Below are 137,721 nucleotides of genomic sequence, written 5' to 3'. Positions count from 1 at the left end.
TTAATCTTAAAGATAGAAGAGCAATTGGTAACGGAAGCAAGAGGGAGAATAAAACAGCGATGGCTGCGCCGCCGCCATTGGCCGGAAGGAAGAGGGTGACGAGCGATCGCGGTGGGGTTTCGGGTGAGAGGAGGATTATTAAACCTGTTTTTAGAAATAAGGTGAGAAGGTATAAGCTGTTAGATGAAGTCTCGAGCTAATGAATCAACACTTTTATTCTCGCAATTTGAATGGTCAAATTTGCAATTATCTCATCTGGCTCCTTTCTAGCAAATATGTGATCGCCACCCGCCACATAAACATGTGTCTTCGTAAAGAAATGAGTTAATATAGTCATAACAGTTTCACATGTTTAAATTCTGGTTGTCACATCATCGCATATTTCATCGAAAATTAGACGGATGAAATTATTGCGGAATTTCTGTCGGATCGTGATTTTAATTTTTAGATTTTGAAAAAGTGTAGGAGGGACCTGAATGTTAACCTCTATCATGATTTATTCGATAATTTACCCGCATTTGAGTTTTGGTGGACATATAATTCCTCAAATTATTGGATGGAAATGTTTGGAGAGAAAATTGTAAACTTTGTGTGGGAGAGAAAATTGTAAACTTTGGTTATACTTATGGGGTCGACTTCAATAATGACCTCACGTTTTGAATATTTCTTTTGGATGTATATTTTTGTGACTGGTGATACTTGTAAAAAAAAAAAAATCTTAACAACTATGTATATGATGATTTTCGGCAATTCTGTCTCCTACCATCTTTATACAAAGCGTGGTTGCTTTCTTTTGTTTGCCCTCGTCTTCTTCATATTTCCATTTAACCTGCAAGTAAAAATTCAAAAATAGTAGTAATCATTAATTTAATTTTACTAAAATATAATTTATTTGTGAATTTTAAATTAAAATGCCATTTTCCATATTTTCTTTTTATTTCTCGTTTAGGAATACAGATAGAAAGGGGTTTTGGTTTGGTTGGTAGAGAATAAGAGTAGAAAGAGAATTTTCGTTGTTTCAAAATGAGGCAAATAAAACTGAAAATGTGAGACAAATGGAAATAAAGGTATGTAGCAGAAAATCGCAACTATATTGTCTATTTCTCACCACTACCACTTTTGGCCCTTTTTTTCCTCCCTTTTAAACATTTTGAATAAATGTCATATTTTAATAAAATATACTCTTTATGTTATACTAATAATTAAAAGTAGGAAAAATTGATGAAAAAATCAACAAATTTTAGTCAATCTCGTAACTTTAAATATATAACCAATTATATCCCAACTTTAACATTATTCTTAATCGTCCCATCGACAAAATATTCGAGCATGTTACGTGTCTGAATACATTGACGTGATGTGTGCATGTTTAAAAATTAAAGACGTGGCTAACTGGGTGTATTAGATGACATCGCTTAAGTAGCTTATAGTTTGTCCACATATATCTTTCGTCTGACACATCATACATAAATTTCCCTAAACACAAGAGTATAGGATAATTGAAAGATATATCAAAGTTATGATATAATTAATCAATTTCAAAAATAATAATATTAACCATAATTTAACCAAATTTCATGATCTATCTTTATCCTTAAAAATAAGAGGACAACAACCACCTTTTAAATGAGTTTTAAAGACTGGGGATATATTTGGTAATGGAGTAAGTACTTTGTTAAAGAATTGGTATGGAGGGGAGAAAAGTTATCATGGGTGCATTGATATTGACAAGAAACCACTTCCAAATATTTGTCGTAATTAAGAATATAATAAAAGTTTATTAGCCATCATTTGGGGCCCTTCTCACACGCCTTATGCAATCATGGTTGACTTATGCTCTTGCATAACCCAATCAAATTCATTAATCTAACTAAGTGATTAGTTTATTACTACAAGTTAAATTAGTATGTCATAATCAACAACAACAAAAAGGTAGAGTTCATAATTCATAAATTCTAGCTGAGGTTGATTTTTTCGTGCGAGCAATGTAAACGCTAAGTTTGGCTTTGGATGTATTTGAAATTGAATAAAATATTATTTGATGAAGTGGAGGTATTACTTATGATGTGACAATTTAATTTCTATGTTTATATATACTAGTGAAGGACAGATGAGCAAATAAATGTTTTAATGGATTATTTAGTTATAAATTTATAATCATGGTGTCCCTAAATAATAATATAAAATATATAGTCATCATAAGGAATGAAGATTTGCTTATTTTAGCGCCGTTTTGGTAAATGAGGAAATGGGCATTTTTAGGAAAAAAGTATGTCCCATTATTTTTTACGTCCAATTGTTTGAATCCCTTTTCTTATATGGAAAGGACTAAACAAAAGTGGGGATTACTAATTGTAGTTAAAGCTGAAGGGCCCACAGATAAAGATTAGCTATTAAAGTGATATCCATCATAATGATCTACTACTAATGACAATTAATTGAGCCAAATTTTATTCTCAAATGTTTGATTGTGGAATATGAATCCGAATCATCGATATGATCATATGACTTAGATGCAATAAATATGTGCAAACTGAAAATTAAAAAATCATTTGATCATATATATAGCAAGTTTTGATTCTTAATAGAATTTTTGTCAATATTTAGTTGTACTACGTTTTCTCTGTACAATCTCATCCGTTTACTTATATGTAGAGAGAGAAGAATCCACAAAGTTGGCATCTTAGTGAAAATATTATACATACAAAATCAATGGAGGGAGAGAGGATGATCTATCACACAAAAAAGGACATTAAATTTTACACGGAAAGCATATTAATAGGATGGAATAATTTAACTGTGGGATATTCTATTTTTTTTCAAAATTAGATTTTTTGAGCTTTTGGGAGCATCCGCAGCGAAACGCCGCTGCGGATGCTCCATTTCGCCGCTTAGCTCGTGGGGGAGGGGCGGGACAGGACGCGGGACAGCCCGCCACATGGCGAGCTCTGGCCCGTGGCGTGATGCCCATTCGCCGGCACGTTAGTGGGCGTCGAGTTTTTGCTATTTTTAATTTTTTTTTAATCTGAATTAAAAATATATATTATTTTTGCTATTTTAATACTGTTATCGACGTTTTTTCCTTTTGAGTTGAATTACCGTTTTGAACTTTATGTTTTTTTTAATAGTTAAGGTTCAAATAAAGTCTAAAGATATACTACTATCAATAAGTCTAAAATAAGTATGGTGTTAACCATTAACTCATCAGCAAAATCTATCAAAATAAGAAATCAGACTTTGACCATATTCATAAGTTCATGTATTATTTTTACAAAATTCAAGCTTCGTATAGTTTTTTTAACAAAGTGCCAGTCAAGTGACATAGACATTCTGTGCGCCACATAGGATTAAATTTAAGTGAAATTGAATTTTGTGTAAAATTTACTACAAACTCAAAGTATGTTTATATTTTCACCACTTTCAAAATTTGTAGAAAAAAACTAAATTGAGTAAAAGTTGATGTATTTTTGGGCTACTAGCCCTAATTTTAAATCTTAGAATCATCTGAAAAAACATACTCCCCCTTCCTCTAAAGATGAACACTTTTGAAACAGCATGTATTTAAATATAAAATTAATAAAATAAGAAAAAGTTATTAACAAAGTGTTTTAATGAAAAATGAGTCTCATCTCATTTGGGGAAAAAATTCTTTTATAGAAAGTTTTTATTTTTAGATCAACCGAAAAAGAAAAGAGTTTATTTTTTTTAAAGATGGGAGAGTATATCATTGTAAAGAAATATTTATTTGATTTCAAACCATTAATTTTACTCCATTTTCCAGCTCTAGAAATCTTGATAAGATTCACCAAATGCCAATAATATATTTTATTTTTGAAGTGGAATCAAAATTGGTTTCTAAACTATCGTCATTTCACCTCCACAGTCACCAGACACCCCTGAACTAAAATCTAAACACCTTGGTAGGACTTTTTCACTATTTTAGGATGAAAATACACTTTTTTGTTTTTCCTAGCAAATGAGAAATGATACGCTACGTTGTAATATTACTATAACATTATCAAAAATAAAAATGGGAAAACACCTGAAACTGTTCTCTTTTCTAAAAAACTATTGGAGTTTTAACAATATAGTATATCTGTTGGAGCTTGATAAATCAGAGAAGGAATTCACGCATTTTCACCGGTCTCTTTACTGCATTTGTATAACCCTACGCAAAGCACAGCAAACTGAAGTATCAAAATCTGGTTGACCAAAATGATGGATCCAGCCCGGTTTTAGGACAGGGTCAGGTAATGAAATCATGTCAAATTCGATGGTTTCAAGGTAACATGTAGCATACCTCGTTAAATTTGAACAAGAAAGGGTGTGAATCTCTCCGGCTTGTTGCAGACTTTGGCACATCACTGTCTGTAGCTTCAGAACCTTTTTCACCAACCTTTTTAATCCTGATCGAAATGCATAGGAGATGATAAATGACAAACAAAGTATCTCTTTAATAAATAAAGAATAACGAGTGTATAAGAGTAAAACCAATCATTTGCAGCCCCGCGGTAAACAGGGAAGTTAGAGGGAAACAGATTTGATCAATCGGTGTTAGGAGAAAAAAGTATTAGAAAAATTCGTACGATGAAATGGAAACAGAGGAATAGCATGACATGAAATGTGTGTGTGTTTCGTGAGAGTGTGTTTGAGAGAGAGAGGCCATTCACTGCCTTTAGGCATTTGACAGCACTCATGTGATCTTATTTTTGCTTTTTAAGGGGAAGGCCTAGGTGGTTCTGCAATTCAATCTTGTGAATAAGATGCATTTGCCGTTATCTTTCCTATCTAATAAACTAGAAACGGATCAAAGCAAAGGATTAATCATACCGGCTGAAAAAACTAGTCAGGCTACCAGAAGGCTTTTTCGTCTTTTGAACTGATTTTACTTCAACAACAGCTTTAGGAAGTTCAGGTTTTTCAACTGCTTGACTTTTCTGGTTCGTTTTCTTCTCAACCGCACCATTTGTAAAACTAAATTTTGATGGTGGTCTAGTTCCAACGTTATTCTTTGCAAGGGCATGGTTCTCCTCCCCACGCAGATTGGCCGATTTGGAGAGGCTACCTTGAAGAATCTTTTGCTTTTCCACCTGCAATTATAAGATGATCGCGTGTATGTATGGGTCATAATGGCTGATGCAGGAATATAGAAAACATAAGTTAAAATAATAGCAGAAGGAACAACCTGGAGCATTAATTCAGAAATAGAATAAATCATCCCACAGTTCTATAACTTACCTCGTGAACCAAGACCTGCTTTACCGCCAAGGCAAGATCGATATGGCATGAACTGTAGTCCTGCTCAACAGACAGACACCAAATAAACCAAGGAGATATTTCCGGAGCAGTAATACCAAGTAATTTATCAAAGTCATAATATTGTCAGCTCATTTTGCATAACCAGGGAACTAACTTTGAAGTGTATGAAATTGCTAAGCGGTGGATCAAGTGCAATTGTGGTTGCTTCATCTTCACGCCTCCAAGTATCAGGTTGATCAGATTTGATGTTCTTGTACGTCATAGAATATGAGACCATCGTATTTACTAACTGCATCAAATCACCCCTTTCTTTGTCCGAGAGCAAATGCAGTGCAACCTGAATATGGAGAATGCATTAGTGACTGCACACAAGAAACAGAAGCAGCAAGTGTGGTTGACTGGTGTTTACATTCCTAGTGGAAACCTTCTACCATTGTGAATGAAGGAGAAATTAAAACAGCTTATACGTAAGCCAATGAATCGTGTAATGCCCCCAGCCCACAGAGGTGGGGCCCAGTAGCGATACAATTGCACAACGAGTTCCTCGAGCAACTATTTGACATCCATCTTCGGATTACCAATTGATTAATCCGTGTTACTACAGGAGTAAACTGTGCTAATAAATTTCTGAAGCATAGGTTTCACATAAGTTGTGGGACATTACATATCGAGTATTCATGATTTTTTTAACAGTGTAATAGAGTGAAAACATAAAATTGAGAACTGAAGTCAATGGAATAAAATCATTTACCGGTCTCAGAGATGGTGGTGAAAGAATATGCAACAATGCCGAAATTGAGTCTTCGACAAAGGATTTTGTTGACAAATGCCTTGAAATATATGGTGATATTCCATTATGCCATGAGTGAAACATGTCAATCCTTTCTGCCAAAATGGTTCGGTGTCTGTGGAATGACAATTAGATTATACTCATAGAGTGAAAAATAGAGATTAAAGGTAGTGTAGATACCTCTGTAAGGATTTTGGCCATTGAATATCCTTTCTTTCAAGTTGAGCTATCAGACGATGAATAAATATAGCAATGGGCGGTTGATAAACTGTGAAAGAAGTAAATAACAAAAACAATTAGGACCAGATACGCGTCATATACTGAGAATGTGACATCTGAAGATTGCTACAACAGTATTACCTAGAAGAGACATTTTTTGTGTGCGCATGATGTACTGATGAGTTACATCAGAAACTCCCAGATTGTCCAAACATTGTACCTAAGACATAAGTTTCAGTGAAACGTTTATGTTTACTCCAAAGTAGTATGATTCTTCCAAGTCATACACCTAGTGAATATTTGAGGGGTTGGACCCCACCAAAACAAAAAAAAATCAAATAAATGAAGAATAACTCACAGTCTTTTGCATCAGAGGATCAACATAATGGAGCTGAAAAATATTTTCATGGATCCCATCCAATATTAACTCGGAATCGCCACTGGCAAAATAAAAAAAAATTAAATCGACTTTCACTTGAACAGTCGAACTTAAAAGGAAAATTTATGCTTACCGGTTAGATATCAAGGAGTAGAGATATTCAAAGTCTTTGGACACGTTGTTGCTTGAGTTGTTGGATCTTCTGCCAGATTTCGGCCTTTGCTTTTGGAAGATCTTTGTACATACAAATGTAGATTATATGAATATATGAAAAACAGAAAACAGAATAATGAGCAAGCAAATGAGCATGTAACTGAACAATGGCAATTCACCTCTTTCCATACATCAAAAGCACTTTTAGTTGCATCTTTCCGACCCACCACTTGAGAGCTTATATCCATCTTGAAGCAGAAAAGTAATCAAAATAAGGAGGTCAAACCATCTTTGATTTGTTTCAAGAGAGCATCATAAGTACTATATTGATCGTATATTCAGATATACACACACAGATACATATCAAAGAAAAGTTGCTAAAGGTCATACCACATTCAGCATTTCCTTCTTCTTGTTAAGAAACTGAAGAGTGTTCAAGCACGACCGTATGTCACATTCTGATGAAAGTGAAGATTATGAACACATTTACTACAATGACTAGCTTGGTGATAATAATAATTAATGTGTTAACTCAAATATGTAGTTTGTCTACATAAAAGTGTTCAGCACCAATCTTATATGTTTTTGTATGCATTGAGTAGCTATTAAAAATACATTATCTTGGTACATTCAACAACAAGTCTGACTTACCAGTACATTCTGCAAGAGCAGAAAGAGCAACGGAGCTGGCCTTTACTCCTTCCTTGTTACAAATATATTTCAACCTGTCATTAAAATTTACATACCAAGCTTAGAAAATGATAAGCAACAGTATTTTCCTAATATTACCAAACAATTAACAGAAAATAGAATCAAATAAACCTATATAATAGCCCAAACTTTACATAATACACTTAAATGGTCATTGGACCATACTGGGAAAGTGGCAAAACACTAAACTTTGAAGAGCATATCAAACTTATAGCCTTTACTTTGAATTTAATATCAGTCTGTTGTGTACTATATCTGTGTTGTATCAACTGGGTGTAACTGCAAAAACAATTCATCACATACAAGCACATTTGCCAATAATCATGAGCAGCTATAATATATATGAAGTACAGCAAGTACATTAGAATTTAAGTACTAGAAGGGGGGAAATCCCCTATAAAGGGGAAATTGATCATAAGCAGATACTTTATGAAGAGTTATACATTAATATCAAATAGATTACTCTCAACCTAATAATATTTTTAACATAAATGAAATAAACAGCTTCCAAATATATTACAAATCTTCTAATAATCAAACGGCTTTATTAGCCATAATGTTCCAAGCAGATATAGATCAACAAGGAGTGCTGTTCTGTGTGCAAAAATGAAAAATTGACAGCATGGAAAATCAGATATATCAAATCAAGCAACAGAAATAAATTGGTAAGAAACATCAACTGATTCATGAAATCAACAAAATCAACCACATACCTGTTTGCTACACGACTCACAGTTGGTTGGACAAATATGTGAACCCTGAAACAGAAGCGTAAGTTTATGAGATCATCATCTTGTTGCATTATTGCTCAGAATAAATAGTTTATGTACTTTAAATTGGTCAAATTTTGTAAACCTGCAATGAGATTTGTCACTCTTAATCATATACTCCCTCCATCCCATGTTACTCGCACTTTTCATTTAGGCCGTAAATTTGGGATTGATTTTTTAGTATAATTAAATTAGAATTTTAAGTGTAATGAGACATCACTTAATAAAGGACCTCTTAACTTAAACTAACATATTAATTAAATACATTAATTCTAACTAAAACTATAAATAGTGTAAGTAGTTTGTGACAAGCCGAAATGGAACGGTGCAAGTAACATGGGACGGAGGGAGTATTATGGATTACATGCTTCTTACTCTGTTCTATTCTTCTGCTTAGCTGATAATTAACATTTATTGCAATTCCAAATAAACACATTTTTTTATGCTGGTCCTGTCAAGTCCAGCATTGCAAAAGAAACTCAAAAAACGAAAAAAATAGGGACTTACTTGGCCACTTGACGTAATGGCCTCAAGGCTGGCGCATATAGGTCATTACAGATGCATATCACCTGAGTATCCCAAACAGTCAACTCATACCAATACATATTATATATGAGAAATGGTACAAGGCAAAGTCGTACTTACAGGTCTCAGCAAAACTGAGCTTTTCTGCTTCTTTCCAGAAGATTTTCGACCAGTATTTGCCTCTTGAGATACGTTTTCTTTTCCAGTATCAAGTTTTTTCTCAGCCGCTAACTGCATCATTATGGTTCATAATATAGTATTTTGTAGTGAATATCTGACATTAGAAAGCCTGCCTATCTATGCAGAGAGCAAAACCAATATGCTTTGACCTAATTTTACCAAGGCACTACCGCACTAGTAGCTTTTACTATAATTAATCTACCACGGAGGTATGGGTTTTCAACTGTATAACTTCTGTATGAAATTAGATATTATGACCAAAAAAGAAAGAAATCTAAGCAATAATTTACCAATCGAAGAATGATTTCTACAGCACCCTTTCCGTCTCCAAGGGCCCCATCTATCTCATCAACAACCTTAAAAGTCCCAAATTTTGTTCAAGATAAGCACATTAACTGTGGAATGAAAATTATGAAAGAGTTGAAGAGGTATTAACAGTGTTATTATTACACACTGAAACCAACCAAGCACTTTGGCTTTGAATCAGCAATTACGGAATTCATCTGGACCACATCGAGGATTTTAGCTTCGATGGTAGATGCTGACCGGTCATCACTTGCATTAATCTGACATATGAACAACACCCAACCAGTCAGTTAAAGGGTTTCTTTATTTGAAGTTTTTAAAATGTAAGGCTTCGCCCAACTTTCTCACTTCATATGCATGATACTTAAATTTCAATAAAGCAAACTTGGCACTTTTAGCCAGGTGGTGTGATCAGAAGAGTTCATATTTAGATAGCAGTATTCATCTGCACAAGAACTTATCCTGGATAGACTCCCTTACTTATGGTAAACAGTTTACTTCTGACCTGGTAAATATCTAAAAAACAGTAGGAAAAAGGACAAGCTTGATGGCTTGTAAAAAAATTCATCCTGATCAGCATATTTAGTTAAAGCAACATTCAGTTCACATTCTATAAGCATGGGAAAATATTCTTCACAATAAACCACTCACCAATGAGGCAAAAATAATCAGCTATTTGCTTTTACAACAAAAAGGCAACTAAGCGTGTGTGGGCCTAGCGGTAGAGTGGTTCGAGTCCACCATGGTGCGGCCTTTAAAATCTTATGTTTATTTGACCATCAAAAAAAACAAAAAAAAAGAGGCAACTAATATGAGCTCATAATTCATAAAACATATAGTTTAAATCATTTGACCTCAACAACGCGGTACCCGCAATGACTTGCCGCTACATGTGCAAGTGTAGTCTTCCCAAGTCCAGGGGAACCACAAAGCAATAGGACCTGCAATGGTCAAAAACAGTATATTAGCATTCTTAAAATGTCAGAGAAGAAACACTGAAATAAATGTAATGCAGATGACTACTGTAAAATGATTGACAGTAATACATGCAACTTCAATTGCAAAAATGAACTAGTTGCCCATGCTGCAAGTAATCATAAATCCAGAACAGATTACTGATATAGCAATCACGAAATTCCTTAATATTGGCATTTACTAGTGAATGAGACATCAGCTCCAGCAGTTGAGCTCCACCTCACAATCAAAAGGTGGTATAATTAAGTTGGCACAATGTTGGTAAAAGATAATATGCACATAAATAACCTTCTGTTCTGGAGGACCAGAACTTTTGTTCTTTTTGTCCCACATTTCCTGAATGCCTGGGGAGGTGTTGTTTTCTTTATCCAACTCCATATCAGCCTTCATCATATCTTTGTTAAATCTGGTTTCTCTGTTATTTCGAGAAAAACTCCTGGAAGATTGTTTAAGATGATGGGAGCCTGTAGAATGCCGTCTCAATGAAGTTAAAACATCATCAGTGGTACTCTTTATCTCAGACCCAAAAACGCAGGAATCCCACTGTTTCAACCACAGGAGAACCTGCAGTGTATAGATTACAAAGGTTACACAAATGGCAGAGAAATGTAGGAGTACTACAGTCAAATCAATTTATTTGAGAAGTCTACCAAAAACATGTAGTAGAAAGTGACATAGAAAGATGCTACACAACCTCACGGTTTGTCTTTTCGTCACTGAGAAGCTCTGTAAATGAACTTGGAGCATATTTCTCCACCCAAAGTTTTTCAGTAGTAACTGGTGCGGATGATGGGACCACCTCTACGGTATCATCGTCAAAGCTTCCTTGCAAAGCCTTCACAAAATGAACACGTTTCATCAATGCACATAACATCTTCTCTCTTTCTCCAGACAAATCCAATACAGAGCTTATACACATATACTTGTCTAAACTAGAACATAACCAGTTGATCAACAAAAAATATGAATGGAAATATTCATCTGAAAGTCACAAGGAAAACTCTACATTAGTTCTTCTACCAGTATGGACAGGACAAACTTACCTTTGCAAACTGTTCTTGCTCAACCTTTTCCATCATAACTCTGACGGGTTCCTGAAGGAGTCCTGCATGTAACAGTCCACTTGATCAACATCAAATCTCAGCATTCAGTAAGTTAGAAGTTTGCACTTAGTTTATAAGGATGAATTTTGTGCAAGTGAAGATCGTACTATCGTGGATGGCGTACCGAAGCATAAGAAATATTCCATTCATCGTACAATTCCAAATAACAAGTAAATGCATAGAAAGACACAAACAGGGATGCTAAATGGATTAAATTCTTCTCGTTATTCATATAAAGCTCGTAGTTAAGGAAAAAGACATGGATGAAATTAATGCAAATCCTTAGATAATGAGCATTGTTTTTATTTAATCCTGCAAATTAAAATCACATTGTCAATGTAAAACAAATCACAAACAGGACTGATCAAGTGTGCTGGTTACAGCCTCACCATTATTGTCTCGTCTGAAATTCAATTTCTTATTCCTCGCCTCCTCATCGATCTCCGTACTAGTGCATATCTTGGCATACACCCTTTCCCCATCCAACCCTGTGATAGGCACACAATCCCCGTCTATCTCCGTCGCGAATCTCGACAATATCCTCTCCTGCTCCTCCTCCACCACCTCCATCTCTTCAATCGTATCCCGCGGCGGCGAGAATCTCAGCCATTCCTCGTCGTCGCCGCTTCCTTCCTTGTTCTCCTCAGAGACGCCCGGGCAGTCAGGCGGGGCGACTTTATCACTCCGAGATTCGTCTTCTCCACTTCTGCTCCTCTTTCCATTCGTTCCATTACTGTTGAGGCGGTGATTGGGGGTTTCGTCTAGCGATATCGAGCTCGAGAGATCAGATCCGGGGCGTTTTTTGGAAATAGGGTTCAGCTGAAGTGAGGGTTTGGGAGGGAGAGACAGAGGCGGGCGCTGTGGAGGCTTGTCAAGTGACGGTGATGAAGGGGGTGAGGGCGGTTCGACATCGAGCTCGAAATCGTCGTCGAACTGATCGTCGTCCTGGGCATGGGATTCGAGCCATTCCAGCTCATCCAAATCGGGAATATCCATCATGTGCGAGCGGCGGCGTCCTTGACGGAGAGGGAACCCACTGTCTGTGTTTGTTTGGCGGGAAATGGAGACGAAGAAGAGCGGCAAAAGCACAGATATTCGGAAAACCGAGTGCTATATTTTACTCATTTTTACCTGCAATTTTTTTAACTAATAATTTAAAAATACTAGTCATATTTTTATACTTTAATTACTACAGTATGTTAATATACATTATAAACCAATATTTTAATTTAAATATATATATTTTTAAAATTATAGTCTCTCTATCTTCTAAAAATAGGCTATTATCTTCATTTTGGTAAATTCTTCAAAAGCAGTCTACTTTCATTTCTAACAGATTTTTCTTTTTTTAAGAGAGGGATCTCATTTAGAAGGGGCAAATCGTGCGAGTTGAGATATTAAAGACTCGATATAATGTCATTTGACACAACTCCATAACAATACTATTAAAATCTAATTTACAAGAAACTAGAAAATAAAACTAAAAATGTTTTTTGCTAAAAATAAATAAAATAAGGATAATAAAAATAATATTCTCCCTTCGTCCTATAAAAATAAAAAATTTTAGAACGCCACATGTTTTAATACACTATTGGTAAAATATGAGAAAGAAAAAAAAAATATTAAAGCACTATTAGCGAATAATGAGACTAATCATCATCAACAAAAAAATTGCTATAAGTGTATCAATTTTATGAGACAGATGGAATAAAAATAGTTTATTTTTTGAGCCGGTGTGAGTAATTGTTAGTGGATAAGAGTGTGTATTTTTTATTTATTTATGAGATTTAAGAAAAATGATAGTGGAGTAGTATAATAAATTTAATGGAACTTGGGGAATACTACCACCAAACAATTAAATTGGTTTTGTTCATATTTATTCAACTAAAAGTTGGACCAGAAGGTTGCTAATAAATAATAGGCCCAAGATGGCTTATTTGGGCCTCCAAAACTCGTCTAATTATTAACTAAGTAGGTAGTTGGGCAGCCGGTTAGGCTTATGCAGATTTCATCCACTAGTGCTTAAATTTCTTAATATTATTTAGATCAAATAATTACTTACTAACATAAGCATGTTGTCATTTTTTTAGAAATTCTTTTAATCACATAAACAACTTGGAGAATTAAGAACACCTGGTATATAGAATGCACACTTGATACCTGTGATGTACAATAAAAATGAAATGCGACCTTTAGTGACGGAATAAGAGAGTATAATGTAATTTTGAATTCGAATCCTAATTTATTATCAAACCGTGATAATGAATCTAATATTTTATTGTCAAATTTTTGGAAAAATATCTTACCATTAGACACCGATGGTTTTCTTTAAAAAAAAGTAGTTCTATTTTTTTTTTCAAATCATGGAAGCACATTCACGTTAGTTCAATAATTAAATTGTGCTAATTTTTAACCCAGGGATTTAGTCGAGTGGCATGAGACTCGTTCATCCCTAACTAAATGGAAATAGTCAAGGGATCGATTCCTGGGTATGAAGCAGCTTTAAATCTTTAGGCCGGCAGTCCCACCCAATGACCTCTCGCTTATATATTAGCTTAGTTCACTGGGTCCGCCGGTGGATACCCTTGGAAATTACCAAAAATAAAATAAAAAAAATTATGCTAATTTTTTTTTCTATAGTGGAGCCATTATTAAGATTGGGTTTTTTAACCGTTAATTGAAAAGTTTGAACTATCAATCAAATTATAACATATGCTAGTTGACCATTTTCATCCGTCCGGAATTAAGAGTCCGGTTAAACATTTCCATAAAATGTGAATAAAAATATTATAAAATATATCACTAAAAAACACAAGTAAAAACATATCCAAAGAATAAAGCAAATAATAAATCAATGGTCACACATTCCAGTATCACACACTCCAATTATTACACACTCAAACATTTTTTAAAACCCGCACCAATTCAAACAGTACTCCTGTTGCCGGACGGAGGGAGTATAAATATACTACTCCAGTACTGTTAAGTACAAGTACTACTTGGTAAGAGTAAATAAAATTGTAGAATTCGGAATATGTTGAATCTAGTAGTGAAATACACCATCAAATACATGTATATATATAAGAAAGTGTGTTAGAATGTGAAACAACAAGCTTTCTATGATCAACAATTGTAATTCACTTGTACACAATTTACAGACTAAGTCATAATAACTCTGAGTGGTGAGCCAATCTAACACTGGAATTTGGGGCACACCGACAACGCCACCAGGAGAGCCAAAAGCGCCACAATGCCGAACACCACCAGTTTGATCTTCATGTTCTCAACCCACATCTTCCTCTTCATCTTCGTCCCTTGCTTCTTGAAATCCGCTGCCTACAAATCCACAATCATTTTACTACTTTTACAAATGCTACTTACAAGCTTCTTGTTTAATTATTAATTTCAGGGACTAACTTGTGATTTGAGATTATCTGTCTTGTCAACAAGCAATTCGATCTTCTCCCCACGATCAAGAACCTATTCGTTGCAAGGCCACATTCATACCACATTGTCAAGTACAATATGCAACAAGAATAACAAAACTTTTTATATAAAGAGGGAACAACTTTATTTTTGTCCGTAAACCTAGATATCAATTTTGGTCCGTAATATTTGAAAAGTCAATCAACTTTGATGTAATATTGTTTGAGTTTTTTTTTTTCACTATTTCAAACTTTTGTTAGTCAAAAATACCCTCAAGTCATGAAGGGTATTTCAGTGTATTTATTATCTCTTTTTTATTAAAATATTTAATTAATCTCTCTTTTAACTTTTTTTGCCCTTTTATTAAAAAAGAGATAGAAAAAATAGGGAAGAAGAGAGAAAAAGAGAGGGAAGAAAGGGGCAAAAAAATTAAGAGAGATAAATTAATTATTTTAATAAAGAAAAGAGAATAAATAGATTAAAATGCCCTTCATGGACTTGCGGATATTTTTGTCTCAAAAAAGTTTAAAACAATGAAAAGATAGCTCAAATAAGATTACAACGAAGTTAATGGACCTCAAAGCATATTTCCAAATATTTCCAACCAAAATTGATACCTTGACAAAGTTTGAGGACTAAAAAAATATATTACCACCTCTTAAATATACATACCTTCTCAATGTTTTGTAGCATCACACCTTTCACCTCAGAGACCTGAGCCTTGACTTTAGCAATCTGGTTGATTTCTTCTGGGTGATCAACGCAGTACTGCATTTGCTCTTTCAATTTAGGCCTAGAACAATACCAAATTAAAGGAGTTGGAAAATTTGTTTTTTAAGAAAAATGGTACTAAGAAATGTGACTTTACCCAAACTCCCTTTTGAGGCTGTTGGGGCCAGCAGTTGAAGCTTTCCCACCTCCATATTTCTTCGTAAAATCATCCTTGATGCGCTCCAGAAAGGCGATCGGTAGCTGTCTGCCCGCGGATTCAACAGCAACCACACAATAAGCTGCAAAGCCACATAAATGCTTGTTTTTATGAACCCGGACAATGGACAACATGCATGCTAAACTGCTAATTATTCCCTATGTTCTGCCTTAATAAAGGCGTTTCATTTTCTATACTCATTTTGGAAAAATAATAAAATGGCAAAAGAATAAAGGCGTTTCATTTTCTATACTCTCACTTAATTTATTTTTATCCACGTTAACTATTTATTATTATTTTTTCCAAAACAAGTGCAGCAAATGAAACGCCTCTATTAAGATGGAACGGTGGGAGTACTATTAAGGAATCAACGTTCATACTGAATCCATTATCAACGAGGTAATTGAAGGTGTGGTCGTCGCAAGTGTAGGAGAAACGGTTGTTGGAAGCGGAGAGCTTTTGGAGACACTGAGCAGCGATGGTGCCGAAATTCCCCTTGAATTCCGTGTAATCGGCCAAGACCACGGTTCCCCTCGCTACTAAACTGTAGATCAATTTCTGCTGACCCATTCTTGATTGGGTTTGTTATTGATTATATTAACATGAAATATAAAACCCAAAAACCAAAAAATTGCAAGCAAGAGGAGGAAATAATAGCTGAGATTGGAGGACTAACACAACAAATGGGTATTAGTTGATTTCCAAATAAGGGATCAATGAAGAAGCGGAAAAAATGGCGGTAACGGTCGTTTCAAACCGATTTTTTGGTGGTCGAATTTAATCCATATATGTATACTTTCTAATAAAATCCATAAGTACATAGTATTGAATAAAACACAATTAAATAAATAACATGAATCAATGTGTATTGAATATTTGAATGTATAAACCTTATCAATTCAACTAAATTATGTAATTTTGACTAAATTGACGTCTTATCCGACTAATTGAATTCTAACGCATAGATGAAGTCACAAATACTATTTTATGCATTCATAAAAATATGCTAAATTTTCAAATTTCATCCATTTCACGAGAATATGTTCATTTATTTTCTAAAAAGAATACAGTATGTTTTATTGAGATGGTATTTGTCAACTTATTTACAATCAACCAACCTACACTCTATATCTTTTAGCAACAAAAGATTGAACACTTATCTTTTTTTTTTAAAATGGGTAAACGAACATGACTTTATCCACTTACATACTTATCATACACTTTAAGGTAGTTAAGAGATATCTTAAAATTACTCAATATTTCCATAATACGGTTACCATAACATATCGGTTTATTCTTCTAATAAATATGCAATATTTGGTTTCCAGCACAGGATTTTATGCAGTGTTATTTTATGAATTAATAAAGAAATAGTAAAGTAAGATAGAAGAAAAAAATAGAGATAATATTGTTTCCATTTTAGGAAACGTTTCATTTTTATTGGGACAACCCAAAATGGAGAACGTTTCATTTCTAATGGGACGATGAGTGTACTATTTAACATCGCAATTAACATCCCATTCCAATCTTTTTAGATTTTACGGATTTGTTTATCCACTACAAAACACTTATTTTTGATGGAAAAAAAAATAGAAATGCAATTACTTACGCTGAAATTTTTTTAAAATAACAAAAATTTTGGATGGAGAAAAAAATTGCTGCTAATTAAATTAAGGCTAAGTTAACTTAATTTTTTATTTTTCAGAATACTTCCATTTGCTTTTTCTAATTTTAGTTGGGACACCAACAATAATATGTCCTTAACGTTTTCTTTGTTATAGTTTTTTTTTTTATCAAGAAAAAAAATGCTCAAAGCCGACATAGAGAGGCAAGCGAGATAAGAGCTAGGTGACCCACAAAAAAGCCATAAGACAACCTCAACTCAACATGAAAACCAACAAGCCAACGAGTAAGACACCAAAACAAGAAAGTACTTAAAACCAACTAGTAAGGATGACCAACCACTTGTGGAGACTTGACTAAAGAATAGTATTAATTAGTCATTTGGCTCGATGGCAATGAGAATCTTGAATACCTTCCTTTCACCCAATACCCAAGACGCCATAAAAGTTTCTCTTTTCCAGCTCTCAATTCGAGTGGAACTTCTGAAATATTATCTTGTTGCGGATATCCCAAATAGACCAAAGAATGATGTAAAACATAGAGATCCAATTCCAAGCCAACTTAGAAAGCAAGCCAACGGACTTTATGAAGACAGAAGGAGATATTCCACAAGTTACAGCAAAAATTCCAAAGGATGTTAGATACCTTGCAGCAGAATAAGATGTGTTCAGTAGACTCAATTTCTTCTTGCAAAGTAAACAGAGATCATCTTCGACTCCTTTCACTACAAAAAACTGTCGATTTACCAGCAGAAATTAATAGCAGATATAGTCTGTTGCTGTTAGTAGCAGATTGGGGGCGGAATATCCGCTAGTAATTGTACTAGCGAAATTAGTAGCAAATTTATGATGGATTTTGATTCCTCAATCACGGGTCATGATTAGCAGCGTATATAGCAACAGATTGATAGTCACCAGTAAATAGCAATGAACAAATGTAGCCAGTAATAAATTACTAACAATATTGCACTGGATTGATATTCACTAGTAAGTAGCAATAGACAATATATTGTTGGTAAACAATTACCGACGGAATTACAACGAACTCATTTGCACTACTAAGTAGTAACAAACAAATTTCGGTGGCAATAAATTACCAATAATATTGCAGCAGATTGATATTCACTAGTAAGTAGCAACAGACAAATGTTGTTTGTAATAAATTACCAACGGAATTACAACGGACTAATTTGTACTGTTAAGTAGCAACAAATAAATGTCGTTGGTGACCAACAATATTGCAACGGATTGATAGTCACTACTAAGTAGCAACAGATAAATATCGTTGGTAATTACCAACGGAATTACATCGTTTTAATATTCACTAGTAAGTAGCAACAAACAAATGTCACTAGTAATAAGCTACCAACAATATTGCAGCAGATTGATAATCACTAGGAAGTAGCAATAGACAAATGTTGTTGGTAACAAATTATCAACAAATTTACATCGGTCTAATTTTCACTAGTAAGTAGCAACGAACAAATGTCACAGGTAATAAATTACAAACAATATTGATTGATATTCACTAGTAAGTAGCAACAGACGAATGTTGTTGGTAATAAATTACCAACGGAATTACAACAGAATAATTTTCACTAGTATGTAGCACCAGACAAATGTCGCTAGAATTAAATTACCAACAAATTAGCAACGGTAAATGGTCTTACACTAGTTAACAACAAAAAATTGCACTGGTAATAAATATTTATCAAAAAGTTGCAAAATTGTAAAATAGAAACTTTCAAACTTTCTATATTAGGGAATCTTTAAGCCCATATACATCAATTTATTTACCATTTATACCACTACAATAAAGTGGACCCCATAATCCACTAACATTAATTCCGTTACTTTTTTCTTTTTCTCTCTTACTTTACAATTTTTTCTTTTCTTCTCTCTTACTTTACCAATTTTGCATTAAAATCCGTGACATTTCAAAGGATTCTATTTTTCCAATTGTGCATTAATCCATAAAATACATTTAATTTTCTTTTAAGGAAATTAGTTGACTATTTATCTTGTTGATTTGAGTTTATGTCATTGCTAGAGTTTTCAGTTAGACTTTGAGTTGGTGTTTAGTATGGTCCTAATTGCTCATATTATTTTAAAGAGACAAAATGATAGTGTAATTTTATTTTAAATTTGGGGATCAGTATTAATGTAACTTGACCCGTGTATGAATCTTATACTCAAGATTGCACTAATGCATTTATGTGTATTAGATATGTAGCGTTGTGGTGGTGGTCACACTCATACTACTGAATCCTCTCGCGCGGGATCCGTTGAAGAAGATATGAATGCAGCACTTGAGGATGTCAATTTCACGACTGATGATGGGCCCATACCACCTGATGGGGGATGCAATTTCAAAGGAATACACAAACGGGTTAGTTATATTGGTTATTGATTATTAATTAAGTTTGATTTTATAGTATATTAACTAATATTCATATGCTGTAGGAAATTAATTATTCACCCTTCGATGCCAAGAGATATCACAACAACATTCAAGCGCATTCCTAATGAAACGGGATTTAACTGGGCTCTTACTCCAAAGGAAACCAAAGATGCTTATTTTGAAGAATTCCGGATAAATATTATTTTAATTATATAAAAATCTTTTTAAAAAAAATATATATATACTAATAATTTTTTTTCTACATAAAGCATATATTTGGCCAGATTCTTGGGAGGATGATGTGCGGAAGCTTTGGGAGAAAAGAGTCGCAATTCGATTCTCTTCATTCATTAACTACAAGAGAATCGAATTGCGGCTCTTTTCTCCCAAAGCTTTCGCACATCATGCTCCCAAGAATCTGGCCAAATATATGTTTTTTTAGAAAAAAAAATTATTAGTATATTATTTTTATAAAAAAAAAACTTTTATACAATTAAAATAATACTCACCCGGAATTCTTCAAAATAAACATTTTAAGTCTCCTTTAGAGTAAGAGCCCAGTTAAATCCTGTTTCATTAGAAATGCGCTTGAATGTTGTTATGATATCTCTTGACATCTAAGGGTGCATCATTAATTTCCTACAACATATGAATATTAGTTAATATACTATAAAATCAAATTTAATTAATAATCAATAACCGGTATAAGTAACTCAGTTTGTGTATCCATTTGAAATTGCTTCCTCCCATCAGGTGCCATGGTCCCATCATCAGCCGTGGGATTGACATACTCAAGTGCCGCATTCATATCTTCTTCAACTGATCCCGCACGACAGGATTTAGTAGTACGTGTATGACCACCACCACGACGTTGCATATCTAATACACATAAATGCATTAGTGCAATATTGAGTATAAGATTCATACACAGGTTGAGTCACGTTAATATTCATCCCCAAACTTAAAATAAAAGTATACAATCATTTTGTTTGTTTAAAATAATACTCCATCCGTTCACAAAATGTTGTCCATGTTTGACTCGGTGTGGGTTTTAAGAAATGTAAAGAAAAATGAGTCGAAAAAATTAGTGGAATGTAGGCCCCATATTTATATATTGGTTTTATAATAGAATGTGAGTGTAATGAGTTGGTAGAAAGTAGGTCCATTTACCAAAATGAAAAAAAAAAAAAACAAAATGAACAATATTTTACGGACGGATCGAAATGACAAAACTGGACAATATTTCACGAACGGAGAGTGTATGAGCAATTAGGACCATTCAACACACCAACTCAATGTGTAACAGAAAACTCTTAACAATAACATAAACTCAAATCTAAATAAATAGTTAACTAATTTTCTTAAAGAAACTAAATGTATTTTATTACATAGACAACCATTTTTTTTAGAAAATCGAACACTATCGTGGCATATAAACAGAAACCATGAGAGAATAGATATCAGCTATAAATTACTCCCTCCGTCCACGAATAAGAGTCCCGTTTTTCCATTTTGGTCCGTCCACGAATAAGAGTCCCGGTTCATAATTACCATAAATGGTAAAGAGACCCCACATTCCACTAACTTATTCCACTCACATATAATTTAAAACTAATATATACAAGTGGGATCCCTATTCCACTAACTTTCTTCCACCCACTTTTCTTAACATTTCTTAAAACCCGTGCCATTTAGAATTGGGACTCTTAATCATGGACGGAGGGAGTATAACCTATCATTGATAGGTCGCTAGCACATATATTAGCAAAAAAAAGTTAAAACCGATTACACTTAATGTGAGCAAACCAACACAGTTACAAGTTAGTTTTATATAACACAACGTGTCCACATCTTAATAATTTTTCAAGCTTTTTATAGTATAATAATAATATGTTATTAACTTTTAAAAAGTGTAGTGTTCTTCTTGCTCAACAAAAGGGCAAAAGTAATCAAAATTCACTATGTATGATATTCATATAAAGCAATCAAAATTCACAGTAACATTTGTATATATAATGCTTAAGCAAAAACAGAAGCAAGATTTAAGAGAGGGAACCGTGAGAGGAAGGAGAGGCAGCGGTAGCAAAGAAAGTGGCGGCTGCGGTAAGATTGATTAGGATTCTCTTAAAATTGTGTGCTATTTAAGCTAATTAAATACGACGAATATTTAGGTTTTAGTATGTCTAAGGGCTATTGGTGGGCTTGCTTAGTAGGCTAATTTAAAGGTATAACATTGAAAGGTTTAATGATTGTCATATCTCGTACTAAATATAAAGGAAACAAAATATTACGTACTCTAATAAATAAATTACTATTATAATTAAGTAGATTACACTAATAACTTCTCCTCTTAAAGGAAATAAATATTACGTACTAAATAAGGACTATTACTAAATTACTATTATAATTATGTAGATTACACTAATAACTTCTCCCTTTAATAATGGTTTATTAATTAAATATTTTAGTTTATTTTGTTATTATTTTGTTATATATTAATTTTTAATAATTCGATGACTTTAAGGATATAGTTTGAAGGATTGTTATTTATTTAATGATTTAAATATTGCGGTATATGCTACTACACAATAATGGTGTCATTTGGTTGCTATGACAACTAATCTAGGATTAAGTTGATAGATGATTTTAATTGAAGGGACGACTACGACTAATTATCACATGACTATCCATCTAAGATTAAGTCGTGAGATTTAATCTTATAAATTAAACACAATAAATATTTAATATCGAATAACACTAATTGACGCCATGATTATGTTTTTAGACCATCTCAAACCATACACCAAATCTCATTTTATGTGTAAAAACTTCTCCAATCTTACTGCAAATTTAAATTCATTTTTGCGTTTTTCTATCGAACGACACCAAATATCAGTAATGTGTGTTGTAGCTCTTACAAAAACTATGAGACACGTACTCAAAAAAATGGTATAGAATTTGAGTTTGGTACATATAATTGGAGTAAAATTATTTTTTGATATGGAATATACTTAAAAATAGATTTTTGTTTAATGCAGATGATTGAATATTATATACGATCAAAATGGAAGATCAATCTAATATTAGTTTTATCATGTAGTAATCCTTCTGTCCAAAAATAAAGGACACTTTTTTGAGCGACACGAGAATTTGTGCAATTTTATTTTGTGCGTGAAGTGAAAACTATAAAATACTACTCCTAATAGAGAAGGAATAATGTAGAGAGAAATGCGTTTTTATTTTTAATAATGAGTCATCTTGATTGAGATAAATCGAAAAGAAAAAGTGAGTCATTTTTAGTAGAACGAAGGAAAAGTATTAACTTCTTAGAACTGATTTTGGAGCAAAAGAAATGAATTATATATTTCACGTGAGATTTTGGGTTTCTAGCTGATTACTCATGTCTTGATATATTAACACTACCAAATTGATCTTGAACTTTTAAAATATTGATGTCATATTATGTGTTTGAGCAAAAGAAATGAATTATATATTACATGCACATAACTGATGAAGAAACTAAAATTAGATTGGTATTTTGATTCAAATGAAGTGTGTTAAAGATGTTAATTAATTTAATATCATTTTGAAATTTATTTACTCTACTTATTCAATTAATAATTAAAAAAAAATTCAAATAATAAAAAAATATAAAAAAATTAAAATGATCAGTAATTATGAGGAAATTCCAACTATAGGGACCAAGCACATTATTGGTGCTCAAAATTCTTCAGCCATGTGTGCTCGCAAAGTACTCGGAAAAGTTTCCGACGAAGGTAATGCAGGGAACTTGCTCGGAAACACACCATTTTCCGATCACATTCGGTGCTTGGAAAATGTTCTTTTTTTTTTACTGAAATTTGGCAACAACAAGTAGTGATTCAGATTTAGATTATGTATTTTACCCATTCCATAAAATAAAATTTCAATTTTCAATAAAATATAATTTTATGCTTTAATGAATTTTGTATTTATATTAAATTGGAATAAATAAATTATTAAATAAAATAAGTGGGACACATGGATAGTTAATAGAAGGAATAATGGGTTTTATATATTGTTTCTTAAATAAGGAAATAGATAATAAAGTGAATGAATTTAAGAAATTAGTCGTGGATAATCTATACTGCATGAGCACTCATTATCGGAAGCCCAGCCCAAACCATATATTGACCCACTGGGCCTATTCCGGCCCATAAAATGAACTCATTAACTGAAATAATAAGATGAAAATACTCCCTACTATTTTTGGAGCAAACCACCTAATCAAAAAACCCTCATTTTTAAATTTTTTTTTTTTGAATTTTCAGAAAACCCTCGTAATTCGTTCATGTCGTCCAACAATCCATCGCAGCTCCTGCCATCAGGTCCTTTTCCATTTGTGTTGAGTGAGTTGTTTGTTATGTAAGCATTTTCGTGGAATTTAAATTTTGTTAGTTGCGCTTCAGAGTTGATTGACCGATGCATTGGGTCGAAAATATGGGTGATAATGAAGGGCGACAAGGAGCTGGTGGGCACCCTCCGCGGCTTCGATGTCTATGTTAATATGGTGTTGGAAGATGTTACTGAATAGTAAGCCTTTTTTCTTCAAGCTTTTGTTTGTAATTTTTTAATTCTAAGTAAGTGAATTTTATATGTTTGCTTCTCTAAATGTGGTGTGATATTTATTATGTTTGTGGATGATTTGCCGATTTTGATGGATTTCGTTGATTTTGCATTGTGCATTTTGATCATTTTTTATGCGTTTATACAAATGTGGAGCTGCAGTATCTCGAGTTACTCCCTCCGTTCCATAAAAATATGTGCATTTGAAATGGTAGTTAAAGTGGAGATGGAGAGAGAAGCACAACAAGGGATCAAAATCCAGTAAAAGTAGTTTAGTGGATAATATGACTCATATTATTATTAGTGTTTAATGAGTTGTAATAGGGATCTATAGTGGTATAAGTTGTAAATAAATTGATGTATATGAGTAATGAGGAGACAGCTTTTCCATAAATGGAATGCCATTTTTATGAGAGGGATGGAATTGGAAAGTGCACCTTTTTTATGGGACGGATGAAGTATAATACTTGGCTCAAAAGGGCTTCTTGATTTGTTTGATTTTGTCAATTAGGAAGACATTACTGATATTTGAATGTAGAACAATTTCCAAAGGGTTTGTTTGAGCATATACTCCATGATGTAGGACATTTTTACGGTCTTAACTGCATAGTCAATAACATTTGTGTAGTTTTGAGGCAAATATAGAAAAAAATACACTGCTTCAGTGCCTTTTATGCTTATCCATTGCAAGGGGGCTCATTTACCTAAGTTAATAAATGTAAAGCACATTCTAGTTGTGTGCATCGTCTCCAGTTTTTGGGTTCTGATTTTGATGCCCTTTCGGAAGCTTTGGCTTCTCTAGTTTGCGATGGTTTAGAAGCTAGATCCTTGTTTAGTCATTTTAAATTGTAATTCACTTGATTGTCTTCATACCTATAATGACTCGCGCAATGCAGGAGTACGAATTTGCAAATAATCAGTTCAATATGCTAGTGTATGTTTTACTTTCGAACTAGTTCATGTCTATATATTCTCGTTCTTCGTGCAATGGCTAGTTAACTATGGAATGGTGTTTGTTTAAACTTTATCACTTACCAAGGATCTTTCTTCTACATCTCTCAATTACTTAAATGTTGCATCATTCCAAAAGCTTCCGGTTATCAAGTGTCACCGAGGTCTTCAACCTTTGTATGTGTGATGATATTTATATACTCCTGTATGATGTTAGTTGTGTGCTTGCTTAACCAAGTACGTTTATTTCAGTGAGATCACTTCTGAAGGACGCCGTATTACAAAACTTGACCAAATCTTGTTAAACGGAAACAACATTGCCATAGTAAGTCTGACACAACTGTTGGAACATTTCTTCGAAAGCCCGTCTGTCCCTTTTCATTTCTTTCATTCAGTAAACTGTGTGGTTGTTCTTTTGTATGCAGTTGGTTCCTGGTGGCTCACCTGACCCGGAATGAGGTTCTTGTTTTCTGTGGCATCCCACTCCTGCTGCGATGTGTTTGATGATCGCCTTCTGTTTGAAAAGGGAAGCCATACAACCTCTGGGGGATCAATATAAATTTGTGGTACAAGCCTTATGATATGAAACTGTAGTAGTTTGATGTAGTGATCGTCATATGGATAGTCTCTGCTACTTATTGTTCATTATCTGAAAATTCAATTTTAATATTTGAGGCTTAACTTTGTACTGCTTCTTTGTGTGTTTTTTAGCTACATATCTTGTTGTTTGCAAAGATTTACCACAATAATATTTATTTCACCCCTTAATTAGCAAGAATTACCGCAAGATTTTATATAAGGTAGTGTATTGTATTTTTGGTCCTTGAGTTAGAAATTGTGATTTTTAGTCTCATAAGTAAGTTTTGTAACAAATGTTACGTTTAATAAGAAATATCCAATTCTAATACTCCTCATCTTTCGCCACTGAATTTTCAAGCATTTTTATTTAAATTTTATGTACTACTAAACTAACAAACAACTTTCATTTCCAGGAAAAATGAAACTAGGAATGAAAACATTAACTCTTTCTTGTTTTTGTTATCTCATTACAAGTCATAGGTTTCACTTTTTAGCAAAAAGTTAATACTTTGTTTTTTCTTTTATACTCCATACTTTATTGTCTTTTATCTCTAGGTAGTATTATCTCTTCACTTGTCTATAAATATTACTCATTTCTTTAAATTCCGTGCCAAAAAGAAATTGAAAACTTGAGGTGGAATGGAGGGAGTAAAAAGGAGTACTAAACTAAGCATATGCTTCTATCCTCTTATCTAATCAAACCTGTCTATATATAAATAACTAAAAGAGGCTAGGATTTGAACTCAATAAAAGTAAGCTCTTCTTGAAGATTTGGTCACATGCACACTTCCAATGAAGAAGCAGAGAAGGATTTGTACACAAAAATAGATACACAACAGCTCAAGGACTGGAAGGTCCTTTGAAAAAGAAGAGAAACATCTTTCATGATTTATGCCTTCTCATTCATCTCTTAACTCTATTCACTCTCTTTGGTAGTATAGCCTTAGACATTCCTTGCAGCCTCCTCGTTATCTCAGAAAACGGCGGCCTTGCTTCAGGCTCATGCGACCAGCACTGTTCCATCAGCTTTCTCCACTCTGGATCACATCGTTCTGGCACTGGTGGCCTCAGTGCGTCACTCACAATTCCACCTGCATGTAACAGAGTCGACACCACGTGCTACTCAACCCCTAGCTCGACCACAATAAACCGAGAAAGCTCAAACATGCTACTAACGTAAGTGTACTCATTTTATCGTCGGTTTCTATATAAATACAATAAGATTAATGTACTCAGAAAGCTTACCTATGATAGCACCACAGTGCATATTCATATAAGGTTCTTCTCCTGTCAAAATCTCCCACAACGCGATGCCAAAGGAGAAAACATCTACCTGCCAGAATGGATTGTTTAGATAGAGAGGATCGGTAATAGCCACAGTTCTAAGTATCTTTATGAAAGAAGCCTAACTTTCTCAGAAACCCGACTACTATTTCCATTTAGTAATTCTGGAGCCATCCAAGGAAGTGTTCCTCGAACACCTCCTGAAACAAGTGTATTCCGCTTGATTCTTGATAGTCCAAAATCACCAACCTGAAGTTTGGTTGGTATTTAAGTTTCAGATTAAGGCAGTATTAGAAAAAGAAAATAATCCTCAAGGCGAAGACTGAGTAAATTAATTTCCATCATGAGAAAATACCTTGCACACAGGCCGGTGAGGATCGCCCAAGTTAACTAGCAAGTTGTCACACTTCAAATCGAAATGAACAATATTTTTCAAATGCAAGTATTCCATGCCAAAAGCAGCATCCAGTGCAATTATAACCTTTCTACGCTGATCCAAGACTCTGCAATGGGAACCTAACTCAAGGTCCATTTTCCAAAATTAAAACTGAGAAGAAATGAGAAATACATCAACTCACCGACCCTTCCTCAAGAGGACATGTCGTAGTGACCCGTTTACCAAGTATTCTGTAACAGTGGCCAATGTTCCCCCGGGTCCATCTGGAACCACCCCATAGAATGCTACTATATTGGGATGGTGAAGTGTGGAAAGAATTTTAGCCTCCCTCCAGAAATCTTTGGCCTGTAATAAGAGTGGATGGTGTGAAGTCTTTCGGTTTTCCAATGGAGAAATTGAATCAGGTCTGAATCAATATGGTTTTTTCCTAGAAAGAACTTTGGCGAGTATTTTATGAAACGAAGAATCTCATTCAATACTCAAACTTGAGAAGAACCAACACTTTTCAGTTATGTGTTTATGTCGGGACAAACCAGTTTTTCTTGTTCGGAAGATCTCCCAGCAAAGCAGCTCTTTTTTATTCTCTTGATTGCAACATCTGTCCCCCTCCACTTTCCATGAAATACTGTTCCAAAGGTGCCAGATCCTAACTCTTGTAGGTCTTCAAGATCCGAATTTCTTATGATCTGCCCAAGTTTTGTGGTATTCAGTTGACATTACAAAATCAATTCTTGTCACACAGAAAAATCAGTGCCAAACTGGAAGGTAGCTAATTTCCATTAAGGTTTACTTTTTACTAAGAGAAAAATACATTTTCATAAACGAATACTGCTCAAGAAAGAAGAAATACAACACATAAGAGGAGGAGGATAGTATCAGAGAACTTTCTAGAAGTAATCATGCTACAAGAAGTCTCAAGCAGCTACGCCAGTTACATCTTAGCGTATTTGCCAAAGGAGTGACTGAAAGAAAGCAAGAAGCCCATTTGGTACTTGGATTTTCCCTGCACTTATAAAACTAGTAAAATATGATTCATCAAGTCACCTAACAACTCACAAACTTCAATAGAAGCAGAGAGCCATCCTAATGTGAATCTAGTTTAGCACAAAATCAATGTATTAAGTTTCATATGTTTTGAATAAAGACACTATAGTAAATTATATGATAACAACATTCTCCTCTTTCCAGAAAATAGGATAAAAATTAATTTGACAATTATCAGACATCATCTAGAAAGATGTGGTATCATACTGAGTTTTTAAACTTACATTATCTGTACAGCCAAATGCTTGTTTAGTGAGTTATGGGTTTATGAGGTGTAACATGCAAGCATGCATATATATATATATGGTAATGCACATAAACACCCTGTTGTACAGAAAATAGACATAACCTGACACCTTTGCAGAAAATTGGCATACTATACGTGCAGTATGACACAAATATTAACTAAAGGTTTATGTATCTAACTCTCACAATCAAAGTAATTTTAAATTTTATATACAAGGATTTTTCCACATGCAATCATGAGCGAATAAACTGACAAAATGAAGGAAAAACTTAGCAGGCTAGAGAAGTTAGTGTAGTGGTGAACCTGCAAACCATAGATGCTAGCTTCCATTTCAATGACTGCAGCTTCACTAAATGATTCAATTGTAGTCACTTCATCAACTTCAACATCCTATATTTGAGGGTACAAGTAAATCAAATCCCACCAAAAATCAACTCCTCATATTTGGAAATTGAAGTACTAAGAATGTTATACATAATCATTAGATTCAGAGGGATGACTTTCAGTTCCTGGTGTATCTTCAGGGGACTCAGAAGCTTCATTGTGTTCATCTGGTCTTGGAATGACATTTGTTGAGGAGGTAGGGATTACATGTTGCCCAGCCACATCTTCAACTTTACCAGGACCTTGCAGTATGCCAGATTTATGACAATTATTTGGGTACTGAGAGTTGCCAAAGGTGTCATTTGTAATAATCAAGTCCTCCAGAGAATTTATGCATGGAATTTTCTTATTTTTGCATTCATGAGAACTTTCCATGTCGCTAGACTTCATCACCATTTCCTTCTGGCAAGAGACTTCTCCGTCCAGAGCATGGTCTAAGATTGTTTCTGGAAATAGGAGATGATCTGTCAAGCATAAACGTGCACTAGAATTATCTGGATGAAGAACTGAATCGACACATTGCGACTGGGTATTTCCATTGGTTGAAACTGGATGAAGCACATGACTACCAAAGAAAGCTGTATCACAGTCAGTTGCATGAGGTCCTGTTTGGCTCTTGATGAGAAATTCAGGCTCATTCTTACATATTTGGCAGTTTCCAGAAAGCTCTTTCCAGTAATCTGCTGGATATTCTGCAGTACTAAATGATGAAGAAGAGTTTTTGCTTCCATTCATCTGCAACTTAGACTTTGAGACATGAAGAGAGAGTTGTGAATCTGCGCGGCAGATTATTTGAGGCAAATTCTTTGTGTGCTCCAAAAACTCGTCATTTAAGATAGAATTCTGCTCAATGGCATAAGTTTCCCTATCCTGATCAACAGAATCATTATTCACTGGCATTAGTGTATCTTCCCCCCATTCAATAAAATCCTTGTTAAGATTGACAGTTTCATGAAAAACTTGATACTCATTCCTAGTTACTTGATCATTTTCACGTTCTTTCTGGCCTTCAACTTCCTGAAGAGATGAAACAGACACTGCAAGGGATGGTAACTTTTCTCCAGTAAAAGCCAATGAAATCATTTCTATCTCTTGGTCTAACGGGACACTTGATGACTCTTCATTCGTTGGCTGTGATTCAAGAATACGATTGGTGTTTATCCAGTGAGAGTTGGCATTACCACCATTAACTGGAGAAAAACCAAATTTATCTTGAGAAGGAACTAACTTTTCGGAATGTGGTGGCACATTCGAAAAACCTATCCCAGCATCGACAAACCTGGGAGCATATGATGGAGGCTGAAGGTCTCTACTAGGCATATGAAACTGAGACAACACTAAAGGAGTAGCATGTGCTTGTACCATATAGTTGTTTTGATTTGAGCTATCCATAACTGGCTGCGTATCAACATGCTGGTTATGGTAATAGACTGAAGCATCAAAACAACGGGGATTTTTGTTTGCAGGGCTTTCCATAACATATGGAAAATTGCTCGTATATGCATATGAAGAATGAACATCTTCACACCCTTTCATGTAGGAAGCATTGGGATCTGTAAACTGAAAAAGAGACAACGGAGATGGTGACACATAGGTCGTGGAAGGTAATTGAGGAGTACTAAAGGCCTGACCGCTGGGGCTTGAAAGTGTCCATGTGGTATTTAACGAACCACCTCCATTCTGATTTTCTAAATAACGAAAAGGAGTAGGGGAGTCCATTTGTAGAGATGGAGTCTCAACATTATTTGTCCACTGGCTTTCCAAGCTCTCCCTGCTGTAGCTTCTTTGAGGGCTAGAATCCACCAAGCCGTTAACAGCAACAACATATGGAGAATCAGAAGTCCTACCTTCTGAAGAATATGGACGCTCAAGATCACCAGAAGCAACAAGAAAAAGTCTCAATCTCTGAGAAATTTTCTCTAGATCGTGATATTCTTCGATCATAAGAAGAAGATCTTCATCAGAAGCCACAGATATAAGTGCGTCCAGATCTTCCCCGGGAAGTTGGTATTTGATCGTATGATGGTACTTACAGATCACCATAGTTTTTTTCAAAAGCTCCAGATAGGTTGCATTTTTCCCAAGAGATATAATCCGTGTATCACCACCAACATATCTAAGTTTCCCATCGTTTGGTCGTGGCAATATTTTTCCTCCAAAACTGCAGAGGAATTTTAACTTTACTGAAAATGAATTGTCTGTAAATCCTGATCCTTTACTAGAACTCAGATTTGAACGAGGAGACTCTGATGAGTGGACAAGTGGACCAGATGGACCGCCTCTATCCAAATTCTCGGAAAACTCTCTATGATTCTGCCCATTTACCTGCAATTCCCTGTAATACGCATTTGATCCGTTCACATAATACTTGGAATTCACCTCTACTGCATGTCCCTCGCCAGAAGAGAAATATAAATAATCTGGGCAAATCTCGGTATCTCTTTTCCTAGTATCATGAAGACTTGTAATACGTTCATTCTGAACAACATCAGAACCTGTTTTACTCAGGTGTGTCTGATCAGCATCATTTGCAACATGAACTCTTCTCCTCAAAAATTCATCTAAAAATTCCTCCCCCGTCTGCACAGAGATGTTCCGCAAGTTTATATTGTGATTACTTTGTGATGAGCTGGGCGAATCAGCATAAGTCTGTCCACAGAACTTACTGTCCATGTCTACAATCAGAGATCAATTCCACTTGGAAGCACATTCTCAAGCTATCCATGTTTGTGTATGTATCTCTACAAAAATCATGCTTCCTTACAAGTAAAACCTCTCTATTCAAAACGAACTCTCAGTACCACGTCGGATCCGGGGCTATATTACCTAATGTAATTAGTGAGCTAACAAGTAATGTTGGAAAACAGCTAAAATCCCAGTATTTTTGTGCATTCTCTTTATCGTTGCAATCAACTACCCTTTCAATAACTATTAATCAATGACGCAGTAGAAAAGCCCCAATTGCTCGCGATATCATCATTAAATATCTGGAGCAACAAAGACTATCACCAAAAGAAATGAAAATTTTGTCAGATGTTGAATAATCTGATCAACGAAAAATTACAAAAAAAAATAAAAATAATTCAGCCTTCAGATGTACAAAGCATTGAGCAACCAACGAAAAAGTATTTATCAACGCAAAATGAAGACGAGCAAAATATGAAAAACAGAGCAAGGAGATGATGGGAAACCCCAATTTTTTTACCTGATTTCAATATGAAAATGTGAACAGGTTGTTACCCCATGTTTGTGCGATATTTCTGGAAAACATTAAGGTGGAATTCGGGAAAGGGGGAAAGGGAAAGGAAAGAAGAAAATCATTGTTGAAGAATTGGGGTTTGGTTGCGAGGTGGAGATTGGTGGAGAGAAAGGGGGCATTCCATGGCTTTCGGAATATCGATACATTTGTTAATACAAATGGCGCCAAATTCGCGCCAACTTATATAACTAAAAAAGCTAAATTAAAGAATAATTTTGGTCTGATTACATGATCTACAATCAATTTATCTAATCACCGATCTAATCACAATCTAAGTGAATAATTTTCACGATTCAAATAAAACATACAATGCGATTATGAAATATAACGTTATTATCACATGGATGGTTTAATGTTTGTACATTCGTTATTAAAGTTTTAATGATTATATATCTATAGGAACAGAACATTTTATACTCCAATATTTTAATCAATTTATGTATTTTATGAGAGATAATAATAAAAAGAACTAAAAATTGGAAAAAGGCCTATAAACCTTCTAAAATGAAAAGTTTGCCTGCTTCGAGATCATATTATAAAAAAATGCGAATTCAATCCCAAAAGCTGAAACACGATCCAATTTAATGCTAATTACTCATTTCGTCCTTGAAAATTTGTCACTTATTTGTCAATTTTTAATTTTATTATTTTTGGCAGTTAACCTCATATATCACTAATTCATTCTCACTCACATTTTATCTTAAAACTAATATACAAAAATAGGGCACACATGTCACTAACTTTTTCAACTCGTTTTCTATTATATTTTTTAAAACCAGTATCGAATCAAATGATGTCAAATTTTAAGGGACGGAGGAAGTAAAAGTTAGCGTGTCTATGTACTAGTGTGGAAATAATAATAGGAGTAAACTAAATGATTGGCCGATAGAACAGTATGCAAGTCGTTATTCTTAATACACACTTGTCATGAACAGTTGGAGAAACTAAAAAGAAAAATGATTATATGCCACTAGTAGAATAGTCACTTATGTTTAATATTCTATTACTTCCATAATCAAGATTAATATGACCATATGTTTATTACAGTTTTCAAACTCTAAGGTATGGTGATGAAAAAAATGAAAAAAATAATTATGATAATATCTTATATTAATGTAAATTGAGAATTGAAATTACTATAAAATTCCAATAAGTCACTCCTCTTCCAATTAGTTTTAGGATCGAACTTTATGAACTTCTATCATGGTATTACAGTGGGTCACCGATTGTGTGCTAAATTGTATTAGGAAAATCAAACCCAAACCTAATTAGAAAAAAAAGTTCAACCTGTCTAAAGTTCACCTTGAAAGTTTTAATGTGAGAGAGTGTTGGCAAAATGAAACAAAAATAATTATGACAATATCCCATAGCAATGCACATAAAAAACTGAAACCATCATATAAATTTCATGAGCTATTTTTCTTATAACCAGTTGCTTTTAGGATACAATGATATATAATTTTATTAATAGAAAGTCCAATCCGAGAAAATGTCATACAATAAGCGCGTTTAGTTGTTGGGTGGAGTTTAAAAGAAAAGGGACACGGGTCACATAGCATATGGAAAATTATACTCCCTCTGTCTCAAAATATTAGACCATTTTCTTTTGGACACAGAAATTTAGGAGATATTATTTTATGGTATAAGTGGAGTTGATAATAAAGTAAATTTTTACCATAAATAAAAATGACTCAAGTATATTGTGACACCCCAAAATGGTATATAAGTCTAATATCTTGGGACGGAGGAGTATAACAATACAAATTATACAATAGGACGATGTTGCCATATGCATGTTGGTGTAAACTTCCTCTCTAATTAAATTAACCTCGTCAACCATGCCATGTCACCCTATTTATTCTTCATAGCCCAACATCAAGCCATAAAAATTCGATCTACAAACCAATCAGTAAGAAATGCATACTTTGTTATTCATATGTTTGATACAGATCTTTATAGTGATAGTGTCCATAAGTTTATTTGCTAGCTGTTAAAGGATCAAACATATCTTTATTGTGATAGTGTCCATGACCATAAGTTTGTTTGCTAGCTGTTAAAGGAAACAGATGCTAACTCAAGTATCTTTATAGTGATAGTGTCCATAAGTTTATTAGGTAATGATGCACTTGGTCTCGATGCATACGAGTTTACGGGAATACTGCTTCTTGATGGCATTGAGTTCCTCCGCGAGTACAAACTTGTGGATGGAGAGGAACTGAAGAGAAATGAAAATCCAATCTTTGAATCCGAATATGTTGCGAGTCATGTATTGCTGTTTGAGAATCAAATCCCTATGTTTGTTCTTGAAGCCCTGTTCCAGCTCTCCAATCATGATGATGATAAAGAGTTCAAAGATCTAGTTTGGCCCTTGTTAAGATTGAATGATGCATCATTGCCTAATATTGTGCCGAATGCATCATTGCTTAATGATTCTAGGCATCTCCTTGGCCTAGTTCATTCTGTCGAATGTTTTTCCTTTGCTCGCATATAGAAATCATGAGAACATTGGGAGAATAACATACAGGCTTATCAACTGATTTGGCTTATCGATAAAATGAAGAAGCTCAACTGATTTGGGGCAAGACTTATCAACTGATTTAGCCCAGCTCAGCCCAGGTCAAGCCCGGCCAGCTCATCGATAAAATGAAACAGGTCCGAGCTAGGCTTAGTTGTTGAAGTGTCAAATGTGAAAGGTATTGCACAAGATTGGAAATACTATTAAAGGATGTTCAGTTTGTAAGATTGTATCTCGTGATTAAATATGTAGTGTGCTTGTTTCATAAGATTGAATCCCATAACTCAATCTTAGATGGATAATCATGTGATAATTAGTCACAGTCAACCCCACCAACTAAAATAATCTCACAACTTAACACTAAGTTATATCTTGTTACTAATTCATCTAGAAAATCGAACACCACCTTAAAGTACTCCCTCCGTCCCAACAAAAATGACCCTTTTCTTGTACCATATAGTTGATTTGATTTGAGCTATCCATCACTGGCGTATCAACAAGCTGGTTATGGTAATTGACTGAAGCATCAAAACAATGGTGATTTTCGTTTGCAGGGCTTTCCATAACATATGGAAAATTGCTTGCATAACATAGGCCGTGATAGTGGAGGGTAAGTTTAATCTAAGATTAAAAAAAAAAAATCACAAAATAAAAAGATTTTAATTTTAAGAGAAAAAAAATTAAAATAGTTTCTTCTTTTGAAGGATAGAGGTAGTGTTTCATTTAGAAATCTTAAGGTCATGGTAAGAAATTTCTGTTTAGATATTCATTTTTGGCGCCAAAGTCTGTGGACTAAGTAAACTTCAAAGTTAAGGTTTTGTGACCCCTCAATGAGAAAAACCAACTTAGTTGGTTACATGCTCATCCTTCGACTATTCTATGAAAAATAGTGAATCCCTTTTTTTAAATCTTACATGTCAAAACTATCTTACTTTATAAATAAGTTCTAATGCAAAAAAAACATATATATTGGCCTCTAAATAAAAAAAATAGATATTTTACCATAAAAATAATATCTCCAAATTATCAGGTGGAGTAGAGTATATTGAGCGGGTGTTGTATGATGATCGAGCACACTGTTAGTTTTTGTGGTTGTGATTGTGTGAGGGGCTGTTGTCAGAGTTGGAAAGAAAATGTAATGGCATGAAAATATTACTAAAAGACAAACAAAGATAGAAAGTTTCCATGCCATATTAAAAATGTATAGTTGATAACATATCTATGTGTAAAATATGGATATAATTCACAATTTGGGATTAAATTTGTACTTCTTTTAAAATATGAGATTGGGACATTCGACCTATTTTAGCGGATTTTTTATTTTTTTATTTTTTTTATTTTCTACTTTTATTCTTTTCTTACTCCCTCCGTTCGCGACATGTTATTCGTATTTGACTATGCACGGATTTTATAGAAAATGAACGGAAAAAGTTAGAGAAATGTGAGTTCCTATTTCATATACTAGTTTTATATTAGAATGTGAGGGTGATAAATTAGTGGAAAGTAAGCTCCATTTACTAAAAAAAAAAAAAAAAAGAGCAAAGTGGACAACATTTCGCAGATAGACCTAAATGACAAAAGTGGACAAAATAAATGAACTGACCAAACTACCCAACGAGTAATTTCATGTATAGACATAAAAGAATAAAAAAATAATAAATGAACAGAAAAAAATTAATAGATAAAATAATGTGAGTCACTATATCCACTAACACTGCTATAAAACTCTTTTTCTCATCTCTCTTACTTTATCAATTGTGTATTAATTTTCTAATCAATTCAAATGCACGTATTTTTGTGGGATGAAGAAAGAATAAAATATATTGTTGACCGATGGAACACTTCTCCAAGGTCCATAACAATCAGAAACCAATAAACCTGTGCAGCTTAATCTACGACGAAGCTAAGTCTTTGTTATTCTTAATACACACTTGTCTAGTTGAAGAAAGAAAAAAGAAAAATTATTATAGTATGTCACTAGTAGAATAGTCTCTTTTGTTTAATGTTTTGTTACTTCCAAAATCAAGATTAATTTGACCATGTGTTTATTACAGTTTTTAAACTATCTGCAGTCATGGACTCATGGTAATGGTGTCCAATGGCTTATATGTAGAGTGTATTTGTTCACTTCCAAAGAAATAATGATTTGAAGACAGAGAGGTTGGCAAAATGAAAAACAAATCATCATAATAATATTTCTAAGTGTAAATAGAGAACTAAAACTATTACTCTATATAAATCCCTCCTCCTTCAATTAGTTTTAGTATTGAACTTTATGAATTTCTATCGTAGTATCATAGTGGGTCGCCGATTATGAGATAAATTTAATTGATCAATTATATATCTAGATTTAACTGAAAAATAACCGATCATTGGTATATATGGGCTTCAACCTCTCTAAAGTTCACCTTAAAGATTTGACGTGGGAGAGAGTAGGCAAAATGAAACAAAAAATAATTATGGCAATATCCCATTCACCGTAAATAAAATATTGAAACCATTATATAAATCAAATTAGCTATTCTTCTTATTAGTAATAGATTTTTGGATAGAATAATACTCTCTTCTCTCATTAATTGGCACCAATTTCATTTTTCATCCATCCTTACTTTTTACTATTTTTAATAATGGACCTCACATTTCACTAACTCATTTAACTCACATTTTATTATAAAAAATATATAAAAGTACGATTCAAATTTTACTATATTTCTTAAAGCTCGTGCTGAGTTTAACCAGTACCAATTAATAGAAAAAGAAATTCCACGAAGAGAAGTTCAATCGGGAAAATGTCACATAATAAGTTTAAAAAAACGCGTTTAGTTGTTGAGGGAGTTTAAAAGGAAAGGGACACGGGTAACACAGCATATGGAAAAGTATATAACAATACAATAGGACGATGTTGCCATATGCATGTTGGTGTAAACTTCCCCTCTAATTAAGTTGACCTCGTCAACCATGTCACCCTATTTATTCTTCAATCCCAACATCAACCACAAAAAAAAATATCTACTTTGTTGTTCAATCTACAAACCAATCTGTAAGAAATGCATACTTTGTTATTCTTTTTAACACCATTCGTATGGTGATGGTGTCCATAAGCTTGTTAAAGAAAACAGATGCTAACTCAATTATGTTTGTTTCAGATCTTGAAAAATGTCAGAATTCCATGTCAACATTGATCAACTTGGGAATGGTGTTTCAACTCCAACCATCTACAGAGTGGACGACAGCCTACGCGACAGCCTACGCTACACCAACGAGAAGGCGTATGACCCAATGATCATCTCCATAGGGCCGTTGCACCGCGGAAAATCCCACCTCAAAGCCATGGAGCAACACAAAGTGAGGTACCTCAAGAAGCTGCTTGGAAACTCTGGGCATGTTGATATGTACAAGGATGCCATAAGGAGTGAGGTAAAAAAAGCAAGAGCTTTCTACGCGGAAGAGATTGGGCTCAGTGACAACGAGTTTTTGGACATGCTAGTTCTTGATGGCATCTTCATCGTTGAGTTCCTCCGCGAGTACAAAGTTGTGGACGGAGGGAGAGTCAGGAGAGTCGGAAATCTCATCTTTGATTCCGTATATATTGTGAGTCATCTCCTTCGTGATCTGGTGCTGTTCGAGAATCAAATCCCTTTGTCTGTTGTTGAAGTCCTGTTCCACCTCTCGAATAGGGATGATAAGCAAGAGTTCAAGGATCTATTCTGGCCCTTGACAGGATGCCATGATGTGCCACGTGCAATAATGGCTAATGATGATGATAAGCCTAAGCATCTGCTTGGCCTAGTTCATTCTGTCAAATGTTTCTCCTTTGCTCAACTACGGACGCATGAGAAACGTTGGGAGGAGAAGAAAAACATAAACTCTGCCACAGATCTTAAAGAAGCCGGTATAGTCTTCAAGAAGAAGCCTAAGGTTGAGGGGAAAGATTGTGGTTGGTTGGATATCACATTCGAGAAGAGGACGCTTTACATTCCTGAGTTGATGATTTCAGATGAAACGGAGTCGTTGTTTAGAAACATGATTGCACATGAGTACTATCTCTCGGGGAGTAGGCCCAGGTACGTAAGTGATTACGTGTTTTTCCTGCACTGCCTGATGAGAAGCACCAAGGATGTGGAGGTGCTGCGACGGTGTGAGGTGATCAGAAACTGGTTGGGTGGGGATGCTAGAGTTTATGAGATGGTAGACAGATTGGGGACTAATGTGTTTAACTCTAGGGTGTTTTCGTATGAGGGTGTTTTCGATGGCATACACGAGCACTGTGAGAAGAAGTGGAACAAGTGGATCGCGGTGTTGAGGCGCCACCACTTCAATAATCCATGGACTATCCTTTCCTTGGTTGCAGCTGTGGTTTTGCTCACGGCTACCATTGTGCAGACAGTGTTTACTGTTACCTCCTATTATAAGGAATCTTAGTTGTCTTTTTATTTCTGCTGCAATTTTTGTTATCAATACTTGCTGTGTAATGACTTTGTCCAAAAATATATGTGAAGTGAAGTGAGTATTGTTCAGATATGATAAACTAAATTTGTGGAGGATAATATAGTTGGAGCAAGGGATGTGATGTTCTAAGCTCGGCCCAGCTCAGGCCCAGCTCATCGATAAAATGAAGCGGGTCCAAGCTTGGCTTAGTGTGATACGAGTATATTAGTATGTTTAGATATTTTACGAATTAGCTCTATCTTTTCAATATTGTCTAAGATATGATTTGATATATTCCACATGTTATAAACTTGTTAAGAGAAATCATCTTTTAAGTTCAAGTTTCAAATGTTCAAGATTGGAAATACCATTAAAGTATATAAGCAATGAGGATGGATTCAATAATCATTCAAGATTCGAAACATCGCCACCACAATCAACTAGGAGTATTAGCTGCTCGGAAGGGATGGCCACCTACAACATATACAACATCTTCTAATACACAAATTTTAATTGGACAAATGGATCCTATTTGACTTTGTGTAATATATGTGAAATGAAAAATCAATCTTCTTCATAGATGAAGACATCTATGCTGAAGGTAATGTATCAATTTCATAACACTAGATTGGAAATATTGTTTAGTGTAAACTTGAATCCATGTCATAAACAAGAATAGCAAGTCAACTAAAACAATTAAACCTAACTATCAAACTCAAAATACTTTTACATACTTATGTACTTCAACATGATTAAAAAAATAAGATATTACACATAAAATTAAGGGTTGTGATCAAATACTAACTAATTCCCAATCCAGAACTACGAACTTCAATACAGTGTTTTGTAACAAAAAATGCAGCAGAAATGAAATGAAAACTAAGTTGGCTTACGAAAGGAGAGAACAGCAAACACCGTCTGCACCATGGTAAGCGAGAGCAACACTGCAGCTGCAACCAAGGAAAGGAAAGTCCATGGATTATTCAAGTGGTGTCGCCTCAGCACCGCGATCCACTTGTTCCACTTTCGCCCGCTGTGCTCGTTTATGCTATCGAAAACACCCCCATACGAAAAATACCTAGAGTTAAACGCGTGCGTCCCCAATCTCACTATCACATTATAAACTCTAGCATCCCCTCCCATCCAGTTGCTGATCACCCCACACCGTCGCAGCACCTCCACATCCTTGGTGCTGCTCATCAGGCAGTGCAGGAAAAACACGTAGTCAGTCACGTACTTGGGGCTACTCCCCGGGAGATAGAATTCATATGCAATCATGTTTTTAAACAACGACTCTGTCTCATCTGAAATCATCAACTCAGGAATGTAAAGCGTCCTGTTCTTGAATGTGATATCCAACCAACTACAATCTTTCCCCGCGGCCTTCTTCCTGAAGACTATACCGGCTTCTTTGAGATCCGTGGCAGAGTTTATGTTCTTCTCCTCCTTCCAACCTTTCTCATGCGAGCATAGTAGAGCAAAAGAAAAACATTTGACAGAATGAACTAGGCCAAGGAGATGGCTAGCATCATTAGGCAATAATGCATTTGCCACATCTTTTTTACTACATTTTGTCAATGGCCAGATTAGATCTTTGAACTCTGTATTATTATCATGATTGGAGAGTTGGAAGAGGGCTTCAACAACAAACATAGGGATTTGATTCTCAAACAGCATCAGATCATGAAGGAGATGACTCACAATATATTCGGATCCAAAGATAGGATTTCCGTCTCTCTGTATTCCCCCTCCATCTACATCTGAGTACTCGCGGAGGAACTCAATGATGAAGATGCCATCGAGAAGCAGCATTTTTGCAAACTGGTCTGCATCGACGAGAGCAATCTCTTGTTGTGCGTAGAAATTTCTTGCAGTTTGTTCCACGTTCCTTATCGTGTTCACGTAGATTTCAACAGGAAAGGGGTTTCCAAGTAGCTGCTTGAGGTACCTCATTTTGTGGTAGTCCATGGCTTCAAGGTTGGGTTTTCCTCGATGCAGCGGCCCTATAGAGACGATCATTGGATCATACGCCTTCTCGCTGGTGTTGCGTAGGCAGTCGTTGACTCTGTAGATGGACGGAGTTGTGGCTGTGTAGCAAAACCCACGGAGCATTTGATCAATGTCGACACTCAGCTTATTACTGCTTTTGAATTCTGACATTTTTCAAACTCTGTAACAAACAAACATACTTGAGTTAGCAAATAAAGCTATATATGGATACCATGTAACAAACATATGGTCTAATTAATCTTGATTGTGGACATAGAGATTATTCTACTAGTGACGTCATAAAACATGACAAATATGAAATACTAATTACAAAGTGGAGTATGCATTTCTTACTGTTTTGTAATTTGTAGATTGTGTTTTTTGGTCTGTGGCTTGATGTATTGTTGAGCTATGAAGAATAAATGGAGGAAAAAGTGAATTAATGTACACAAACATTTGAACTTTTCCATACACCTTGTCCCTTTCCTCTTAAACTTCACCCACCAACAAAACGCTGTCTTAATAAATTATACTCCATATGACATTTTCCCGGGTTGGTTTTTCTCTAGATTTGCAGAGTTTTCATATGGACCTTGAAGACTGTGTTATTGGTCAACCATTTTTTTAGTATTTTTTTATTTCCAGACTCATACCTAGACACGCTAATATAAGTGGGGGAGATGCCAACGACTGTTTTTTAATGTGAATCAACTTCCTAAGCGAATATTTTTACAAGTTGTAGTTATTATAGTACTAGTACTATATTATACTCCCCCAGTCTCCAAAGAATATGCACTTTGGGTTCGACATAGATTTTAATGTAACTAAAATATTGTTAGTGGAGAAGGATCCCACCTCATTAGAGATAAAAGACTTTCCAAAATTAGAAAGAGAATATTCTTATGAGACGAACTAATAAGGAAATAGTGCATATTCTTGTGGGACGGAGAGAGTAATTAATAAATTTTCATGCAACTCTCTCCTTCTTTTGTTGCTCTTGTGTGGTTAAGGTTTTATGGTTTGTCCCTTTCCTAATAATACCCACCACCCAAACACGGTATTAATTGCTTATTCGACTCTTTTGTCTTCGAACAATCGTTTCTCAATATTGGTTAAACTTTTCTATTTTTGTCTATTGGAGGGCCTCTAAACTACTACTGTTACATAATTTACGAATTGCATAATTCAAAAATTAGTATAACATACTGAGAGATCAAACTAGTGGTGGCAGTTACGTTCTCCATGAAAACGCCATAATAAACCTTTTGAGATAGCAAAATTCTTGTTAGAATCCTTGTTTCAAAGAGAAAGGGTGCACTAATTCAAATTCAATAGAAAGCAAATACAGTATCACACAAATCAATTTAAGAATCATAACAACAACAAATTCAACAACATAACTTAAAAATTAAAAGCATTTGAACAAGAACATGTACACATCAAATAAAGCATGTATCTGAGTTCTCGACAATCCGACGCCGCTGCACCGTTTAAAGACGAAACACGGTTTAAAGCTGCAAAACCTAACTAAATTAGTACTCCATGCGTCCCCCATTAATTGACACTATTTGACTTGACACGGATTTTAAGATTTATAGTGGAAAGTGGGTGTAAAAAGTTAGTAGAATGTCATCCTACTTTTATATTATCTCTGTTCCATTAAAAATAAAACGTTTTCCTTTTTAAATTGTCCTATTAAAAATGAAATATTTCCTAAAATGAAAACAACTATATCTCCACTTTTCCATCTCTCTTACTTTACCATCTCTTCATTAACTCACAAAATAACACTACATAAAATCTCATGCCGATTCTCAAATGTTTCATATTTAATGAGACGGATGGAGTATTAGTTTTATAATAAAATGGAGTGGAATGAGTTAATGAAATTTGAAGTCAATTACCAAAAGTAGTGAAAACTAAATGTGTCAATTAATTGGGGACGGACGAAATATGAATTTGGTTCCAATTAATGGGGAAGGGAGAGAATAATTAGGTAACTCAATCAGGTATTACCCGATGCATTAGTCAATGTTTTTGGGAAACCAAATTTACACGACGTACATAAATATTTATGTCGTAACTCATAATATACTACTCCCTCTGTCCGTCACGATGTGTCTCAGTTTTTCATTTCGGTCCGTCCTATATTAATTGCCTTACTATTTTTTTACTAGTTTAGTAGTGGATCCTGTATAGAGGTGCCCACGGTTCAGGAACTGGCGGTGACGGTTCGGAACCGCCGGTTCTGGTTTTGGAAATTATTGAACCAGAAGCGAACCGCGAGAGTGTTTCGCGGTTGCGGTTACGATTCCGGTTCCAAAATAGCCGGTTTCGGTTTCGGTTCCAAACCGATGGTTTTTAGGCGGTTTTTTACGGTTTTTCACGGTTCCGAACCATCGATTTTTTGCGGGTCCGGCTTGATTTCACGGTTTTCCGGCGATTTTTCGCGGTTCCGGTTTGAAACCGGCGATTCCGACACGGTTTCGGTTCGAAATATTTTGAACCTGAACTGAACCACGGTTCAAAATTTGACGGTTTCGATTCGGGTAAATTCTCACGGTTTCGGTTCGGAACCGTAACCGGCGGTTACGGTTTCGGTTTTAACTGCCGGTTCGGTAAACCTTGGGCAGGTCTAATCTTGTAAGAGTTTTGTATACTGTAAATCATTTTTCGAGTGTTTATATATTGTAAAAATGTTTTGTTTTCAATTAGTAAAATAAATTATTTTGTCGTAATGTGTTATGTTTGTACATTTAATGGATGTTTTGCATATAAAAATGTAAAAGAAACAAATAAGTCAAAGTCTTTTGCTCAAGTAGACTAGTTGTGAGCGTCGTTCACATTAAGGTATTACAGTCGGCTCTTGAAAAATGAGAAATTGTATTTCACAACCTAGATAGTCCTTGACTATCTAATCACAAAAGGTTGCAGTGTTAGTCCGCATATTTCCTAGTGTTAATGAAATTAATGATACCGGTGTGGTATAACACAGAACGAATCTAATAGTTAAACAAGTCTTTTTGCTGATTACTGAAAGAAGAGATCTCGATGATTACTACTCCCTCCGTCCCATAATAAGAGTCATATTTTTCCATTCGGTCTGTCCCAGAATAAGAGTCATATTTCACTTTTACCATAAAGAAGAGGTCTCAATGATTATTACTCCATTTCTTAATCAATAAATTTAGCTTTGAACATACGATATTTATTATGTATTACTTTGATTTATCAAAAAGTGCGGATTTTTCGTAATCCAAGAATCTTGATACTTTGGGTAGTAGCGATCAATATCTAGCGGTGCAAGGAGTGTTATTATATTGTATCGCACACCAGATGACGCTAGTTCGATAATGTCCCGAAGAGGAGTTTGAAATAAAGTTTTATTATACAGAAAACGGCAAGTGGGAATTTATTCCATGAACAATAATAAGAATTTCAAACTAGGTCCACTAGTGGAAATAAAAGATATTCTATATGTTTCATAAAAAATAGACAATCCACTAATTTAATTTAACTATTTTTTTGTCTTCTTCTCTCTTACTTTATCCATTTTTCTCTTCGTCAGTCTCATTTTACCAATTTCGAATTAAAACCCGTGTCATTTTCATTTTTAAGAATCAGATAGATTATTAATTAATTAAATCAATGGCAAACTTCAATTAATTAATAGATATTTATATCTTAAGCGTAAGAAGTATTTAAATTAAAGTGGAAGCTCAGCTTACTTGTAATTTCATATTTGGATGGACAGTCAATATTATTTTACTGTAGTGATGTAGTGGCTGATAATAAAATTCTATTTGGGCTTGAATTAAATTGTGGCTCAACTTAATTACTTAGAACCAAATAGGTGTGGCCCATATCTAAACCTCCATAGATCATTGACTGACCCAACATAACTTTATAAATAGGTGAATAGATGAGAGACATAATCATTAGTGTCCGTCAAATTTTCGTCCCAACTCTGCACGCATATGGATCGAAAATATTACTTCTATATTGTATTGGAATTTTCTCTCTTATTTATTCAAGACCTATATATTTTTGATAAGCTTAGCACACTCTAAGATCTGTGGTTAAGTACACAAAACCATCACATGGAGAAGTAGCAAGCAACTTCGATTCTTTGGAGAATCAACAAGGTACCAAATTATCTCCGTAGAATGCATGTTTAGGATATCAATTATATCAAGGCATGATTGAATTCAAGTTTTATATATGCAACATCTATTTGTGCGAATAGTTTTGGTCCTCCGTCCCAATAAATATGAAACACTTGGTTTTTGGCACGGGATTTTATGCAGTGTTTTTTTGTGAGTTAATGAAGAGAGAGTAAAGTAAGAGAGAGAGAGAGAAAAGTAGAGAGAATTATGTTTCCATTTAAAAAAAAAACGTTTCATTTTTAGTTGGACAACCCAAAAAGGAAAACGTTGCATTTCTAATGGGGCAGAGGGAGTATATTTTTCCGCTGCAAATCTCAGACCTCACATTCCATTAACTCATTTCACTAACATTTTATTACTTAAACTAGTGTATATAAAAGTAGGATCCGCATTCCACTGACCTTTTCAACTTATTTTGTACATTTTTTAACTCATATCAGGTCAAAATGGAACACATATTGGGGGGATGGAGATGCTCATGGTTCAAAAATCACTGTTTTCGGTTCAGAACCGCCGGTTCCAGTTCCCAAAATGATTGAACGGTAACCAACCCAATAAGGGACCATCTGCCGATTTTGGTTTCCAGTTCAAAAACGTCCGATTTTGGCATTTCCGATTACTATTCAATAACCAACCATTTGCCGTTTTTTTTTTTAAAAAAAAAATTCCATTGATTTGAAAAATCAATATTTAGCAATTTTTATTTATAAAAATTTATGGTAGTTGAAAGTCAGACTTTGAGATTTTTTATAAGCATGAAGAGGAGTTTTACTGCCATCAAGAGACGTGTGTTTAATTATAAATATGGGTCGCAGACTAATCAAGTAGATTCACAAGCCATATTACATTAACATTTGGCACTTGCCTTCAAATTTTTATGCCCCATCCCCATATAAAGAAGAAAATCACATCCCTTGCTTCAACTTTATTATCCTCTACAAATTTAGTTTATCTGGACTCTATTTAGTGGTCTTAATGGATTTCAATTTCGCAGTCTGGTAATATATTTGGACAAAGTCATTACACTACAAGTATTGATAACAAAAAATGCAGCAGAAATGAAATGAAAACTAAGTTTCCTTATAAAAGGAGAGAACAGCAAACACCATCTGCACTATGCTAACCGTGAGCAAAACTGCAGCTGCAAACAAGGAAAGGACAGTCCATGGATTATTGAAGTGGTGGCGCCGCAACACCGCGATCCACTTGTTCCACTTTCTCCCACAGTGCTCGTTTATGCTACCGAAAACACCCTCATACGAAAAACGCCTAGATTTAAACGCATGTGTCCCCAATTTGACTATCACCTCATAAACTCTAGCATCCCCGCCCAACCAGTTGCTGATCACCCCACACCGTCGCAGCACCTCTGCATCCTTTGTGCTGCTCACCAGGCAGTGCAGGAAATACGCGTAGTCACTTACGTACTTGGGGCTACTCCTCGGGAGATAGAATTCATATGCAATCATATTTTTAAACAACGACTCCATCTCATCTGAAATCACTAACTCAGGAATGTAAAGTGTCCTATTCTCGAATGTGATATCCAACCAACTATAATCTTTCCCCTCAACCTCAGGCTTCTTGAAGACTATACCGGCTTCTTTAAGATCCGTGACAGAGTTTATGTTCTTCTTCTCACAATGTTTCGCATGATTACTATGCGAGGGTAGTTGAGCAAAGGAAAAACAATTGACAGTATGAACTAGGCCAAGGAGATGCCTAGCATCATTAGGAAATAATGCACTTGCTACATATTCTTTACTACATTTTGTCAAGGGCCAGATTAGATCTTTGAACTTTGTATTATCATGATTGGAGAGTTGGAAGAGGGCTTCAACTACGAACATAGGGATTTGATTCTCGAACAGCATTAGATCACGAAGGAGATGACTCACAACATATTCGAAACCAAAGATTGGATTTCCGTCTCTCTGTACTCTCCCTCCTCCATCCACAAGTTTGTACTCGCGGAGGAACTCAATGATGAAGATTCCATCAAGAAGTAGCATTTTTACAAACTGGTTTGTATCGAGCTCAATCTCGTCTGAGTAGAAATCTCTTGCAGTTTGTTCCATATTCCTTATGGTGTTAAAGTAGGTACAAAAAATACTAGAGTTTACAAGCAGCTGCTTGAGGTACCTCATTTTGTGTTGCTCCATGGCTTTGAGGTGAGGTTTTCCTTGGTGCAACGGCCCTATGGAGATGATCATTGGATCATACGCCTTCTCATTCGTGTTGCGTAGACAGTCGTTGACTCTGTGGATGGATGGAGTTGAGGCTTTGTCGCAAAATTCAGGGAGCATTTGATCAATGCTCACAATCAGTTCATTGATGCTACTGACTTCTAACATTTTTCAAGCTCTGAAACAAACAAACAAACAAACATACTTAGTTGGCATCTGCTTTTCTATAGCAAAAGCAGTAGCAATTAACATCAACTGCAACAAACCTATGGTCTAATTAATCTTGATTTTGGAAGTGAACAAATACATTCTAGCATGTTGCACAGAGATTATTCTAGAATGAAATAAGAATAGCAAAGTGTGCATTTCTTACCGTTTGGTTGTGTAGATTGAGTTTTTTTGGTGTCTGGCTTGATGATGGGCTATGAACAATAAATAAGAGAGGAAAGTGATATAGCGAATTTTTAATGTACTCCAAAATCCTCCGATTGTTGAACTTTTCCATATGCTTGTGCTTTTCCTCTTAAACTTCACCCATCAACCAAACGCGGTATTATAATAAATTATTGTATGATAGGACTCCCTCTGTCTACCATATTAAGACTATATTTTGACTTGTCACGGGTTTTAAGAAAAGTAAAGGGAGAAAGTGAGTGAAATGTAAGACTCATTTAGTAGTATTATAATATATTGGATTTTGTGTGTGTAAAAAGTTAGTAAAATGTGAGGTCTCACATACTAAAAGTGAAATAAAGTAAAATAGTTTTATAAATTATGGACAATCCAAAATGACAAAATGATTCTTTAAATGGTGGACAGAGAAAATAGTATTCATCAGAAACCAATTGGTGGTATAAGAAGTGGTCCATTAGATTTTTATAGTGATTTTGATTCTTTCTTTATATTAGTGTGAGATGTTATTATAATACTCCCTCCGTCCCAAAGAAATAGGTCATTTGTGGTCAGCACGAGTTTTAATGTGTAATTGATCAAGTAAGAGAGAAGGAGAAAAAATAGTTGAAATTGGGTAGTGGAGTGTGGAGCCCATAAATGATAAAGGGAAAAGAAGGAGAAAAAAGTTTACACAAATGGTTATGAATTATTTCTATGGGACGGATGAAAAAGGAAATATGGCCTATTTTCATTTTGCCAACATCCGCCTTTTAACTTTCAAGGTGAATTTTGGAGGAGTTGAACTTTTTTCTTTGACCGAATTACACCACCGTTCTGACAAACTGATCAAGATTTAAAATTCATATATTGTTGGGTCAGATATTTTTCAGTTTCAATTCACGTAATTGGATCAGTTAAACTTTGTTTACGGTCGACGGTCCCCTCTTATATAAAAATTGAAATTTATATGATTCCATCCTAAAATTTATATAGTGATTTCAATTCTCTCTTTATATTAATGCATGAACTTTTCCGTATACCATGTCCCCTTTATCTTAAACTCACCCACCAACCAAACGCTGGACTTTCTCTTGAGTTGCAGAGTTTTATTGGTTGTTCATTGTTGATATGGACCTTGGAGACTGTTTTATTGGTCATACCTACACGGCTACACACGCTAAAAAGAGGGGAAGATTCCAACGACTATTTTTAATGTAAATCAACTTTGTCTTAAAGAGAATATTTTTACAAGTTGAAGTTATTATATGTTATAATTATTAAATAAATTGTTATGCAAGTCTCTCCTTCTTTTGTTGCTCTTGTATAGTTAAAGTTTTATAGTTTGGTCCCTAATATATGAATTTTGCCCAGATTTTGGTTTTTTCCATGAACTTTTCAATTAGTGCCATAAATCATGAACTTTCCGATTAGTTTGGTATTTCTCCAACAATCCAAGAATTTTTTAGGAAATTCACTAAAATTTATTCGTAGCGTTTGTGAAAGAGAGAAACAAGGTTTTGTGTTTTAATTTTTGTAGCGTAGCGTCACAAGTGTGTGTTTCTAATTGAATTCTTTATGTTTTTATTAAATTTATTTTGTTTACTTTATTTTTAGAATTTTATTTTGTTAAATATAAGTTGTATTGCGTTTAATATTCCAAATAGATATACCATCATGATATGTCACTTATAAGAATTCTGCTAAATAGGATTCAAAATGTCATATAAGCTAGTCGGATTTTACTCTTGATATAGCGTGGAAAATATCAAACTAATTTGATGGTATTAATTCAAAATTTTATAAAAAAACCAAAATCTGTACAAAGTCAATGATATTAGGACCAATTTCCGTTTGTTAAAATACTTAAACCAATGATAACATGCAAAGTCAATGGCGCAGTTGTTAGCTAACTTAGCCTCCTTTGTAAACGTCCACTGTTTGGTTCCCTCTGGTGACGTTTTTCAACTTTTATTTTTCTCTTCTTTTTATTTATGCAACTTTTTTTTATTCTTTTTCTATTTATGCAGTATAATGTGGATATTTTACACTCCCTCTGTTTTATAGTAATGTAGTCATTTCTTTTCGGTACGAAGATTAAGAAAAATTGTGTTAGGTGGGTTAAGTAAAGGGAGAGTAAAATGGAAAATAAAAAAGATAGAGAGATGAAGAGAGAATAAAATCGGTGTGGAAAAATGTGTTGACTTTTACTAAAAAGAGAAATGACTCTATTATTATGGAACGTACCAAAATGATAAAATAACTCTATTACTATGGAACGGAGGGAGTATTTCTTTGCTTTCTAATTTCTGGAACATAATTTCTATTTGTTCTCTTTTACACCAGGACTAATATTCATTTTAATTATTTGTCATTTCGTAATTGTTTTCTTCCATCATTATACTCATATTTAGAAAAATTTAAAGATATAGTAATTATTTTATTCTATTTGTTATGATTTAAGTTTCGTTAATATTTTTTATGAAGATATTTAAACATCATAAAAATTTCGTTTCCATCCATTATACTTAAGTAAAAATTGAAAATATCAAATAATTAAGCTTTTGATGTCATGAATATCGAAAAAATCCTATAACTATTAACAATAATTTGGGCCCCCATCGTAAAACTTCTGGCTTCGCCACTACCCACATCCATGCTCTTCTGCAAGAGCATGCTCATTGTCCCACATTTCTATTATTAAATTTAAATTCTTCAGTTACTAAAAATATTTCTATAATATTATAATGCATTAAAAATACCCAAATTACTATTTACAAATTACAAAAAAAAAATAAAAAAATTACATTCTTAAACTCCTAAAAATTAAAAATTACATAATTAAAATCCTACAAATTAAAAATTACATAGTTAAATCCTAAAAAATATTTTCATGGAAATTTAAAGAACTCGTATCATTGCAACATGTGAATCAAGTTGATCGGGTCTCATCCGAGACGTATCAGCCATATTGGCTTGAGCCAAAATGGCCCACAGCGAGTTGCTGGGGCGTGGAGGCGGCACAATGATACGCTCGGATTTTGCACTATTTTAAGGTCGTTATTTGGTCCGTTTTTTATGTCAAAGTCACTCTACACGTCCATTATTTGCATATTTTGTCTATTTTGGTATTTTGACGTGTTTTGTGAGAAATGTGCATAATTGAGTCGAAAAAGGGAGCCAAAACGCAAAGTCTGGAAATCTGGAGTCAGACGGCGACCGACGACCGTCGCGAATGTGTGCGGCGACCGCCGGCGCCCGGCGAGCAAATCAATGCAGCGGTCCGCCTCAGAAAATACACTTGGAAGAGAAGTCTCACCCGGCGACCGCCGGAAGTCGTGCGGCGGTCCGCCGCCGAAGAGACAGACTCTCTGGACTCCAACGCGGCGACCGCCGACCAAGGTACTGCGGCCCACCGAAGAAAGGCGGCGAATCCGAGATGCCTAGATTTGCTCCAAGATTTACCATATTTTGAAGATTTTTTCCTTCTACAACAAGGATTGTCTTTCCCCTATAAATAAGACCTCAAGCTTCATCAAAAAGAGAGAGCTTCTACTTGCAAAATAATTCATAGAGATCAAGAGCTAGAGTACTTCACTTGTGCAAAGAGTTGGAGAAGGATTTCAAGAACATCAAGAACGACAAGGATTCAACCTACGGGTTTTATTTTCTTTAGTTTTATGTTCAAATTTTTTTTCCTTCAATCTATGTGTTTAGCTTATCTCGTTATGTGTAACTAAACTCATAGGATTCTAGGGATGTGTTAGTAACGACTTTGGTTATACAATTCCAATTTTCTATTTAATATCCATTTGTTTTTACTTTGTTTCTTCTCTAAGTTAGTCTTGATGCTGCATGATTGAGTGACACAATTGTGTATGATTTAATATAACTTGCTTCATAACTGTGACAAAGTTCTAGCGAGTTAGGTCCACTTAGTAGACGCTACAGTTAGCTTCCCTTAAAACGACATTGTTAATTGAGAGTGAAGATATTTCAAGGGTCTTAGGAGCTTTATGGAGTTACGTGTTAGAATTGACAACCCTAATCTTGTAATCAACGTTTGCATCGCATGAGCATAAGCTAGGTGACTCGTCCTATCAAAGTAATAACTGTGCTAGGGTATTGTAGTTTGAAATTTGTATAACTATAACTGTGAACGCACATCCCTGGAATTCCCTTATCTCTATCAATTGTCTCTGTGTTTTGCTTGCATTTAGTTGTTAACTGTTTTGAAATATTTTCTTTTTTCAAAAGTTTTCACAAACCTTCTGTTCTTCCAAATAGTAATTGAGTCTTAGTAGGGGATAGACACTTTGTGTTTGCCTTCCCCGTGTTTGATATCCCGGTACTGACCTTTGGCTATACTATATATACTCTGTATACTTGCAGGTTTATTTAGTGCTAAAAAATAGTGTATCACACAAAGGGAGCGGGAGCTCGCGTTGCGGATGGGGTTGCGGCGCGACGGCGGTTGGCCGTCGTCTGTTTCTTTCCTGGCGGCCAGTGTTGGGAACTGCTCGGGCCGACGTCAGGGTTATCCAAGTGAGTTCTGGCAAGCTGGCTAGCCACCTCATCTTCGCCTTCGTCGAATAGGTATACCGACCTCAATCGTTTGCTAGAGGAGCTGGAGGAGGATGCAACGCCTCCTTTATACCTCAGATGATTACGCACCTCCTGCCAAGCATTGAGATGCCTGAATGGTTTGTACTAAATTGATTGGTAGGTCGACATGGCGAACGTGATGATGTCGACCTCACTCGAGCCGCTCTCTGCCGACCGCTATTCCTAGAGGTAATACCCCTGGAACTTTTGGATTTTATCGTTGGCTCTTCCGATGGCATTGCGCACCATACTCTCATTGCGCTCGATGGTTCCATCCAGTCGGTCGATGCTGACGTTGGGATCACCGGTATTGCCACGAGTACGAACACGGACACTACGAGGAGGAGGAGGAGCGTTGGAAATGCCCTCCGGTGGCGAGTCCGGGCGCTCCATCCCGTGCCGGTTTCAGGAGCCCACCCGTATTGCCCCTCGACATCTTGCTTGTCCACAGGGTAAGGCCGGTAGCCATCCGGAATATGCAAACCTTGGGTTTGAGGAGGGGGCGAGAAATCCGTCCGTATCCGGATTAGAGAATGGCGATGAGCCGAACCTTTCGTGGTTCCATCTGTTGGGGTTTGGTGCCCCTTGCACAGCGGAAGACTTGTACAAAACAAATAAATCAGACGTAGGATCTATTTGACCGATTATGCGATTAATCAATTCACATGTTAAACAGATAATTGCATGCTAGAACGCAAATAATTCATGCTCAAAGAAAGTAAATCCTAAAACATGAATTCTACGGTTTAGAGTTACCGATTTGATTCTCCAAAGAATCGTCGATTGCTCGCGCCTTCTCCACGATGATCTTCAATACTAGACCACAGATCTTCTCTCTGGTTCCCGAACTGTATCTCGATATCAGGGTGGGCTGATCTTATCAAAATACTAGGACTTAAATAAAGAAGACAGAAGAAATCCTTTTAGAAAAGGGAGTAGAATTCGAAATTCTCCTTAGCTGGAGATATTCGAAAATTTCGAAAATTACAAGAAGTAAAATTGTGATTTCTCTGTCTCCTTTATTCTCCTATTTATATTAAGTTCCTTTTGGGCCCAGACAGGGATCTATGGAAGGTTTTGGATATGGGCTCCCCCAATTAGCTTTTCACTAATTAAATCGAACCTCCAATTTAATACAAGCTTATATTGGAATATTACGAGCAGCCACTACAGAAGTAATATTGAACTCTCCCCATCCAAATCCGAAATTACAAGTAATCCGGGTTTCCGTTATTTATATTATTTATTTCCCGCGCTTAAGATATAAATGTTCATTAATTAATTAATGTCTGCTATGGACTTAATTAATTAATATCTTATTAATTCCAAGAGTGGACTTAGCAAGAAACATTTATTTATTATTCATAGAGTAATAAAACTCCAACTGGCCAGTTTTCTGAATAATAAAACCTTGTTCGAGCTCCTCTTGAGGACATTATCAAACGAGACTCACCTCGCGCACGATTCAACATAATAGCAATCCTAGCACCGCTAGATATTAATCAACACTACCCAATATATCAGGATTATTGGGTTGCGAAAAACCCGCACCATTTGATAAGTCAAAGTAGTGCATAATCAATACCGTATGCTCATTGCTAACATATGTAGATTAAGAAATAGTATTTTATCAAGACCTAGTCTTTCAGTAGATATCATAAAGACACGTCTTGCTGTTAGATCCGTTCAGTGCTATACCACACCAATGTCATCTTATTTCAGTAAGGCTTAGAAATATGCGGACTGACATTGCAACCTTTCACAATAGGTAGCCAAAGCCTATCTAGGTTGTGAAATTCTTCTTTTTCTTTTGCAAAGCATTGCATAGATCTGACCGTGTTACCTTAAAGTGGACGACGCCCACAACCGGTCTACTAAGCAAAAGACTTAGACTTTGTTTACTTCTTATGCATTTAAATGTTTGTAAAACATCTTATAAATGCACAAGCAAACACAATGCAATAATAATAGTGATTCTATTCGTGCGAGACTGCTCGAATAATACTGAATCGGGTTAAAAGTGGATTGTAGAGTTTTATGTATACAAGCAAGATTCTATTCGCGCGAAACTTGCTCGAAACATGCTTTTCAGTATACCAAACCTAACACCATCCGCGAGAGTCGAAGGAGTGATCGTTGGACCCAGACATTTTATGCAAGAGTGAAAAAGTGAGAATTTAGATGAGAATTGATTAGAGAATTTAGAGAGAATTGATGAGAAAATTGTTTTGTGTAGTGTGGTGTAAAAATTATTGTGTGGAAATGGGGCTATTTTTAGATGAAAATGTGAATTTTGGGGTAAAAATAATGAAAAATAAGTTAAAAGTGGAGAAAAAACGGATAATTTTATTGCAAAGTGGGAAAATAATTTTTTTTTTATTTAAAACTGTTTTTTTTTAATATATTTCGATTTTGTTTTAAAAAAGAAAAGAAAAATGCCAACGGCATTGCCGTTGGTCAATAATACACCGCCACATCACCTTCTCATCGGCAAAATCAAACTGGCGAGCAGGTGCTCGCCTCGCCACCGACTCGATGCAAAGAGCACCGATGCAGGTGCTCTTAAAATCTTCATCCAAAATCATGTTAAAGATAAATTATAAGGACGAGACACGGCTGGTTAACAGCGTGCTGGAATGAAATTAGAAAGTGAAAGCAAAATCACGTTAACCTAACTAAATTAGTAATTGGTCCATCTCATATTAATTGTCACACTTCATTTCACTAGTTTTAGTAGTGGATCTTGTTAGAGTTTTGTATATTGTAAGTCATTTTTCGAGTGTTTGTATATTCTAAATATGCTTCGTTTATTTTTTTAATTAGTAAAACAGATTATTATGTCACAATGTGTTCTGTTTGTACATTCAATGGCTGTTTTGCATATTTAAATGTATAAGAAAAAAATCAAAGTCTTTTGCTCAAGTAGATTGGTTGTGGGCGTCGTTCACATTAAAGTAACACAGTCGGTTCTTGTCAAAAGAGAATTTGTTTTTCAACCTAAATTGAGTATAAAATAATTTAATAAATAATAATCAATTGATTTAATTACTTTAAATAATTAATTTTTTATGTGTTTTGTTCTTGATTTATATTATGAATGCAATTAGATGTATATATAAAACACTATAAAGAAAGAAACAAGAGGAAACATAAACTAAAGAAGGAGAAAAAAGAAAGAAGAAAGGAAGACAACATACTAAAAAGAAAGAAGAAAATGAAGAAAAAAGAAAGAAGAAGAAACTAAAGAAGAAAAAAAGAAATAAGAAAAGACGAAGAAAAAATCACATGTTTGGTACCCCCTCTGTTCCATAATAGATTGCACACTTGGAGAATTGCACGGGATTTTAGGAGATATTGTTTTGTGTGTTAGGTTCGGAGAGAAAAAAAATATATTTATATTAATGTGAGAGGACTCTTTTTCCAAAAAAAGAAATGTGACATCTTTTGTGGGACAAACTAAAAAGGAAAGTGTGACACCTACTATGGGACGGAGGGAGTACTATTTAATTGAAATTTCTAAAATATCCCCCATAACAAAAAAAAATCACATGTTTAGTACCTAGGATTATTTTTGTCATGGGGTACCAAAACGATATAAAATAAAGATCATGTATCATTTATGTGTGAAAGTGAAAGATCAGGTACCATTTATGTAGTTCATTCTAATTTAAATATACAAAATTAATATGTTTGGTACTATTTGATTCAAATTCCCAAAAATATCCTCCATAACAAAAAAATCACATGTTTGGTACCTATGGTTATTTTTGTCACGGGGTACCAAAAACGATACTCCCTCTGTCTCATAAAAATAGGTGCAATGGGTATGACACAGGAATTAAGACAAAATTGGTAAAGTAAGAGAGATGGAGAAGAATGATAGTTAAAGTAGTGTTAGTGGATGGTGAGACTTATATTATTAAATTGATATAAATTTCCAAAAATAGAATGCACATATTTTTGTTAGACGGACAAAATGGAAAGTGCACATATTTTTATGGGACGGAGGGAGTATAAAATAAAGATCTGGTATCATTTATGTGCAAAAGTGAAAGATTAGGTACCATTTTCACTCTTTTTAATATACAATGTTAATATGTTCATGGTTAAAGTTATGTTTTGAAAATTAGTTATTTTTCTATTATGTACTCCTTCCGTCCTAGATAATTTATTCCCATTTTTCATTTCGGTCTTTCCCACATAGTTTGTCCCATTTTGCTTTTTACCATTTTTGGTAGTAGACCACATATTCCACTAACTCATTCCTACTCACATTTTATTTTAAAACTAATATGTAAAAGTAAGACTCACATTCTACTGACTTTTTAAACTCAATTTTCATTACATTTCTTGAAACTCGTGCCCAGTTAAAGTGAGACGAATTATCTGGGACAGAGGGAGTACCTATTAAACTTAACCATATGTATAATTTTAAACAATGAAGTGTCTATTAGTTATAAGATTCAATTCATGAACCAAATATGATACATATTTAATATTTTGATATAATCTTATAAATGGAACAGTCCCGGAAAGTATTGAATTATCACCAAATGGAATACCGTGATGAAATAAACTGTATATTTTGTCTAAAAAATCCTACGTTTGTGGCTTGATGCTATATACGAGTGTCCACAATAAGGCGTAACAACCACGCCACAATCACAAAAACTTGTCCGTCTAGTCAGTACAGCCACAAAAAATTATCCTCCTGTCATCATAAATTAAATTATGGAAAAAAAGCATTTTTGACCGCCGCGGCGGTCTCAGTGGCTCACAATAGGCCGCCACAGAACCAAGGGCGGACACATGTGGAGAGAGGGCAGGGCTTTAGCCCCTAGTGAATTTATATTTTTAATTTTTTTTATAAAAATTTATAATTTATTCATAATTTATACATATAATTATATTAAAACTCTTGTTAGAAATCTAAATCACGTAGAAAATTGTTTTCAAACAATATTTTGAAAATATAGTCCCTACTAATGCTCATTTATGTGTCCGCCTCTGCGTGGAACCGCCGCACGACCACCGCTTCGCCTCTTCCACCGCCGCATTTGCGGCTGTTCCTCTCCCGCTGCGGCTCATCCGCCGTGGCGGTCCCACTGTGGTGGTCACTCTAAATAACACCGTGTTTGGCTGTTAGTGAAAACCATATCTTCTTCCCAGTTCTCCGCAATGGCGTGCGCCGAGACTAGCGGAGCAAGTCAAACAAACTTGCCGCCCAAACAAGTCCTAACTAATTTAATTATAACGAAAAAACAAAAAATGGTGAAATTCCACCCTAATTTAAGTGGGCCCCATCTTTGTTAGCATCAGCCAGCAATTAACTCAATGTCTCTTTTCAATAATAGAAAGGAGTTTTTTGTTTTACACAATATTAACAAGTGAATTGACTGAATGACTCTTATATCTATTCTGTAATGCATCATTTCATATAATAGTAAGATCTTTCAAAATAAACACAGTTCTATAATATTTTCTATTCACCGAGTGCATTTATTGATTATAATCTTTTGACCAATGCTATTTTAGTATCCTTACACTAAAAAGATACCGAAATAATTAAATTTGCGAAAATCAAATTCATAACATTTTGCAACTCACGAAAATGACGGTCACCAACACTTTCATAAAAGATACCGAAATAATTAAATTTGCAAAAATCAAATTCATAACATTTTGCAACTAATGAAAATGACGGTCACCAACATTTAAAAATAAAAAAACCAGAAAATGTGAGGTGTACCACGTGAGCGACCGACACGAGCACGTGACATGCAGAGAGATTGGATAAAATCAATAGTTCGTTTCAAATACAAATAAGTAATCTATATAAACAATAATAATATTAATTTATTATGAAAAATTACAGATAAATAATCCATTATCCACAATTCCACATGCACCACAATATTGAATTTTATCATAGGCTGTACTATTCTCCAATTATTCGGAAAGAGGTCGCTAAATAATTACACGTGTACATACAATATATAGGTGAAGACTACTCTTTAGTCTTTACTAGGGAGATTAAATTAAATTATCTAAATACGGTATAAACTTTTTAATTCATGCACCTATCAAAATTCATTTCTCCTTTAGAATATTTTGATTTTTGAGTGATTCCTAAAATCAGGGCATGTTTATGGCACTAGCAGTTGATTTACTGTATAGATTATAGATTGGAAATCAATATAGATTCAGTTAATTACGTTACTGATAAAGAATGTTTGTAACTTTATGCCTTTTACGCATTAATAAAAGTTTATACTTTTATAAAAGAAAATTAAGTGACATGCAAGTCTTAAATTATGTGAAAGGAAAATAAAATAACTAGTTATATTTACTTTATTTCCATTATATTAGGAGTACGTGAATTTTATAGTACTCCCTCCGTCCTCTATTAAGAGTCACACTTTTCCATTTCGGTCCGTCCCCAATTAAGAGTCACACTTTATTTTTACCATAAATGGTAAGTAGGTCCCACATTCCACTAACTCAATTCACTCACATTTTATTATAAAACCAATATAAAAAAAAGGTCTCACATTCCACTAACTTTTTCAACCAACTTTTCTTTACATTTCTTAAAACCCGTGCCCGATCAAAGTGTGACTCCTAATGGGGGACGGAGGGAGGACTACTTACTATTTTGAATTGTTTTACTCTAGTTGTAAATGGCCTTTATAAAAGGGAAACCTTTTTTGTATACACAAAGTTAGTTAATTGACTAGACCATGCCACTTTATACATAATACAAAATTTTATCATTGTAAGTGCCTAAATCAAATAAGCTACCGGATGGAGATTGTCATAAATGAAAAAAAAACTTGGCTATTCAATGAAGCATTGACTTATAAAATCTAAGTTTTCATAATAAGAAAGTAAAAATGCCATAGTACCCAGATGAGTTTTGTAACACAATCCAAAGCCAAATGGCACAGTATTTAAAATCTGGATAAGGTCATCTTCAACCATACACCAAAATCTCTTTTTTGGTATAGAAAACTTGCCCAATCATTCTGCAAATTCAAACTCATTTTTGCAGTTTTGTACATAACAACATCAAATATGAGTCTACTACAAAACTTTTATGAGACATATACTCAAAAATAGTGTAAAAATTTGAATATAGTGTAACTAATTAGAATAAAATTATTTTTAGTGTGATATAGTATTAAAAATGAATTTGTGTTTAATGTAAATAGTTGGAGATGATCTAAGTCTATAATATATACCTACATTTTCATAAAGAGTGGCTTGTCTCAATTCAAAATGTCAATCTGATAAAATCGGAAAATTTGAATGTTAATAAGGTGAAACGTGCAAGGGTGAAAGGAACAAATAAAACAAAGAATAGTGATTTGCGAATGGCAGTGATTGGCGTTAACCGGTAATTGATGGCGCGCTGTTAAGTAACGGACGTTAAATGATCTGAACGTCACACTCTATAAAACCAGGAGATGGCCGTTATATTCGTCGTAGCTCCCTCCACCTTTTGTCTACACATTTCTTCAGAGAATGGCGTTGAACACTCTGTTTTCGCTGCTGCTGCTGTTCGCGTTTGTCGCTGGAGCTCTCTCTACTATTCAGAATGACAAATCACCTATTTTGAGGTTCAACTTTGATATTTCTTCTATATTTCCAAAATGCATCCTCAATTTTGCTTTAATCTCACAATTTCTGAGGAGTTGGATACAGAGATTTGTGAAGCGAATTGTTTGTATTTATGTTTTCCTTATTTTGGTTGCGGCAGTGCGGTTGAGAAAGGGAAGTTGGAGGAGACCTCTCGGAATTCAACGGCGCCGGAAATGTGAGTAAACTTGCTTACACTACTTCAAAATTCAATTGTTGTTACAAAATCATGTGATTATGTATTCATTTATTTTTTAAAAAAATTGGTTCAGGTTTGAAGGAATTGAGGAGGAGTATTTCAACGAACACGCGGTGGATGATCCAGAAGAGGTTGCAAGAATGGTAGAAATGTAGGTGTTTTCTTTTTACCTCAAACATTTTACTTCCTCCGTCCCATCAAAATAAGTCATTTAGGATTGACACGCATATTAATACTTAAATGATAAAATAAGAGAAAATAAGAAAAAGTAAAAGAGAAAAAGAAAAAAGTCTGCCGCAGATGAAAATGGACTATTTATATGGTCTAATAAAAAAGGAGCAGTTGGTTTTAATGGGTTAATTTCTGTATTTTGATGATGGGGAGTCTTTTGAACCCTACAGGGCCACAAGAAACAGCACGGAGAGGAGAAAACTCGGTTTCTTCTCATGCGGAACGGGCAACCCCATCGACGACTGCTGGCGTTGTGACCCCAACTGGCAGAGGAACCGCAGGCGCCTCGCTGACTGCGGGATCGGCTTCGGCCGCAATGCCATAGGCGGCCGCGATGGCCGCTACTATGTGGTGACGGACGCTGGCGACGACAACCCTGTCAACCCTAAACCGGGCACTCTGCGCCACGCGGTCATACAGGACGAGCCCCTGTGGATCGTCTTCAAGCGGGACATGGTCATCACACTGAAGCAGGAGTTGATCATGAACAGCTTCAAGACCATCGACGGGCGCGGAGCCAATGTGCACATTGCCAATGGCGCATGCATCACAATCCAGTTTGTTACAAATGTTATCATCCATGGCTTGCACATCCATGACTGCAAGCCGACCGGTAATGCCATGGTGAGGAGCTCGCCATCGCATTACGGTTGGAGGACTATGGCTGATGGTGATGCTATCTCCATCTTCGGGTCGAGCCACATTTGGGTCGACCATAACTCCCTCTCCAACTGCGCGGATGGCCTTGTCGATGCGGTCATGGGCTCCACCGCGATCACCATTTCCAACAATTACTTCACACACCACAATGAGGTAGCTAATTTCACATTTGTTGAATGTTACTATCACTTCCTCTGTTTTGGATTTTAACAGTTTGGTCAAAACACAGGTTATTCTGTTAGGCCACAGTGATTCTTACATGAGAGACAAGTCAATGCAGGCGACGATTGCGTTTAACCATTTCGGAGAAGGCCTCATACAGAGAATGCCAAGGTATTATAATCAACAACTATGTACAATGTTGTTGGAACCAATCCATCTATCTAACTTGTTAGACATCAAAATTTTCAGGTGCAGGCATGGCTACTTCCACGTCGTGAACAACGACTACACTCATTGGGAGATGTACGCGATAGGAGGAAGCGCAGAGCCCACCATCAACAGCCAAGGCAACAGATACCTAGCACCCGTCAATCCCTTTGCTAAGGAGGTCTGCATATCCACACATCTTTGATCCTTCCATAAACAAGATTTAATCATCGGCTGTTTCCATGATCAGGTGACAAAGAGGGTTGACACAGCCGCGGGCAAATGGAAGAGCTGGAACTGGAGATCAGAAGGAGACCTGATGCTGAATGGGGCTTACTTCACACCATCAGGAGCTGGAGCTTCAGCCAGCTATGCCCGAGCTTCGAGTTTGGGAGCCAAATCTTCCTCCATGGTTGGAACTATCACTTCCGGGGCTGGGGCCCTTGGCTGCCGCCTCGGGAGGAAGTGCTAGCTAGCCTATCACATGAAAAAACAGAACAAAGAAATTGGTCAAAATTTTTTGAAAAAGCCCATGCTTCATTCACATTGGCAAGTGTACATTTTTTATACATGTCTGGACACTCTTCAATTGCTTCTCCACCATAATATTATTGTGCAACCTCGGCCTGCTTCAGCCCGAAAGAAAACATTGCTGTTCGGAACAGGTGCGGAAGCGTTGTCCAAAATCTTCTCCGTCCCGGTCTTAACAGAGAAAATCTATACTACATTTTTAAGAGTATCTATTATTGTGAGAGTCCAACAAGGAACTTTTGTTATAGATGATGCATAGTATGTAAGTAGTGAGGTTCAATACATTATGCTTTTACTACATTTTTGCTGTTTTATTTCTTCTGTCATAACTCCCCTTTCCATTTTTCTGTTTGATTCTGGAATTTATTTAGTTTGATTTTTCGACTTATCCGATTCTCTTATCATCATTGTATGTTTTTATTTAATGAGGAATAGATCTGTAAAACAAATAGTAATATATGGATATGTGGAAATCTCATCTCATAAATTAGATAGAGATCTGTCGGTGTTATAAGTTCCAGAATTTTAATAGTAATTGCCCTTGGATGATCATGCAATAAAGGCACCTTTTTCTTTGGAAATAAAGTGCCAAAATGGTCGCCAAATAAATTGCTAGACCCCATCAAAAACATGGCTAAATCTCGATGTGATACGAGTAAATCATTATTTATGTATGCACTGCCGTAAAAAGTAGTAAGAACTATCATTAACATTTACTTTAACTAAGAATCCATAAAGTTTAATTAATAATCTCAAGATTAGGTTTTTTTACTTTGTTTATGTCAAGAAAAGAAATTTTACATGATTTTTACATGTGTTTAATTTGCAAGCTATAATTTCTAATTATCCTTAGAAACAACTTCAGGCTTGAGAATTTGTCATATATTAATTCATAATTAGCATTTCTCACCAGAAAGATAAGTTTATATGCTCCAAACATAGTCATAAAATCTATCCGTATATACTAGTCATTTAAAGTAATAAATAAATGAAAATATCCCATGGCAAAGGCATCCCATTTTCCATAGGAGGATTTACCACAACATGAAAATTGAAGGATGATAGAATTTGGGTAATATTGTAGGTCACATGCAAATATTGGTGAAGCACATAGGGTGGTAGCATGTGATGATGGGTCCATAAAGCAAGTTTGATAATAATGGGGCCAAGCCAGCACCAACAGCCGAGTCACAATTAATTCACCAACCATACCCACATGCATTTGTTAACACCCATGTTACTTGTTTATATGCATAGGTGTCATTCTCACATTCAATATAAACACTAACCAAATCAATCAAGAATAATCTCAATCATTTCCCAACTTTTTTCATCTACTTGAATACCTACCTAATTCTTGTTAGGCATATTATATGGTTAGCAAAACTATTCACATCTATCGCCGCTGATAGCGGATTTTGTAAAATGATGAGAGTAATCAATTTTGGTAAGCTTAGAAGTCATATGGGGGAGGATCTTGCTGCATCATTAACGGCTTGTGTGGAGCAATGGGGATTCTAATGACTATTTTGTTACACTTTGAACAATGCTTCAGCGAATGATGTAGCAATTTAGACTTATGAAGTCCACGTTCAATGCAAGATATATGCTTATTGCCTAAGGGCAATACATTCACCGTCGATGTCACATAATCAAATTGATTGTGTTTGAAGGACTAACAGAGATAGGCATGTCTGAGAGACGAATCACATAAGCGGTGAAATTGTTAAAGTCTTCATCAGTTAGATCCATCTCATTCAAAAATATAGCCAGGATATCTAAGGTTGATACCTCAAAGTTCTTGTGTTTGGATGTGCGGACCAAGTGTGACCCGATGTACTTAATGCTTGAGAGTCAGCATTACCATATGAGCCGATTATCAGGGGCGGACACAGAAAATTGTCATGGTAGGGGGTATAAATTCAAATTTTAGATGGGTTAATAATTTTCTTATATTTTATCATTTTAGTATGGGCTATTGCACATTAATTCACATAAAATACTAACAAAATTATACAACTGAAAAAAATTTAAAAAAAAATAGTTTGGGAAGGGCTTAAGCCCTCCCTCACAACGACGGACCCAGGTGGGGTCGGGCCGGGTCGGCCGATCCCACCGTTGGTCCGTGAGTACTGCTTGGGAAGCTCTATAATCCGTCCTCCGACCCACAGCAACTCCGCATCCCGACCCCACGTACGACAACTCCGCCTCTACGGAAAATTAGAGAATAAATGAGAAGAGAGTAGAGAAATATAGACAAACCATTGTTGTTGATTATAATAGGAAGGATATTTAGAGAAGAAGAGTGAATTTAAAGATATTGCAAAAATTTAGTGAAGAGGAAGCTCCATTGATGAATTTTGAATTTGAAGAAAACTGTAAAAACGTTGCTTGGAAGAAGAGAGGGGGCGGCGATTTAGCAAATCTAGGAATATTTTTTTATTTATGATTTTTATTTCATTATTTTTTAGTTTTATGTTGTAAACTAGTAATTGATATATTTAATACTACGTGCTTGTTTATCTTGTGTAACTAATTTAGCTTTAGTTGATCCTATGTTAAATATTAAAAAAATTTAACTAGCATAGTTAATTGATTTAATTCAAGTTTTATAAATTTTGTATTCAATTGTAACAAAAACATAATAAGGACAACAAAAATGATAAAAATAATTATTTAATATATATTAATTTTTATTTAAATATTATATATTAGTATTAAATTTTCGGTCCGACCCCTTGAGCTATATTTTCTGGATCCGTCATTGCTCCATCATGCTTATGTGTGTCCGCCAATGCCGATTATGAGACTAGTCGAAGACATGAATCTCGATTTTTAAGATCTAGATTAGACTCATTTTGAATTTCATTCATGCAAAACATGTTCTTTGTTTGCTTATGTTAATGGTGGCAGAAAGTTCAATGAAGTACTCACTCCGTCCCTGAAAGTTCGTCCTATTTTTCTATTTTTGCTCGTTCCATAAAATTTGTCTCATTTAACTTTTTACATTTTTGGTAGTGGATCTCATATTCCACTAAATCATTCCTACTCAAATTTTATTATAAAATTAATATATAAAAGTAGGTCTCACATTCCACTAATTTTTTCAACTCATTTTTCATTTTTTTAAAACTCGTGCCGGGTCAAAGTGGGACAATATTTAGGGAACGGAGGGAGTAATACAAGATGAATCTTATTTGACATTCTTTAGCGGTGATAGAAATACAATGTGTTATTTCCTTTTCTGCTAGAGATATCCTTGCTAGCATTTAGCACGGGGGTTGTCACTATCAATCCAGTGTAATACAAAGGGGTACAACCGTATCCCTAAATTTTAATGAAATTTCAAACGAAGCTAGGTAGTCCAGGGATAGAATGTCACCTGCTCTTTTTAAATGCCTGATTTCGAACCTCGGCTGTCAAATAATCTTTTTTATTACTTTGCATTTTATTTTTGTCCTTCCTATTGTGTTCCAACTTCCAATCATCCTCACTTTCTTTGACTAAAGAAGAATCACCTCCGTTCCATTTAAGATGTCCACATTCTAGAATGACATAAAATTTTAGATGGAGTAATTGAGTGTGATAATATAAAGTGAAAAATTTGATTGAATATTTCAATAAAGAGAGAGAGAGCAGAGATATGTTTATTTTCACATATAGAAAGTGGTCATCTTGGGCAGGGGCGGAGCCAGAATTTGACGTAAGGAGGGGCAAAAATATATTTGTAGACATATTTTGTAGTAATGAGGAGGGGCATTTAAAGGAGAATATCAAATAAACTTTTAAATTTAGAGAAAAATACCACTGGTATAAACCTTTGAGGAGGGGCAAATGCCCCACCAACTATATATATAGATCCGCCTCTGATCTTGGGTGAGATAAATTAAAAAGAAAAGGTAAACATCTTGAGTGACACATAAGGCGTACTTTTTAATCTATTGCTTTTAATATATTCCACTTTTTATTTTGTTTACTCCCTCCGTCCCAAAATAGGTGTCACATTTGGTGTGATCACGAATTTTAAGAAATGTAAATAATAGTGTTAGAAAAAAGTAGTGGAATATGATGTCCACTTTTTTATATTTGATTTTATAATAGATTGTGAGTGAAATGAGCTAGTGGAATGTGAGACCTGTTTACTATTTAAGGTAAAAATGAAATGGGACTCTTATACAGACCGAAATGGAAAAATGTGACTCTTATTGTGGAACGGAAGTAGTATATTTCTACTTATTTTGAAAATATTATATTTTTATCTATTGAAAATATGAAATATTTAGCATATAAGTTACGATTAAGTTTCTTTTCTGTTTTGAAAATAAAAAATATCTTGAAGTATCTTGAAGTATATTCCTATTTATACAGTACGATTTACAAATAATTTATCAATTGTGTAGTGATTATATTTTTTCTTTTTTAAAAACAACTTAAAATTTATTCAAATAATTTATTTTCAAAAGATTTAGTATTTTTATTTATTATGTTATTATTAGTATATGGTCCTATTCTAATGCTTATAGCACCCTAATCTAAAATCAAGACTAAATCTCCACCCTTGGATTTTAAAATGAGTGGATGAGATTAAAGCTCACAAATCTCAATAAATAGTAGACAAAATATCAACAAAAGGGTAATATCGTCATTATACTATCATATGATAATTTTCGTGCGTGTTTTTTTATATCAACATTGTGTATTACAAATATCAACAATATGACATTAGAATATCAACACAAGGACAAAAAAATATCAACACATTTTTATTGAGATTGGACATGCATAATATTGAGATTTTGCCTACAATATATTGAGATTTTTTGTTGCATTTGTTGATAAAAGCTGCTTATCAACATGTACGAAAATTGAAATATAATTTATCAAATTTCATCACTCGAACATCGTCGGAACATATGCAATTGAGATCTCGTTGGAATCCTTATTAAATTATCTTTAATTTGATATATTTTTTGCTAAAAAGTAATTTAAATTGAGAGAGTTAGTTATAATTACTACATATAGGATTTGACATTAATACCCTTTTAATTTAATTAATAATTATTTAAATTTAAAATATATTACACTTGACATTATATCAACCACAAGATCTTCTAATCTAATGGTTAAAAATTGATTTCAATTTTGGATCGATAATTAGTTAGCAATAGATCACATCCCTATTAGTAGAATATATTCATAATTACAAATTGTTCATAGTTAATAAAAATATCTCTATAACAACTAATAATACTGAAGAAAAGTGATCTAATGTAAATATTGTACTCCCGAATTAAAAATCACAAATCCACCACTGCGGGTCGTGTTATTTCGGAATTTAGAAGCTCTTTGACCCCAAACATGGTAGACTTTGATATGTGCTGAGGACGGATTGAGATCTAGTCAAAACTTGCTCTATGATGCAGAAGATGTACCAAAACCAACATTGAGAAAAGAATGCAGGTGTTGAATACTTTCTCTGTCTCTCATTAATGGGCACTAATTTTCTTTTTTGTATGTTTCTAATTAATTGACACCTTTACGTTTTATTATTTTTGATAGTAGATCCTAAATTCTACTAACTTATTTTACCCACCTTTTATTATAAAATTAATACTCTCTCGGTTCTCAAAGAATATGCACTTTGAGTTCGGCACGAGTTTTAATATAAAATTGATGAAGTAAGAGAGCGATAGAGAGAAAAAGTAATTAAAATATTGTTAGTAGAGAACGGTTCCACCTCATTAGAGAGAAAAAGACTTCCCAAAATTAAAAAAAGTGCATATTCTTGTGGGACGGACTAAAAAGGAAATCTTGCATATTCTTGTGGGACAAAGGAAGTACTCCCTCCGTCCCATAAAAGTTGAGACAAAACTTTTGGGCACGAAGATTAAAAATTTATATTAAATAAATAGGAGAGATGAAAAAAGTAGGAAAGATAAGAGAGAGTAAAGTAAATGATGGAATAAAGTAAGAATGATTAGATGTTTTGTCTTTTGTTAAAAAAGGAAATGACTCAACTTTGTTGGGACGGACTAAAAAGGAATACGACTCCACTTTTATGGGACAGAGGGAGTATATAAAAGTAGGACCTACATTCCACTAACCTTTTCCCCACACTTTCCACTACATTTCTTAAAACTCGTGCCAAGTCAAGCGGTGCCAATTATTGAGGGAATGAGGGAGTAATTTATTTAATTTATTCTTCGGCTTGATTTATACTCCCTCCGTCCCATAAAAATATGTGCACTTTCTATTTTCGTCCGTCCACAAAAGTAAGTGCATTCCATTTTTTAAAAAAATATCTCAATTTATTATCTCTAAACATCAACTTATTTACAACTTATACTATCATCAAACACTACTAATAGTGTGGGCTTAATAACGCTATTTTAACGACACTTCTCCTACTTTACTAATTTTATCTTAATTTTCGTGTCATATTAATTGTTCATATTTATATGCGACGAAGGAATTAAAAAAAGTTGCAATAGAGTTATAGATATAGAGGTGGCATACATGTACGGAAACAGAAATGGCTTCTAAGTGCGAAGAGTCAAATTTGTGGATCTAAGATGATGTTAGAAAACTTTTATTTAATGACGTTGGAAAATTGGATGTTGTACCTTGGGATGTCAATCTAGCTCAAAATTCATGGGTCAACCCGAATTATCCGGTAAAATTATAGATTGAGGGCCGAAAAATCACAACCCATATTCAGAAGCGGGCTACACGGGCTAACCCGATGGGGTCAGTGGGTTATGCGGGCTAGCCCACGGGTTGGGCATTTAATATAAAAATATAATTAAAATTTTGGATTATATACTTATATTAAGTATATTTGTAATATCAATATTAGATACAAGATTGATATGAAGAACATATGGTAATTTTGTCTCCTCTCTTAAATTGAAAGTTATGGTTATATGAAATGCATGATTTATTTATGTGTGCTATTAATTAAACGATATGTTTATCTATTTTTTTCCATTTTCAATTGCTATTATTTTCTTTCTCTTGATCACTTTGATAATACTTTACTATTTGCGACAATCTGCTTTTTAATAATTTAGAATATTGGATTGAATAAAAAGTAACATATAAGATTACTATTGACCCGAATAGCCCGTGGGTTAGATCGAAACCCGAAGATCTAGGGTTAGGGCCGAAAATTTATAACCCGAAAAATTCACAGCCCGAATAACCTGCACCCAAATAGCCCGACAGCCAGAATGGATTGGCCCGAACCCGAATAGATTGACCCAATTGACATCCCTAGTTGTACCTAATATTTGGTAAAAGTTTTAAAATATTTAATTATGTTGGAAATTTGGAACTAATTGGAATATGCAACTCTGTCTATTTTGTTATATTGAAAAGTTAGAAACAATTTCTTTGATATGGTACTTGGTGACTTTGGTCCTATTGGATATTGCTAAAATCTAATTAAATTACTTAAAAATAAAAATTCTTTCTTTTTTCATTAGTTTTTAAAAATAAACACTTTTTTTTTAGAAATTTATTTCTCTCTAATAAGGTGAGATCCATTTTCCTTTAACATACTATTTTTCATATCTCTCTTATTTTACTAATTTTGCACTAAAACATGTGCCGTTTTAAGTATTTCTACTTTTAAAGACGGAGGGAGTATAATTTGTAATGATGTTTTAAAATTGTTATTTAATAGTATATAAGAGTATGTTATATTGCTAATGCATCCCTAAATGATAGCTATTGGATTAATAAATCAACTATGAGTATCAATACAGTGAAAAAAATGTCAATCAAGGGCATAAATGTAAATTGACAGAAAGTTAGTTGTAACCAACTTTTAAAAAATATTCAAAAACTTTAAATGATTCTATCTCAATTTAAATTATTTTTTTACACAACTTATATCAAATTAAAGATAATTTTATAAGGATTCTTACGAGATCTCACTTCCATATGTTCCGATGTCAAAATTTGAATTTTTTTTTTTTTTTTTCTAATTTTCATATTTTTCTAAAGCAGCTTAATGTCAATGTAGTAATCCTAATATGTCAATATAATACATGTCAATGCTAAATTATGTTGACATATTCAATGAATACTATTGATATGTTTAATACACTATATTAACATTTTGTTCCAAAATCCTAATTTTGATAGTTTTCTTATCTTTTTAAATTTAAATAATAATAAAACGAAATTTCACATGACGATTTATAGACCACTAGATCTCTACAAATCTTATGGTTTTAAATTAGTTGTAGTTAGCAATTAAAGGTTGAGTTAGCAATTGATCACTCACCTTAATTCATATATACTCCCTCCGTCCCCAAAAAATAGATCACTTTGTGTATGACACGAGTTTTAATGTAGAATTGGTAAAGTAAGAGTGATGAGGAGAAAAAGTAGGTAAAGTAAGAGAGATAGGGAGAAAAAGTGATTAAGGTAGGAGAGAGAGAAGAAAAAGTGGGAAAAGTATGAAAGATAAACTTTCCATTTTAAGAAAGTGATCTATTTTTTGTGGACGTCCCAAAATGGCAAAAGTGATCTATTGTTTGTGGACGGAGGGAGTATTATTTAAATATAATTGTTTGTGTTTTTTTAATAAATTTATGTTTTCATTCTTAACAGAGACGAGAAAACACAATCAATTATCAAAATCATGTGTAGCTCAAACTGTTCGCTGAAGCAAAGTTTCCATCAAGACCAGTGTTAGTCTACCTGCTCCTACAATTTTTTTATTTGAGTTGGAATCGGTTAGACTGATGACCGATCGATTATCGGTCTAATTGATTCCAATTCGATTAAGATTCCAGTTAATTGTCAGCTTGCTTCAAGATGTCGGTTCGATTAAAATCTGAACCGATACATATACCCTTTTCTTAAAGTACGAGCATGTGAAGGAGTATATTATTTGCTCACTATTCTTTGCATCAAATTACAACACTTATCTAAAATTCACCGGTCAATCTTAAAATTTAGTCTAAAGTGGCTTTCTATATACTCCCCCTGTCCCATAGAAATATGTCATATTTCCTTTTTCGTTCGTTCCATAGAAATAGTTCATATTCATTTATGATAACCTTTTTCTTCTTCTTTTTCCTTTATCATTTATGGCTCCATAATCCACTATACAATTTCAACTACTTTTCACATTCTCTCTTACTTTACCAATTATACATTAAAATCCGTGTCGATCTTAAATGACCTATTTCTATGAGAGAGAGGGAGTAGATAATTGTTCTCCTTAAATTGGATACTATTAATTGTACTTTTACTCTACTTTCCTTATCTTATACTTTATTTTCTATTTTTTTCTTAATTTCAAAATACAATCTTTTGTCATTATTTGGTAAATTTATATAATTTCAAAAATACAATCATTTGTCATTATTTTGTAGATTTATATTACTAAACTGAGTATGATTATAGTGTTCTACACTTCGACTGCATTTTTTCTGTCATCATTTGCCACTTATTTAAAGTTCTCACTCGACTTATGTAAAGTTCTCACTTGACCCCATTTTTAAATAGTTAAGTCATTACTATAATTAGGGCCGGGGAAAATTACCAAAATACATGCCTTATCGTACCGGAAAAATATCGAATTTTCGGTATACCGTGACTTTTGGTACGGTATGATACCTTGCCGAAAGATTCCGGTAAGGTAACAGTATGAATTTTCAAATACCGTGGTATACCGCTGCATACCGAAATTCGGTATATACCGTAAATTAAGGTATATACCGTAAACTAAGGTATATACCATAAAAATATAAACACAATTATATATAAAATATATTTTGTATATTTTTTAAATTATAAAATCTATTGTGAAATAAAAATATAATTATGAATAAATTATATTTAATTTATTAAAATATAAATAATATTCTAAAAACTCTAATTTTCTAAATTGATGTTGAAAGTCAGGTATACCGCAAAAGTAAGGTTTACCGAACTTCGGTACGGTATACTGAAAATGAGGTACGGTATCGGTATGAAAATTCGTCATATCGAAAATAAGGTATACCAAAGTTCGGTATACCGAAAACTTTGGTAAGGTAAAGGTATGACTTTTATGCATACCGTATTTACGGTAAGGTATACGGTATGGTGGTTTCGGTAAGGTACCGTACCTACCCACTCCTAACTATAATGGTACTCTAAAACTTAAATAGAGTTAGAAAATAGCTCTACATACCTCATAATCCATCCTATTTTGAGATTTTGACAAACAAATACTTCTATCTGTTTGTCATTAAATGTCTCATTTTTTCTTTTTCTATCCGGCTGCCAATAAATTTCTTATTTTACTTTTATTGATTTGGACAAGTGAATCTCACATTCTACTAACCCACTCTACTCACATTTTATTATAAAACCAATATATAAAAGTAGGATTCACATTCCACTAACTTTTTAAACCAATTTCTCAAAAACCGAGCCATTAAACTATATAACATGATAACATCAATTGGCGGACAGAGCGAGTATCTATAGTCGGGTTTAATTATAACTTACCAAAATAGGTTTAATATAAATGGTTAAAGTAAAATCACTATTAATTATAACATTCACACTAAAATGAGTTTAAATATGCGATAGATTCTTCGGTTTCTGGCTGTGCCCAACTTTCTTTAAAAAAAGATAATTAATTTAGTGTAAACAGTTAGAAATATTGTTAGGACAGTCAAATTAAGTTTATTAATTTCAAATTTTTCGTGCCTCCAGAATTCATGTTAAACATAATTTCATCTCTTATTTCAAGATGTCCACTAATATAGTCTCAGCCAAGAATGTGAAATTTCTTTCAAATTATTAATATTATTGCATTCTCTTCTTCTTTTTCTTTGTTATAATTTATCCAGTTTTTCTTTTTATCTATTATTCATTTTTTATTTTTCTCTTTCTTTTTCTTACTTTACCAAATTTTTATTAAAATCCGTGTAATTCACATGTGAAACTATTTTTGCTAGAAGGAATGAGTACTCTATAATGAGATAGTAATTACACATTCTTAAAATAAATTTCGGAAATAGACATATATATATATATATATATATATATATATATATATATCTAGTAATCTACATTACTAGATGACACGTGGCAATAATCTAACGGTTACATTACAAGATCCAATAACTGAGATTTGTTTTAATTTTTGACAGAATTTCACTTATTGATCTGAACACGTCCCTATATATATATATATATATATATATATATATATATATATATATATATATATATATATATATATTAGAGAACTTGTTCTGGGAGAAGTATTTTTAAGGGTGTGTTAGTTAATAAACATTATTGCAAACCAAATATGTATTGAATGAGTCCTATTATCCACAAATCCACTCTTAAAGACTGAATTAGAGATCAAATTAGGGTCATCCATTTTCTTAAACTTGTGGTTAGGATTAATTTACATTTAATTTAATATTTTATTCAATAAAACCTTTTTTTTTAATTTTTTTTAATTTTTTTTAATTTTTAAGAATTTTGAATTTATTTTATTTTATTTTTTTATTTATTTTTTTTAAAATTTTTTTCTTCAATAAAAATTTGTCGGAGTATATAACGAACTAAATGAAGTATGTAATGAAGTAGTTTTGACATGTTATTGAAATACATTAATGATACAACAAATTTTAGTGTTAAACGTAAGCGGTAGTGATGAACTATATTCAATAAATAATGAACCAAATGAATGTTAGTAATGAAGTAAATATGAGATTTTATTGAAATACAATGTTAACTGTGTTAAACATCAAGCAGTAGTAATGAACTTATTACTTCATTCAGTATGCTGTTACTATATTCCATTAGTTTATTACTTTATCCCTTTAATTTTTTACTTCATTTCATTAGTTTATTACTCCATAATATGTTATGACATAATTATCTTTCAGTTGAATTAAATTCGGTATGTAATGAATGCGAAAATTTACTTCATAACATACGTTCATTTAGTTCATCATGTAGTGAATATAGTTCATTATTTACTCCATTGAGTTTTTATTGAATAAAAAAAACTAAATTTTTTTAAAAAAATTTAATTTTTTAAAAAAAATCAAAAAATTTAAAACTATTAAAAAAATAAAAAAAAACGAAAATAAAAAAATATTTATTAAATAAATTATTAAATTAATCCTAACCATAAGATTAAGAAAATGGATGGCCCAAATTTAATCTCTAGTTCGGTCTTTAAGAAGGGTTCGACATTGATCGCAACTCTGTATTGAATGATATTAAACCTTACAAATCAAGCAAACACTATTTTAATCATGATTCACTATTTCACATATTCCATAATATTTCTTACTATTGTTTTGTCTATATATTTTTATTCATACTTTAAATGAATATCACCCAAGAATTATTAATATACCCCACTAGTCAATGAAATTGTTGATTATATTGATACTTAATTAATTAGTGTACCATTAATTATTGTTAGTGATATATATTACTGATTTAGAAAAAATTGATTGGGAGAATTAGTGTGATTTGTGATATTACAGTATTTAGTGAGTTTAATTTATGGATTAGTTAAATAACGTACGATTATTCATGTAATTCATAAAATATTTTTAACTACAAATAGTACTACATAATTAGGGAATGGAGATTATAATATACTCCCTCTGCTTTCTATTTTGTCATGATACTCATTACTTTATTAATTATCATATTTTATTTTTTTCATTTTCAGTAAATGGGCCCATATAATTATTAAAAATCTAGAGCAATATATAAAAATAGAATACACATTCCATTAACTTTTTACTCTTACCTTTTTTGACAAAGTAAAATAATTTCTTAAAATAATAAAAGGGAAAAGAGTATATATAAGAATATATTGAAATTTTAATTTTATATTAGTCAATCAATTAACTATATGAGTAGTTTCTAGCTAGAATAGTCGTGAATATTTTGATTTATTTTACAAATGATGTTCGAATGTATTGTTAATCTCAACTGCAAAATATGGTTCGGAGATAAAAATTATAGAACATACGCGGTAAATTCGGGTCTTCTATTTTATAATATTTAGAACTACAAAATAAAATTTATAATATCATCTTCGATCGTAAGTAATTTATCCAACTGGAACACGGGATCAAACCAAAAAAATATACTTTTGTGAATTAAAACACGAAAAACAAGTAAAAATATATATCTTCATCATCTAAATCACATGATATCCAATCCAATCAGTCTGTTTATCATATCATAAACATAAGTAAAAATATGGATTAATTGTGTTTGTTTTCATTTATCCTTCTTATCGACATTTTCCTGTACAGCTTCGGCCGCAGCTTTCCCGGTGTCCAACAAATCCTTGCCTTTTTTAGTCTCCGCCGTCTCGGCCGCTCGTTCGAACCCCTTCTTGGCCGCATCCGCCACCATCTGCCACCGCAAAAATATTAAATTAAAAATCTATTTAGTTTTCTTATTATATGAAGAAAAATAAATCCTTATAAACTCAAAATATAATTATAAAATATACAAAATTTCTTAATTTATCATATTCGTTAAATTATACTATAGAATTTCGTACATTTCCGGTAGCATTGGTGACCTTTCCGGTGATAGCTTCGCCGACGCGCTTGACTTCCTTGACCACATCTTTGGACCCTTCTTTCAGCGTTTTGGCCGTTTCTATGATCTTCCCGCACGTCTCTTTATCGATTTTCGCCTATTTTATAAAATCATTACACAAAAATCCTTAATTTTTTTTGGTACACTTTAATTTGAGATTTTCATGAATAAATGGAAATGGATGTGGCTTACTTTGTGAGATGGCGCGGTGGCAGAGACGAATCCTCTGCAAAACCATGCATAATTGAGTGATCCATTGATTAGGAATTTGGAAGAGAGAGCCATGTTTCTCAATTTTGGGATGATTTGAGTTGGTTATTTTATAGGTTTGGGGAAGACATATATGTTAAACAAACTATGCTTTCTTTGCAGAAGTTTCGGTTGCTTTGTGATGAGGATTTAAGGATCTACGAATTCAGTTTTACGTAATCAGCAATAACAATACTTCTACAATTTAATTTAGGCTATTGTCCTTTTTTCAATAATGTCAAATTCTAGTTAGCCCTACAATTTTTTTTAATAATATTTAAAATAGTGTTGTTTAATTAAAATAAGAGAAAATAAATAAAAAAATATTTTACATTAATGAAATACTCTATCACTACACGAAAAATAGCTAGTCTCATTTTGCTGTTTTAGGATGTCCACAAAAAATAGCCTTATTTCTAAAAATGAAGAGTTTCTTTTTCATACTTTACTTACTTTTTCACCCTCTTTCTTTTACTTTATCCACTATTTCTCATTCTCTATTTTATTTTATTAATTTCTCATTAAAACTTGTGCGATCCACAAATGAAACTATTTTTTTTGGACGAAGGGAGTCACATTTTTAAATATACGTAATTTTGTGTCTACATAAAACAACTAACAAAAATTGAAACACCTTGATTTTATATTCTATTTTTAAACTTTATGAAACTGAATATAACTAAATTGACTATTATTCTTTAATTTATTAAACAAATTTAATAATTTTTGTGAGATCTAGACTGCATAACAAGTTAGTTAGTCAGAATATAATCATGAATATCATACATGCTAGTGTTTTAATTTGTTTGTGAAGTGTAATCGTGTCATGAGTAGAACAATAGCTATACCCTATAGCTAATGAATTCAAATCACCATTTATATTCATAAAATTATTTCCAAACAAAATTAGTTTAATAAAGGAAATGATGATGTATTTTAAATAGCAATAACCAATCATAAGTTATTAACAAATCAATTACTAAGCCATCTTAGAAATAACTTCTTTTCTGTCTAAAAATATCACCGGATAGAGAAAATATAAATAAATGAAATAGTAACAGATACTTTCGTCAAAGCATCCATAACATCGGCCCGAGCCTCTGTTTTTCTTTACATTATATAAGGACATTATGACAAATTTTCCTTCATTTTAGACACTACTTGACCATTCTTATACAAACTCTATTGTTTGATTGATTTTCTACAAGGAAATTTTCAAGCTCTATAGTTTGACAGATTTTGGTCAACATCGTATTCAAGGATGCATTCATCATTATATTTTATAATTAGGGATATCTGTGCAGCCCATAACTTGTGGGTTGATCCAAATATTACGATAAATGTAGAGGGATAAGAAATGGAAATTTATATTCCAATAAAATTTTAACCAGATTAACCCGCAATCTGAGTAGGGCTGGCTCGATGGGTTAGAGTTATGCGCAACTATTATCTATTGTTCTATCTTGTTTGACACATATTTTAACACCCCATTGATAAATTTTATGGAATAAATAACTATTAAGAATGACTTTCGATTTATTTTTAAATATACATATATGTTAGATTGTTACTAATATAGCGCTACCAAGTAAAAAATTAGAAAATTAAAAATTCACTATTAGTATTTTAATTTTTAAAACTTGCTTTAAAATTTCTCAAAATATGTTTATTTTCTATTTATATATAAATCTAAAATTTATATTTAATCATATTTGAGTTTAAGCATATACCTCAAAATTATCATATTAATTTTAAAATTAAATACGACTAATTTTCATCATTATACATTGGATTGAACACATGTTTATTTTATCGGTAGAAAGTCATAGGTTCGTTATAATTAAATGTTTTACATCCTAAGCATAAAGTCGTAGGTTCATCCCCTATCTGGGGCGAAAAATTAGTAGCAGCCCAATTAGCCTGCTGGGCTAGCCTGAAATTCGAACATTTAGGATTAGGATTGAATATTTATAATCCGATAAAATACAATCATATTAGTCCGCACCCAACTAGCACATCAAACTCCACAGTTTAATTGTCAAGCCGTTTAGCTCGACACAACAGCAAATAAGACGATTCCTCCTCACTGTCCCTACTTATTGTTACTTCAAGTAAGATCGTAATGCAATATACAAACCCTAATGCAGCCAAAAGATTAAAGGTGATTTATTAAGAAAGTAAATTTCTCAGAAAAATTGATGATTACCCTGACTCGAATTTATGTCACAAACTCGTAATAATAGATGACAACCAATTTTAGGTGCCAACCATTAAATAAAGTAGCAATTAATTAAGTGTAGACAACCAACAATAAATTTCTCCCGGAATGGTCTTGCAACAAGTGTACGCATCAGAGGCTGCATGAATTGCATTGCATGATCCAAATTAATATAGGCTCAAAAATTATTAAATAAAAACAAATCGACAATATTTCATCAAAATACGAAACGAATATACAATTCGCTCCAGAAAAGATCAACAAAAAGAATTTGATCGCACAATTGCAATTAAGGCTGCTAAATAATTATCAGACCATTTTATCCCATCTTTCTCATTTGACTTAACAAACGATATTCATGATTAAATATTACATACACCACAGGTTTTAAGAAATGTGCAAGAAAAATTAGTGGAATGGGAGTTTGAGTTTCACTTTTATACATACGTTCTTCTCTTCGTCCATGAAACAATATCTCAATTTAAATTTTGAGACGCCCGTAATTTAAAATTCTACTTACTTTTTTTCGATTTTGAGATAATAGTGGACCATATACTCCACTAAATCATTACACTTTTATTCTAGTTCATCAAAATTAATATCTAAAAATAGGACCTACATTACTTCACTAATTTTTTCACCCACTTTTCTTTATATTTCATAAAATATGTGCTTAATCAAACTGATTCTATAAACAGAGAACATAAAGAATATTTATTTAAAGCAGTAATAAAATATGAATGAATGAAGTATCTATTTATAAAATACAATAAAAATCAAATGAGACACGCCGAATATCTCAATACAAAAATACTACTCCATCTGTCCCTTAATAGATGTCTCACTTTCTTTTTTAGTTTGTCTTACAAAAGATGTCGCATTTCTTTTTTTTGGAAAAAACTCACTTACATTAATATAAATAATGTATTTTCTCTCTCCATCTAATATACAAAACAACATCTTTTAAAATATCGTATCATTCCCTAAGCATGTCATCTATTACGGGACATAAAGAGTAATATGATAAAAGTAAAAACAAATTTTGTTTCTTGTGAGTTGACTTACTATCTGACCAATTCCTTAATTGATCTCTCCTTGGATTCACCTACCTCTGCATGCCCTCACTTTTACATCCAGAATCCAACGCCTTTCTCGAGATTGCCACAACCAGAATTTATTACCAATATTTACTCAATTTCAATTCTCACAACTGTCCACCGTCTCAATGAAAACAAAAAAATTGCCTATATATACCCATAGATCTCGTATGCTTAGCTCATAATTCATACCCTATACAATTAGTAGTACATTCCCCTAGAGTGATAGAGAAATGGCAAAATTGTCCTTGATTGTTTTGCTAGCACTTGCACTAGTGGCAGCTCATGCATCCGCAAGAAACATTCCAACTCATCACCAAACAACAAACCCTAATCTCAATGCATTAGCCCCTTCACAAAATTCGGCCGGCGCCGTCGCCGATGAAAAAAACTTCATTGGCGGTGTAGGCGGCTGGGGCGGGATCGGCTACGTCGGAGTGCTGCCGGTTGTAGGTGGCATGGGAGGAGTTGGCGGTGCAGGAGGGGTTGGTGGCCTCGGCGGACTCGGTGGCTTAGGCGGCGGGATTGGTAAGGTAGGCGGGATCGGCATTGGGGGCGGGATCGGCAAAGTGGGAGGCATTGGCATCGGCGGCGGGCTTGGGAAAGTAGGAGGCGTTGGCGTCGGCGGCGGCATTGTGCCTTGAATTTGTTGGTGGAGTTATAATGCATGCATGCATGTTTTTTTGTTCATGAATTTAATTCCTAGCTAGTTTGTGTTAAGATTGTTCGCTCGTCTAGTTTTGTTGTGTTCCAAGTAGTTTGTTTTTATTTCTTGGTGTAATCAATGCATGCATGTTGGCTTGAATTCAGTTTATTTTTGGATTTGCCTTTTTTGCCAATTCTTTTTTTTCGAGAAATAAGGTTACTTTATATATTTAAGATGTTTATTCGGATACAATAGACAAAATATATATTGCAGTAAAGTTTACTCCTACAAAGTTTGGACTTCTGGATAATAAGTGAGCAACATATTTATAAGCTATAAGGAAGAATTGAAAATCGATGATGTCAACTCTTCTCGCAACACAACCCCGTTGTATGGATCAAGGTCCACATAACCATGTACGTAGTCGCCTAATCAAATTTTGGTTATCATATTGCACATATACCTTAGAGATATTCTGCAAAACCATAACGAATTGCGATATGATACGATCATGGAAGCCGTGCATCAAAGATGGCAACTGTAGTTGGATTCAATCAGTAATCACTCAATCAAGATGATGTCCAAACGCTCTCCAAAGTGTATCAATGTCTTCGCCTTCAAAATAGATTTGCGTGAGTATCTTGCACGCTTCAATCGAAGTCCAGTGGTGAGAGTAATGGTTGATTTACTAAAGCCGCGCAGAAGATCGGGTGAGTACTGAGAATTTGCGCGGCCGGGCGAAATGAGGGAGGAAAAATGCTGACCAGGTGTTTTTGCACTAGTTTGGAAATTTGGTCAGAGAGTTCACCCGGTCGGGCGAAATGAGGAGAGGGAACACCCGATCGGGCGATTGGGAGTATGCCTTGTGGAATCTAGAAAGTTCACTCGGGTCGGGTGATTTGACGATGACCAGGCGTTTTATCCGATGCCTTAATTTTTAGAATTCGTGGACCATTTTTCTTGGAAATGAACCCCTAATTATAAATAATCTTTTGTATCATTTTGAAGGGAGACTTATTGAGTTAAGATATCTATTTTGTGAGTTTTCCCCTTTGAAAGGGTTTATCCAATTCTAGGGTTTATCCAATTCTTACTTTGTAGGTTGCTTGTTTTCTTTCTTTGATTAAATAAATTAGAGGTATGCATCAATTGTAGTGCAACCATTGAGTAGTGGAGCCAAAGGATGATTAGGATTAATGAAAGTTGCCTAGAGTTGTCTACATGTTTTTGGTTAAGGTCCTATGGTTTTAATCCTAGTTATTCATCATTTACACATTCTTCCATTTCCAATCTTCTATCCCATTCATGTTTGTGTCTAGTTTTTGTAGCTAGATCCACCATATCTTCGTTTATTTTTGTGTTTATTTGGTAGATCAACAATCGTGGCATAATATTGTGTAAATCACATGGATCTCATCACAAAGATCTTTATCATTTAATATCTAAAGCCTAGGTGCCTAGAAAGTGTTTGATCTGTTGTCTCTTTGAATTTTTATTTTAGCCTTTGTGTTTCCTATTATTGTTAGATTGAGTTGAAATTTTATGTGAATGAACCTTGATATGTTAGCTAATTTCCTATATAATATCAGCCAAAAATTCTTTCGTTTTCCTATGGATCTGATCGAATATTGTTGCCTTGTTTTAGTATAGTTGGGGAAAAAGTGAAAAGTCATACCCTATTTCAAAATCTAACTTGTTGGGCTTATTTTATCCTTGAAATACACTCATTTTTTAAGCTATCTACAGATTTTCAGCCAATTCGAGATTGAGGAACCATACAAAAACAATTCCTAAAGTTCAATCTATATTTACTACATTTTCAGTTCATATATATGGCTTGTTTGTGTTGCCTTAGGCCTAGTTCCTTGCTTTCGCATGCTTGATCATTATTACTTTGATGTTTACTACTTGTGTGGCTATATTTTCTTGAGCTGTATATCTTGATTGATTTGTCCGGGTACCAATAATCGGGAATTGGATTGAGAGTGAGCGATACTAACCCTACTATATTCTAAACTTACCGAATGACATTGGTGAGTGACTTGGGGGGTGTGATATTACCATTGGGGTAAGATCATCTTCTTAAATCTTTCCTTCTTTTATTTTACTAACCCCTTAGACTAGATCCTAGTGTTGTTATTTTTTGTTGGTACTATTGATGTATCCTTGTATTTGATCCAATATGATGGATGAGATACACCCAGATGGGGTTGATAAAGGAGTGGGCTCAAGTGACTCTATGGCCGGAAATGATTTCATGAGCATGATGGTCACTATGATGGCAGACTAAAGAACGAGTTAAAGGAGGTTTAAGTCAGAATGGATGCAAGATTAAATGACCACGTACACCGCAAAGCTTCCTGTGTGGACCGTGTAGTGGCGAGGGGCGATAGGGGCTATGGAGAGAATATGTGAAAGGGGTATAGGTGAATGATAGAGGAGCTATGAGGAAACGAGTTACAAAGCTTAAAAAAGTGCTATGTCGTATATTGAATGAAGAATATAAACGCCATAAGGGGAATGAGAGGCATATTAAGATGGATGCTCTAAGTAGAGTGCTGAGAGGATCTAGTTCCTAATATGGTGAATGTAACAATTAACACTCATAGCCGCGTTCCACCTTGGAAGACGGACACATCTCGTCCTATCATTGCCTTAGATTAGAATGAATATAAAATGGGAAGTGATGTATATATAAAACATTGGGTAGGTTCCATGTTCTAAATGCTAATGACTTTAATGGACAAGTGTTGTCCCATAGACACACCTTATATAAAGTGAGTAAATGATAGTTACTTTATTATAATATTTTGTCAAAATTATTTATTGTATTCCTTTTTTGTTTCATTAGGTGAATGGAGAAATATCTTGGAAAAAGACTAAGAGTTTTGGATTCAGGTCCAGAAGCACAGCATGAAGAAAATTTGTTGGTGAATGATAGTATAGATGAAAGTGAAATTAAGGCTTATCCTAGTTTACGAAAATCAATTGCAAAATATGGTGTGAGTATCCGGGATCGTATTCCTAGAGAATATGTAGCAAAAGGCCCTAGTCAACCAAAGGGTAACATTTTTTAAAAAACGCGTCAAGGAAAAGATAATAGGAGTTTTAGAGATGCTTGGTACAAAGACTATGATTGGCTTGAATATAGTGAAGCGAAGCATGCCGCATATTGCTTTTACTGTTTTCTTTTCAAGCGTGGTTATGTGGCACCGGGAGATGAAGCCTTCACTAGTTGTGGTTTTTCTAATTGGAAAAGGCACTAGAAAAATTCAAGGGGCATGTTGGGGATAAAAGTAGCGCACACAACAAAGCTAGGATATAATATGAAAATTTTGTCAATCAAAGGCAAAGTGTGACTTATGTTGTAAGTAGAGGTATGCCAGCAAAAAAAAGGAATATCAAATTTGATTGACTGCAACTCTTGATGTAGTTCGTTTTCTTTTGATTCAAGGTTTTCCTTTTAGGGGACATGACGAGTCATCAACTTCTTTGAACAAATGTAATTTTCTTGAGTTGTTAGAATGGTATGGTTCAAGGGATGATGAACTTGGTAAAGTGATTTTGAAAAATGCCCCTGGGAATAACCAAATGACTTCTCCATCAATCCAAAAAAATATGGTTAATGCTTGTGCGGTGGAAACCACACTTGATATATTGGGAGAACTTGGAGATAGACACTTTTCTATCCTAGTTGATGAGTCACGTGATTGCTCAACAAAAGGAGCAAATGACAATTGTCAAGATTTGCGAACAAGGATGGCCAGATAATTGAAAGGTTTTTAGCTTTGGTTCATGTCAAAAGAACTACATCAGTTTGTTTGAAAGATGCAATTGACTCTTTATTTGCTAAGTTTAAGTTATCTTTGTCAAGATTGAGAGGCAAGGATATGATGGAGCATCAAATATGAAAGGTGAATGCAATGGATTCAAAACACTAATTTTAAAGGAAAATCCATTAGCTTGGTATGTCCATTGTTTTGCCCACCAACTTCAATTGGTATGTGTGGCCGTGTGCAAGATAAATCAATATATTTGTGATTTTTTCAGTTATCTTAGCTCGATTGTAACATTATGTGGATCTTCTTGCAAAAGGGCTGATATGATTCGACAAATTGAGCACGACAGACTAGTTGAAATGATAGAGAATGGGGAAATCGGTAATGGTATAGGCCAAAATCAAGAAACTTCTTTGAAGAGACTAGGTGATACTTGATGGGGATTTCATTATATCACTATAATTCGTTTGAAGGATATCTTGATGGGCTTGAAGTGTTTTATTATGAGGATCCTTTCTTATGCCCTCCTAGCACTATTGAGAATACTAATTATTTTTTGAAGAAGTTAATAAATAGTGCCTTAAGTAGTATGGGAAAGGTTTGGAACAAAGATGACAAAGTTTTTGATGCATATGTATCTTGGTATAATCTTTGCTTTCATTGCATGACAATCAAGCCGTTCAACGGGGTTGACATATTTTATTGTTATTTTATTAAAGATTTTGTATCAAGTGGTTTGTTTGGGGCTTCAATATAAAAGAATGCTTAGATTGTTGTTTTCCCATAGCTTTTGTATTGATTTTGAGCTTGTTCGAGCACACCCACCATTTTGGTGTGGTAACATCTTTTAGGGTTGTTGGTAGTCATAATCTTTATCATCGTACTTTGATATTTGATTTTCTCTCATTCTGTTTTCTAGGATTACGAAATCCGGATTTTAGGGCAAATCCTTTCAATGAGAGAAGGATGATATGACCAAGGGTATTGAGTATCAAGAGTCACTCCTTCGACGTGAACATGGATCGATTGGGGCTCGGGAATGAGAGAGAAGGCATGCCGAGGATCTAATAAAGCTCAATGGTGTCCCAAGAATAAGATGAAAAGAGAAAGCTTGGATTTGAGGACAAAACTTACCCAAGAATGGGAGGATGATACGATCATGGAAGCCGTACATCAGATGTCAACTGCAGCTAGATTCAATCAATAATTGCTCAATCAAGATGGCGTCCAAGTGCTCCCCAAAGTCTATCAATGTCTTCGCCTTTGAAATAGCTTTGTGTGAATATCTTGTACTCCTCATCTGAATATGGTGGAGTAGAGAGAGTTATGGCCGATTTACTAAAGCCGCGTAGAAGAGAGGGGAAGCACTGAGAATTCGCGCGACCGGAGAATTGAGAGAGAAAAAACGCCCGACTGAGCGTTTTTGCACTATTTTGGAAATTTGGTCAGAGAGTATGCCTTGCGAAATCCAGAAAGTTTGCCCGGCTCGGCGATTTAACAAAGGCCAAGAAATGGCATGGACATCTGCTACACCGGTTTGTGTTGGAAACACTTCGTACCAACACGACGACGGATGGGGGATGTTGTTGTTGATGAAGCTCGTGTTGGAATAATGTCTTATGTAGAATCCACAGCCGTCAGTCAACCCCTTGAGATTGAGAATACGCCTTTGAATATCACCTACAAAATAACGATTCACCCTCACTATCCTAGCAACTCGAGTAATCATAATATCCCATCACCAAGGCTCGAATGCTGCTATGTGTCAAATATTTCTTGAATATTACTCCCTTCGTCCCACTACAGGTGGGCGCTCCATATCGAATGTTGTTTTGCAAAAATGATGATAAATAGTTAAAGTTGAGATAAAGTAAAGTCATAAGATACTACTACCTCCGTCCCTGAAAGTTTGACACAGTTTACCATTTCGGTTCGTCCCTGAAAGTTTGACACACTTCACTTTTTACCATTTTTGGTAGTGGACCTCATATTCCACTAACTCATTCCTACTCACATTTTATTATAAACTAATACTTTAAAAGTAGGACCCACATTCCACCAACTTTTTCAACTCACTTTCCATTACATTTCTTAAAACCCGTGTCGGGTCAAAGTGTGCCAATATTTGGGGGACGGAGGTAGTAATATATATACGACTCTTTTTTATATTATTTTATCTCTTACTTTATTTTCTCTCAACTTTAACTATTTATTATCATCTTCGTAAAACAACAGTCAAAAAGAAATGTCTCACTTGTAGTGGCACAGAGAGAGTATGTTTTTATGACATAAATTACTCCATCCGTTTTTTAAAAATAGCAACTCTTTCCATTTTAGTACATTCTTTAAAAATAACAACTTTCAAACTTTCTATTTTAGGAAATCTTTACACCCATACACATCAATTTATTTACCACTTAGAGCATTAGCAATGGAGGGCCGATGGGAGGGCCTTCCCCATCTGCCTCCATAGCCCCACCATTGCGGCGGAAGGGCCTTCCGGCGGCTCCCCCCTCTCTCTCCAAATCGGCTGATGTATCGGCCTTGGCCGTTCACGAGGGCTCGTCGATCGGCCCTCCATTGTGGAGCAAGGGTCTACCGATGGCCCTCCCTTTTTTTTTTGTTTTTTTAATATTTTTTTATTTCATTTTTTCTACTATAAATACCACATCCCATTATTTACATTTCCCACACCAACATCTTATCTTCTCTCATTTTATCTCAATACACTTTCTATCTCTAGTACATTATTAAATGTCTTCCGGTAGCGATTCCGACGACGAAGTCATAAACCGAGTGGTGCAACGCATGCTTGCCAGGGCGGCACGACGTCATGAGAAACGAACCGACGAGATTTGCATATTAATATTTTTTGTTCTAATAAAAAATTAAAACAAAATAGTGATGATGTGGAAATGAAATGGAATGGGAGGGCCCTATGGGAGGGGCCAACCATTGCTAATGCTCTTATACCACTACAATTAGCAACTTAAAGTAGGCCCCATAATCCACTAACATTAATTCCATTACTTTTTTTTCTATCTCTCTCTCCTAATTTACCAATTTTTTTCTCTTCTCTCTTAGTTTACCAATTTTTCTTTTCCTCTCTCTTACTTTACCAAATTGTGCATTAAAACCCGTGTCATTTCAAATGTCCCTATTTTTAAAAAACAGAGGGAGTATGTAGTAGGATGATACATACAGAAAAAACTAATTGTATTAAAGAAAATCTAACAGATTGTATTAAATTGAAACTTTAATGAAACATTTTATATGATTTATGTTAATTTAAAATATTTTATATTAAATTGACACATGTAAAACTTTTTTTTATACATAGGTGGTGTTCGGTTATTAAAATAAAATAATACCAATGTACAATCTATCTAGAACTGAGTTATGAGATTATTTAATCATAGGGATACCTTATTTTCGGTATGACTAAAGTTTCCGGTATACCGAATTTCAGGATACCTTATTTTCGGTATGACTAATTTCCATACCGATATCGTACCTCATTTTTTATATACCGTACCGAAGCTCGGTATACCTTACTTTTGCAGTATACCTGACTTTCAACCTCAATTAAATAGAAATTAGGAGTTTTTAAAATATTGTTTATATTTTATAATTTTAAAAATAAATTAAATATAATTTATTCATAATTATATTTATATTTCACAATAGATTTTATAATTTAAAAATATATTTTATATATAATTGTGTTTATATTTTTGTGGTATATACCTTAGTTTACGGTATATACCGAATTTCGGTATGCGGCTGTATTTGAAAATTCATACCGTTACCTTACCAATATCTTTCGGTAAGGTTTCATACCGTACCGAAAGTCACGGTATACCAAAAATTCGATATTTCAGTATTTTTTCGATATAATAAGACTGATATTTCGGTATTTTTCTTCGGTCCTAAAAGTACTCACCTTTTTTTTTTTATAGAGATGGAGCACATTTTCTTCGTAGGTTGTGCATAACAAATTCTATAGAATCAGACAACGACGAATCAATTTAATGCGGATGACCTAGATAATTTAAATTCGAAGTATATAATGCAATTAACAAACCCTTTTTTTATCATTAAAATTTGAAAAATACCCTTTGCCCCCGTTTGCCGGAAAATCTGGCTCCGCCTCCACCAACGAACTTCCCTGCCTCTGTGATCTCCCTCCTCCTGAATCCCTTGAATTATCCGTAATCGACGGGCATTTTCATCGGTAGACGTAAGCGTCGTTTATGCTGGAATCGTATTAGGATGATAATCGCATCAGCATTCCAGAATTGCTGATTTGAAATTGCGAATCGTTGCTTGCGATCATGTCATCTTCCATCTGGCCGTATAATTCCGCCTCTGCCGCGTCTTCGTCGTTGAGTTTCCAGCAGCTCGTGCCTCCGCCTGTGGATACAGGCACTCCCGAGAAATTCCGTCCCAGGCAAAGGTTGAATTTCGTACCCCAATCCTATCTTAATTTTGCCTTATTTCCATGCATGGAGTTCGATCGGTGTAGTCCTCTGTTGCTTTTTCTTTTCCTCTCTCGAAATTTATTGGTGCATGATTGAATTAAGCTGATTTTATGTGTTTGCTGAAAACTCAAGATCTTTTTGTTTAATCAATCTTAATAAATTGGAGGCAATGAGCTAATTTAGATGCGGTTCGATAAATCACTTGTTTTTTTTTTTTTTTTTTCTGTAAAACAGCATAATTCGGAGTTTAAATGCTATAGTTGCTGTTGAATTTAGCTAATCAATCTCTATCATATGTTTGTTTAATAACTGTTCGAAAGATATGTAGCGCTAGTTGAGAATGGGCGTCAAGCCCTCTGTTTAATCACAGGTCACTTTTAAGGGTTTAATAACAAGAATGTTTCTGCTTATGGTATCAGCATGATTTCTTTTGTGAAAGCAGAAGGGGTTTGAGCTACAAGGCTTTGGTCTGCTCGTATGTTTAGTTGTATATATGATAGACATTCTATGCAATGAATAAATATGATGGTAATGTATTTTCAGTTTACCGGATAACAGATCTTTACACACATATATGTATAATGTATAAGCCTTCTTTCTTCTCCTTCCTCATTAATATATTAAACTACTTTTTTCTCTCTACTTTTATATCCCACTCAATAACTCCACCTAAGATCTCGTGCCACTCAAGAATGTGGTCATCTTGAATGTGGTGCAGCAGTGTATTATCTGTTTGCGTGTTATTATATTTCAGCAAGTCTTTTGGATAGTCTCTAGGGGCTTTGATTCTCGCGTTCTAGGTGCTAAACGTGATTATATGTGCATTTTATAAGTAACACATTTTTTTATTACATTTTGGATGTAGACCGTATCCTGGAATTATAACTATTTTACTCTGCACCTATGTTGTTATTCTAAACTTATAACAGTTCTGTTATTTCACTTATTTGGTAAGTTTGGCATTTTTGCAAAAGAAGCCTGGCCTGGATGACTTGTTTCCAGGATTCGTATGAATAAAGTTACAAGCAGTGACTAAGACTATCATGACATTTGAGAAATTCATTTTAATCAAGATGATTCTACTATCATGTTGATTCTCTATTTTTTCTTCCGAGTGCAGTTTCAGTAATGTATTCCAGTTGTTAGCTCAGAGAGAGGTATCTCCTCATAGAAAGCGTTCGGCCAGAAAATTTTGGGGCCAGGACTCCAGTCACTGTGCTGGTGCCTGCAGAACTAGATGTGAATCAGCCAAAGATGCTAGACAAGAACTTCGTTCATGGTATCTATGGTTTATCTGTTTTTATATGGAATACAGTTGCTATCAAGGGTCATTGCTGCATATATCAGCAACAGGGTTGAGTCAGGGTCACTGTAAACAATTGCTAATCGTTTAGAATCATCTTATTTGGACTATAGGGTGGAGTCAGGGTCATTGCTGCATATATCAGCCAAGTATTGTTCTCTACAGCCTCGACCTAGGTCAACAATTGCTGCAGCCTTTAGTCCTGATGGAAAGACACTTGCATCGACACAGTTACCGCCTCTCTCTCTCTCCCTCTCCTTCTCTGTATGTAGTATTATGTTGTTATATACAAAATCTCAGGTGCAAATCTAAAAGTAATATCTTTGATTGTGGCAGCGGAGACCATACTGTGAAAATAATCAGTTGTCAAACTGGAGAATGCTTGAAAGTGTTAAGTGGTCATCGGAGGACTCCTTGGGTGGTAAGGCTGTTTTCTGATCTGCCAATTTGTTAATGAGACATTCGTGAATTGTGATAGCTGAAAATGCATGGAATATGGACTATTATTTATTGAAGAAATATGATAAGAGATGTGGGTGCTAGGGAAGTGGAATGCTGATAGATTGATTTTCTACATAGACTTCTACATAGACGCTGCTTTTATTTGTTAGCCTAAGGTCATGTAAGCTCTTCATTTTTGGCTCAAGTTTGAGCATGTCCTACATGCAATACTTGCCTGATCATTTATATGGACTTCCTGCAGGTTAGATTTCATCCACTTTATCCTGACATTCTCGCTAGTGGAAGTCTTGACCATGAAGTTCGATTATGGGATGCAAAAGCTGCCAAGTGTATAGGATCGCGGAATTTTCGTAATTTTTCTTTTCTAAATTTAAGCTATTCAGTTTCTGTTTCTGTTCAGTTATAATATAAACCTTATCAAATTTCTTGGTGAAATACCTTTCATGCAGATCGTCCGATAGCTTCAATTGCATTCCATGCCAGAGGGGAAATTTTAGCCGTTGCCTCTGGTCACAAGGTTAGAAACCTAGATTGCGCACCTTTGATTCAGATTTTGTGGCTATATGCCGCTAACCTTTGCTTATGTGGCAGCTCTACATGTGGCATTACACCAAGGGACGCAATGCTTCCTCACCAACGACTATATTAAAGACTCGCCGTACGCTTCGGGCTGTGCATTTCCACCCACATGCTACACCATTTCTTCTGACTGCTGAGGTATTTGTTCTGGTGGTGTTACAAAATTTATTATCGGTGATCAGTATGTAATACTGATTTTTCCAGGTCAATGATCTTAACTCATCTGACCTTTCAATGATCCCTGCAACTTCGCGTGGCTACTTGCACTACCCTCCCCCTACTATATATTTGGCAGATGAACATACAAACTATCAGTCAAATTCAAGAAATGATGTTCCCGCCATGCCTGTACCGTTTTTAATATGGCCCTCACTCAGCATAGATGATGGGACTTCACAACAGAGTGATGTGGATATTAGCTCTTATGCTTCACAACAAAGGGTGGATACTTCTGCCTCTGTGCGATTGCTCACATATTCAACTCCATCTGGTCAATATGAGCTGGTATTGTCTCCGATAGAATCTAGTAGCTCTACTACACAAGATGAGCGGCGAAATAATCATTCAACAAGGGAAATTGGAAATGCTGTTTCTGAGCATGCAAGGGATGCAATGCACACAGATATGCTAGCTCAAGGGAGAAGCAATCAGTTTTTTCCATTTGGTGACCCAGCAAATTGGGAGCTGCCATTTTTGCAGGGTTGGTTGATTGGTCAAAGCCAAGCTGGCCAACGTGCAATGCACTCACAAAATGGAGACAGTAATGGAGGTCTGCCTTCCCATAGTGCTATAGGGGACCTATCAACAGTCGTTCGTCCAGTATCTCTTAGTACAGGCAGTAATTTAAGGATTCCTAGAAGATCTGGCTTGCGCAACCAGTCTCGACGCACCCGTGCAATTTCAACAGCAAGATCTGGAGATACTGCTGCTTTTAACAGTATCCAACCTGATCAGAGCAATGCTCAGCCTTTCATGAACCAAATCCAGTCTGAGGTTGCCACATCACTGGCTGTGGCTGCTGAGTTGCCTTGTACCGTAAAGCTTAGAATATGGTCTTATAATTTAAAAAATCCATCCACACCTCTTGATTCAGGACGATGTCAGTTAATAATTCCTCATGCCGTACTTTGTAGGTATGGATATTGCGGAATTCACCTAATTATTAGCTTTGAAAATTGGATTGTTCTATATTCTTACATGGAATATGTTTTTGCAGTGAAATGGGTGCTCATTTTTCACCTTGTGGAAGGTTTTTGGCAGTCTGTGTAGCATGCATTCTACCATCAACGGATGTTGATCCAGGGTTTAATAGCCCAATTCATGGTGTAATTGAGGCCTCGACATCACCTACTCGACATCCGATTTCAGCTCAACGGGTTATGTATGAGCTAAGAATATATTCCCTTGAAAAGAGCACGTGAGTCTGTTTCTTTTGTTTTTTGCTGCAATAGTGGAACCTTACATAATCAACCAAATAAAATAAATTCATAAAGGGATGATAACTCTGTTCCTGTAGATTTGGATCTGTTCTGGCCTCTCGGGCAATCAGAGCTGCTCACTGTTTGACATCAATACAGGTTAGTTGTATTGCAGGATTTAATCGAAATTATGAGCTTGAAATTGAACATTGTTTTGGGTGAAACCTGCTCTTAAATATTGTATATTGGACTCTGTTGGAAGGTTTGTTTCAAAAACGAATTTCTGAGATATTTAGTTCAGATATCTCTATTGTTTTCGAGTGATTATATGAAGTTCGAGGTTGTCGTCCAGTTAAAGTAGATAAGTAGTACTCCCTCTGTCCCATTAGAAATGCAACGTTTTCCTTTTTAGATTGTCCCACTAAAAATGAAACGTTTCCAAAAATGGAAACATCACTCTCTCTACTTTTCCCTCTCTCCTACTTTACTCTCTCTTCATCAACTCACAAAACAACACTACATAAAATCCCGTGCCAGAAACCAAATGTTTCATATTTATTGGGACGGAGGGAGTATATCTTTTGAAACTGCTAGTAATAGATACAGATTCTGCAAACACTACACTGTTATGTTTCATGGTAGAATATGGATGCACAATATTTACTGAGTAGGTTGGTGAAATAGTGCATATGTGGCTCTCAGATCTAGCTAATATTCTTACCATTTACTTGTGCTGGTCTTCTCTGTAAGGTAATTCTTTTGGGTTAGTTGGTACTTGCATATACTTTTGAAGAGATCTAGTTTGATGCTATATAACATAAATGTAGGAGAAGCTGGGTATAACTGGAGTAGGCCAATGACATTAATTGCCAGTACTTAAACTACATAAATATATATCCTATCTTTGTGTCTCTTGGGCTAGGTTCTACAGGTGCATGATGTTCCATTATCTTGCTTCCAGTTATGGCACTGTGCTTTTCTCGATCAAGCTGTTTGTATATGCATTCTCTGCTGGAGATAAAGTCATTTATTTGATTTGATGATGTCGATTTCACTGGTGTATTGTAATCTTTATTGTTTGCTCAAATTTATACTATTAATCTGCATGTTTTCCATGGGAAGTCGATGTGTTATGTCCTTTTTTATTGGCTTGCAGTTTTCTCCAACCTCTGAGCATCTTTTACTTGCCTATGGTCGGCGTCATAGTTCACTTCTTAAAAGTGTTGTCATTGGTGGAGATACAACAGTACCCATATACACTATTCTGGAGGTAAGCTGTTTCATGAATTATAATTTTGATGTTCTTTTGCTTTTGCAGGTTTCACATGATTTGCACCGGCTGTTTATCTTTCTATTGTTTTTGCTGTACAATCAATTGTGAATTTGGAAATACTTGCATAACAAGATTTACTTGCTAAAGCCTTCTCAAGGACATGAGGGCCATAGAATTGAGTGTTACTATTATTGTGTTTTCCATGTCTCTTAGATCTTTGGTGATCTTACAGGTCTATAGAGTTTCTGATATGGAACTTGTGCGAGTTCTTCCAAGTGCAGAGGATGAGGTTAATGTAGCTTGCTTCCACCCTTTAGTTGGAGGTGGGCTTGTATACGGAACCAAGGTAAAGAAGAAAACTAACTCGTATGTTTTTCAAGTTTATGAATCAGTTTTTACTTCAAATATGGTTTTTTTTAACGTGCCAGGAAGGAAAGCTGAGGATCCTTCAATGTGATGGTTCGCTCGGCTTCAGTTCCAAGAAATCCCTCATTCCAGATGATAATAACATGGTGGAGGTAGAGAATGCTCATCATGTGTGCTAATCAATATTAATTTTTTGGTTTAATTATGATTTTGGCAATCCATATGGTGAAGCACTTAATGGTTATAACATGTTCATACCTAAATCATATAGTATTTCCTCTTCAATTGCTCAATTGCTTATATCATAGTATAATTTTATGTGTTTTGGTTGAAGGTTCCAACATCGGAATAGGAAAGTTGCTCGTGATACCTCATAAAATTACAAGAATGAGAATAAGCTTCTTATTCGCACAATCCGGACTCATGGAGCATGGCATTATGAAGCGGAAGCTGTCCTCAAATATGTCTTTAAGGCCGAGGACCAGCAAGCTCAACGGTGTTTCTTGTTTGTGGCAGGCTGGTTCCCAATCTAACAAGTCGCAAAGATAAATTGCAGTTGACAATTTGCTAAAGAGGAATGCTACGAAAGTAGAGAAGGAAAGGTTGTGCTGATGCGGTGGTCGATTTTGGATTTTTCCGGTCACTGGCTAATTTAGCTGCTGTGAGTATGTATTCTTTGGGCAATTCTGCAGAATGCCTTATTGATTATTGATTTGAGAGGAAGGGACTAATCTTAATATTCCCTTATATATCAACATTCTGGTTTCTGATGAATTAAAAACTACGTGGGTATTCATTCACACACACATCTTCTGCTTTAATCATCAACACATGCTTCAATTGCAAAATTTATATCTCAATTTTCTATTCAGTGGCTAATTAACAATTTTAGGAGAGCATAGCACGATTTTTTATTTGACAAAATGGTCGTAAAGTTTATTTGTTTTTTATTTTTATTTTGGAAGTTAAGGCCAAATGAAACATCAAGCGTATTGCGAAATTAGGGTTATTGCTAAAACAGAGATTACATCATTATGTTTGAGAGAGCAACAAAATATATGTGAAGATCGAATCTGATAAATCGTATTTCCAGCAAATGTAAAGGCGATGATAGATTGACATTGTATATACTATTCATATCCGTCCAAAAAAAATAGTCTCATTTTGCTATTTGGAGACGTAAAAAAAAAAAGTCTAATTTCTATAAGGTAAAATTGATGTCTTGGTCGTCGAAAATCGTGAGTTGAAAAAATCCGCATTGATAAGGCGGTGGGGTCCAAAATGGGTCCCTCACCGAAGAGATCTAATGATAAATCAATGCCGTCAACGTTGATTGAAGAAATCGATTAATAATCAGCTCATTTTGTTAGAAGAAGATTACATGAGGTCTGGAAGATCAGAGGATATTGATTTATTCTATACCATACTTAGAAGATGTCGATCACTATAATTATGCTAATTAGGTTTTCCTTATGTGGATGCTCCAAAGTCTATATAAACCTTGTACCTATGTAAACCAAGATCATCATAAAATAATACATGAGCCTTTTACCGATCCTTTTATCATGGCATCAGAGCGGGTCGCTAATTGTGGGTCAAATTTAAATGACTGACCCAGCAGTATATCTGGGCTTAAAATTTGGGCCAATGGTCCAACCGATCGAGAAAAAATTGGGCAGTTGTCCAACCAATCATAAAAAAGTCCAACCCCTCCAAGGTTCATCTTAAAGGGTTTGAGGGAGGGTGTTGGCAATCGAAACATAAAATGAATGTAAAAAGTATCCCACATCGGTATATTAAAAGAGCTTAATCCACTATACAAGTCTCATGTGCCCCTCCTCCTATCACCAATTGGTTTTAAGATGGAATCCATGGATTTCTATCACATTTCATTCATAAAAAAGATATACAAGATTATTTAAAAAGCAGATTGATAAATTAATAAACTATATACTACCTCCGTCCCTAAAACTATAAACTTTTAATTTTAGGAAATGGATCCGACAATCCACTAACACTATTTCCACTTCTTTTTTTCTTCAATCTAATTTATCCATTTTTTTTATCTCTCTTCCTTTATTAATTCATTTCCCTTATTTTATCAGTTACTATGTAGTAAAACTTGTGCCGTTTTAAAATTTTATTGTTTTTCGAATATAGAGATAGTAGGAGTATTTTATATCAAGTGGAATGGATAATATATTCGTAGAATTTGGATGGCTATCCTTGATAACTGATTTTAACGGTATATGAAACATAAACTCCCACAAGTTTTAATGCAAATATAGAGAATGGAGAGACAAAAAAAAGTTAGCATGCATGAGGACCTCTTAATTAGCACACCACAAACCTTCCAATCTATCAATTCCCATAAAAAAAAAGAGAGAGAGAAAATCAAGGTAGACGAACAATGGGAGACGATACCGCGGCGGCACGCCGAGTAATGGTGGTGGCTGACGGCAGCCGCGAGGCCGCCGGAGCGCTACAATACGCCCTCTCGCATGCGGTCGTGGACAACGACACCTTGATCCTCCTCCACGTCGAGCACGCCGCCCCGCCCCCCAAGACCGGCTTCGGCGGCTTGTTCAAGAATCCAATATCCCCGGCTGCCCCCCGTCTCGGGGGGCCCACCTCTTCCGGTGAGGGAAGTGTCGGTGGTCGCAGTGGACGTGGAGGAGGAGGAGGAGGAGGAGGAGAGGTGGATTTTCTCGATGGGATGAAGCGCGCGTGCGCGGCTGCTAAGCCGATGGTGAAGGTATCGGTGGAGAAGGCGGAGGTGCCGGAAGGAAAGGAGAAGGGCGCGGTCATTGTTGCCCACAGCGCCGCTAGCAATGTTGAGCTTCTTATTATAGGCCAAAAGAGGAGTGCTTTTTCCAAATCGATTTTAGGGTGAGTTTATGATTTCAATCAAAATTATAATACACTGTGATGACATTTTTAATACAGTGCATTGATGAATTGACAAGTTGGCAATTTAAGAAAAGTTAGCATTATAATGCACCTCTTAATGAATGTTGGTATTGTTGTTTAGGGCGAGAAGAGGTTTGTCATTGAAAGGATTGGCCGACACGGCAGAGTATGCGGTTGAGAATAGTAAGTGCACATGTGTTGCAGTGCAGAGAAAAGCTAACGGAGGAGGATATCTTCTTAATAGTAAAACACATAAAAATTTCTGGCTCTTGGCATAAAACAACAACTCTTGATTGTAAATGATTTTTTTAGATTTACTATGAGGCATAACTCACCGATCATATCGAGTGATTTAAGGCATCATTGAAATTGTTGTGGAGTGTACATATGTATTTCTGAATTTTATCGGTTTTTTGTAATGTTTAGTTGAATGCATCCTTAAATATGAAGATAAACTATAGTCCTTTTTGAATTACGGCCAAAACCAATATAATGGTTTGTTTGCTTGTTGATGACAATAAGCACCAATCATGAAACGAAATACTAGTTCTTATAATTGTACTTCAAAAATATTACACCAACTAACCTCTTTGGAAAATGTATGATAAAAAATGTAAAAAACGTGGTCGGCAGGATTCGAACCTGCGCGGGCAAAGCCCACATGATTTCTAGTCATGCCCGATAACCACTCCGGCACGACCACTGTTGGCATTAACAACTTCATAGATTATAGTTGACTTCATTGAGTATTTCGATTAGGGATGGTAGTTTTGTTTTGTAATCATGTATTTTATCAGTATTAGTATTGTTAAGAAAGATGGAGATTATTAGGAATGTGCAAGTTTTAACAGTAGATGTTACTCTTGATTATACAGGTAATTAATATTCAGAGGAAAAGGTGTAAAAACAAAGACAGGTAGTCAGTTTTCTCAAATAGTTCTCCTATAGTGAAGTGAAACCAAACACTGGACTCGAGTTTCAATGCTAATTCATCAAAGTCTAGCAAAGAAACAAATCAATGAACATATACTGATACCCCAGCAAAATTCTTTGTACATGAATATTAATCACAAGATGTATGTATGAGGTGTAGATTACACAAGCGAACGAGCATGTCTAATATTTGATCAGTCAGTCAGTCACTAGAAATCTTCGAGGTAGAAGATTTATCCTCAGCTGTTTCGGAAATTAGTGAGTTTGTAGTAGCAGTTGTCCCCAGAAAGCAGAATCTGGTAGCCATCACCACAAGGGCACTTGAAATGGAGGACTAGGCATTCTCCACTCTTCTCCACAAACACAGCTTCTTGTGAAGGAATTTCAGCCTCTCCTTCACACTCTTCCTGCAATGTTACATCACCAATTCCTTTAATAACAGCTAATCAACATCAATCACAATGCGCCATGTAAAATGTTCAAATCTAACCCTTATTGTAGTTGCAACTGAGTGTATGATATAACAAAACTACAACAACACTAGATATGATGATAAACAGTGTCAGTAGAAGCGTGCTCTGAGTTAAAGCGTACATTAACAGTGCTCAACTGTATAAAAACCCAGTATTCAATAAAAGCAATCAGAATACCATGATATATGAAAAAAATGGCAACATCAGTCCTATGCAACATGTAAACAGACTTCAGAAGCATCGATAAAACCAAGGTCCATTTCACAAGGACCAAAGACTGAATGTACTGAACTCAAAGCAGTATCAAAGAAAAAACATAGCTGAAGAAATCAAAAAACACTTAAAGAAGTTTTCCTACACTTCTAATCCAAATAAATTAGAAAAAATTCGTCTGGTTTTGACCCAAGTGAAAGATAATAAGCTAAAAGGTAAGAAAACATTTCGAGTTTCATCATAACACGACCAAAGCAGTTTAACAGAAATCTGAACCACTACTAGAGTAACTTATTACCATTACAGATCCTGAAATATCAATAAATCCCTTTCCAAACTAGAGATGGTAAACAAGTAAGCTAAGGCCATAACAGTTCAACTGATCATAAGAAGGCAAACCCCCAAATTCAAAAGAAGCAGACAACACAAGAAACATTATTTGATCAAACACAATGCAAACAGAAATACTAACATAATCATTATTGAGGGTTGTTTTATAAACATCACAGAGCAAAATGGAATAACACTAAGGCAGATACTTGAATTTATGAAATCAATGTGCAAATGATTGAAGGAATTTGTGGACATTGAATTAACAATTAAAAATAGGAGGAATTTGTGAACAGAATCAAGACCTTGGGATCGTTATCATTTTCGGATTCAAGATTTTCCTCATCATCGTCTTCACTGGCAACTTGGTTCCACCACTCGCTCATCACTTTCAACCGCTCCTTCATCCTCTTCAACCTCTGCCCTAATTGAAAAAAAACCTAATTAATCGCTTTTCCCCCAAATCAATTGAACAAGAGAAAAAAATAATCGACACGTATTTAAAAAGAAAAAAACAAGCCTTGGCACTGGGATTCTCTCCGCGGGTGGGAGACCTAGAAGGTTTCCTCCCGGCGGATGGGCGCGGCGGAGTGGCGGCGAAGACAGGAATCGGAGCGGACATTGTGCGGTGTAGAGCGGGCGGCGCCATTTCTTGGCCAGCATTGACTGGAGCTGGAGAATTGGGGATTTCCGACGATCTTGGAGGCGCCGCGGTGGAATTGGTGGTGCCCGGAGAATAAATTGGTTCTGAAATAGTGCGGCGGAGCGGCGCGGGGGTGAAATACTGAGAAAGGGAGAGTTTCTTGTAGCCGAAGTGGTCGTGTTTGAGAATGGGCTTCTTGGGAAGGGGTTCTTGAAGAATTGAGCGGGATAGAGGAGACTGTCTGTTGCCGGTGGAGAGGTGATCGCAGATGTTGTCTTGGTGTTGGGAGAAAGTGATTTCTTCATCACCCATCTTTGCTGCAACTGAACTTTTCATAAATTGGGAGTGGAGGGAAAGGGGATGAATCGCGCTATATATACTGGTAGTGATAGCGACTTCAAGGGCTTTTCGGTCATTTCCAGGCAGTCACGTTCCTCATTCATTTTTAGGGGAAATTCGTCATTCAAATTGATTAACAGTCTGATCGATAAAGTCCAATGATTTTTTTTTTGCAAATAATGACTGATACCTTATTAACTTTTACTGGAATAGTTAAGTGATCTGTGACAATTCTTCTCATCAACTATCAACCCTCATTTTCACTTAATTTCGACCTAGAAGATAGAGAGGGGGAAGAATGCTTTTTTGATTAGCTTCCTCGTAAGAGCATCTCCAGCTGCGTGCGTCTGACAGGCGTGCCCGACGTCCGTCGGGGACGTCCGCCATAAGGCGCGGCGGGACGGATGCGGATGTCCGTAGCGGACACGGGAGATCCGCGGCATTCCCGGGACGTCCGTCGCGACAGTGGGCGGACGTCCGCCATTGTGGCATGCCGACGGACGTCCGCGGCGGACGTCCGATGAGATTTTTTATTTTTATTTTTTTATAAACTCTAAATATACGGCTCGTTGCAAACTCTAAATATACGGTACGTTGCAAACTCTATATGTAAATATACGGCTCGTTGCAAACTCTATATGTACGATTTTAAAAAAAACTCAAACGCATGTAATATCATATAAAATGAAGGCCTAAAACAAAAACATATTATACTGTTGGGACCCCCGTTAGGCTAGCGGCAAACATATCAGCGAGACCCCCGTTCGGCTAGCGGCAAACTATATAAATTCAACACATATGTATGCTTTTTTTAAAAATAAAATCGTTGCATTTTTCCCGTATTCGTGTCTAAATTTTAATTCCGTAAATTGTTTAATTTGGTGAATTTGTGAATTTATTTTATTGCGGGAAGTCCTTGGGATGTCCGCCACTGTACAGTGAGAAGTCCTTATGACGTGGCAGTGCTGTTGGAGGTCCTTATGACGTGGCAGGAGGTGTTTTTAGAAAGTCCGTTAGGAAGGACGAGGGACATCCGCCCCTATTGGAGATGCTCTAAGCTCACAATGCTTTTTTAATTCGCTACCTCGTAAGCTCACCTATATTAGCTATGATATTTGAAAGATGAATAATTAATCGAGATTAAGAACGGATCAACATCGTGACCAATATAGCTCCGGAGAGCTGAAGTTGTGTGTTCTGGCACCCACAGTCTCATTGTCATCACCGGAATCCATTTCGAGTAGAGAAAGAGAGAGATATGTAAAATTGAAGTGTAGGTGTGAATGAAATGAGATGAGAAGTGGTATTATAGTGTGAATTTAAGGAATAAAGTTTTAAAAAAAAAACCGCGCGACCGGCTGTTTTATCAGCGGTCGGGCCGGCAATAGACTCCGATCGACCGCCGATCACGTTCGGCTGACAAACTCATAGTTTAGAGTGTTTAGGTGGGTGATTAACACATGTTGTTGAATATTTTGAGGTATAAAGTCTAGGTTTCACCCACTTATTTGCCATTTTTAGAGTTAATGAGTATGTCAGTCTTGATGCAAAAATAGGTCTAAAACGGACAAAACGAAGCGAACAGGTTGATTCCAGAGAGTTCGCCCGGCCGGGCGTTTTCCATATACAAAACGCCCGGTCGGGCGTTTAGACGAGGATTCCAGAAAGTTCGCCCGGCCAGGGGTTTTTCATCCGGCAAAACGCCCAGTTTCAAGGCTACAGCGCGATTTTTCCAGAACGCCCGGCCGGGCGATACCTACTGATGCCCAACATCAATTCCACCTATAGGGAGTTCTAGTTTCCATTTCTATCCATGTTTTCCTTTGTTTTCTTTGTATTGTCTTTTGTTTTGACTTTGATCATGGGTAGCTAGATCATCTTTAGGAATTTGGTAAAGTTTGTATTGAATCCATGGGTTGAACTTTGATTTATGCAATTTATCTCTTTGTGTTGGTTTTGTTGGTTATTGAGCTCTTATTATCCAATTGCTTAGCTACCAATTTGATATATATTGTTCTAATTGTTAACATTGAGAGATGCATGATTAGAATGGTTGGGTAATCAACAAGTCCGTGCATTACATGTGATCGAGATGCATGAGCTAGAGAGAGGGCTTGGGTCCGTTGTTTTAGGGAGTCAATCTCGAATTTTATGGAGGAGACTCCTACACTAGAGATTGATCCACGTGTTAGATGCACCTGAGAGGAGGTCTAACCAATCATCCCGACTTTCCTAACCACACATGAGATCCAATAGATGAGTATGATCCCTAGGAGACACCCATGATCCATACTAACGGATCCATATCCCCACCTTTCCCAATTTGTGTGAAAACCATGTTTTATTTGCTTTGCTTGGTTAACTTGTCTTAATTTGCTTACTTGTTCTTTGTTTCTAGTTAAGAAAACCAAAAACCACCTTTATTAGTCTAGATAGTGTTTGATATTGCATCATAGTACTCAAACCGGCTTTTAGTCTTCGTGAATCGATAATTTTAACTTGTCACGTGCTACTTATCACGTACACTTGCGGGTGACACTTTTGATTGCTAAAATAGCATGAGTCATCGGCATAGAGTACACATCGGGCATGAGGGTGCGTCATTGATTGGCGGTTTTCGTGCAATAGGGGACGATAAAACCGGTGATCGATCGGCGGTTTTTATCACCCCCTATTGTGAATTGCCTAAATGCCTGGTTCTTATGAAAGAGCTAGCTTGATTAATTTTTTATTGTATAGACATAAATTACAACAATATTTTGTTATACTGTATCAGAACTAGTCATCTGTTTAGTCAATAGATAGTGATCTTTTAATTTTTTTTACATTTGGGGATGTGAACGGAGAATTTGAGGTATAATTTCTAGAAAACGCGCGAAAATGCTTTGCAGTGTAATTTCCTGGTATTTTGTTTGAAGCATTCTTATGATATCTATGACGTTATTAATTTGCGTATTATTGGGGGTGTTCGGTTTGCAAGATTGTATTCGGAATTAAATTTGTTGTGTGTTTGATTCATGAGATTAAATCCACAACTCAATCCTATGGATAATCATGGGACAATTATTCATAGCTAACCCCATATGACTAAAATAATCTCACAACTCAATCCTAGATTGTATCTTAGTATTATTTTGAGATATTGGCATCTAATATCACGGAACTTTCAAAAAGTTAGTTTTTCCCACGAACTTTAAAATTGGCAAATAATATCACGAACTTTACCATGTGTTTGTTTTTCCCACGAATGAAAAAATTCCCACAAATAATACTATGATACCGATTTTTTTTCATAATTTCTCGACAACAATTTCAAAAGTTTCAAGTTTTTCAATATTTGAAGATAGTTTTTCTTGAAGCACACCCTCAAAAATTGTTCTTCAATCTATTAAAATAACATGAATTTTTTCATTCGTGGGAAAAAACAAACCCAAGGTAAAGTTCGTGATATTATTTGCCAATTTTAAAGTTCGTGGGAAAAATACAACTTTTTGAAAGTTTCGTTATATTAGATACCAATATCCCTATTATTTTATTTTGCAAACAGAACACTAGTATTAAATAGTCATTGGTGGCAAACCACGACGACTGCTAATTTTATGCATTCCGATCATGTGTGAAGTGTTACTGATTTAAATTTTTAGAAAACTTCAATTAATTGAACATTTTAAATCAAAATATATATAATGCAAAATTCGATGCTGATCTAATTTTTAATCTATAAGTTCTCTTGATTTGTTGAATTAGTAGTATCATACTACTAAACATTTATTTTTGTTTTGACTTAATTACAAGTAATTTCACCGGAATGGTACTTACAGTTACATATGAACACTAGTACAACATTGTCTCATCGATTGTAAATTAACAAGAAAATGGAAAAATTGTAAAGAAAGACTTAGAACTGGTTTTAATAAAATGAGCAGTTCAACTTTCATTTATTTATTTTTAATTTTTTAAATGAGCAGTTTAACTTCCACAGTTGACTTTTCCTTTATTTTTATTGGAATGATTACGTTAACAAACAACTTACATTATAACAAAATATAAACGCGGGTTTTACACAAAAACAAAAAATATATATATATAATAATAAATGCATGGTATACCAAACCTCTTTAACGTAACATATGAGTCTATGACTGAACAATAAATTTGTCACACGTTACTATAAAAGCATGCCATACCAATCCCCTTTCGTATCACTGTCTTCAAAAAATAGACTAGTTTTACGAGATGGCAGACGGGAACAGAAGAATTGCGAGAGGTTTGTATGAGAGAGCAAACCAAAGTGAAAAAACAGAAGCGAGTGAGTTTTATTACAAACTAAAGTCGAAAAAAGATGGAAAAATAAGGGTGTTAGACTTTAAAAAGGGTGTTGAATCTAGTCTTTCCAAGGAGAAAATTTTCAAGCAACTTGATTTGGACGGAGACGGATTCCTCGACTTCGACGATGTTCTGCTGCTCTTCTACCACAGCGTCAAAAGGGCCATCACCATCCTCCGTTGTCGCAGCTGTTCCATACTTATTTATGGCACTGCTCATTCATGCTTTGAGTGCTTCTTCAACACTGCTGATCACAGGTTCTCCCTTTGCCATGATTGTAATTCCACGGGAAAGGTCCGACACGGACACCCCTTGATCTCCTCGTCCTCATCCTCGTCTTCCTCCTCTATGTTGCACGACGACCAAGCTCTTCTTATTAAGTTTAGCGACTTAATCTCTGCTCATCCATCAACCTCTCCATCCAAGGTCATCATTATTCATTAATATTATCAATATCTACATTTTTGTTATGGCTAATTAATAGTATATTGAAGATTTGTGCGTATATGTAGAGGGAGTTGGAAAAAATGTGGGAGGAAGCCAAGTGCCAAGCTGGAGCAGCCTCACCGGACGTGGAGGGCATGGCGGATAACTACTTCAAATCCATGGGATCCAACAATCGCGTCGATATTAAAAAGTTCTCATCGACTCTCACCAAACAGCAAGAGGAATTCCTTACTCCCAGACCAGATTCTGAGCAGGAAACTAATGTTATGAAGAACATGGTCGGTATTAGTAATACTTAAACTAGCACAAAAGTTGATTTGCAATCTTGTTTCAGGATATTACGGTTAGCTTAATAATGTTGTGGTGCAGTTGGGAATGAAATTGAGACAACCCCGAGAAACAGCAACTGCGTATCATACAGCTTCACCTTCAACTCCCCAGACATATTTCGCGAATGATCCTATTCCTATTCCTTCGAGTTATGGTCCGAACATGCAGACTTCTTCAAGTGGCACAATATCTCCAATGGTTAGCGATATGTTGCTGTTTGTTTTGTTTCATTTTCAGCACAGTATCTTTCATTTTCAGTATGAATGTTTAATTTCTTGTTTTTTTTCCCCAGACAATGGTGACTACAACATTCAAAATAGTGGAAATGGCCCTCACCATAGCCAGCCTCTCCAGCATGTGCACTATCATGTGACTATATATAGTTGATCAAATGTAATGTTATTTGATTTTTTTTGGGTGTTTATTATGTGGACGAGTACTCTTTTTCCTACTCGATGAACTTTACGTTAAGCTGCTTCGAGAGGTTTTAATGAGGCTCGATGTTTTGTGTGCTTCATAATTTTCAAGTCGTGACCTTTATTATATTGAACTGCTTCGAGAGGTTTTAATGAGGCTCGATTTTATTGTTTGTTTGATTTGTAAATTTCTCCGATCTAAATTTTGTTTAAGCTTCATGATATAGATAGAATTTATTGAATTAAGCTTCATGACATATATACTATCAATTTAATCTGTGATTAGGTATATTTTTTTAAATTGGTAGTATTAGGTAGATTAGGGTTTCCAAAGAAGAAATATCTTAGTCAATAACTTTATTTAATATGCCTTACGATAAAATACATTAATGTGAAACTAGCTAGTATCAACTATCAAGTGTAGATGGCCTTATAACATATAGGATAGGATATACTCTCCTTAGCCCAACACAATTAGGGAAAGACCTCAATGACAGACCTTGTTCCCAAAACAGGAGTTATCTTATAATCTTTGAAGCCAGCAGCTTCAAACACATTAGCCCACTCTTTCTCACTTCTTTCTTTCCCAGTAAATTGAGCCATCATCACCATATCCATAAACAGCTGAGTTCCAGTTCCCTTCTCTTCTTCCTTCTCCACATCCACAACCATATCCACAATAATCACCTTTCCGCCTTTAACGTTTTCGCTGCCAATCACTGCTTCTTTGCATTTCTCCAGTATCTTAACACACTTTTCGTCGTTCCACCCGTGCATTATCCACTGTCAATTAACAATAACAATTGAAAAAAGATAGAAGCCTAAATCATAGGTATGTTTGTATAATAAGACTAAAGATTGATACCTTGAGGAAACAAGCATCAGCAGGAGGAATAAACTCAAACATGTCACCACTCACAAATCTGATATTCTCATGATCAGACAAGCCTTCCATGGCAGCAACAACATGTGGAAGCTCAAGCACAATGCACTCCATTCCCGGAACAGCTTCCGCGATAGTCTTCACAACCGCCCCCGAGCCACCAGCAACATCTACAACGGATTTCAACCCCTCAAACACATGTTTGCATTCTTTAACAATCATGCTTCCCACGAACCGTCCATCACTAGTCATGGCCTCATTGAACAACCGGTTCCATTTCTCATCGCTTCCCACAAACTCCCAATAATTCATCCCATTTGTGGTGACGAATGGAGAGGGGCAATCGTCTCGAAACCACTCACTCACGTGATGGAAGGGGTCCATCATGATGGGGTCGGTGAAGACGAGTGCAAAAGGAGCAAGGCTATGTGGATTATCTCTTAGTAGAAGACGTGAAGCCGTGGTGAGAGAATAAGCCTCTCCCTCGTAGTGGAAGAAGTGGGAGTCGACTAGGATCCGCATGAGGCGATAGAGGCCGTGAGATTTGAGTTTGTTGATGAGGAGGGCGTCGGCGAGTTGAGGAAGTGTGATGGGGTGGCCGTGTTTGTGGATGATGTCGGGTATGCCTAGTTGAAGAGCGCATTTTAAGGCCATGGAGTTTATGTAGCTGAAAATGTGGTTCCATAGATGAGCTTGAGCTTCAAGAAGCTCTTGGGATGAAACTACTTCATTCTTTGATGCCATTGATTCTTACTTGCTTTGCTCGACTGCTATGTTTCTTGATTTTTCATTCTATGATAACCTTCCTTTTATAGGCGGCCATGGCCAGGTAAGTCACAGATAAGATTTAATGAATTGCTAGTACTAGTTATGCTATAATATTTATGTATACGCAACTTGTATGCTAGGGCATAGACATTTTTAATTTATATTTTTAATTAGTAACAAAAATTAATACTATAATTTTATGAATATTAGTATTAATTTTTTGTTAAGTAAAATGGTTATTCATTTTATTCAAATAACTAATCGAGCTTTGATTTTTTTTATTTTGTAAAATTTAAAAAATCAAAATTAAATATAAAAAATAAAACTAACAATGTTGAACGTGCATCAAACAAGAATAATACTCATATATAATATATCACATTAGGGGGAGTGATCAATTGTTAACTCATCATTTAATTGCTAACTACAACTAATTTAAGGCCATAGGATTTTAGAAAACGTGTGGTCTACAATTTGCCACGTGTAATTTTCATTTTTATTAATAAAATAAAAAACAAAGATAAAAAAAATACTCTAAATTAGGATTTTGGATGAAAATGTCAATATAGTGTTTCGAAATTATCAACACAATGCTTTGAGAATGTCAACACAATGCTTTAAGAATGTTAACTCATTGCTTATATTGACATTTTACATGTATTATATAGACATATTTTATATAGTATGTTGACGTTTCTGCTGTACGAAAAAATTAAAAAATTTTGAAATTTTTTTCAAATTTTGACATCGGAACATATGCATGTAGGATATCGTTGGAATCCTTATGAAATTATCTTTAATTTGATATATGTTATATGAATTCAAAGTTTTGGGATTTCTTTTAAAAGTTAGTTATAACTAAACATGTAGTTAATTGACATTAATACTCCTATTGATATTTTTTGAAATTAATCTTATGGCCTTATTGATGTTTTTCATTGATTGTATTGACATTTAGAGATTAATGATCTAAGCCCTTAATTTGAATATCTAATGAATATTATTTAGTTGTAGTTAGCAATTAAGTTGTGAGTTAGCAATATAACACTCCCCTCACATTAGGTATATAGCATATCATTTCATGTAGATTAAATATATGATCAGATTTTCGGATTTATCAGGAAAGCCTGGGTATTAATTAGGCTACTATTTCAACCACCACATATATAGATTAGGCTTGTATACATATGTAATGAGGAATACTAGAGCGCATCCTTAATTATCCTTAATTAGAGTCATAATGTACTTCCAACCTCGTATTGTCATGTGGCACGTAACATGCAACACTGTAAACACAACATGCAATTTATATTTGTGGAAGTTGTAGATGGATTTCCGCAGATTGCATAGCTTTATATTGTTGAGTTTTGCATTATAAACATAAATTGTCCGCAGTGCAAAATAAACAATATATAAATGCAATTCGTCTATATATATAATGTAAATTAAACAATCTATATTTACAATGCAAAACTCAACAACATAGATCCATACACTGCTTCTACAAATGTATAATACATTGTAATGTTTACAATATTGCATGTTATGTGCCACATGGCAGCACGAGGTTGGAAGTATACTGTAACTCTAAAATTAGTTCTTTTTAAGCACAATCCCTATATGTAAATATGTATACGCCACCATTAGAGTCCTATATGTATTTATGTATACGCCACCATTAGAGTTAATGCATTCAAAGCAATTATTTGACCGTCGATCAGATCTAACTCAAATAAAAAGATGATAGCCACCAATCTTATTGGACTAGTATCCATTGATTATACAATTGCTATTTAAGGTGTTCATGAAATGCCTAGAGTTGTCATTAGTAGAAAGGTGAAACCTACCGACATAAACAAAATAAAACATAACTATTCTTAAATAGTCATTTCATTAGTAACCCGGAAAAAAATTAATATTAATAAATAATGACAAATGGATAGCCTCGACTGAGCATATATGATGACGATCCTTTTCCAGCATATCTAATTAATTTGCTTTCTTAAATTATGTAAATTATAAAGAAAAAGGAAAAACTATGACAGTAAATGTAATACTCAAAAATTACTTGTCCAAAGACAGAAATCCCTCAGCTGCAAAATGGCAACTCATTCTGAATAGTGCTGCCCGTTCGATGAACCGTGCTGGCTTGTGGCATGGGGTCTTTCTTGCTTATAGAAACCGTTCCTCCTCGGTCTGCTGTAAGGACGCTCAAACCCGTCTTGATTGCTTTCCTTGCTGCTGAAACCACGTCCTCCAAACCGCCCTCTCGTTCCTTCTATCTGGTAGCTAATCCTGCCTCTACCCCTTACTCCTATTTAAAACAATACCAATGAGCCAAACGTTTCGAGAGCACATCGGTCATTATAGCTGGATCCTATGAACTTGGCTTGTTTCGAAGGATAAGTTGATATGGATAACCATGAAAACAACAAAGACGGGAGCTATGAAAGATAATGTGCAATGCGCAGAATATGACAATTAAAAAAGGAATTAATACATACTTCCGCCTCTGATGGAGTTGTTTCTGTTAGGTCTCCGTCCTTCAATGTACAGTTCGTACCCACCAATATTAACCACGGATGCCTGGAAAGACAAATTGCTAGTATTAGAAGTAGAAAGACCAAATTAAAGGTGATTATAACTTATTTACCAATTACTATATACAAGAGCATATACATGACTACAATTTGAGAAAACAGAGCACCCAAACCAACAATTAATATTGTCTTTGCTACCACTTAAGATGTCTAAGAATCATCTAGTCCATATCAATCCAATGGTTATACTTCAGTTTACTAGTACTGTGAAGGTTAAAGCAATTAAAATCTTTGCATCAATTGAAAATTTAAGCACTCAAAAGAGCACACTGCTGGAAAAGAAGATAAATAACAGCAAATATTCAAACCTTAATTGCATTCTGCACCCCAGATATATCTTCGAATTCAACAAAGGCATAGCATACATCTATATCCTGCAAAAATGCAATAGAATTTAGGTATCGACTTACAAATGTAGAAAGGGGAAAAGGCAAGGCTTCGAAATAAACCTTTCGGGTTCTAATGGCTACACCATCTGGTCTCAGCTTTCCAAACTTCTTAAATTCCTCACCAATTTCAGAAGCAGACATTGTGGTAGGCACATTTCTTACGTACACTGACTTCACTTCAACTGCAGAAGAAATAGCAATACAGAACCAGTTGACATTAATACTAGCTAGCACCACCATCATAGGCTTAAACTCCCATAAAAGGAAAACATGAATTTGAATTTTATAATCACCTTCGTCTTCCATGGCTATTGTTTCATCAAAGGTTTCAGTTCCAGACTTTTCGATTTGGTATGATGATACAGCTGATGGCTGGCTAGGGAGTTCAGGCCCATGTTGCCAATCTGGAGTAGTAGGCTTATTAAATGAAGGTTGAGAAGTCACTGCAGGAGCAGCCTGCCCCTTAACCTGTAACTACAGATAAAAATAATAGAGATATAATGATAATGAGTTCACACTTATTTGAGCAAATAAAAATATGCAAGAATTATGAGACATTGAGGTGATAACATACTATAGAAGCATATGTATGCTTTTGCGGCTCCATGACAGGCTCATCAACAGGTGGCGAGAAATGGCCAGGTACAGAGTTCATTGTTCCCTGAATTGAACCATTAGAGTGAACTGCAAAGTTCTCCTCAATGATCTTTTCTGTTTCAGGAACTTGCTGTATATGTTCCTCTTGATAGGTATAGTTGTTCATAGGGCCGTTCTCTTCAATCTTTGCAGGCGATGTGAACTCCCTAGACTGGATATCTCCACCCATCACATAATTTGATACTGCATGAGCATACAAATATTTAACACCAGGTGAATTACTTGATGTTACTTTTTAGTTTATGTGTACCAGAAACACGAAATGATTACATAAAATGTTTAATCATGTTTTGTGTCCCAAACTTTCAACATTTTCAAGAAAATGTACCCAACTAATGTTTTTCACTATAAAAACCCTCAACATAAAACAGCAATGAAATGATGAGTCACCTAGCCATTTTCTTAGGTGGATTATAGTTTAATTGAGGTGGAAATTTTTCCTCCTAACCCACAAACGATATTGTTTCATGGAAAAGAAATCCAACTAAGCACTCTAATTAGAAGAAAAACTCACTTCTCTCCCTCTCCTCTATCTTGTTCGCTTATACTCTAATTTGCTTGGAGCCAAAGAGAGTGAGAAAGGGGAGAAGCTCTGCAAATTAGGGTGTGATTAGGTGGGATTTATAGCTTTTTTGTTCAATGAAACATGAGGCAGGAAAAAAAAACACCTCAACTAAACTACAATCTACCTTAGAATTGGCAAGCTTACTCATCACTCTGTCATCGGATTATGTCAAGGGGAAAATAAATCAATTTTTTCTCAAATTTAAGGATTTTTTATGAGAAAACCTTAGTTGGGAACAGTGTCAAGAAAAGAACTCTAAACGTTGGAAACACACAATGTGATTAACCCTTAAAAATGGCAGACTTCGAAAAATGAACCTTGGTCTGTAACTATAGTTGGAGAATAGATCTTCTGATCAAGATTGCCTTGAGGTAAATAGGCAAGCGGATGCTGCAGAGCTAGTTCTTCATCAACGTAGTGGAAAATATCATTCAAAACAAAATATCCTTTCTCTTGAGGTGCTAGGAAAAAGGTTTCCACAAACTTCTTCCTCGAATTGTAACCCTTTAAATGAACAGAACCCAAAACCATCACTAGAACACCACCATTCCATGATTCTAAAGAATGTGCAGTCTTGATTTCTATCCCCGTATAATTCAAAGACATGACAAGTTGATGAATTTGCTGCAAAGATTTAAGAGAATGAGGGCTTAACATGAAGTCAGTTTCTAACGATAAATAAAGCTGCAACAGCATTATCACACCAGCCATTTCTAAAAAAGTGTTGTGTCATGTGACCAGTTGGGTTCAAGCATTATAATAACATGCTTAGCGGAGATGTTCATCCAGTAACTACAAACACTTGGAGAAAGGGAAGTAGAATTACCAATCTCTATGCCCAATTGCCAATTTAAAGATAGAGCACATAACTTACTATGAGACATAAGAAATACTGTGATATTTAGAATGCATAACATATCAAAAACACTATATGTCTTGTAGAATGTGGTGGCAATGTGGCATCTTTATTTTATCATTGAATGTCAATAATCATGCCAAGTCTGCAGAGATACCAGCTCATGTCTAGTGCATTTTGAACATTGTTTTTTTTTTTTTTTGGAAAGAGTTATGCTAATGATAGATTACAACCAAAACTGAATGCTAATTGCTAACATTGATAGAGCAGAATCACATGCAATCAGAAGTATACACATCATATTTTGAGCTATCAAATTAGTGCACAGAATAAATTAACTACTCCAATTTGTAATATGCACATGCTACAAGATTCAAAAATTTACCAGCATAGCACTAGCAGTTTCTCGTGTGTTTCCTTCAATTCGAAGCATGGTGCTGGAATCACTATAAAACTGATGCACAAAATCTGGCTGATTCTGTAACATCTGATAGTATTGTCCAACAAAGTATGTACCCACCTAAAAAAAATGGACAAGAATCCAACAATATCCATCAATGACACATATCCACATTGCAATTGCACACAATTGAGAAGTAGATGAAACAACAAGTAATCGCATCAGTCTATGTCTCCAATCCTTGAATACGAAAGATTCATTTTTTTCTGTATTGAGCAAATCAGACGCTAAACCATTCTACTGCATGATACTGAAACAAGCAGAAAGCCAAAGGTGTAGACGAGTCCAAATTCCAATTTCCAAAAGCATTTATTCAGAAGAAGGGGCAATAAAATTGAGAAGCATGCTTATCCAGTTGTACGCTGCTCTAATTGTAAACCTTTGAAATGCTGCTATAGAAGAGAGGGGAATGGGACCTGGGCTGCGGTGACGGGCAGAGGATAAGCCGTGGCCATCGCGAGATAGATAAAACCCAGATTCAATCGAGAAACCTCAGATCTAGAAACTCCAATCAACAAGATCTGTATAAGATGAGTAATCAATCCAAAGGCGCGTCCAGTTGGGCAATTCGGATTAGCCCCGTTGGTGAAATACAACCATGAACACACGACGCAGTAGAGTTGGTTGAAGTTACTGAGAAATGTGTGTCTGCGCCTGCGATTTATGGGTTTTGGTTTATATATGCACACCAAGTGTTTGTATATAAAGCGCCAGTATAAACGAGAGAAAAAGAAAAACCACTGGTTCTTAGATTTGTCCACGAGTATGAGATGTTTTTTTGGGATTGTTATTTAGCATCAAAAAAATGACAAATTCTTTTTACCAATTTTGAAATTGACAAATATTAATATAAACTAGTATCACCCACGTGCGATGCACAACCCATTCTCTTTTATTTAAACTTATTTTATAATGTAAAATGATTTTATAAATTTATAAAAATATTATTATAGCATAAATATATAAAATAAAAAATAATTATTAAAAAATATAAAATTAAACAAAGAAAAAAAAATAACACATATACCGAATGAGAAACAATATTATTATTTCCAGTTCTAAACTCATGTAACCAAATAATTTTATAAACTAAAAATTGCACACAAATCACATATCATTTAAATCACTTTTAGATCTATACTACAAAAGATCAATCACGAACACATGTCAATAAAAATAATGTATAAATATATATTAGAAGATAGTCAAATCGATCAAAATCATCAATAAAAATACAGCAAAATAGCATGGAATATACAACTGATATGCATGCATTTAGCCGGAAAAAAAAAAACCGTTGCATACCCTAATAGTATTCCCGCATCGCCTACTTCCCGTGTAGCTGCTACTACTCATACCACGTCCAGAAAAGAGAAATGAATAAGAGCTGCCACTAACCTACTATTCATATAGAGCACTACATGAAAAAATTATACATTCGACACTTCACAATATTACATGAAGAAAAGGAAGAAAAAAAATCACATAATTAAGCTCGACACTTCAAAACATAAATCACTTCCACCATAAAGACCTGCAAAGAGAACAACATAGACAACACGAAGAAGAATTTGAAAAGGTCGTGTTCATGCACGGCCGCAGCAAAGAGGGTCACCCCGTCTACTACAAAGTATGAAATTATTTGTTCTTTCTCTAGCATCTCTAGTACTCAAAACTGTATTTGGGAGAACGGCCGAAGAGTATAAATTGTAACCCTCCAATCTTGAACTCCTGCATCATTATAAAGCATGAAACATATTTAAGAGTTAGAAAACCAATTAGGTTTTGTTTTCAAAATAGTATAAAGACATTATACAGAAATCCTACTCCTAAAAATACACACTAAAAATGTAGAGAGTTTGAGAAAAGGGAAAATACTTTTGTAGTTGTGTAATTTCATCTACAATTCTATGTCATTTACAGTCACAAAATGAGAACATAAGGAGTCATGGAATTAACACGACATAAATTACAAAATTAGGATGGTGGAAGTTATAAGAAAGGCCATGGAAAGAATTAAAATAGCATAATTGGAATGCAACTCCTCTTATTATTAAAAAAAACGTATTAAGTGTGACATTACCACTAACTATGGAAATTAAATAACCAACTAATACTTAATCACACGTTTTATATATTTTTAATTCATTTAATATCTATTTTAAATAGTCATTTTCCTATATACTCCTAAAATTCCTCTTATTTCCCTAAACACTCCCAAACTCTCCTTTTATATATTGTATAGATGTATAGATGTGATAATATAAAATGAGAGTTTTGGAGTATTACGGAAATGACATTCTGTGCAGGAAATTGGTTTCTCAAAGAAGTTTTAATTTTTTATAAATAATTAAATGTGCTAAATTTATGTTTCTCATCTTTTTTTAAAAAAAACTTATTTTGTTTTTGATAATAATATGTTTCACATCTATTAAGTGATATGTTTATTTCACATTACAGAATTTAATACCGTATCTATAAATCAGGTTTCTTATATCAATTATTTGAGGTATTTTCCAATTATATTATTTATTCCGGAATTTCTATACAAATCGAGCCATTATGAGCCGAGTCATGGTTATGTTCAGGCAACTTTTTTTTTGTAAGTGAGACCTCATTTAACATTAGAGAATTTAAGAGCATATCTGTAAATCAGATTTCTTGTATTAATTATTTGAGGTATTTTTTAATTGACCTTTATTTTTGTTCCTTGATTATAGTATTTGGTAGTCTTTTATTAAAATTAGCATGTGAAAAAAATAGTAATTATAATAAATACTTTAATTTATTTGAAAGGTATATTTATCATTTTTTGTTGACATTTGGTAAATCAAATTATTATGGTGTATTTAAATTGTTGTTATGCACATCTATAAATATAATCATTTGTACAATAAAAATAATTACTCACGATGTTGATGGTATATGATACTATTGTCAATAAAATATTTCCTAATTTAATAACATATTTCATTTGTTTCATAAAAATAAATATTTATCGAGCAACTTGTAAATATGTCTTGAATTTAATTTTAAATTTAAATCATAAATCCTGTTATGTGCAATGCAATTTTTACCCCATTGGTTTATGAGGGAAAACCATGTTATATGTGCAATGCATTTTTCCCCCTATTCTTTGGCTCCAAAACCTTGTTATGTGAACATTAATTTCAAACTAGATGGATGTGAGAGAAGTGAGCCTGCAATTGTGAAAGCATGGAACAGACCATATGATATCTCACACACTTACATTTTTGCATTTTCATTAAAATATTACATGTATGTATGTAGAGGAAATTTTGTCCAACATATAGAAATTTCTCTAACTTCTAAAATTGCACTCTTAGGTATTGGAAGTGATAGAAGAAATGTGTCAAATTTCAAATAGTATTAAATACTGAAGCATTTTCACTAAATCAAAGCATACACTTAGGTATTGGTTATTACTTGAAGCAAGTTAAAAAGTGGCTGTGTTTTTTTTTTTTTTTTTTGTAGCACTTGGATTGGATTAGTTACTAACATGCCTTTGTATACAACACTCTATTTCTGCAGAATAAGTAACATCACATCCCCTTTTTCTTTTGTTGTTTTTCGTCTGCTGGTCTTGGTCTTCCTCTTACGAGCGCATGCTTTTTGGATTCTGTAAGGTGCTTGTTATGCGCGTGTGGAGGTGTGGCTTCTGCGTCTCCAGATTTCGTTGAGATCTTACATCTGGTGTGTCTGTCCAGGCATGAATTATGGCTCTTTAAAGGTGAGAGTAGTTCTCTCCTTGTTTGTGTTTTGCTTCTACTGATCACTCTGTCTGAACTCAAAGTTGATGCAAAGCCATGAAAATTAGTGACAAAATCAAGAATTAGTGAAAACTAACAACACTCAAAACAGGAGTATGATGGAGCAATTGAAATTGTCATCAGAGAATCACTTCATAGTTATTACTAGAACTAGAATAGCACAAACATGAACTATCGAATACCGGAACAATTAATCAGCTTCAAATGCATTTTGGAGGCCTACAAGCAAAGCTCAGATATATGTATGTAAACTAACTCTTCATACATCCTCAGCTACAACAACAAGTGATATGATAGTTACCTGGACTTGATAAGACTGCACAACATAGACGACGTGGAGCTGAAGTAGCTCGTTTGGTTTTGTTGCTCCCACCGATGGGTGCCTTGTTAGTTTCTGGTTGAGAGGAAGGAATATGTGTTAGATTACATTCAGTCCATGGAAAAGAAAGTTGGTAAATTCGAACCCTTGGATGCCTTAAAGCCGGGAGTTGGTGATTTGGGGAAATCGGAACCAGGAATCCTTACAACTGATACCGGCGAATCATCTACACAACATGAAAAAGTATCATCTCTAATCAAGTTGTGATGCTCAGAAAGCTGCATATATAAACATTTACACAAACTTTAAAGAGTCATTTTACCATTTTGGCCGATTTATAGAATCATTTACTTTATTCCACTTTTTATATGCAAACCTCACATTTCACTAACTTTTTTTAAATTAATTTTTTATATTCAAAATCCATTATAAAACTAATACTCATTCTACTCACTTTCTATCTTAGCTTTTCTTTACAAAGTCAAACAATTTCTTAAAATTCGTGCGGAGTCAAAATGGCTCTTTAAATGTTGGAGGGAGGAGTAAAAGTTAATCATACAACATAATTGTTGGGAATAATTTGCCAAAGTAAGTATTGAATTATAAGCAAATCAAATGTTAAGTTATACTACTACTCATCACGATCATGGGATCACAATTTTCTAAGAATTTCATGAACGCCTCTTTATATGTTCTCAAATACTGACCAATTATTACACTCAATAAAAAGAAGAATTTCAGACATTGAAAGCAAAAACAAGTGCCAAGAAGAGATGCAGATAAAAAGAAGATGGTGATACCAGAAGAATAGTGATCGAAAGAGAGCCATTCAAAGGCCTTCAAGGAGCGAAGAGAAGTTATCCCGTAATCATAATGATCAGCTTCTTCAATCTCTTGCCGCACCTTCACCTTTGGATACACTAATCATTACAAAATTAACAATACAAATCATTCAATCCCAAAATGAAAAGGAAAAAAAAAAAAAAAAACCATGAGTTTTGCTTTTGAGATTAGATTACTTACTTGTTGAGGGTCAGAAACCTTGGAAATGATCATGTGGATTGTATTTATTCAACGGGACAATTTCTGGAATTTAAAAGTGGAGTTGAAGCTTTTAATTGTATATGTGTCCTACTATTATCGAGTAGTATTATATTTTTAATTCATTTGCCTTAGATAGTGATGGGCACATTTTACATTTATGCATAGGAGGTGGGCCTACAGTTACGCATTTTTGCAACTCTGGGAAGTTACATTAGCTGCAAAGAGTATTTAATTCAATGTGCACAATTTCGGTTTTTCTTTTTCTTTTTGATAATTTATTGTATATCATAGATAAATTCATATGGAAAAAAATTTAAAATACGAATTTAATTAATTTTTAAAAAATATAATCAAAATAAAACTATAAATAACGTTAACCATGCTCATTGGTCCAGGCCCAACTATTAAAAAATGTCCCAGCACCTTGTTGGTTGAGAGATGAAACTGTTTAGTCCAACTATTAAGGAGTTTGTTTTTGGAAGGAATTTGTGTAGGCTGAAACCGGCCAATTAATTCTTCATCACAGGACATTAGTTACTTAAGTACGAACTCACTTACTTTTAAATTTCTAAAATGACTTACATCGATTTGGTAATGATCCTATCTCATTTATATAAAATTTTGTAAGGAGGTGAGTGATCTATTTTTATTAGGTATCAGAATAGGCCCAAGTGGATGGTGGATTTTTTTATCTCTTATCTACCTCACGAGTGGAAGACCGATGTTCTTTCTGAACCACATCGATAATGGTTCTCTTATATCTTGTATTGCCTATCCCACATGTTGGAAGTCTGATGTTCATTTCGGCCCACATGTGCGGAAGTGAGTGTGGCCCAATTCTAATACTTTCAAGTAGATTTCTTGGTTAACTTTTGATTCAAAATCATGTTGGTTTGCGTTGGAATTTATAAGTTGGAAAAAGATTTACAAATTTGGCCCTTGTATGAGTATGAGTTGAACATTTGACGTACTACCTGTATGCGGTTAGAGAGCAGAGGAGTTTAAGTTTTTCTCTTCAAGAGCATAATAAAAAAACAACCATAAAATTATAATGGAAGAAAAAAGACAAAAGAAAATCACATGGAGAATGTAATAAAAGGCCAAAATCTGTTGGTACTACTACTCACTAACAAGTTGATTCCCTCCATTGGACCAAACACAAGTTCTTCACCAACATTTCCTACCTGACATCAAATATTTGAATATATATCCCTAAATTAAATTAACAAATCTACACAATCTAAAAACCGACTTCCACTACTCAAATCTCTACAATTAAGTTTTATTTCAAACTTAACAACCTGGGAATTCACATTCCTTAAAAGAAAGAAAAACACCACCAGTGGTTTTCTAGTTCGTGTATTTTCAAAGACAAAAACAGCTCTGCCCTCAAACAATTGTGGTGTATACAGAGTTCTTAGTAATCTGCAAAGTGAAATATGAATGCATTAACATTAGTGGGACAAAAAGCACATAATCATCACCAACACAAACAAGATTCAAGAAGTCATACCATCTTTTTTCTTCAATAAACCTCTAGCAAAAAGCAAGCAAATGACCAGAAACCCCACTCCTGCTGCCCCTCCCACAATGATAGCCACTGTCTTCCCTGTATTAGGCCCTCCCCCTGCAATAATCAAATTAAAAATCCAATCTTGCATTAATCAAATCCAAGAAACAATTAATTAAATACCAGAATCAAACAAAAAATAGGAGTACTACTACTACCTGAAGATGAAGGAGATGATTTCTTGGGGATCCCATTAGGATAATAGCTATAGCCAATGAAGCACTTGTGGAGATAGATTTGAGCAGAGATGGAGCTCCCACACTCCACCTGAGCTCTCTGGGCTGCATTTTTCACACACTCCACACAGTCATTAGCCCCCACATCACCTTCACACTGCCCCAGCACATAAACAGCCTCATAACTGGTGGTGAAAAACCCACCACTCATCCCATTTTCAAGAGAATTTAAAGCAGTATCCCTCTTCTGCTCAAAGCCAGCTCCACCAGCATTAGTCCCACCACAGCTCTTATACAGCATTTCCATCCCAGAAATCTGGGCAAAGCCAGCAACCTCATAGAGCATGTAGCAGCCAGAAAGCTGCATTCTTGCGGCTATAGGCTTGCCACAGAGCTTGTCTATGAGTATGGGCAGCCTGCTCACACAGGTGTAGCAATCAAGATTCGATAGATCACCTCTGCATTGGAAAAGGCCGGAGATTGAAGACTGCCCACTGCCAGTTGAAGTCTTGTAGAACTTGGACTTTGAGGACTGTGTGAGAAGGGTGCCGTACAAGGAGGAAAGTGCTTGAGAATACACTCCTGTTGGATCTGGAAAAGACTGCTTTGCACACCCCTTGTACACTATGCTGCTGAAATCAGGTGCAGATTTGGAGGGAGGGATGAGTTGAAGAGAGGTTAAAATGAGGAGAAGAAGAAGAGGGATAAATCTTGAGGGGTTTCTGGTTAACCCCATTAGCTCAATCTTGATGAATCAAATCATGCTTCTTTTTTTGATTCTTGGTTTCTACTGGAGGTCAAAAGATTGGATTTTGAGAAAGTTGGAGATGTGGGTTTAACAAGGAAAGATTGAAGTGCTTGGTTTCACTATAGTGGTAGGTTTTTTGTAGTGTAGAAATAGGCTTCACTTTATGTTTTACTGAAGGCTTCAGTTTCACAACTTTCACAAATGAAGAGGGATACCTTTTAGCTGTGCACGAGAAGAGTTGTGTGCTAGACTACTAATGTGAAATGTCCCTTTGATAATTGACTTACTCCTCTCCTGTACAATTTTATCCTTGTCTGAGACTGAGTTTTTGAATTTTGAAGATGATGCGAGGAGAGCCAAATAATTATGATTCAATAAATTAAAAGGGGAGGAAAAATATTCCTCTGTGTTGGGGTGGGGCATGGTGGTGGTGCGTCTGTTGGGAAGGAAGTAAAGAATCTCGGTTTTTGGTGGAGTGCTAGTTTATATGTTTGACCAAATTACATTTGACTTTGAATTTTCTAGAATTTTCTTAATCAAGTCTAATTTTCAACTTTTTTGGTTTAATTATAAATCGCATCTTTAAACTTTTGCTTGTTAGAGCATTAGCAATGGGAGCCAATCACCCTAGCTCATGGTCAGTCCTCCATCGGCCTCTCATCGTGGAAGAGGGGCCTATCAGCGGCCCTTCCCCTGCACCCCAATTGCCCAATCAATCGGTCCTGGTCGATCTCATATAAGGCTGATCGTCAGCCCCCATTGTGGTGATAGGCCGTGATCGGTCCTATCATGTAATTTTTTTATATAATTATTTAAAACCTCTGGATACCTTCATTACATTCTTTTCCTCTCTCTACAAAATGAATTCCGACAATTCCGATATAATTCTGGATTCTGACGACGACGATGCTCGAGTCATTTTTCTTCTTTTTTTCTATGTTTTTATGTGTTTTTTAGTTTATTTTTCCTTAATTTTTTTTAAATGTAGGATGTTTTTAAAAAAAAAAATTAAGTATGGTATTTTTATAATTTATTTGTCTTGAATTTAATTTTATTTACGTTTATATCTCATGTTATTTGATATCAATAATTAAAAATAAAATATACAAAGAGAGATGATATGGAAATGAAATGAGAAGTGAGATAGGTCTTCGTGGGTAAAATGCTGACGTATACATATGAAAAAAAGCTAGGCCCTTGAGATTGGCCTATCCATTGCTAATACTCTTAGGCCAAATCCACAATAGATACCTCCTGATCATGCCTTTGTTCACCATCATAACTCATAGAATTATATCCATTTATTTCAATCTCATATTACAATTCCTATATACTCCCTTCATCTCATTAAATATGAAACATTTGCTTATCTGTACGAGATTTTATGTAGTTATTTTATGAATTAATGAAGAGAAAAATAAAGTAAGAGATGAAAAAGAAGAGATGATGGTGTTTTCATCTTATAAAACGTGTTATTTTTAGTGAGACAATCCCAAAAGGAAAAAAACATTTCACTTTTCTTGGACAAATGGGGTATCATATTCCTCTCATTTAATTTTAAATTTTTATTTTTTAATTATCAATTAATTTTGACTTTTTATTACCAAATAATTTATAAAATTAAAATACATAAGAAATAAATTATGAAATTACTTCATTAAAATTACTAAGTCCTACAAGTTAAAAATTAAAGGTATATTTCACTGATGAACTTTGTTGGTGCGGTTCCAAATATCTTCGATGAGGTTGGCTTGGAGCGACCATGTACTTATTCTTCGGGCATAGAAGCACGCCGATTTGAAACCTCTCAAAATTACGGAGGTGTGCCTTAACTTAGAGGATTGTTTATGATGGTCGATCTAGAACTACCCTTTGCTCGTCCTGCCAATAAGTAACGTTGTTTCATTCATCTTCAATTATCATGTTAGGTATTATAATGCATGCATGCATAACGTTGAAGATGCATGATCGGTAGCATACATATCAGAAGATATCGCCATCGTGCACTTTACCATATTTAATAGACCACGTCGTCCAAATTCATCAGGGGTAAATCGTGATTTCCATCCCAATAAATTACGAATAAAAATAAGTCGTCGTCTCAACTTTTGTCGTCTCGAGCTAAGATGGTAAAGTCTCTCCCTTCCACATTCGTTCTCCCACTTCTACATCCACATCTCCCCCCACCAAATTCCATAAGGAAACAATTATCTAATAATTCAACGAATAATGTTGTTGCAATTCTTAATCGGGCTATTGGCGAAAGTGGGGCCCATGATTTTGAAAATACTCCTTCGCCTTCAACTTATCGCCAAAGTCCAATGACAAGGATGGGCCAAGCCACAACATTATAAAGCCCAACTTCTTGAGGTGCGTTTATAGGGTTATTGACCTCCCTTAAATATCATCAAAACAGTTATGATCGATCTCCAAATTAGTTAAAAAATAATTAATTAGGATGCATTATCATCCATTAATTCCCACGTTCTTAGAATTGCATGTTCCTATTTCAAGCACTTCCCCACGATTTAGCATGTTTATATTCCTAGTTGTTTATTTATAATGAGTAAGTCTTTGTGGCATTTAAATAGCAATAATGCCAATATATATATGTGGAATACATAGTAATGTTATTTAAAAAATATTTCTCATACTATTTGCAAATATATATGTACATAAGTACTCTATAAGTATATAATTAAATAACAACTAGGATATTAGTACCCATTAGATTGCGAGATCTAATGTGACAGGGGAGATGCCACATGAAATTTTTGATAATTATTATTTTAATATTAAAATATATTAATGTCATCTTTTCGCATAGAATATTGTAATACAAATTTACGCATAACATGAAAATTTCTCAACACAAAATCTGCAATATATTTTTATCATAAATTTTATTATTTTATATTTTCATAATTTTTGTACTTATCATAATGTCAACAAATATATTAAAGATATATACACGAATACTCGTTCTAATTTTATTAATTATATAGTACTAATTATTATCTAAGGTAGTTATTAGAGGTCATATATATCTAACTCTTTTCATATTATCTTAGTCCTTGTCGCTAAAAGATATAAACTATTTCTTTTTAATCAATCTCTGAAAGTGATGAACTTTCTAATTTTAGAAATTCAACTATACTATACTTATAACACTACTTCTCCTATCATTTTTTCTTTTATCTCTCTTATTTTAAGAACTTAGCCCAACCAAAAATTTAATCTTTTCAATGACAGTGGGTATTAAGTTTCACTGATATCTCAGCCTTTCATATTTTCGGTCATAATAGAATATAAGGGGATGGTTACACTTTAAAGAGACCATATATTGTTGCATTATAGACATTTCATCCATATATCAGTATATGTGTGCATAACCAAAGACAAAATAATGAAAATAATGATTTATTGGATCAATAAATCAACCATCTAGATTAAATATCCTATATGGATTATCATTTTGTAGCATATATACACAGGTATATGATGTAAAATTAATATGACCATTTCAATGGAAAGTATCTGCATATGTAATTGATTAATGCACTATAATGACTTTACTTAAGTATTGTAATGATCTAATTTATACTCCTAACAACCCACTTTCCCACGTTATATTTTTGAAAAACAAATCAAAACATCCTTTTTTTAATCCTTAATTTTTTATTTTTCTTAATCGAATTAATCAACCAAAAATTTATGTTGACTAATATCACCCCCCCCCCCCCCCGGAAAAATAAAAAATAATAATGGCCTAATATACTATAAAATGACATATGGGATATTTAATCTTGACAATTAATTTATTGAGCTAATTAGATCTTTAATTATACATTAAGATTTAATTTTTTTTATCAAAACTATATATATATAGAGAGAGAATTATTTTTTCAGATTTATTCAGTCAGATGAATATACAATAGTAATTATTTTTTCTCTTCAAAAATGTATTTCAAAGCATTAAATTTCACATAATTTTTTTGATTTAAATTATTTTTTATAAAAAAATATTAAATTAAAGGTGATATAATAAGGAATCTAATGAGATCATAATTGTATAATGTTGAAATCAACAAATTAAAAAATAATGGATCATGTTATTATTTTAATACATTTGAAAAACAGTATATTAATGCTCCCAGTACCGTGTTGTTGTTGGAGGTCTTTTATTAATTGTCTCACTCACACTTTTACTATTTTATCTTACTTTACTCACTTTTAAAGATAAAACTAATATATAAAGATAAAACTCACATTCTATTAATATTTTCCGCTCACTTTTTTCTACATTTCTTATAACCCGTTCGGATCAAAATTAGTTGGACATACGACGAAAGCCGGAGGAAATAGTATATTTTGCAATATGTTTTACCTTGTAAATATAAATAACTTTCTCACCACTCGAAATGTTTATTTTTGGAATATGTCCCATTTATTTTGACACTGAACACGACACACCAACATGCCTATATTAATTATGCAAACTACACATATTTGCTGGCGCTGTTCTGACTCTGAAGTCTGGTCGACGTGCGGGGACTTTTTACATTTATTGAAAAACACTAGTAGTGTAATTTTTTTTGGCTATGATGGACAGAAGAGTGGAGCATTTTGTTTTTTTTCTATTTCAACATGGAAGTCAAGTTGCTTTTACATAAATTAAGATTGAAATGGTAAGAAATATGCCTAGGCTAAATTCCTAAGCCATCACATATAAATACAATGCAATCCAATGAGAAGTTGTATCATCAAATCAAATGGCAAGAAATCTACTAGTTATCTTGGCCATCTGCTATATACAGTTAGGCCTATCATGTGCAAGCGAATGTAGCATCTTGGATCAGAAAGCAATCAAATATGGCTGCGAAATCACCCTCAAGAACTACTGCGAGAGCTGGAGGATGAACGTCGAGCTCCACAACATCCGGGATTTCGACGTTGTGCCGGAGGAGTGCGTGGAGTACATGGGAAAATACATGACATCGATGCAGTACAAGGTGGACTCCGAGAGGACGATAGATGAGTGCAGGGTCTACGTGAGCACCAGCTGCGCCTTCAAGAAAGATGGTGCCGATGCGTGGATCTTTGATGTTGACGACACCCTCCTATCGACCGTGCCTTACTACATGAATCATGGCTTCGGGTGAGGATAACTAACCACAGCTAGTTTTTGGAGTTTTTATAATGTCATGTGTTGATTTTAGATTTACGCTGAAGGGGTGTGAAGCTGAACTTGACGTCGATGGAGGAGTGGATGAAGAAGGGCAAAGCTACGGCGCTTGAGCACTCGTTGATGTTCTACAATGAGTTGAAAGGGCTAGGAGTAAAGCTCATTTTGGTTTCATCAAGAAGGGAGTCTCTCAGATCTGCTACAATTGATAATCTTATTAATGCTGGCTTTTATGGATGGAAAACTCTCATACTAAGGTTTGGAATCTCTCTCCCTTTCGGCTGTACCCCTCGCCTAGGCTTAGGGCCGGGCGTGCTCTCTGGTTCCGTTTCCTAATCTAGTGTTTGCAATTGCAGAGGAGCAGAAGATGAGAAGAAGGAAATCGGAAAATTCAAGGCTGATGTGAGGGAGCAGTTGATGAGTTGTGGCTATCGTATATGGGGCATATTAGGGAACCAATGGAGCAGCATTCAAGGGCATCCCACTGCTCAAAGGACCTTCAAGCTGCCTAATCCTCTCTACTACGTTGCCTAACGTCTTCGATTGAATGCTCTAGCTTGTTTCACTTCTTACTTATGTTGATCATCATCATGTAACGGTTCTAGCAACTTCAATAAAAATGTTGTTCTTTTTCTATCTGGGGAATAGTTCTAGACTGTTTTAAGCAGTGTCATATATGCAACACATTATAAAAAGAGTACTATATATAAAGAAACAACATTACTTCAATCTCACAATTGCATACACACTTAACATAACAATACCTAGGAGACTAGCATATATATGCACTATCTTGATTATTTTAAATGTTATACTAACCATAACTCCATTCACTCCATCTTTTGGTCACCCTGCGTTTGCATCCTGGCAAAGTACTCGAACAAACTGCCGTCGAAGCAGCGCCTGACGGCCTCTTTCGACAGCAAACCTTCTCGATCTCTAGCTAGAATGTAGAGGACAATCCATTCAATTTTGCTTAAAATCCTGCAACATTAAAAAACAACGCAAGGATATTGAAAAGAAGGAGTAAAAGTGACTGCATCTTAAATCTGAATGACACTTACCATCCAAGGAAGTCCAAGGCATTTCTGTTGGCTTCCGTCATGTTCCACACTTCTCTGAATGTAAGCTTATCTGGATAAGTTTTTCCGTACTTGCTAAAGATGCTCTCGAATTTCGTAGGGGAGTATCTGAGAATCGAACTACTTGTTAGGTATCATGCATGCTTTGCGGTTTAACAAAGGCAGGGAAACTGATTGCGTACCTTCCTTCCGTGTCATAAGTTTCAGAATCACTTCCGTGTTTTGCCTTGTGGATATTAGCTATGTATATGGGGAATAGAGGAGAGGGAAGCCATCCCTGCACAATTAAGTATCTCACTCAGTAAATTTATATGCAGCCATTGCAAATAACACAAGGTAGTTCGCCATATCAACATTCGATAATATTTCGAAACAAAACCATGAGATTTCAAATGGCATAAGTTTTGATTGGGTTGAATTCAAAACAATTTAAACACGAAAGACCATGCGTGCTCAACTACATATCATACTAGCAATGCCACACATATTGAAGATGATGATCTGCACTATAAAACAGTCATACTTACTGGGAGAGTAGGATAACTCATTGACAAATTGACAAAAATACCCAGGAAAAGTGATATAAAGAAATTGAGTCCAACTTTCCGGCATCCTGCAAAAAGATAAATGTCAATGTCCATCCATAATGCTAACTGTTGTTGCTTTCTCATATTGTAAGTTAAAATGGAGATGCATGTATATTCATTCTTGGATATGCCAATATCAACAATAAAAAAGTTTGATCATAATCAGGAAGTGGGAGCAAAGAAACATCCTTTCCACTCATCAATGGAAAACTAAGTAATGAAGGAATGAAAATTACCAGCATAGGTTTCCCATGGATAAACGATACCATTGCCGTCTAGATCAAAGAAAGCAACATGCTGCTGCAGGGGACTCATATCACCATGGCTATGCCCAGGAGTTCCATCAGGGTGTTCCATATCTGGAGTAACCAATCCTCTCACCATATCTAAATTCACGTTTCCCAAAACACCAAGGCACCGCTCAGTTCGTTAGACAAGATGAGAGTGCGATACTAGATAAGTCACAAAAGCATTTGTCTAGAATTAAATTAGTCGATAAAGGTGAGATGGTTAATCATGAGATACAACCGAACAACGGATAGGATTAGTCACGGCTTTTAATCACAAATATTTACGGCAACACTGACACACTTATACACTACGGTGGTGTTCGGTTTCTAAGATAAAATAATACCAAGATACAAACTAGGATTGAGTTGTGAGATTATTTTAGTCACGGGGGTTAGCTATGACTGATTATCCCATGATTATCCATCTAGGATTGAGTTGTAGGGTTGAATCTCATAAACCAAACACACTACAAATTTAATCCTGGATACAATCTTGCAAACCGAACAACTCCTACAAATTCACATACATGATTGCACTACATACTAAGAAAATTTTGAAGAAATTTTAACAATTCTAAAAATACCGGTGATCAATACACCTAAAATAGACAATTCAAACAAAATTGATACACAGATTGAAGTACAATTGAGGTGGAAGAGAAAGAGGGAAAATAACCGACAGGGTTTGGGAATGGAAGTTTCGAGATCTGTGCGCACCGGGCGCTCGCTGGTGACCGGCGCAAGCGGCGCCACTGTGGACAAGGCCGGATTTCCATTAGTTTCAGCGGCTGCCATCACTCTTCTCTTCTCTAAGACTATACTTGTTCCTTGCAAATCCAGAAAAAGCAATTCAATTTAATAGCGTCACATGCAAATCGCAACACGCAACAGTATTGCTATTAATGTCACGAATTCTGCGAAATTGGGAAGACTGTCAAATCTGCCGACCTAATTATGAAGAACTCAGAGTTCCGTAATCCAAATACTACCGACTTGCGGTAGAGTTGATGCCGTATGCACATGATCTATTTATTAGGATGATAGACACATCAACTTATTATTCATTGAATCATAATATTGTAGGAGTACCCAATTTAACACATGCTCAAAAAAATGAAAATGCAAAGTACTTTAATATCTTGAAATATTAGTACTCCATTATTATGATCATCTTTGATTTACTAATTTTATGAAAATAAAAAGTTTCCTCTTTTACTCAACTCACGTGATCAAGCACTAATTGAACTCTTAAAACATAAAATGTACTGTAATCCTTGTTAGTGTAATCTCGGCAGCCAATTATAATTGACATTATTAAGAGTGGTGATTTGCGACATAATGCGTTTGCTATGATATGGATATAATAAGAATTATTAGTTTTATTTTTAAGTAATTATAAAAAATTTAGTATTTCTGTTTGGACAATTTTAGTCTTGCTCTTAGAATTGCAATAAGATTTAGATTTAAAATACAAATCTAATTTATTTTATCAATGCAATAAATCATGAAGTAGACTCCCCCCGTCCCACAAAAGGTCACATTTTCCTTTTTAATTTGTCCCAACAAAGATGTCACATTTTTTTTTTGGAAAAAATTCTCTCTCGTATGAATATAAAAATTATATTTTCTCTCTATTTAACACTCAAAACAAAACCTCCTAAAATCTCGTATCGTCCCACAAATTTGACATCTTTTGTGGGACGGAGGGAGTACTATTATTAACAGGGGTGGACACACTAGGGTAGGGCTTAAGCTATTACCTAATTTTTTTTATCTTTTCTACTTTTAATTTTTTTGAAAAAGTACTATCATTAGCAAGGGCGGACACACTAAAGAAACGGGCAAGGCTTAAGCTATTACCTAAACTTTTTTTATCTTTTCTATTTTTAATTTTTTTGAAAAAGTACTATCATTAACAAGGGTGGACACGTCGAAGAAAAGGACAGGACTTAAGCTATTACCTAAATTTTTTTTATCTTTTCCACTTTTAAATTTTTTAAAAAAGTACTTTTATTAACATGGGCAGACACATTAAAGAAAAGGGTAGGGCTTAAGCTATTACCTTAATTTTTTTTTATCTTTTCTACTTTTAATTTTTTTGAACACTTTTTAAAACTGCATTAAGCCCTTACAATATAGATATCGTTGAAGGCTAAATTATTGATAATTGAATAATTAAAGGGGCCAATCTGAAAATAAAAATTGCGGAGGAGAATGGGTAACAATGGCTGGCTGCGGTGCTCTTGGATGAAGAAGACAAACTAAAAAAACACAATATAATATTAAAACAATATAAAAGTCCTTTTGAAAAGTACTGATTACCAATTTGTTTTCCATTAAATAGTGAGCCAAGGTTCTTTAGTAATTATTCAATACTATCACCATGTTTGATTGACGGGAAAGTAAAATTGGCAAAAAGAATGATTTCTGGGAAAATGAATCTCGAGAATATGATTCCTAGAAATTTTACTTTCTTGTGTTTGGAAAATATCAAGATTTTAAATTTATATTTAATTTAAATACCAAACTAAAAATATACTTAATATTTTTTATTTATAAAAAAGAATAATAATATAAAATTTTTAATAAATTATTAATTACAAATAATAATAATTATATATTATATTTATTATTACAATGGATAGTTTAAATATGGATTATTCATCATAATATACACTAATATAATTATAATTATAGTATGAAATATTATACTCATTTATTACAATAATAATAATAATAATTGGTATTATAATTATAATATTTATGGATATTATAAGTGAATAAATTTAATAAATTAAAATTGCACTGTGACTTTATTAATTAATTATTAATTTATAAAAATAAATATTATTATTTATTATACATTTATATTATATAATTATATTTTATTTATTTAATAAATTATTAATTATTATTATGAATTATTATAAAATAAGTTATAATTATGATAATTTTAATCATAGTTATTTATTATACTGAAATTAAGTATGATTTATAATTTTAAATTATTTTTAAAATATTCTAATTAATAATAAATAAATAATAATAATAATAATAATAATAATAATAATAATAATAATAATAATAATAATAATAAAACTATACTACATTGAATTAAATATGTAAGAATCCTAAAACTGGAAAAAAGAATAACCAAGAAAAGCTAGGATTCAGAATCCTAGAAAGTTGTACTAACTTTCCTTGTTCTCGGATTCTGATTACTTTCCTAATTTGATTAAAAACTAAAACAAACACAAGAATTTAAAATTTAAGGAATCAGATTACTTTCCCATACAGAATCCTGACAATCAAACATGGCCTATGTATCTTCTTAAATACATGTCTTATTTTTAAGAAGGTAAAAAGAAAGTAAATTGAAATTTTTACTGATATATGCTTACCTTTATATATTTAGTTAGTAAATGTAAGATTTATTATAAAAAAATAGTGAAAATGATATTAGATAATTAATTAGTAAGGAATGAACTAAAATAGAAAACTGACATATATAACAAGAAATGGATAGGGTATAAATAGTTTTTAAATTAAAAGTGTTGCAATTAAAAAGATCCATGTAATTTGCGGAAGCAAAATTTAAATTCATAACTTAATTTTCAATTGCGAAATATATACTCACTTCTTCGGCCAAGTGATGTCTCATTTTAAACTAGCTCGAGTTTTTAAGAAATTATTTGATTTCGTAAAAAATGGTAGAAAAAGTGAGTGAAATTTAGTTCCTAATTTTTCATAGCATATTAATTTTGTAATAGAATTTGAATGAGATGGGCTAGTGAAATATTTCCACTTGTCAAAAATACTATAGTGGAGTATTTAATAGTGATAGATGGAAAAGGAAAAATGTTGACATTTAATAGGAGGCGGAAGGAGTATATAGTGTAGCCTTTACTGAAAAAAATTTATGCATTCGCTCCCGATTAGTAAGACATTAATTTGTGGGGATTCGATACATTTGCTTTATTAAAATATCAAGATTAATATGTTTCATAAATATGCATTATCGTGTCATAAGCATATTAATCTCTAGCCTATTTTTCTTGAATTTACGGAGGATTATGCATACTTTATCTTGCGCATTTAATTGGTGAAATTTGTGCAAATATATGATTCATGGAATTAGGATAAAGCTGATGGTGGATGTAAGAGCACCCTCAACGCGGCGTTGATGCATCCAGCATCACTGTCCCATCGGGGCGAAAAGGAACGAAATGGGCATTGGGTCGCTCCCTAGAACGGCCATTCCGCGCAGGCAAGCTTAGCTAGCTGGAACGGCACCACGAGCCAAGGCGATGTGCCGCAAAAAGAGTGAGCGGTGACGCCCACTCAGTAGCCTGCGAATGGGTATTAATTTATGCATCCACAACCATGCTTTTAGCTAAGAGCATGGTTGTGAGCCCGACCCACTTTTATCCATTTCTTATTCTATGCTCTTAGCTAAGGCATAATACCCTCAATGGTGCTCTTAGCTAAGGCACATTTCTATTTATTTTTTATTCTATAATTAAATTTAAATACCTCAATTACTAAAAATACTTCCATAAAAGAAGCCCAACTTTTTAACATAGTGGATACTCTAATTGACACCCATTCGCAAGCACGGGTTTAAACAATTTTTTTTTTCAAATTCCAGAAAATCGGAAATTAAAAAAATTTCACTTCCCCAAAATATTACTCTCTCCGTCCCGGATAATTCGTCCCAGTTTTCCATTTCGGTCCGTCCCACATAATTTGTCTCATTTCACTTTTACCACCATATTCCACTAATTCATTCCTACTCATATTTTATTATAAAACTAATATATAAAGGTAAGATTCACATTCCACTAACTTTTTCAACCCACTTTTCATTACAATTCTTAAAACCCGTGCTAGGTCAAAGTGACCCGAATTATCCGGGACGGAGGGAGTACCATTTTTTACTGTTTTTCCTACTTTTTAATTTTTATAATTCCAAAATTTATCATCTTTCATCAATTTTTTTTACCGGCCTTACCCGACGGACATTAGACCTGCCCAAGGTTTACCGAACCGGTGGTTAAAATCGAAACCGTAACCGCCGGTTACGGTTTTGAACCGAAACCGTGAGAATTTATCCGAATCGAAACCGTCGATTTTTGAACCGTGGTTCGGTACATGTTCAAAATTTTTTGAACCGAAATCGTGTCGGAACCGCCGGTTCCAAACCGGAACCACGAAAAAACGTCAGAAAACTGTGAAACCAAGCCGAAACCGCAAAAAACCGGCGGTTCAGAACCGTGAAAAAGCGTAAAAAACCGCCGGTTCGGAACCGAAATTGAAATCGGTGGTTTTGGAACCGAAACCGTAACCGCGAAACACCCGCATGGTTCGATTCCGGTTCAACAATTTCCAAAACCGGAACCGGCGGTTCCGAATCGTAATCGTCGGTTCCTGAACCGTGGTCACCTCTAGTGGACATGGAGACGCCCTCTAGGACAATTCGGGTAGATGTACGACTACGCCCCAACGCAGCCGTTGTCCTAACTTCAAGAGAGCAACAACTCCTCCAAGGAAGGAGACGATTTGCCGAATATCAACGTCCGCACGTCAAGGTGTATGTTGGCACCTCGAAAGATCCGGTCATTGGCACCAACAAAATCGGGAGGAGAGTTTGGGACTTGGGAGCGAGTCACCAGAAGCTACAATGCAAAGCGACCGGCTGGAACTGTTCAACGCAATGTAAGTATGTTGCGAAACCCTTTTGCCCGATCAAGCGACGAAATCTAAAAATTCAACGGGTGGTGCATCAACTAGATGAGGACGGGTGACAGCGGAACGAGCGAAGCCGACATTATGGCTGCTGAAAGAGACCATGCACAGACCCTTCAAGCATCTGGATAATTGGGCGGGTGGCACCCAATTCTCCTGGGGCTCCACCTCCAAACGACTAAGGTCGCAAGCTAGCTCCCTGGAGCTCATTTGGATAGTTCTGATGTCCGTTCACGCTGTTGTCTATATCTAAATGGGACGAAGGCGGCGAAGCTAGCCGCATGGGAAGACAAAGCCAAGCCTAAGCCCCTCCCAAAGCTCCACCCCATCCCATCCTTTCTAATCCAAAAACCTTATTCGAGGATTATACAGTCAACACCGATACGAGCCGAATGAATTCACAACAACAAGTTGTGCATGGATGATTGAAGCCTTCCAACATAAATTGGGTATAGCGGTCATACTACTGACAGCAACACCCACCGCAATAGTTTACAATTTTTAGTACATGACCTATGTCATTTTTAATTTTTAAGATTTAAATTATGCAATTTTAACATTTTAGAATTTAAATTATGTAAGTATTAATATTACAGGAATTCGTAATGCAATTCATTAATAATTTGTTCTATTAATTATATTTTTAAATTAAAGAATAGGAATAGAATAATGTGATCTATAAAATTTGGACATTATGGAATAGATTGCTCTGGATCACCTACAACAAATCATACTATACACACAAATATAATAAGTGATGGTGGGGTTCATCACTCATGTTTGTATGTGTATTAGGAGATGTAGTAGGAATTATTGTAGGTGATCCTTGTCGGGAATCAAGAGGGACATTGTGTCCAAACACCGTTTTCTAAAAAATCACTTTCCAATTATTTTTGGTTAACCTATATCATATTGATAAATGTACATGTATATAATTAAATATTTTAGATAGTTTATAGCATTAAAAATCACTTCATAAACGTTGATTAATTTAAAATAAATTAGGTACTTTAACTACTTTAGTAAAGGAACAAATTTTTATAACATTTTAAAATCTAAGACTACATGATTATTTTCAAATCAAGCTCAACATTACATGTGAATTTCTAAAAAAAAAAACCATTCATATATTTTTATTAGTAATAAATTAATTTATTGAGTATAAATTTAGTCTAATTTAATTGAAAATATAAAGACATACTGTAATAATTTTCTAATTCTGTAAACCCAACTCAACTATAAACCAAGTCTAGTGACTACGGTTAACTGAGTTTCTCTACCATTGAAAGCGCAGACAAATATCTCTTTCTTTCCCAACCCTTTTTTATCGGTGATTTGATTTGGTGGAATGGCATCTGAGATACCAGTCGAGGCGGAGAAGCAGCCGCACAAGCTCGAGAGGAAGTGGACCTTTTGGTTCGATAATCAGTCCAAGCCCAAGCAGGGCGCCGCCTGGGGCTCTTCGCTTCGCAAAGGATATACATTCGACACCGTCGAGGAATTCTGGTGGTAGGTACCAATTAAGGCCTCCAAATGTTTGATTTGACGAAGAAATTTGATAATTATTTCCGATTTGACATACAAGCTTGTTGCTTTGATTTATTTTGATTATTCTCGCCTATTTGTACATCTCTTTTATCTTTTTTTTTTTTTGTTTATTTTGTATGTATGTATTGGAATTTGATTGCTATTACTTTGGATTTGGTTGTGACTGCGAGTCTTGAGTTTTGAAGTTATATTTGGATCTCTTTCTTATGACTTGGTAATTGGTACCTTAAAACTTTGCTTCTTTCTTGTTTTATTGATATTAAAAGCATCAAAACTGTTCTGAATCCTTCTCAAAATGCAGAACATATACATTCTCTCTTCACTTAGAGGTACTGTTTTGAACATCAGTGCCAAATCCATCAAAACTAAGATTTATTAGCATTATGATGTATGTATAATTCTGAAATTAAGGAGCACACAAAAATGCTAGGTGTGTCCAATGTTTCTCAAGCTTTGTTTCATTCTCATTTAACTCGGTTTAGTTCTGGTGTAAGCCAGAACGATAACAATGAGCCTTTCTAGTACTTCTTTTGTCCTTCTGTAGCTGAATCGTATTCCGTTTCGGGCTATCCCATTTTAATTGAGCCATTTCCTTATTTTCAAAGAGCAATACATCTGCCTGCATATTTGTGCTGTGTTCCATTACTAAATAGCTGAAGCTTATGGAAATATCCAATGCTCCATGACAATAACTAGTTTTAAGTTGCTTTATTGAAGTTTGGTACAGGTAATGAATGCTGTGAAGTTTGCAGCTTGTCATTGTTTTTCTATTTTTGGGTGGGGATGGGAAGCGAGGGGTATTTTCTTGTCAGTTGCAGAAAGACAATTCATTGGTTATGACTTCCGCATGAAATGGTGATTTTTTTTTACAGTTTATATGACCAGATATTTAGACCTAGCAAGTTCCCCGCAAATGCTGATTTTCACTTATTTAAAGCTGGAGTGGAGCCCAAATGGGAAGACCCCGAGTGTGCTAATGGGGGCAAGTGGACTGTGACTAGCAACAAAAAGACTGATCTGGATAACATGTGGCTTTCAACTGTAAGACATTGTTGTCCCTCACTTCTGGTTACTATGTGTTTTACAATTAGACCTAACTAGATGATTATGAACAAATGATTGATGGATGCATGGGGTTTCCGATTTGAACTTTCTTTTTGTGGTTTTGTTTGTTAGTTAATGGCTCTTATCGGAGAGCAGTTTGACGACGCTGATGAGATATGTGGAGTCGTTGCCAGCGTGCGCCAAAAGCAAGATAAACTCTCGTTATGGACCAAGACCGCAGCCAATGAAGCAACTCAGGTATTTCCTTAGATAGCTAATCATGTCAATGATTTCATTAATTTTGGTCTCAGATAATAAAGAGAACAGAAGTCATGATGAGTAAAATCTCATCTTGTCATAATGACTGTTTGTTGCATCACTCCAGCATTATTCTATAAAGATAAAGATAAAGATATATTAGTAGGTTACTATATGACAGAAGGGGCTAAGACTCAAAGGTGTTAAGTTTGTGGAGATCTTATGCGCTTTGAATGATAACCACTTAATCCGGGGCCAAATTAAGATAGGAACAAAGTAAAAGAGCCATAACCATTACTTGAAGCAGGAAATCACATTTCCAAGAATTGATTTGGTTTAGTCATTCAACAGTGTCCTTTATGCCTATGGGGTTGGACATCAAGGACACTAACTTTCCAGGGCATTTTAGTCGATTAAAAACTAAAATTATTATTTTATATAAATGCTAGCAAAACTGTAGGAGTGGAAATATATCAAGCCCTTGCAGTGATAGAAGCTTCAGGCATTTATTGATATTTTTTTCATCTTTGCCACGCAGATGGCCATTGGGAGGAAGTGGAAGGAAGTGATTGATACCACTGACAAGATCTCATACGGCTTTCATGTGCGTTTTAATCTCTCTTCATGAGTATTGTACACTCGGATGCCTCCCTTTCTTAATGTTCTAATCGTTTCGGCTTACTACAGGATGATTCGAGAAGAGAAAGTAGAGCACCAAGAAGTCGATACCAAGTGTGAAGCAAGAGCCTATGATGTTATCGAATCATGCTACTGATTAAGCTCCCAAACTTAACCGAGAGCTGCGATCCTCTCTTCCTAGTGAATTACTGGTGTTTTGTCTCTCAGTCTATCTGTTATATTATGAATGTGAAGGATATTTTCATTTTCATTTTCATTCTACATGTGGTTTGGTGAGCAGATTGTTGTAAAACTTTTTACTAAATTTTGAATATTAGCAAAACATGTAACAGCTCATTCATCAAGCTAACATGAAAGAGCAAATGAAACAGAGGTATTCATGTCACATGAAAAGAGTTGTGTTTTGAGTGTGTATGAATACATATTCTGTACTACTATATCATAGCGAAAGCATAAGTCGAATCAAGCAAGAAAACCAAGCCACTCCCCGTTCTTCTTGGCCAGCCGAATAAGCCCCTGCCGTTGCTTGCTGTCAGCTCCTATCGATTTGCAAAATTCTGTTATCACCTGAACAGATAAAAAAAAGGGTTTCAATCTGTTGGTTCGAAATGTATTTTGAGTGAAAACAAAATGCTGGAATTTTGGTTACCTGTGAGTGAAGAGCGATGGCCTTGCCTCGAAGCTGGTTGAACCTCTTCTTTCCAATGATGTTTCTAGTGACGACGACGGCCGGAGCAAAGATGCCGCCTTTACTACTCCCCATCATTGGCTGCGGCCGTACCGCCACCCTGAGTTGCGGCGGCCCGGCCACCTTGGCCTGCAGCAAGGAGTGGTCTTCACCTGTGGCCCAGCTCCCAAGAAAAGCAGAAGCAGAAACTGAGGTAGCAGCCATTGATTAGAAGCTAATCTTTGAGGTTTTTTGCTGAAATTTGTGTTGGAGGTTTTTCGGTTTTTTTCATGATTTATGTCTTATAAATATTTGAGGTGAGGAGGCGCGCTCAGAGCCACAGAAATCTGGTGGGCTTCGATTTTCTTTTCTATTTCTATTTTGATACTACTAAGTTAAATAGGGGTTCATTTCTATATGACGGACAAAGGAGCAAATTTATGTGTTAAGGTGATCCATAAACTATAAATATTCATTTTAAAAAATTCCTAAAACTATTCTCGTGAGCATGAGCAACAAATTATAAAGGTGACATGGGATTCTCTATGGTCAAGATGCGTTCTTGTATTCCAAAAATCTTAATTTCGCGGAATGAATCAGAATTTATATA

General features: G+C 34.7%; 23 protein-coding genes, 1 non-coding gene and 1 pseudogene across 32 annotated transcripts in view; 11 read left to right on the top strand and 14 right to left on the bottom strand.

Annotated features, from left to right (window-relative positions):
• Positions 1–750, top strand: part of LOC125217785 (uncharacterized) — a 1,157-nt gene extending 407 nt beyond the window's left edge. The window contains exon 2 of the mRNA XM_048119323.2: positions 1–750. This exon is cut by the window's left edge and continues 152 nt beyond it. Coding sequence (XP_047975280.1) covers positions 1–200 — 200 coding nt within the window. The 3' untranslated portion in view covers positions 201–750.
• Positions 751–3,902: 3,152 nt separating this feature from the next.
• On the bottom strand, positions 3,903–12,456 carry CTF18 (P-loop containing nucleoside triphosphate hydrolases superfamily protein). The gene is made up of 23 exons (XM_048119372.2): positions 11,760–12,456; positions 11,311–11,372; positions 10,962–11,102; positions 10,556–10,831; positions 10,147–10,233; positions 9,451–9,552; positions 9,277–9,342; positions 8,927–9,037; positions 8,789–8,850; positions 8,225–8,269; positions 7,452–7,525; positions 7,191–7,258; positions 6,980–7,048; positions 6,781–6,881; positions 6,627–6,708; positions 6,410–6,488; positions 6,230–6,317; positions 6,011–6,164; positions 5,414–5,596; positions 5,239–5,298; positions 4,831–5,090; positions 4,301–4,406; positions 3,903–4,168 (listed from the first exon to the last, which is right to left on the bottom strand). Exons 1-23 carry the CDS (start codon positions 12,367–12,369, stop codon positions 4,115–4,117), a joined length of 2,940 nt encoding a protein of 979 aa, XP_047975329.2. The 5' UTR covers positions 12,370–12,456; the 3' UTR covers positions 3,903–4,114.
• A 1,964-nt stretch (positions 12,457–14,420) lies between these two features.
• On the bottom strand, positions 14,421–16,382 carry LOC125202378 (putative vesicle-associated membrane protein 726). Its single transcript, XM_048100763.2, has 5 exons — positions 16,105–16,382; positions 15,665–15,806; positions 15,469–15,589; positions 14,788–14,850; positions 14,421–14,706 (listed from the first exon to the last, which is right to left on the bottom strand). The coding sequence occupies exons 1-5, from the start codon at positions 16,292–16,294 to the stop codon at positions 14,563–14,565; spliced, it is 660 nt and encodes a 219-aa protein (XP_047956720.1). The 5' UTR covers positions 16,295–16,382; the 3' UTR covers positions 14,421–14,562.
• A 7,616-nt stretch (positions 16,383–23,998) lies between these two features.
• LOC125201965 (sm-like protein LSM5) lies at positions 23,999–25,996 on the top strand. The gene is made up of 4 exons (XM_048100271.1): positions 23,999–24,114; positions 24,196–24,319; positions 25,556–25,628; positions 25,729–25,996. Exons 1-4 carry the CDS (start codon positions 24,078–24,080, stop codon positions 25,759–25,761), a joined length of 267 nt encoding a protein of 88 aa, XP_047956228.1. The 5' UTR covers positions 23,999–24,077; the 3' UTR covers positions 25,762–25,996.
• A 622-nt stretch (positions 25,997–26,618) lies between these two features.
• Positions 26,619–32,645, bottom strand: LOC125217104 (RAF-like serine/threonine-protein kinase 20). 6 transcript variants are annotated; one of them, XM_048118934.2, is made up of 9 exons: positions 32,444–32,645; positions 29,329–32,240; positions 29,158–29,244; positions 28,097–28,249; positions 27,745–27,908; positions 27,522–27,669; positions 27,293–27,415; positions 27,128–27,215; positions 26,619–26,973 (listed from the first exon to the last, which is right to left on the bottom strand). In XM_048118934.2, the coding sequence occupies exons 2-9, from the start codon at positions 31,909–31,911 to the stop codon at positions 26,786–26,788; spliced, it is 3,534 nt and encodes a 1,177-aa protein (XP_047974891.1). In that variant the 5' UTR covers positions 31,912–32,240; positions 32,444–32,645; the 3' UTR covers positions 26,619–26,785. The 6 variants fall into 6 exon arrangements, 5 of the variants coding, with proteins under 5 accessions (XP_047974891.1, XP_088922175.1, XP_047974910.1 ...); XM_089066049.1 differs by having other exon boundaries at positions 29,329–32,225; XM_048118953.2 differs by having other exon boundaries at positions 26,836–26,973; positions 27,128–27,211.
• Positions 32,646–37,909: 5,264 nt separating this feature from the next.
• Positions 37,910–39,693, top strand: LOC125207156 (UPF0481 protein At3g47200-like). The gene is made up of 2 exons (XM_048106382.2): positions 37,910–38,052; positions 38,159–39,693. The coding sequence occupies exon 2, from the start codon at positions 38,169–38,171 to the stop codon at positions 39,432–39,434; it is 1,266 nt and encodes a 421-aa protein (XP_047962339.1). The 5' UTR covers positions 37,910–38,052; positions 38,159–38,168; the 3' UTR covers positions 39,435–39,693.
• Positions 39,694–40,164: 471 nt separating this feature from the next.
• On the bottom strand, positions 40,165–41,915 carry LOC125202499 (UPF0481 protein At3g47200-like). Its single transcript, XM_048100902.2, has 2 exons — positions 41,784–41,915; positions 40,165–41,610 (listed from the first exon to the last, which is right to left on the bottom strand). Exon 2 carries the CDS (start codon positions 41,598–41,600, stop codon positions 40,320–40,322), a length of 1,281 nt encoding a protein of 426 aa, XP_047956859.1. The 5' UTR covers positions 41,601–41,610; positions 41,784–41,915; the 3' UTR covers positions 40,165–40,319.
• Positions 41,916–46,581: 4,666 nt separating this feature from the next.
• On the bottom strand, positions 46,582–48,279 carry LOC125202600 (UPF0481 protein At3g47200-like). Its single transcript, XM_048101037.2, has 2 exons — positions 48,155–48,279; positions 46,582–47,959 (listed from the first exon to the last, which is right to left on the bottom strand). The coding sequence occupies exon 2, from the start codon at positions 47,947–47,949 to the stop codon at positions 46,666–46,668; it is 1,284 nt and encodes a 427-aa protein (XP_047956994.1). The 5' UTR covers positions 47,950–47,959; positions 48,155–48,279; the 3' UTR covers positions 46,582–46,665.
• An 11,970-nt stretch (positions 48,280–60,249) lies between these two features.
• Positions 60,250–62,462, top strand: LOC125186349 (putative pectate lyase 8). Its single transcript, XM_048082704.2, has 7 exons — positions 60,250–60,395; positions 60,536–60,592; positions 60,687–60,764; positions 61,015–61,657; positions 61,734–61,837; positions 61,916–62,054; positions 62,124–62,462. Exons 1-7 carry the CDS (start codon positions 60,301–60,303, stop codon positions 62,343–62,345), a joined length of 1,338 nt encoding a protein of 445 aa, XP_047938661.2. The 5' UTR covers positions 60,250–60,300; the 3' UTR covers positions 62,346–62,462.
• A 12,994-nt stretch (positions 62,463–75,456) lies between these two features.
• LOC125206389 (uncharacterized) lies at positions 75,457–76,342 on the bottom strand. The gene is made up of 3 exons (XM_048105651.2): positions 76,202–76,342; positions 75,969–76,106; positions 75,457–75,817 (listed from the first exon to the last, which is right to left on the bottom strand). Exons 1-3 carry the CDS (start codon positions 76,292–76,294, stop codon positions 75,680–75,682), a joined length of 369 nt encoding a protein of 122 aa, XP_047961608.1. The 5' UTR covers positions 76,295–76,342; the 3' UTR covers positions 75,457–75,679.
• Positions 76,343–79,750: 3,408 nt separating this feature from the next.
• On the top strand, positions 79,751–80,397 carry LOC125202079 (uncharacterized). The gene has a single exon (XM_048100402.2). The coding sequence runs from the start codon at positions 79,807–79,809 to the stop codon at positions 80,215–80,217; it is 411 nt and encodes a 136-aa protein (XP_047956359.1). The 5' UTR covers positions 79,751–79,806; the 3' UTR covers positions 80,218–80,397.
• Positions 80,398–83,074: 2,677 nt separating this feature from the next.
• On the top strand, positions 83,075–83,544 carry LOC148931529 (uncharacterized; annotated as a pseudogene).
• A 4,563-nt stretch (positions 83,545–88,107) lies between these two features.
• Positions 88,108–94,680, top strand: LOC125212310 (uncharacterized). Of its 2 annotated transcripts, XM_048112440.2 has the most exons (14): positions 88,108–88,454; positions 89,600–89,758; positions 89,896–90,012; positions 90,119–90,203; positions 90,486–90,594; positions 90,694–90,761; positions 90,836–90,961; positions 91,028–91,956; positions 92,040–92,240; positions 92,340–92,400; positions 93,398–93,511; positions 93,747–93,860; positions 93,943–94,032; positions 94,215–94,680. In XM_048112440.2, exons 1-14 carry the CDS (start codon positions 88,333–88,335, stop codon positions 94,230–94,232), a joined length of 2,313 nt encoding a protein of 770 aa, XP_047968397.1. In that variant the 5' UTR covers positions 88,108–88,332; the 3' UTR covers positions 94,233–94,680. The 2 variants fall into 2 exon arrangements, with proteins under 2 accessions (XP_047968397.1, XP_088922231.1); XM_089066105.1 differs by lacking the exon at positions 88,108–88,454 and having other exon boundaries at positions 89,607–89,758; positions 89,896–90,046.
• Positions 94,681–96,213: 1,533 nt separating this feature from the next.
• Positions 96,214–97,262, top strand: LOC125212320 (uncharacterized). The gene is made up of 2 exons (XM_048112452.2): positions 96,214–96,769; positions 96,912–97,262. Exons 1-2 carry the CDS (start codon positions 96,291–96,293, stop codon positions 97,066–97,068), a joined length of 636 nt encoding a protein of 211 aa, XP_047968409.1. The 5' UTR covers positions 96,214–96,290; the 3' UTR covers positions 97,069–97,262.
• A 149-nt stretch (positions 97,263–97,411) lies between these two features.
• Positions 97,412–97,493, bottom strand: TRNAS-AGA (transfer RNA serine (anticodon AGA)). Its single transcript has one exon. It is a non-coding gene; the product is annotated as a tRNA-Ser (tRNA).
• Positions 97,494–97,823: 330 nt separating this feature from the next.
• Positions 97,824–99,698, bottom strand: LOC125186339 (uncharacterized). Its single transcript, XM_048082692.2, has 3 exons — positions 99,260–99,698; positions 99,045–99,158; positions 97,824–98,130 (listed from the first exon to the last, which is right to left on the bottom strand). Exons 1-3 carry the CDS (start codon positions 99,692–99,694, stop codon positions 97,963–97,965), a joined length of 717 nt encoding a protein of 238 aa, XP_047938649.1. The 5' UTR covers positions 99,695–99,698; the 3' UTR covers positions 97,824–97,962.
• Positions 99,699–103,907: 4,209 nt separating this feature from the next.
• LOC125214888 (uncharacterized) lies at positions 103,908–105,396 on the top strand. Its single transcript, XM_048116101.2, has 4 exons — positions 103,908–104,473; positions 104,560–104,772; positions 104,864–105,022; positions 105,117–105,396. Exons 1-4 carry the CDS (start codon positions 103,958–103,960, stop codon positions 105,195–105,197), a joined length of 969 nt encoding a protein of 322 aa, XP_047972058.1. The 5' UTR covers positions 103,908–103,957; the 3' UTR covers positions 105,198–105,396.
• Positions 105,397–105,565: 169 nt separating this feature from the next.
• On the bottom strand, positions 105,566–106,885 carry LOC125214878 (8-hydroxyquercetin 8-O-methyltransferase-like). The gene is made up of 2 exons (XM_048116088.2): positions 106,106–106,885; positions 105,566–106,023 (listed from the first exon to the last, which is right to left on the bottom strand). Exons 1-2 carry the CDS (start codon positions 106,865–106,867, stop codon positions 105,715–105,717), a joined length of 1,071 nt encoding a protein of 356 aa, XP_047972045.1. The 5' UTR covers positions 106,868–106,885; the 3' UTR covers positions 105,566–105,714.
• Positions 106,886–108,763: 1,878 nt separating this feature from the next.
• Positions 108,764–113,150, bottom strand: LOC125205266 (nuclear transport factor 2-like). 2 transcript variants are annotated; one of them, XM_089063710.1, is made up of 9 exons: positions 112,835–113,150; positions 112,344–112,478; positions 111,420–111,726; positions 110,455–110,720; positions 110,174–110,348; positions 109,941–110,062; positions 109,800–109,865; positions 109,396–109,477; positions 108,764–109,205 (listed from the first exon to the last, which is right to left on the bottom strand). In XM_089063710.1, the coding sequence occupies exons 1-9, from the start codon at positions 112,871–112,873 to the stop codon at positions 109,000–109,002; spliced, it is 1,398 nt and encodes a 465-aa protein (XP_088919836.1). In that variant the 5' UTR covers positions 112,874–113,150; the 3' UTR covers positions 108,764–108,999. The 2 variants fall into 2 exon arrangements, with proteins under 2 accessions (XP_088919836.1, XP_047960057.1); XM_048104100.2 differs by having other exon boundaries at positions 110,174–110,354; positions 112,835–113,148.
• Positions 113,151–115,775: 2,625 nt separating this feature from the next.
• Positions 115,776–117,675, bottom strand: LOC125202292 (uncharacterized). The gene is made up of 5 exons (XM_048100670.2): positions 117,552–117,675; positions 117,329–117,448; positions 116,674–116,754; positions 116,511–116,603; positions 115,776–116,220 (listed from the first exon to the last, which is right to left on the bottom strand). Coding segments are annotated over exons 1-5 (534 nt in total). The 5' UTR covers positions 117,553–117,675; the 3' UTR covers positions 115,776–115,981.
• A 964-nt stretch (positions 117,676–118,639) lies between these two features.
• On the bottom strand, positions 118,640–120,448 carry LOC125219488 (plasmodesmata-located protein 3-like). 2 transcript variants are annotated; one of them, XM_048121477.2, is made up of 3 exons: positions 119,298–120,448; positions 119,086–119,199; positions 118,640–118,997 (listed from the first exon to the last, which is right to left on the bottom strand). In XM_048121477.2, the coding sequence occupies exons 1-3, from the start codon at positions 120,052–120,054 to the stop codon at positions 118,990–118,992; spliced, it is 879 nt and encodes a 292-aa protein (XP_047977434.1). In that variant the 5' UTR covers positions 120,055–120,448; the 3' UTR covers positions 118,640–118,989. The 2 variants fall into 2 exon arrangements, with proteins under 2 accessions (XP_047977434.1, XP_047977442.1); XM_048121485.2 differs by having other exon boundaries at positions 119,301–120,445.
• A 4,375-nt stretch (positions 120,449–124,823) lies between these two features.
• LOC125201908 (acid phosphatase 1-like) lies at positions 124,824–125,887 on the top strand. Its single transcript, XM_048100203.1, has 3 exons — positions 124,824–125,224; positions 125,299–125,508; positions 125,608–125,887. The coding sequence occupies exons 1-3, from the start codon at positions 124,839–124,841 to the stop codon at positions 125,783–125,785; spliced, it is 774 nt and encodes a 257-aa protein (XP_047956160.1). The 5' UTR covers positions 124,824–124,838; the 3' UTR covers positions 125,786–125,887.
• A 50-nt stretch (positions 125,888–125,937) lies between these two features.
• Positions 125,938–128,288, bottom strand: LOC125201909 (peroxygenase-like). The gene is made up of 7 exons (XM_048100204.2): positions 128,159–128,288; positions 127,891–128,037; positions 127,157–127,306; positions 126,861–126,946; positions 126,516–126,610; positions 126,316–126,441; positions 125,938–126,235 (listed from the first exon to the last, which is right to left on the bottom strand). The coding sequence occupies exons 2-7, from the start codon at positions 128,003–128,005 to the stop codon at positions 126,082–126,084; spliced, it is 726 nt and encodes a 241-aa protein (XP_047956161.1). The 5' UTR covers positions 128,006–128,037; positions 128,159–128,288; the 3' UTR covers positions 125,938–126,081.
• A 5,941-nt stretch (positions 128,289–134,229) lies between these two features.
• On the top strand, positions 134,230–136,858 carry LOC125201873 (eukaryotic translation initiation factor-like). Its single transcript, XM_048100160.2, has 5 exons — positions 134,230–134,464; positions 135,376–135,544; positions 135,680–135,805; positions 136,344–136,409; positions 136,493–136,858. The coding sequence occupies exons 1-5, from the start codon at positions 134,304–134,306 to the stop codon at positions 136,541–136,543; spliced, it is 573 nt and encodes a 190-aa protein (XP_047956117.1). The 5' UTR covers positions 134,230–134,303; the 3' UTR covers positions 136,544–136,858.
• On the bottom strand, positions 136,798–137,396 carry LOC125201874 (protein PROTON GRADIENT REGULATION 5, chloroplastic-like). Its single transcript, XM_048100162.2, has 2 exons — positions 137,094–137,396; positions 136,798–137,011 (listed from the first exon to the last, which is right to left on the bottom strand). The coding sequence occupies exons 1-2, from the start codon at positions 137,334–137,336 to the stop codon at positions 136,907–136,909; spliced, it is 348 nt and encodes a 115-aa protein (XP_047956119.1). The 5' UTR covers positions 137,337–137,396; the 3' UTR covers positions 136,798–136,906.
• Between the last annotated feature and the right edge of the window lie 325 nt (positions 137,397–137,721).

Source organism: Salvia hispanica, chromosome 2, assembly GCF_029641045.1.
Source record: "Salvia hispanica isolate PSC_SH4W2 chromosome 2, Shi_PSC_v1, whole genome shotgun sequence".
In the NCBI taxonomy this organism is placed as follows: Eukaryota; Viridiplantae; Streptophyta; class Magnoliopsida; order Lamiales; family Lamiaceae; genus Salvia; species Salvia hispanica.
The sequence above is the reverse complement of the archived record's forward strand: the minus strand, read 5'-3'. Positions and strand labels throughout refer to the sequence as shown.

Excerpts from the sequence above, each read along its gene's own strand:
- LOC125202378 (XM_048100763.2), bottom strand. The coding sequence starts at position 16,294 with ATGGGTCAGCAGAAATTGATCTACAGTTTAGTAGCGAGGGGAACCGTG. Across the intron at positions 14,851-15,468 it reads TGCTACAAAACATTGAGAAG|GTTCTTGATCGTGGGGAGAA; the intron begins GTATGTATATTT and ends TGCAACGAATAG. Across the intron at positions 14,707-14,787 it reads CAGATAATCTCAAATCACAA|GCAGCGGATTTCAAGAAGCA; the intron begins GTTAGTCCCTGA and ends GTGGATTTGTAG.
- LOC125201965 (XM_048100271.1), top strand. The coding sequence starts at position 24,078 with ATGTCGTCCAACAATCCATCGCAGCTCCTGCCATCAG. Across the intron at positions 24,115-24,195 it reads ATCGCAGCTCCTGCCATCAG|AGTTGATTGACCGATGCATT; the intron begins GTCCTTTTCCAT and ends GTTGCGCTTCAG. Across the intron at positions 25,629-25,728 it reads ACGGAAACAACATTGCCATA|TTGGTTCCTGGTGGCTCACC; the intron begins GTAAGTCTGACA and ends TTTTGTATGCAG.
- LOC125202292 (XM_048100670.2), bottom strand. Across the intron at positions 116,604-116,673 it reads CGGCTTTAAGGCATCCAAGG|AAACTAACAAGGCACCCATC; the intron begins GTTCGAATTTAC and ends CCTCTCAACCAG. Across the intron at positions 116,221-116,510 it reads TGCAGTCTTATCAAGTCCAG|ACAGAGTGATCAGTAGAAGC; the intron begins GTAACTATCATA and ends CTTTGAGTTCAG.
- LOC125201908 (XM_048100203.1), top strand. The coding sequence starts at position 124,839 with ATGGCAAGAAATCTACTAGTTATCTTGGCCATCTGCTATATACAGTTA. Across the intron at positions 125,225-125,298 it reads TACATGAATCATGGCTTCGG|GGGTGTGAAGCTGAACTTGA; the intron begins GTGAGGATAACT and ends TTTACGCTGAAG. Across the intron at positions 125,509-125,607 it reads TGGAAAACTCTCATACTAAG|AGGAGCAGAAGATGAGAAGA; the intron begins GTTTGGAATCTC and ends TTGCAATTGCAG.
- LOC125214878 (XM_048116088.2), bottom strand. The coding sequence starts at position 106,867 with ATGGCATCAAAGAATGAAGTAGTTTCATCCCAAGAGCTTCTTGAAGCT. Across the intron at positions 106,024-106,105 it reads CTGATGCTTGTTTCCTCAAG|TGGATAATGCACGGGTGGAA; the intron begins GTATCAATCTTT and ends GTTAATTGACAG.
- LOC125186349 (XM_048082704.2), top strand. The coding sequence starts at position 60,301 with ATGGCGTTGAACACTCTGTTTTCGCTGCTGCTGCTGTTCGCGTTTGTC. Across the intron at positions 60,396-60,535 it reads GACAAATCACCTATTTTGAG|TGCGGTTGAGAAAGGGAAGT; the intron begins GTTCAACTTTGA and ends TGGTTGCGGCAG. Across the intron at positions 60,765-61,014 it reads GTTGCAAGAATGGTAGAAAT|GGCCACAAGAAACAGCACGG; the intron begins GTAGGTGTTTTC and ends TGAACCCTACAG.
- LOC125212310 (XM_048112440.2), top strand. The coding sequence starts at position 88,333 with ATGTCATCTTCCATCTGGCCGTATAATTCCGCCTCTGCCGCGTCTTCG. Across the intron at positions 90,962-91,027 it reads CATTTCTTCTGACTGCTGAG|GTCAATGATCTTAACTCATC; the intron begins GTATTTGTTCTG and ends TGATTTTTCCAG. Across the intron at positions 93,512-93,746 it reads CCATATACACTATTCTGGAG|GTCTATAGAGTTTCTGATAT; the intron begins GTAAGCTGTTTC and ends GTGATCTTACAG.
- LOC125202079 (XM_048100402.2), top strand. The coding sequence starts at position 79,807 with ATGGCAAAATTGTCCTTGATTGTTTTGCTAGCACTTGCACTAGTGGCA.
- CTF18 (XM_048119372.2), bottom strand. The coding sequence starts at position 12,369 with ATGATGGATATTCCCGATTTGGATGAGCTGGAATGGCTCGAATCCCAT. Across the intron at positions 11,373-11,759 it reads TTTCAGACGAGACAATAATG|GACTCCTTCAGGAACCCGTC; the intron begins GTGAGGCTGTAA and ends TGTTACATGCAG. Across the intron at positions 4,169-4,300 it reads TCTTGTTCAAATTTAACGAG|GGTTATACAAATGCAGTAAA; the intron begins GTATGCTACATG and ends TGCTTTGCGTAG.
- LOC125205266 (XM_048104100.2), bottom strand. The coding sequence starts at position 112,873 with ATGGCCACGGCTTATCCTCTGCCCGTCACCGCAGCCCAG. Across the intron at positions 112,479-112,834 it reads TGCCCGTCACCGCAGCCCAG|GTGGGTACATACTTTGTTGG; the intron begins GTCCCATTCCCC and ends CATTTTTTTTAG. Across the intron at positions 109,478-109,799 it reads GGGTGCAGAATGCAATTAAG|GCATCCGTGGTTAATATTGG; the intron begins GTTTGAATATTT and ends TTGTCTTTCCAG.
- LOC125212320 (XM_048112452.2), top strand. The coding sequence starts at position 96,291 with ATGGGAGACGATACCGCGGCGGCACGCCGAGTAATGGTGGTGGCTGAC. Across the intron at positions 96,770-96,911 it reads TTTTCCAAATCGATTTTAGG|GGCGAGAAGAGGTTTGTCAT; the intron begins GTGAGTTTATGA and ends ATTGTTGTTTAG.
- LOC125202499 (XM_048100902.2), bottom strand. The coding sequence starts at position 41,600 with ATGTCAGAATTCAAAAGCAGTAATAAGCTGAGTGTCGACATTGATCAA.
- LOC125214888 (XM_048116101.2), top strand. The coding sequence starts at position 103,958 with ATGGCAGACGGGAACAGAAGAATTGCGAGAGGTTTGTATGAGAGAGCA. Across the intron at positions 104,474-104,559 it reads CATCAACCTCTCCATCCAAG|AGGGAGTTGGAAAAAATGTG; the intron begins GTCATCATTATT and ends GCGTATATGTAG. Across the intron at positions 105,023-105,116 it reads GTGGCACAATATCTCCAATG|ACAATGGTGACTACAACATT; the intron begins GTTAGCGATATG and ends TTTTTTCCCCAG.
- LOC125186339 (XM_048082692.2), bottom strand. The coding sequence starts at position 99,694 with ATGGGTGATGAAGAAATCACTTTCTCCCAACACCAAGACAACATCTGC. Across the intron at positions 99,159-99,259 it reads GAGAGAATCCCAGTGCCAAG|AGGTTGAAGAGGATGAAGGA; the intron begins GCTTGTTTTTTT and ends CAATTAGGGCAG. Across the intron at positions 98,131-99,044 it reads AAAATGATAACGATCCCAAG|GAAGAGTGTGAAGGAGAGGC; the intron begins GTCTTGATTCTG and ends GTAACATTGCAG.
- LOC125206389 (XM_048105651.2), bottom strand. The coding sequence starts at position 76,294 with ATGGCTCTCTCTTCCAAATTCCTAATCAATGGATCACTCAATTATGCA. Across the intron at positions 76,107-76,201 it reads CCACCGCGCCATCTCACAAA|GCGAAAATCGATAAAGAGAC; the intron begins GTAAGCCACATC and ends TTTATAAAATAG. Across the intron at positions 75,818-75,968 it reads TCACCAATGCTACCGGAAAT|ATGGTGGCGGATGCGGCCAA; the intron begins GTACGAAATTCT and ends TTGCGGTGGCAG.
- LOC125201909 (XM_048100204.2), bottom strand. The coding sequence starts at position 128,005 with ATGGCAGCCGCTGAAACTAATGGAAATCCGGCCTTGTCCACAGTGGCG. Across the intron at positions 127,307-127,890 it reads AACTTCCATTCCCAAACCCT|ATATGGTGAGAGGATTGGTT; the intron begins GTCGGTTATTTT and ends ACGTGAATTTAG. Across the intron at positions 126,947-127,156 it reads TCCATGGGAAACCTATGCTG|GATGCCGGAAAGTTGGACTC; the intron begins GTAATTTTCATT and ends ATCTTTTTGCAG.
- LOC125219488 (XM_048121477.2), bottom strand. The coding sequence starts at position 120,054 with ATGGGGTTAACCAGAAACCCCTCAAGATTTATCCCTCTTCTTCTTCTC. Across the intron at positions 119,200-119,297 it reads ATCTCCTTCATCTTCAGGTA|GGGGAGGGCCTAATACAGGG; the intron begins GTAGTAGTACTC and ends TGATTATTGCAG.
- LOC125201873 (XM_048100160.2), top strand. The coding sequence starts at position 134,304 with ATGGCATCTGAGATACCAGTCGAGGCGGAGAAGCAGCCGCACAAGCTC. Across the intron at positions 134,465-135,375 it reads ACCGTCGAGGAATTCTGGTG|TTTATATGACCAGATATTTA; the intron begins GTAGGTACCAAT and ends TTTTTTTTACAG. Across the intron at positions 135,545-135,679 it reads ATAACATGTGGCTTTCAACT|TTAATGGCTCTTATCGGAGA; the intron begins GTAAGACATTGT and ends TTTGTTTGTTAG.
- LOC125202600 (XM_048101037.2), bottom strand. The coding sequence starts at position 47,949 with ATGTTAGAAGTCAGTAGCATCAATGAACTGATTGTGAGCATTGATCAA.
- LOC125207156 (XM_048106382.2), top strand. The coding sequence starts at position 38,169 with ATGTCAGAATTCCATGTCAACATTGATCAACTTGGGAATGGTGTTTCA.
- LOC125217104 (XM_048118934.2), bottom strand. The coding sequence starts at position 31,911 with ATGGACAGTAAGTTCTGTGGACAGACTTATGCTGATTCGCCCAGCTCA. Across the intron at positions 27,670-27,744 it reads GTCCTCTTGAGGAAGGGTCG|AGTCTTGGATCAGCGTAGAA; the intron begins GTGAGTTGATGT and ends TTCCCATTGCAG. Across the intron at positions 26,974-27,127 it reads GCACTGTGGTGCTATCATAG|GTGGAATTGTGAGTGACGCA; the intron begins GTAAGCTTTCTG and ends TGTTACATGCAG.
- LOC125201874 (XM_048100162.2), bottom strand. The coding sequence starts at position 137,336 with ATGGCTGCTACCTCAGTTTCTGCTTCTGCTTTTCTTGGGAGCTGGGCC. Across the intron at positions 137,012-137,093 it reads CCATCGCTCTTCACTCACAG|GTGATAACAGAATTTTGCAA; the intron begins GTAACCAAAATT and ends TTATCTGTTCAG.